The following is a 144,179-nucleotide window of genomic DNA, read 5'->3' as shown; positions in this document are numbered from 1 at the left end:
GTGGCAGGTGACATGGCAAGTGACAAGCTGCATCTGGTGGCAGGCGAAGTGGTAAGTGTCAAGCTGCATCTGGTGGCAGGTGACGTGGCAAGTGACAATCTGCATCTGGTGGCAGGTGAAGTGGCAAGTGACAATCTGCATCTGGATGCAGGTGACGTGGCAAGTGACAAGCTGAATCTGGTGGCAGGTGATGTGGTAAGTGACAATACGCGACTGGTGGCAGGTGACATGGCAAGTAACAAGCTGCATCTAGTGGCAGGTGACCTCACAAGTGACAATTCACATCTGGTGGCAGGGGACATGACAAGCTGCATCTGGTGGCAGGTGACGTGGCAAGTGACAATCCGCATCTGGTTGCAGGTGACGTTACAAACTGCATCTGGTGGCAGGTGACATGGCAAGTGATAAGCTGCATCTGGTGGCAGGCAATGTGGCAAGTGATGTGGCAAGTGACAATCAGCATCTGGTGGCAGGGGACATGACAAAATGCATCTGGTGGCAGGTGACATGGCAAGTGACAAGCTGCATCTGGTGGCAGGTGACATGGAAAGTGACAAGCTGCATCTGGTAGCAGGCAACGTGGCAAGTGACAATCTGCATCTGGTGGTGATGATGTGACAAGTGACAAGCTGCATCTGGTGGCAGGTGACGTGGCAAGTGACAATCCACATCTGGTGGTAGGTGACATGACAAGCTGCATCTGGTGGCAGGTGACATGGCAAGTGACAATCCGCATCTGGTGGCAGATGGCATGACAAACTGCATCTGGTGGTAGGTGACATGGCAAGTGACAAGCTGCATCTGGTGGCAGGCAAAGTGGTAAGTGACAAGCTGTATCTGGTGGCAGATGACATGGCAAGTGAGAAGCTGCATCTGGTGGCAGGTGACATGGCAAGTGACAATTTGCAACTGGTGGCAGGTAAAGTGGCAAGTGACAAGCTGCATCTGGTGGCAGGTGACGTGGTAAGTGACAATCCACATCTGGTGGCAGGTGACATGGCAAGTGACAGGCTGCATCTGGTGACAGGTGACATGGCAAGTGACAATCTGCATTTAATGGCAGGTGTTGTGGCAAGTGACAAGCTGCATCTGGTGGCAGGTGATCTGGCAAGTGACAATTTGCATCTGGTGGTAGGTGACGTGACAAGCTGCATCTGGTGGCAGGTGATGTAGCAGGTGACAATCTCTATCTGGTGGTAGGTGACGTGACAAACTGCATCTGGTGGTAGGTCACATGGCAAGTGATAAGCTGCATCTGGTGGTAGGCAATGTGGTAAGTGACAAGCTGCATCTGGTGGCAGGCGACATAGCAAGTGACAAGCTGCATCTGGTGGCAGGTGACGTGGCAAGTGACAAGCTGCATCTGGTGGTAGGTGACGTGGCAAGTGACAAGCTGCATCTGGTGGCAGGTGATGTGGCAAGTGACAAGCTGCATATGGTGTCAAGTGACAAGGTGGCCTGACAAATTGCCCCTCCCCCCCGGGCCTTGGCATAATTTTCTTCTATGCAGCCAGTCCCGGTGCCAAAAACATTGGGTACCGCTGGTATATATGATGGAATTTTTCTTTTTTTTTTTTTTTGTTAATACTACTAATGGCAGAGATCAGCAACATATAAAGGGACTGCGATGTGCGGTGGGCAATCTGTCACTAACTGACGCTGGGGGGATCTGACTAACTGCCACTGACATCACTAATGACATTAATATGGTGATCAGTGATAACACTATTCACAGTCACTGACTAATAACACTGGCTGGGAAGGGGTTAAATGTGTGCCTAGCAATGTGTAATGTGTGTATTATGTGCTGTTTTTTTTTACTAAATATCTCTTTGTTTCTTACCCCTGCTTTGTAGAGCAATCACTCCCTCTGTACATAACCCTGTGTTGATTGGTTTTCCTCCCCCTCCATTTCTCTCCCTCTCCTTGCTAACTTGGCCCCAGTGCTGACAGAGAAAGGCAGAAGAGGGGCAACCAATGATGCTGTATAGGTGCCCGACATCCTTTTTATCAAATGATGACGTCATTGGTTGTTAGGATGCCAGTGGTTGGCCCACAGGGTGTTCAAGTTTATAATGCTGCACAATAAAAAAACCTTTGTGTAATAAAAAAGGCAGGATTGATCCACTCACTGGTTTGTTGACAATTTTTTGAGCAATTTGTTGCAATTATTAGGCAAAATGCACCCTTAAAGACCCCAAAAGGCCCCCTAGAGTATCACAACACCCTGGTTGAAAAAGGCTGGTATAAGTTATTTAGATGACGGACACATCCCAGCAGTGTGCCAAGTTATATGGCCCATGAAAAATTAATATGCAAAAAATGATTGCTTAGCTCCCCAGGTGATTTTTTTTATATCTAAAAAAAATAAAAATAAAACCTGCACCAATTCACAATATATTTTGCAGTTGACATACTAACCTGACATCAGGCATTCAAAATTGTAAAGCCAGGGCATACGTCACCACTTATAACTGCTGGGTGGAGGCCATTTTCAATGTGGGCAGTATGGAGTTCTTATTGTATACAGCACTGTTTTTATCTTTAAAGTCGAGTAAGTGAAATTTTAATCAATAAAACTTTTTAATTACAGGTATTACACTTTGAGAAACATATCTAGCTTTTGCATGTGTGGCCTGCGGGATTGTGGAAGTAGCTAATGTAGAAGATATGAGTATCGCCTGCTGCGGCGTGTTTTTTTTTTTGGATAAAGCTGGAGCCAGAGGGGATCACTATATAAAGCTGCTTATGACCGCTCTATAATCTGAGGGTCATACTTCTTCAGTAAGCCTCCTTTTCAAACAAGGATGGTGTGCACCGGTGGGGTCCCATACGTCATCATTTGGATACATGTTACATAAATGGGAAGATCTGAATAGTCACTCTATCTGACCTTTTTGGAATTGGGACTTTTCTTTTCACATAAACTTTTCTTTATTTACATAGTTTTATTTATGTTTAATAAGACTGCACAGTAGTATGTGTTTCAACATGGTTGATATATTTGAATGTGCTTTCACCAGATAATATTTGACATTGCACTTATATATCTATGAGATTATGCACTTTTTATGATTGATTACTTTGTGTTATTATGTGCTGCACTTTGAAGTAAATGATTTTTTATATCACTACTTTTTCTTTATACCTGCATTTCAAACAAATTATTTTACAAAAGGTTTTATTATTATGCAACCCAGCAGTTAAAGAAGTTTACAGCAAATAATAAGCCAAATGAGACTAAATACAAAAACAAACAAACAAAAAAAGTCCCATACACAGTGTCCCTAAGCAAGGGACGATCAATTGACACAGTTCGAAGAATACAGAAGATCCAAGGTGCGTTGCAGAAAAACAGAAAACAAGGGAACCAGAGTGTCCCAACATAGGACTAGACATGACTAAATTTAAAGCATTGTCATAGAAAAATGTAAACAAAAAAAAAAAAGAGAAAAATATCTCCATAACCATTTGTTACCAGGGCAAAGCCTAGCGGCCTAGTAGGCTTTTAATGTGGATGCATGGAACAGATCCAATCGGGTGAAGAAGAAAATAGAAAGGAAAAACGGGAATGAGGAAATAGAGAAAAGAAAAGAAGGGGAAGAAAAGATCAGTCCATGGGGCCAGCGCTAGAAAAAGCGCTAAACCCAGAGGTGGGCATTATCAAACCTAGAAGGTTGCATATGTGTGACCCACGGTTACCAGACCCGAAGGAATTTACCGCGTGTGTTGGAGAAGATCAAACAAATTCAATAATTTAGTGGTTGGATGTATTTTTTTTTTCAGGAATTGGATGTATGGTTTACTGCAGTATAATCCTTGTAGTAACTAAATAGTACATTTCTTTATAGAGGTCCATGCATCAGACCAAAAAGAGGGACAGTCCCTCCAAATCAGGGACAGTTGGGAGCTATGCTGCAATTGATAAGGATGCCAAATGGCAGGTACCTGCACAGCACATCTGCCATATCTAGGAATACGATCATCACAAGCCTTTGACAACAGTTAAATTGTGTGATTACTTTTAGAGTTACACTTTGTCGCAGTAAGAATGTTGCATCTTTCAGGAAATTGCTAAAATTGAATGTCTACAAGAACAAAACAATTCACTGTTTGAATTGTATTATTCAAAGTGAGACATCAAGTGAGATACAGAAATTGTTTACCTCCTTTAGGACTTCGTACCACCTTTGACATGCTTCGTAAAGGACTATAGTGGATTTGTTTACAAGTTATTAATACACGCCTTCAACCCTATTGTGTTCCCAAAAATTGCTTATATACAAGATGATATTTGGTACATGGAGATATTTGTAATGTGAGGGGGTAATTCATTTATGGCGATGTACCCAGGTTTTTAAATTGTGTTTGGTATATTGGGACTGAAAAGCAGTTTCTTGAATGAAATGTTTAATTATTAATGTATAAAATATCTCAGAAGAATTCATAAACAGTGTCTAAAACATTCTTTAGAATTCTGTTGTGCTTTCCCACAACAAATGATGGTTTCCGTGACAAATTTATAATACAAGTAAAAAGGCGCAAAGCACAGTTACCTTGAAAGTAAAACCGATTAGTCCAGAAACTGAAAACTGTAAAAATGCATGTGTAAGTTCATGCATATATACTGGAAGTATATACAAGAGGTCAGTCAGGGCGGCCACCAAAGGAACCAAAAGCAGGGTCCAGCAAGCTAAAACAACAACAAGGAGAGGGGCGCCTCTGAGTATAAATCATAAATACATTTTATTAAAACAACAATATCCACTCACATGGAAGTTGGAGAAGTTGCATTAGGGTCGGTTGGCTGGGCTGGAGAGATGCGGTGGAACTACAGGTCACAGCGGTTCCTGCAGGGCATGCCAGGTCCAAAGAGGATTAGTTCTTGCAGCCGGGTTCAGTCTCTTGCAGCGAGCAGTCCAACACAAATCCTGCTGGGTTGGGAGCCAGGTTATGTCCCAGATGCACAGATAGGGGTTCCAGGGAAGGAAGGGAGAGATGTGTAGGACGCCAGAGCATCCGTTCAGCCGTGCTGCTGCTCACTGATAGAATGGTGTGAAGCCTCTAGGAAGGGGAAAGGGCCGGCCGAGCCGAAGATCTCAAACGAGGCTTGGAGAGCAAGTACAGCGTGGCGCCCGGTGATGACGTCACACGCATGCGGACGCGTTTCAGAATAGGCTTGCCATTGGTGGACGAATGGCCGCATTCCTTTGTCAAGCAGCGTCCCCTATCTGTGCATCTGGGACATAACCTGGCTCCCAACCCAGCAGGATTTGTGTTGGACTGCTCGCTGCAAGAGACTGAACCCGGCTGCAAGAACTAATCCTCTTTGGACCTGGCATGCCCTGCAGGAACCGCTGTGACCTGTAGTTCCACCGCATCTCTCCAGCCCAGCCAACCGACCCTAATGCAACTTCTCCAACTTCCATGTGAGTGGATATTGTTGTTTTAATAAAATGTATTTATGATTTATACTCAGAGGCGCCCCTCTCCTTGTTGTGACAAATTTATGTACCTCTCAGAGACAAACGTACATGAATTTATTGGAGGCATGGTGATAGGCGGCACTGAGGTTGGAGTGCCCATATAGCAGACACTTCGGTATATGTTCAGCCCTAGGACTACCACATCTTTGGTTGCTATGGTGCTGCTGACTGTGCAGCCAACAGTATTATAGCAACCAATGGCTCATTCAGCTGCCGTGAGGCAGTGTCCTATCCTTAACCAAATATAACCATTGCCATATTTGGGTAATGACATCAGTAAGCATACCCAGCCCCTTTGTTTAATTTCAGCTTTGGGCTGGGGAACCTCCTGGCTAGCAGCTGAATAATGAGTCATCAGTTGTTAGGAAGCCGTTGGCCACCTGCGTCCTTGCAATCACTAGCCCTGTGCAGGAAGCTGTTACATCCATGACAGCTTCCTAGCACAAAATGCCCCACCCTGAGCACTGGCATCTCTCTGTATGCCAGGTCAGAGTTGGTCTTAATTACCGCCAGGTTGTTTATATGCATATATGGTGGCAAAACTGTTAGAGTCAAAGCCAAGTGGAGAGGCTTCCAGGGAGGATGGCGTGTTCCTGCACTTTCCTTATTCCTCTGGAAACTTTCCCTAATGCAAAACACTGTCCTTGACAGACAGGAGACCTGTCCCTACTGTAGCCACACAAAAAATACTTGCAAAGCCTGGGAGCCAGGGTCTTAAGTAAACTCTGGCTGATTCAAGATGGCCATCAAAGTCACATTGGGTGCCAGCATCCAATCACATAACTGAACCCCTGTCAACCCTGCCCTTCTTGACTTCCTTTCCCTCTGCAATACCGCTGCAGTCAAGCTCCACTTGCAGTGGAGAATAGAGACTGCACCTGCCTACATACAAGCCAAGATAAAAAGGCCATACCACCAGAAAAAGTGTCATCATTACTTTATTGAAGTCATGTTTTTTTTTGTTTGTAGAGTCTCAGAAACAAGTGGTTACTTTTGGCAATTGATTTTTCTTTTTTTTTTTTATTTATATCAATGCTGAGTATTGCGCTGTAAAATTGGCTTTCCAAAAGCTGACAGCTGCTTTCTCGATAAATAAAGAATGCTAAAAACAGAAATTGTTACATTCTACGTTCTAACGAGAGACGGGGAGCAGTGTTCTCCCAGAGACCAGCAATGTATGGTTGTTTCACAGCTACAGAACAGAAGACTCATTCATACTCGTCCTAAAGACTGAATATTTGTACTTACTACGTGTGTGCTTATAGGTTCCAGCCTGAAACCGCCCACTTGTGTTTATTGGTTTTACATGGTGCAGGCACATTGGGTTGCTGAAGAGGAGCCACATAGATAAAGTGCCATGAGTGGCCAGTGCTAACCATACTTTAATTTTGATCACCAAGAAGCCTCAGTAACAGTAAACTATCATAAAATATCAATTAATTGAAAAGAATATCAGAAATATGTGTTATTACGATGAAAAAATATACATATATCTATTAGTGAATCAAAGTCAATTTTAATAAATATATAGGAGCCCAATACAAGAGCTTTTTAATCTGGTTGATTAATACTGAAATGCAAAAAAATATGGGCGAGCAAGCAGCTTCATCATTGGAAATCCTTGTGTAGTAACCATTTACCATCACCATCATTTAATCATCACAAGTTCTGCGATTTTTTTCTATTTTTTTTTTTTTTTTACAGGCATGATTGTTTACAGATGAATATGGAAATATACCGTATTTATTGGCGTATAACATACACAGGCATATAACACACACATTCATTTTAAGAGGGAAGTTTCTGGGAAAAAATTAAATTTTAAATAAGGAACTTTGAAGCAAAATAAGGGTCAGTGCCCATCTGCAGCCTCACCAATGCCATCAATGCAGCCTCATCAGTCTACATCAATGCAGCCTCACCATTGTCATCAATGCAGCAGCCTCAACATTGCCATCAGTGCAGCCTGATCGATGCCCATCTGCAGCCTAGAGGGGACAGGGAGGGGGGCAGGACGAGCACCAACAGATTACATACAGTGAGAATCTCCTATGATAGACAGAACAGTGGTCCAATGGCGGCCCAGGAGACGGGACTTCCTATTACAGAGGCTGCCAAGTAAACAGGAGATTCTCACTGTATGTAATCTGATGGCGCTCGTCCCACCTCCTCCCTGTCCCCTCTGAGGCAGCTAAATTGAAGTATCGGCGTATAACACGCACACATTATTTTCAGGGTGAAAAAGTGCGTGTTATACGCCAATAAATACAGTAACTGGAACTTTCACATGTTCCATGTGCAGTATCTATACTTCCATTGTGTCATTGAGGTTTAGACCTGGGCCCTTTATATAGTGACTAGTCTTCATCTCGGGCACTATGCACGTGTGGGTGCAGTTACTTTCAACTGAGATCCAGAATACCCTCTGCATACCCTAGGCCAGTGGAGGACTTAGACAGCCACAGATTCATCCTCTGCCTGGCTGAAGAAAAAGACCCACACTGTGGAGGTGCACAGCACCAGTATGGCTTTCTTGGTGGGTATGGACCCCACTTCCAATGCCTAAGCTCATGTTGTTTTTCATTCGCCTGCGGTCCCTGGTGGCCTTCCATGTTGCTGCTACCTCACCCCCTGAACCACTTCTGAAGCCTCGCTTTTTACCAAATAGTCTGGGAAGAACAAAATACAGCAGAGGTGTGTATTCCCATTACTTATTAATGGATACTTTATTTTGGCTGGAGTTCTCCTTTAACTATTATGATTTATTTAACCATACAAAAATGTAACATCCAAGAATCCTTTAAAACTCGGCGTTGGCATGTGAACCCCACTCAGACATTTGCACAGTATGTGGTTACTGCCAACTTTAATAGTGTCCACTGCAGATTGATTATAATAAAGTGGACCTGTCTGGGTTGTGATAAAACTCATTTTACTTGTCTAAAGAGAGAAAATGCTATTAATCAACAGGATGGCAGTGTATATCTGCACATAACTTTGTTTGCAGCTTCCAACTAAAATGTCTCCTACTTAATATTCAATAGACTATTGCTCATCTGCTGGAAGACAGATCAGATACTGTTCTGTTCAGTAGTAATGGACTATGTTTGTAAGGGAAACATTGTATGCAACTTTCTATATAACAACAGTATCTTTAGACTGTTGTACTAGTCCTTCTTAGATTAACGTGAATCTGTCTTTTGCCTATGCAGGATAAAGCAACAGGTAGGCTTAAAGGGTAACTCCATTTTTGTAGAAGAAAAATATAGTAAATAGAACAAAAATAGCATATACAATGGCTACAGAAGCCATATTGTAATTTAATGTTATACAGTGCATCCGGAAAGTATTCACAGCGCTTCACTTTTTCCACATTTTGGTATGTTACAGTCCTAGTCCAAAATTAATTAAATGCATTATTTTCCTCAAAATTCTACAAACAATATCCCATAATGACAATGTGAAAGAAGTTTGTTTGAAATCTTTGCAAATTTATCAAAAGTAAAAAATGGAAAAAAAGTCTGTTCTAAGATAAAAGTGGAATGTTTGTTCCCCCTGCAATAGAAATGTAAGTTTTGGTGAAATAGTCTTCAAATATCAGGCTTGTAACCAGCTGGTTATAATGAACCAGACCCTCCCTTTCAGAATGAGTATGCGTTCAGTCTAAAGAAACAAGGAGCTGTTTATTTAGCAAAAAAAAAGGGGGGGGGGGTAAAAAAAATTGTTAATAAACAAAAAATTTCAAAAAATCCCTGCAATGTACATAGATCACCAAGAGTGGATTGTTTTTTTCTTAACAAAAGTGGAGTTACTCTTTAACTGCTGTTTCTCTTCCCAGTTGCACATACTCATCTTCCTTCTGCTGCTTGCCACTCTGTTCAGCCACTGAGTTTGAAGAGAAGAAGCCTGTGTAAGCTTCAAGTCTTGGCCTACACAGGGCTAAGGACTGTGTTCCCACCCCCATATGAAGGCACTGCATGTCTAAGCAGCCAATCGCCAGGCATTAGCACAGTCACATGAGAGGAAGTAGAGTCACATGCTGTCCCATATCAGGAAGTACTAGGTCAGTGATGGCGAACTTTGGCACCCCAGATGTTTTGGATCTACATTTCCCACGATGCTCCACTACACGAAAGTGAAGATGAATATGTACAGCTGAAAAGAAAAGAAAGTCAGACTGAAGTCAGAACCCTTGATTTGCATACTTGTTAAAGGTAACTGCCTCAAAAAGGCAGCCTTCATATTCCAATTTAAAAGTGCCCTATGGTGGCATAGAACTACAATAGCACCCTTAATATAAGAGGCAACTGGGTAATTCAACTTGCCTTAAAAAAAAAATCCAAAACAAAATTTAAATATTAGTTTTTTGTGAATTGATTTTTTTATACACTATAGAAAACCATGTAAAGAAAATGAGCCATGGTATAAAGCGATCTTTACACGTATCACAGGCATGCAAGTGTTTTCTCAGGCCGAGCAGGAGAGGTGGGGCAGGCAGGGCCCTGCACTCTCCTCAATGGACTGGCTCTCTCCCAAAGTCTGTTGGCCCCCAGTTCAATCCCAGCTTTCACCTGCTACCAATGCAATGCTTTGTGTGGGGCGGAACAGGGGGAGGACAATGTCACCATTCATCAGTATTTGGGGATGAGGTTGGGGAGGGGAAGCTCAGGGGAATCTTCAGAAAGAGTTTAGGAATAGGCAAACGCTTCCACATTACAAGACAAATTGCTGTTTTTTCCTAGAAGCCGCATTCAGGGAATGTGATGACTAAAGAGGAAAAATAAAGAAGAAATCAATATGTATTTTGTAAATTGAGTCAGAGATGGTGCAAGCCAAGAAGAAGGTGCAGAGTAAATAGGCAAACTCCAAGGATTCTGTCTACCCTTTAAATGTAACTCTGCTGGAGGTGTCAGCAGAACAGGACACTGCAGTGACTGGCGTCCGGAAGGACAGCAGTTATTATTGCAGACCTGAAACTTTTTGGCAGATAGAAGGACAGAAGAACGCTAATCCCTCCCGTCTCAAGGCCAAAAAAGTATGACGTTAGGATACAGATAGTAGGATACAGCAGCCCTTAGCCATTCCGAAAGAGACAGATTAAAAGACAATGAAACTCTTTACTTTCTTCTGATCAGTTACGGAAATGCAGTGTATATAACTGAAAGTTAAAGTAGAACTTAAGTCGCAAAATTACGTCCTGCTAGATGACTTCAGGCTGGCTGGGTTTGCAGGTACAGCTATGTAAACATTAAAATTAATGCCTATACTGTTTAAAATCCAGTAACACACCCTGCTTTGTCTGCTGACAGCCTTAAAGCGGAATTAAACCTTCCTATCCTTTACAGCCATGGAAGCTGCTTCTGTTTGATCTGCAACTGCCATGGTGCTGCTCATGTGAGTTATGACTCCAGTCATTTGATGGTCTGACAGTTTGATTGAGGACACAAGCAAATGTGACAGTTAGCAATCCTGGCATTCTTGGAATGTTAGGCTACTTTCACACTGGGGCAGGGGGGCGTTAGCGGTAAAGTGCCGCTAATTTTAGCAGCACTTTACCGCTGTAATATCGGTACTTTTCGGGCCCCTAGCAGGGTGCTTTTTACCCCTGCTAGCGGCTGAATAAAGGGTTAAAAGCACCGCTGCCGAAGCACTGTGCAAGCGCTTCAGCAGCGGTGGCCATTGATTTTAATGGCAGGGGCGGTGGAGGAGCAGTGTATACACCGCTCCCGCACCGCCCAAAAGATGCTGCTTGCAGGACTTTTTCTACCGTCCTGCAAGCGAACCGCTCCAGTTTGAAAGCACTCGGGCTTTCACACTGGGGCTGCAGGGGAGGCGTTTTTTTAGGCGCTTTACAGGCACTCTTTTTATCCCTTTAGCTCCTGATAAAATGCCTCAGTGTGAAAGTAGTCTGTTTTTTAAACTGTTTTTTAAACTTTAAAATCAAAAAGTAGAATTAGATCTTGTGTGTGAATTGTCTATTGCTTCCACAGCTTAGTGGACCCTTGCCAATGTGTGCATAAAAGTCAACTGGGTTAAAAATTAGGTCCGATGAACCCCAAATCCTCATTTCTCTAAAATTTGCAAGCCAGCAACAAAATTAGTAGATTTAGATCCTATTTGTGTGAATTGTCCATTGCTTATTTAGCTTAGTGGATCCTTGGCAATGGGTATACAAGTGTCAATTGTGACGATAATGAGGTCTGATGAACTCCAAAACCTAATTTCTCCAAAATTTGCATGTTAGCGACAAAATGTGTATATTTAGATTTTGTGTGTGAATTGTCTATTGCTTCTAGTGTGTCCTAAGCAGGGGGCACACAAATATCAATGACATTTTGATTTAATAAAAATTTGTGGTGTTAGCGTTTTTTTACTTGGCAGCTACAATTTATGAACTAAAAATAGCCCAGTAAAAGATCATTCCCAATTGTTTGCTAGCAGTGTAACTAAAGATGTCAGGGCCCTTAGATGTTGTTTGCCTTGCTGGGTGCTGTGGTTCCTCCCACCAGCCACTGTGTTTTTTAATGGTGCAGTGGCCAAGGGAAAGAACCACAACAACCGATCAAGGACATGCTATTTATAGTTACAAAGTCGGTAAAGTTGAAAAAAGACACCAGTCCATCCAGTTCAACCTGTGGTGTGTGTGTATATTTATGTCAATAGTAAATCACATATCCCTGTATGTTGTGATCGTTCAAATACCCATTGTCAGGTCACCTTGAGGCTAGGTGACAGATGCACTCTGTAGGAGTCAGAAGTGCACCGCTAGGTAGTGGACCCTAGGACTGACTGCTACGGATTGAACCCTGGGAGGTTCAGGAAGCAGGTCTACTGGATCAATGACACAGATCCCACTGGGAGCTAGAGCATAGCTTCCCCAGGGCACGGAGTCTAAGAGCCAGCAGGTGTTCACCAGAGCCTCTAGTGGTGAGGATGGACTACGTTGCAGTCTGGCTCCAGGTCGCGGCCCCCAGGGTCTCACAGCTCACGCTCACGGTAGACTACAGGAGAAGAGAAAGGAGGCAGCAGGCTGGAACAACAAGGAAAGTATGGGACAAGCCAAGGTCGGGGCCACAAGCAGACAAGGACAACAGAGTTCACGCCAAGGTACAGGGTCACAGGCAAACAGGGATGGTCGGGGACACGCCAAAGGTCAGGGTCACGAGCAGACAAGAATAGTTAAGAACAGGCCAAAGTCGGTAACTGGAATCAGACGTAGGAAACACAGCAAGTACACACGAAAGCTAACACACAATGGTTGATCAGCACTGCTGGCTTGCAGTGCACAGGTTAATATAGGGTTCCCTGATAGGAGCTGGGGTGGAGCCATGCTAGAGGAGAGTTTACAAAAGCAGTCAGGTGAGGGTCAGCTGGTCTCTAGAGATGAACACATGGAGACAGGTAAGCTGACAAACAAACTCTATTGCATAACCATGACAGTACCCCCTTCTTATGAGGCCTCCCCCTCCCCCGCCTGTGTCCAGGCTTAAAGGGAAACTCCAAATGGAACCTCTTCAATAGACGAGGAGCAAAGACCTCAGATGCAGTGATCCAAGACCTCTCCTCAGGACCAAACCTTTTCCAGGATCACAGAAGAGGGACCCGAGAAGAGGAGGATCTGGGCGGCTCTGTGCAAATCCAACTGCACAAAGGAGGCAAGTATAACATTTTGTTATTTTTATAGGAAAAAAATGAGACTTTACAATCACTTTAAGGTTAAACCGCTTCTCTTCCAATTTCAGTGAATGGCCACGTGTCTTTTTAAACTCTCTTTTACTGAAATGTTTTTTCCCTATGCTAAGGTCACCAGTAAGGTATTTGTACATCGCTATAGGGGTATGTCTATATATCAAGAATGATGTACAAGTGAATGTGAGAGATGACATCACTGACATCAGGAAGCTAGGGAGGAGGTGGAATCCTTATGGGTAGAGCTCCAAAGGGATGAAGCTAAGGGGAAAATATTACTGGGAGTATGCTATAGGCCCCCTAACCTGAGGGAGGATGGGGAGACGGATCGCCTGTTACAAGTTGGATTAGCAGCAAGGATGGGAAGTGTTATCATAATGGGGGATTTTAATTATCCAGACATAGACTGGGCGGAGGGAACCACACATTCGTCTAAGGCTCGCCAGTTCCTAAATGTCTTGCAGGACAATTTTGTGGTTCAGATGATAGACGCACCAACTAGAAATAAAGCGTTACTGGATCTACTGATTACCAACAATACAGACCTGATCACAAATGTGGAAATATGGGGCAATTTAGGAAACAGCAATCACCGGTCAATAAATCACACAAATAGGAAACATAAGGGGAATACAAAGACACTGAATTTCAAAAGAGCCAACTTTCCTAAACTATGAACCTTGTTAGAAGGCATGAATTGGGATAAAATCTTAGGAACAAAGAACACGGAGGAGAGATGGGTTTGCTTTAAGAGCATATTAAATAAGGGCATTAGCCAATGCATCCCATTGGGTAATAAAAATCAAAGGAGAAGGCCTTAAAAAATACAAGGTTGAGGGATCATCATCAGCATTCAGACCTTATAAAGAATGCAACAAGAAATGTAAGGGTGCAATTAGGGCAGCTAAGATAGAACACGAAAGACACATAGCGGAGGAGAGCAAAAAAATCCCAAGAATATCTTTAAGTATGTAAACAGTAAAAAAAAGTGAGGACAGACCATATTGGCCCCATAAAGAATGAGGAAGGACATCTGGTTACAAAGGATTGGGAGATGGCGAAGGTATTGAATTTATTCTTCTCCTCAGTCTTCACGAGGGAATCGGGGGCTTCAGTAACCAAAACTGCATTGTTTATCCTTATGACACATCACAGGAAGCACCTCCATGGTTAACAGAGGATAGAATTAAAATTAGACTTGGGAAACTTAACATTAATAAATCACCAGGACCAGATGGCTTGCACCCGAGGGTACTTAGCGAACTCAGTCAAGTAATTGCCAGACCATTGTTCCTAATTTTTACTGACAATCTACTGACTGGAATGGTACCAGGTGATTGGAGAAAAGCCAATGTAGCACCAATATTTAAAAAGGGCCCAAAATACATCCCTGGGAATTACAGACCAGTTAGCCTAACATTAATAGTATGCAAGCTCTTGGAGGGGATGATAAGGGACTATATACAAGATTTTAGTAACGAGAAAGGTATCATTAGCAGTAATCAGCATGTATTCATGAAGAATCGTTCTTGCCAAACCAATCTATTAACCTTCTATGAGGAGGTGAGTTGCCATCTAGATAAAGGAAGGCCCGCAGACGTGGTGTATCTAGATTTTGCAAAAGCATTTGACGCATTTCCCCATAATTGTTTACTGTACAAAAGGTCTGTTGGCATGGACCATAGGGTGAGTATATGGATTGAAAACTGGCTATAAGGGCGAGTTCAGAGGGTGGTGATAAATGGGGAGTACTTGGAATGGTCAGGGGTGGGTAGTGGGGTCCCCCAGGGTTCTGTGCTGGAAACAATCCTGTTTAATTTGTTCATAAACGACCTGGAGGATGGGGTGAACAGTTCAATCTCTGTATTTGCGGACGATACTAAGCTAAGCAGGGCAAAAACTTCTCCGCAGAATGTGGAAACCTTGCAAAAAGATCTGAACAAATTAATGGGGTGGGCAACTACATGGCAAATGAGGTTTAATGTAGAAAAATGTAAAATAATGCATTTGGGTGGCGAAAAATATGAATGCAATCTATACACTGGGGGGAGAACCTCTGGGGGAATCTAGGATGGAAAAGGACCTAGTAGATGATAGGCCCTTCTCTGGACTTCTCCAGTTCCAGCACATCCTTTCTGAGGACTGGTGCCCAGAACTGGACAGCATACTCAAGATGCGGCCGGACCAGAGTCTTGCAGCGTGGGAGAATTATCTTTTTATCTCTGGAGTGAATCTCATTTTTAATGCATGCCAATATTCCGTTGGCTTTGCTTGCAGCAGCTTGGTATTGCATTCTATTGCTGAGCCTGTCATCTACTAGGACCCCAGGTTTTTTTCCATGCTGGATTCCCCCCAGAGGTTCTACCCCTAGCAAATAACTTGCATTCCTATTTTACTTGCGTTCGTATTTTTAGCTTTACTTTACATTTTTCAACATTAAACCTCATTTGCCATGTAGTTGCCTAACACATTAGTTTATTTAGATCTTCTTGTAAGGTTAAGCTATTTATCCCATCTTCTATATCATTTATGATTAAATTAAACAGGATTGGTCCCAGGACAGATCCTTAGGGGACCCCACTTACCTCACTGCACCATTCCGAGTACTTGCTATTTATAACCGCCCTAAGAATAGATTATAGTTTACTTCTGACTGTTGCAAGGGAGTGCCCTGAGCAAATAGAGCAGGGAGATACAAAAGCACAGGGATATGAACATTTCTGTCTTCCTCACCAACTGCTAGGTGGTTTATTGCCAATGGTGCATGCTGGGGAAGAAAATAAATATTTAGGGTGACCTTCCAGAAAGAGCTTTGCCTGCTGTGCTGTCGCCAGAGGAAAACGCTGTGCTGGATGTCTTTGCCTCCTAGGCCTGCTGCCTGAGGAGGGTTTTTGCTACAAGAGGGCCTCTGTCTGGACCTGGAAGAGATAGTTTGAGCACCAGGGGAGGAAATTATGGTGTTGAAGAGTGTCCTCGAGGGCTGGATCCAATCTGCTGCTGTTGAACATTGGTAGCTCTTGTAGAGGTACTTGTCTGGCCTGGTGGTGTTTTACCGTCTGAAAGTACAGCGTTGCATTTTTGACACTTTTTAGGTATCCTATGCTCTAACCCTCACCAAAGGAGTTTATTGTGCCTTAATAAAATCTTTGAAAGTTCAAAAAGTGACTGCCACTCAATTCATTTTATCCCACAAAGAGTCAAAGATTTTTCCCTAAGGTTTCCAACCCGCCCATAGATTTTTTAATCAATTTTTAGCTAGCCAACAGGGCCACCAATGGCTTGAATTTTATTGAGTTTAGCAGGAATGAGCCAAAATTTGATTTGTGTATGGCTAGCTTTATAAATTATTTAAGTCAGAGATCAACAGCCAGCTGGTTTTTAAAGGAGGCCAGCAGTGGCAGCCCCACTGTTTCTCTCATGATAGGTTCACTTATAGTTGCATAATTCAGATGTCAGCGGGTTTGGCACTTTGCCCTATTTAATCACAATTTTACATTTATACTTTTTTTTTTAACAGTATTGAGTTTATACACTGTCTTTCAGCAAGTTACCTTAAATCTGTCTAATTACATGATGGATCACATGAGTGTGTGGTCACCCTAATCCTAAAGTAAAGATTTGCGGTATTTACCTATACCAAACCAAATATTGGATCTTCTCTCTCATTACTGCATACGTGAAAGATATTCTTTTAGCAAGAATTATGAGTCCAGAACTAAAAGACCTAAAAGACATTTATAGCATATCAGTCTATTTATACACTGTTATGAAGAATTTCTTACCCACTGACTCTAGTGGACACTAATATACGTAAAAGTCGATCTATATTCAGATGTTAAAATAAAGCTTTATTTATAGGCTTCCTGGGATGAATAAATTAAAGTGTACCCAAAAACAAATAAGTAATTTATTGCAGCTTACCAGTCTTTAGATGTGATGGCTGCATTCTTGTTCATTTTTCAGGCTCTTTACAATCTATTTTTACCTGGTAATCCTGCAAACACAGGAGCACACCTCCTGGCCCTTCATCATATCTCCACTCACTTCTCTATGGTATCTATGGACCACGGATGTCACCCAGGCTGGATTGCAACCATGTCTGTTTTTGTTCATCTCAATTCCATGGGTTGATGACACTGGTAGTTTGAGAGAGATACCATTGTTTTGCCATGTTACAGCTCACAGGAAGTGTCACCAGTTTTCACTAGTACAGAAAGTTAGCATGAATCTTCCAACTTGGGCACCTGTTTTGGTGACTACTGTATTAAGTTGACCATATACTTTTTTTTAATCTGACTGAATAATGTAATTTAGGTCTACACTCAACTAGTATGGTGTGCACAGGTCTGACAGATTTGATAGAATCTGAAAGGATCAGCCCTTATATTTTTGCCTGAAGTAGGGCTTTTAAAATATCTGAAGTGCTGAGCTACCTTTTCTGGAGAAAACACTGCTCCATGTTTCATTCCAGGCTGGTCGTCACATGATCAGAAGCCTAGGCATGTAATCTTTGCTACAGGAGATTAGATTTTATTCTTCAAGAAGGGATGATGTGACCAAAGGTTTAAGCAGCCCATACAATAGTCATATTTTTTTTCGTTCAATCAGCAGATGGATGGGGGAATCCTCCTTGCTGTGCTATTGTATGCTGACAGCGGGGAGACTTCGGCACTAGTGCTGACCAAGTAGAAATTTTCCAGCAGGGCATTTGCACAGTTGTACAACCACCTTTCCCATAAATTAATTAAAATTAAATTAATTAAAATTCAGACAGTCCCTGCTGAACCAAAAAAATTTCAATCCATGTATGGCCTGCTATAGGCTGGGAGGGAGCGGAGCCTCAATTCACATTTTCTCCCGTAGAGATAAAAATTCAATCCCTTCTATTTTCCATACCAGCAAGACTTTTAACATAGCATTTAGTTAAGCAAAGTCTACCCTAAAGCCAAACTCCAGGCTCAAGGCCCCCCACATACTGTACATTTGCTCCAAGTGTGTCCTCCTCCCATGCAGTGACCTCTTCCTCCTCCAGTGGTAGGAAGTTCTTAAATTTTACCACTAGAGAAAATTTAAAGGCCAACTCCGTGCTCAATACTCAATAGCCGGTCCAACTCGCCTGTCATGCAAATTGGATGTGGGAAAATCTGCATCCAATTCGCATATATGTGAACCCAGCCTCAGTCTTCTCCCCGTAGTGGGTGATCCTTAATAAAAATACACTGAGTACAGAGATTTTTATATTCAAATGTATGGCTGGACAAAATAACAAAAATACCATATTCAGTACATCTCTGCAAGACTTGCACATTTTCCCATGTTTAATGAATGAATGAATGAATAATTTGTAAAGCGCTACAAATGCGAACTGAGTGTTGAACAGCTTTAATCCTTTATAAATGCTACAAATACAGGAATGGGGATGATGTCAGCTGCAGGAGGTAGAAAAACAGGGCTGGCTAACGCCCACGGCTCCTCCTTTGTAAAAGTGCCCAACTAGGAAGGGGAGGGGGTTTTACCCATCTCTTGATGTGTTTTTCCAGGAAAGCAGGGCGCCCCCCGACACGCCAGGATGACGTAATTGGCAATTGATGCAGCCATTCTCTGCATTGATGCAGAATCGCAAATGGATGCATCGGCTGTGTCAGTTTCATTCCAGAACACTGTATTGTTCCGGAATGAAGGTGCCCGGGACAGACCTGCAAAATGCACGTGATCACCCTAGCTCATTTCCTGGACTGAGATGCCAGCTCAGAGATGATCCCCATGTGTTATTTTTTTAATACCCTCTTACCTTATTCTCTGGGTTATCCTCAAAATACATACTCACACATCCAGTGTTGCCCTGATGCAATCTGCCAATTCACTGCATGCTGGGTCCTACCACAATATCTTCTTTACTTACTATATCAGGAGTCGCTGTCTCTTTCAGATTCTTACAGCCAGCCTTTGATGACCACATGGAGAAAGCCAGCCCCCTGATGACCACATAGAGATAGCCACCCCCCTGATGACTACATAGAGACAGCCAGGCCCCTGATGACTCCATAAAGACAGCCAAGCCAACCCCTGATGACCACACAGAGACAGCCAGCCCACCAATAACCACATAGAGGTGGCCAGCCCCCCGATGACCACCTAGAGACAGCCAGCCCACGGTGACTACATAGAAATAGCCAGACCCTGATGACCACATAGAGGGAGCCAAGCCAGCCCCCTGATGACCACATAGAAATAGCCAGACCCTGATGACCACATATAGAGAGCCAAGCCAGCCACCTGATGACCACGTAGAAATAGCGAGACCCTTATGACCACATATAGAGAGCCAAGCCAGCTGCCTGATGACCACATGGAGACAGACAGCCCCCTGATGACCACATAGAGACAGCCAGCCCCCTGATGACCACACAGAGGCAGCCAGCCCCGATGACCACATAGAGATAGCCACCCCCGATAGCTACATAGAGACAGCCAGCCCCCTGATAACCTCATAGAGACAGCCAGCCCCCTGATGACCTCACAGAGACAGCCAAGACAGCCCATGATGACCACACAGAGACAGCCAGCCCACCGATATCCACATAGAGGCAAACAGCCCCCTGATTACCACATAGAGACAGCCAGCCCCCGATGACCACATAGAAACAGCCAGACCCTGATGACCACATAGAGAGAGCCAAGCCAGCCCCATGATGACCATATAGAGACAGCCAGCCCTCTGATGACTACATAGAGACAGACAGCCCCCTGAAGACCACATAGAGACAGCCAGCCCCCGATGACCACATAGAGACAGCCAGCCCAGATGACCACATAGAAACAGACAGCCCCAATGACCACATAGAAACAACAAAATCCTGATGACCACTTAGAGAGAGCCAAGCCAGCCCCCTGATGACCACATGGAGACAGCCAGCCCCCCGATGACCATGTAAAGGCAGCCAGCCACCCGATGACCACACAGAGGCTGCCAGCCCCTGATGTCCATATAGAGACAGCCACCCCCCCCAATAACCACATAGAGACAGCCAACCACCCCCACCGATGACCACACATCCAGCCCCTGATGTCCATATAGGGAGGGCCAAACCAGCCCCCTGATGGCCACTTAGAAACAGCCAAGCCAGCCCCTGATCAACACATAGAGACAGCCACCCCCCCATAACCACATAGAGACAGCCAGCCCCCCCCCCCCCGATGACCACACAGAGACAGCCTGCCCCTGATGTCCATATAGAGAGAGCCAAGCCTGCCCCCTGATGACCATATAGAAACAGCACAGCCAGCCCCCTGATGACTACTTAGTCATCACATGGAGACAGCCAGCCCCCGATAACCACATAGAGACAGCCAAGCCAGCCCCCTAATGACCTCTTAAAGACAGCCAGCCCCCTGAAGACCACATAGAGACAGCCAGCCCCCTGAAGACCACATAGAGACAGCCAGCCCCCGATGACCACATAGAAACAGCCAAACCCTGATGACCACATAGAAACAGCCAAACCCTGATGACCACATAGAAACAGCCAGACCCTGATGACCACATAGAGAGAGCCAAGCCAGCCCCATGATGACCATATAGAGACAGCCAGCCCCCTGTTGACCACATAGAGACAGCCAGCCCCCTGATGCCGACATAGAGACAGCTAGCCCCCTGAAGACCACATAGAGACAGCCAGCCCCCGATGACCACATAGAGACAGCCAGCCCCCGATGACCACATAGAAAAAGACAGCCCCAATGACCACATAGAAACAACCAAATCCTGATGACAGCCACCCCCCCCCGATAACCACATAGAGACAGCCAGCCCCCCCCCCCCTGATGACCACACAGAGACAGCCTGCCCCTGATGTCCATATAGAGAGAGCCAAGCCTGCCCCCTGATGATAACATAGAAACAGCACAGCCAGACCCCTGATGACTACTTAGAGACAGCCAGCCCCCTCAAGACCACATAAGGACAGGCAAGACAGCCCCCTGATGACCACATAGAGACAGCAAGCCCCTTAAGACCACATAGAAACAGCCAGACTCTGATGACCACATGGAGACAGCCAGCCCCCGACAACCACATAGAGACAGCCAAGCCAGCCCCCTAATGACCTCTTAAAGACAGCCAGCCCCCTAAAGACCACATAGAGACAGCCAGCCCCCTGAAGACCACATAGAGACAGCCAGCCCCCGATGACCACATAGAAACAGCCAAACCCTGATGACCACATAGAAACAGCCAGACCCTGATGACCACAAAGAGAGAGCCAAGCCAGCCCCATGATGACCATATAGAGACAGCCAGCCCCCGATGACCACATAGAAACAGCCAAACCCTAATGACTACATAGAGACAGCCAGCCCCCTGAAGACTACATAGAGACAGCCAGCCCAAGATGACCACATAGAAACAGCTAGATCCTGATGACCACATAGAAACAGCCAGATCCCGATGACCACATAAAAAGAGCCAAGTCAGCCCCCTGATGACCACATAGAAACAGCCAGACCCCTGATGACCCCATAAAGACAGCCAACCCCTGATGACCACATAGAGACAGCCAGTCCCCTGAAGATCAAATAGAGACAGATAAACCAGCAAACTTGGAGGTCATGCCCCAGAATCCCCAAAGTACTGCAAGGCGACAAGAATGAAGGTATTAAAAAAAAAAATAAAGAGTCCAATTGTGGGTGTGAGTGTGTGTGTGTGTGTGTGTGTGTGTGTTTGGGGGGGGGGGGGGGGATTGCAATGATGGAAAGTAGGGGGGGTGTATTTTAATAAAAAAATATTGAAAAATATCGTTGCTGTACACAGTGCATCCGGAAACTATTCACAGTGCTTCACTTTTTCCACATTTTGTTATGTTAGAACCTTATTCCAAAATTGATTAAATTAATTATTTTGCTCAAAGTTCTACAAACAGTATCCCATAATGACAACGTGAAAGATGTTTGTTGAAATATTTGCAAATTTATTAAAAATAAAAAATGAAAAAATCACATGTACATAAATATTCACAGCCTTTGCCATGACACTTAAAATTGAGCTCAGATGCATCCTGTTTCCACTGATCATCCTTGAGATGTTTCTACAAATTGATTGGAGTCCACCTGTGGTAAATTCAGTTGATTGGATATGATTTGGAAAGGTACACACCTGTCTATATAAGGTCCCACAGTTAGCAGTGCATGTCAGAGCACAAACCAAGCCATAAAGTCCAAGGAATTGTCTGTAGACCTCAGACAGGATTGTATAGAGGCACAGATCTGGGGAAGGGTACAGAAACATTTCTGCAGCATTGAAGGTCCCAATGAGAACAGTGGCCTCCATCATCCGCAAATGGAAGAAGTTTGGAACTACCAGGACTCTTCCTAGAGCGGGCCAACCGGCCAAACTGAGCGATCGGAGGAGAAGAGCCTTAGTCAGGGAGGTGACCAAGAACCCTATGGCTACTCTGACAAAGCTCCAGCGTTTCTCTGTGGAGAGAGTACAACCTTCCAGAACAACAACCATCTCTGCAGCACTCCACCAATCTGGCCTGTATGGTAGAGTGGCCAGATGGAAACCACTCCTCAGTAAAAGGCACATGGCAGCCCACCTGGAGTTTGCCAAAAAGCACCTGAAGGACTCTTTGTAGGACAACATGTTTAAATATAGCCAGAAACACATGATAGCTACTGTACAGGCATCCAGGATTAATGTGCCGACATCTTAGCGCAGGAGGTAGACGGTGACCCTGAATGATGCCTGAACAAATATGGCTATATCCTTCTGGAGAGAAAATCTGATGAACCCATTGTCCGGGGGAACACTGTGATCCCTGTGAGATGTAATAAATACTTGTAGATGCAATGCTTACACATTATTTGGCATGCATGCAAAAATATATCTGATGCTAGGACCACTTTAAAGCTAAACTCCAGGATAACCAAATATTGTCTAAATCCATTCCTCATGTGTACTCTACTACTCTTACTTGAATCCTGGTGTGCCATGTGTACGTATTCCAGATCTGTGTGCTAATTCAGTGTGAAACAGGATTTCCTGTATAAAGACTGGTTACTGCTATTAAATGATATATTTAAAGTAAAATTTTTGCTACCAGAGTTCAGATTTGATGAAGAAAGAAAAATCAGTGAAGGTTATTACATAGTCACAGTTTAAAATAATTTTTGCTGATTTAACAATGAGCCCTTAAAAGACATTTCCTCGGCCGTCCCTGTATATCTTAATCTGACTCAGCAATAAGGTATAGCAATAAAATATCCATCGGAAATACACTATATTACCAGAAGTATTGTGACACCTGCCTTTACACGTACATAAACTTGGCATCCCAGTCTTAGTTCGTAGGGTTCAATATTGAGTTGGCTCACCCTTTGCAGCTATAAAAGCTTCAACTCTTCTGGGAAGGCTGTCCACAAGGTTTAGGAGTGTGTCTTTGGGAATGTTTGACTATTCTTCCAGAAGCGCATTTGTGAGGTCAGGCACTGATGTTGGATGAGAAGGCCTGACTCACAGTCTCCGCTCTAATTCATCCCAAAGGTGTTCTATCTGGTTGAGGCCAGAACTCTGTGCAGCCATTCAAGCTCCTCCACCCCAAATTCGCTCATCCATGTCTTTATGGACCTTGCTTTGTGCTCTGGTCCAAATCATTTGGTGAAGGGGCGATTATGGTGTGGGGTTGTTCTTTAGGCGTTGGGCTTGGCCCCTTAGTTCCAGTGAAGGGAGCTCTTAAGGTGTCGGCATACCAAGACATTTTGGACAATTTCATGCTCCAAACTTTGTGGGAACAGTATTGGGGATGGCCCCTTCCTGTTCCAATATGACTGCACACCAGTGCACAAAGCAAGGCCCATAAAGACATGGATGAGTGAGTTTGGGGTGGAGGAACTTGACTGGCCTGACCTCAACCCAATAGAACACCCTTGCGATAAATTAGAGCGAAGACTGCGATCCAGGCCTTCTTATCCACATCATTGCCTGACCTCACAAATGCGCTTCTGGAAGGTTGCTCAAACATTCCCATAGACACACTCCTAAACCTTGTGGACAGCAAGAGTTGAAGCTGTTATAGCTGTAAAGGGTGAGCCAACACAATATTGAACCCTACAGACTAAGACTGGGATGCCATTAAATTTCATGTGCATGTAAAGGCAGGTGTCCCAATACTTTTGGCAATATAGTGTAGGTCTCATTTATGTGTCTGCAATATGAACTGTGCTGTCCAACTACAAACATTTTAGCCCAACCTGAACTGGTCAATAACAGCAGGAAACTGAGAACTGAAATCTGATTGGTAGTTGCGGAGCAGAAAAAAAAGTTTCTATTTCAAGTAGACTGATAACTGAAGCTTAGTGTCCTCTGTGTGTTTCTAGGTCCCCTTCTAATAACTGAAGGATATAAATGAATCCATTCCAGAAGGGATGCGTCCATATGCGGTGGAGATGAGTTCAAGATGCGTGCACTGCAGCATTAAGATATGGCTGTTATCACTGGGAAACATGAATGAGAGGAAGCTGCTTTCACTGTGATTCAGCTTCCTCCAGGACGAGGCTGCCGCAAGCTGCAGCGTCACATGTCCTCCAGCTCGCCTTCCTGGCCCGCAGGCTCGCATTGTGCTACGATGCTCAAGCACAGACATCTGTGCCACTGATAAGAGCTTCAATCTTCGACAGCAATACCTAATGTAAATAAATGGCCCCTTCATCTCCTGGGCACGGCATAAAAATAGATTACATCGAAGCGCAGTGTGGTCCGTCTCGCAAGCATCTGTCAGTCAGTGCACAAGCTATTACGAGAGGAAATGTGGCATTGTGAATGAAACAGAGGAAGCCGATATAATGTATTACACAGCCACCCACACAAACTGGCTGATTCTTAAGAGCTGAACTCCAGGAATGATCTGTATTGCATACTCAGCTTGGCACAATTTAAGTATGTACAGTATCTCACAAAAGTGAGTACACCCCTCACATTTTTGTAAATATTTTATTATATCTTTTCATGTGACAACAATGAAGAAATTATACTTTGCTACAATGTAAATTAGTGAGTGTACCGCTTGTATAACAGTGTAAATTTGCTGTCCCCTCAAAAATAACTCAACACACAGCCATTAATGTCTAAACCGCTGGCAACAAAAGTGAGTACACCCCTAAGTGAAAATGTCCAAAATGGGCCTAATTAGCCATTTTCCCTCCCCGGTGTCATGTGTCTTGTTAGTGTTACACGGTCTCATGTGTGAATGGGGAGCTCTACATAAAGATGGCCTAGGCTAGAAGAAGATTGCCAAGACCCTGAAACTGAGCAGTATGGCCAAGACCATACCGCAGTTTAACAGGACAGGTTCCACTCAGAACAGGCCTCATCATGGTCGACCAAAGAAGTTGAGTGCACATGCTCAGCGTCATATACAGAGGTTGTCTTTGGGAAATAGACATATGAGTGCTGCCAGCATTGCTGCAGAGGTTGAAGGGGTGGGGGGGGGTCAGCCTGCCAGTGCTCAAACCATACACCACATGCTGCATGAAATCGGTCTGCATGGCTGTCGTCCCATAAGGAAGCCTCTTCTAAAGATGCACAAGAAAACCCACAAACAGTTTGCTGAAGACAAGCAGACTAAGGACATGGATTGCTGGAACCATGTCCTGTGTTTTGATGAGACCAAGATAAACTTATTTGGTTCAGATGGTGTCAAGCGTGTGTGGGGGCAACAAGGTGAGGAGTACAAAGACAAGTGTGTCTTGCCTACAGTCAAGCATGGTGGTGGAAGTGTCATGGTCTGGGGCTGCATGAGTGCTGCCGGCACTGGGGAGCTACAGTTCATTGAGGAAAAGAAAAATGGGAAAGAGTCCCCCGAACGGGGTTTTTAGGCAGCTAACTATAGATATGAGCAAAGCATTAAGTAAAATATTAGAATTCTTTATTGAAAGGTAATGGATAGATGTTACAACATATAAATATAAATTAAGAGCTCAAGTGGGGAAATACCCATACCAAATACAGATAATAGCAAACATATAGGTTATACACAGCATGTGATAAGGCTATTGCATAACAATCCTGACGCGTTTTGACCCATGAATTTTGGGGTCTCTTCAGAGGATGAGTTTGCTAAGGAAAAAAGAAAAATTTATAATAGTATGTCCAGCTTATTTAAAAGAGTTACAGCATAGGCAAGTTTGTTTAGCAACATGTTTAGTAACATTTTGCACATAATTATCACTGAGTTTGGATGTACCCCTCGATCAGAGCCTCCCCACATAGCAGCTAGACCATCCAGTGTGCCCGCACGTAGCAGCACCCCGGAAGAGGGGGGAACAGGAATCCACTTGATATGGCTTGCAAGGAGTCACATGTATAATTGCCCCCCCCACCAACACGCCACGGGGGAGGTGGGGCTGGAACCTACGAAAATTGTCAGAGCGTTAGCTCATGAAATAAACCCATGTTAGTTCACACATTATACACACACTTATTGGTTTATTTTCCCCTTTTTTCTCCTAGGAGAAAAAGTGAGGGATGTGCAAAGTGAATAATGACGTGTAAAATATAAATATAAAAAAAAAATATGAAAAAAGGAGTGTGCATGAAAATGATGCGAGTGAATGTTTAAACAACAAGAGAGAAAGAAAAAAAAAAAAAGGGGGAAAATAAACCAACAAGTGTGTGTATAATGTGTGAATTTGAAGAAAAAGTGCATGATATTGCCAAGTATCTAAGTCTACGGCATCCAGAGCTGGTGTGCACATAAATCAAAATTAAATATAAGTAAAAATATTATTCTATGGGGTCTGACAAAACATTGATAATCAGATGTATCATAGGTTCTTACTCACTCCTACAGTTGAGGAAAAGAGTCTGGCCATCCAAGGAGGAATGTGGAGGGATCACACCCAGATCCACCCTCATTAAATAGTGTCCTTAATTATTACTGAAATTAACAACAGGTATCGTTTCTTCCGCCCCCCAACCCTGGTGTGTAGAGGGAGGCTGTGGCCGCCAGTGGCAGGCCTCGTGTGGCTCCCTCGGCGTCCATCAAGGCGAAGCCCTGACCACTGTCATCACCTTCCCCGTAAAATACGTGACGTCACGAGGCCACATGCACACGCGAACCCGCACGAGTGCGCACACCGCACGCAATGTCCGAAGGTGATGAGGGATGCCGTCAGCAGGGTGATCACGCCCGTGGGCGGCCGATCCGGGAAACCCGGCCATCCAAGGGGAGAAACAAGGGGAGTGCAGGTGGCTGAGCTCCCCACCCTGCCGGGAAGACACATCAGGGAACATGATCCCCGACCCGGGGAGCATGCGACCATGCAGGCATCACAGGGATCCAATGGCCCAAACTGCAAGCGGGGAGGCGCCGATCGAGAGGCACACAAACGAGCTCACATATGCAATTTATGAAAAATGACAAATGACAAAAGTTTTCTACATAATTACTTATTGATCATACAAAGTATACATTTGAAACTGTACACTGACAATTCTAACAATATTCCTAAAAATATGTAATAACCAAATCAACCCAGAGATGGCAACATGATTTCAAAGTTTAGATAGATTAATTGAAAGGAAATAACTCCCAGATGCACAAAGTAGTAAATGTATAACAACCCAAATAAGAAAATTGCATCGGATCCAATGGATCCCTCATTGCTTGCGGTTGTGATGCAATTTTACTCTATTCGCAACCACGAACGAGGCTATGAATTATAGACTCGATTGAGTATAATAATAATACAGACTCACAACACAAGAGCGTAACTAATTTAGTGAGCTCAAGGGGAGAAATATAATTCCGATTTAGTCCCCTTATTGAGAGTCTACTTAATATCCTAATATGCGATTTAACACATTTTTGGAAGATATATGGATGCAATCTAATGTGGTATCCAGGATTAACACAGAGGGGTATGTACAGGAGAACAGACAGTGCACAGCTCATGTCTAACTCCCATGTGTCAAATGGGGGAAGGGGTGTTTAACCACCCAAATTTGTATAGCAAAGAGGAAAGACACATTAAGGAGAGATATCAATGCTGCTCACCCCAACATGGCCAAGAAAAATGGGAAAGAGTCCCCGAACGGGGTTTTTAGGCAGCTAACTATAGATATAAGCAAAGCATTAAGTAAAATAGTAGGATTCTTTATTGAAAGGTAATGGATAGATGTAACAACATATAAATATAAATTAAGAGCTCAAGTGGGGAAATACCCATACCAAATACAGATAATAGCAAACATATAGGTTATACACAGCATGTGATAAGGCTATTGCATAACAATCCTTTTTTTTTTAATAATCAAAATTTTATTATTTCATTTATATATACACCATTTATACAACATTCTATACCCCTATGTTCAATCCATAAAAAAAAAAACATACTACACATTACATCCTTCCTCTCCTACCACAGTTTCCCCCTTGTACCAGCAGTCGACATTTGCATATGCGAAGATAAAAAAAAAAAAAAAACACCCCCCTCCGTGTACAGTCGTGCTTATAATTATAAAGTGTTTAAGAATAAAATTATAAATAAGTTCCCCCTTATTCTGATTCGTGTCATAATTATGTATTTGTAAAAAAAAAAAAAAATTACCCACCCCCCTCCGTGTACAATCGTCCTTATAATTATAAAGTGTTTTAAAGATAAAATTATAAATAAATTCCCCCCCCTTATTCTAATTCGTGTCATTAATCACTTCAATTCATTATGAAATAAATCCCCCTTTATTCTAATTCGTGTCAATAGTCACTAAAATTCATAATAATGTAATTTGTGCAAAAAAAAAAAAAAAACCCCCAGAGTACAATCGTGCTTAAGGAAGGGAATAATATCCCTATAGTTCATAATTAATATAAATCGTGTGTCTGTGTTTCCTTCCTTTCCCCCCTCTCATCCCTTCCCCCTTTATAGAATAATGAGTGAGGGGGGAATCCCCCTCCCTTCTAATCTTCTAGTGTCCATAAATTTATTTATGTGTGTAATTCCCTTTTCCTTCCCTTTTCTCCCCCCTCCCTCCCCTCGTAAGAAAAAAAAAAAAAAAAACGCACAGACCCCTATCTCCAGTGTCTGTCAAGACTGGGGCGAGGGGGAAGTAATAAAATCCAAAAACCACATATACATATACCATACATTATCTTACCCCCCTCCTTCTTTGATTAGCATTAGAGAAGTTATTTCACTATTTACGTCTACCCTTCAGGGCCATTCTTCTTATATCTCTATTCTAAATGACTATACCATTTCTTCCTCCCTTACCCATCTGTATTTCCCTCTTCTATTATCTCCTTGGCGCATTGTTCCCAGTTTGCCCATGTCGTTTCAAATTTCTTTCTTTGGTTTTTAACCAGATGAACCCATCTCTCTGCTTCCTTTATTATATTAACCTCATTTCTCCACTCTATGACTGACGGGATCCGGCCCTGTCTCCAGTACTTCGGAATTAGTTTTTCCGCTGCATTTAATAAATGTGGGGTTACACTTTCTCTATACTTTTTGACAGAACGTTCCATGAAATAAATATTGTATCGGCCCAAACTCCATGTGGTCCGTCATCGTTTTCTTAATCCAGGGGGCCACTAATTTCCAAAATCGCTTAATTATTGGGCATGACCACCATAGATGAAGAAAAGTTCCCCTCTGTTCACAGCCCCTCCAGCATTTGTCATTAGCTTCTGAAGAGATTTGTGCTATCTTGACTGGTGTCCTATACCATCTCGCTAGGAATAATAATGCATAACAATACTGACGCGTTTTGACCCATGAATTTTGGGGTCTCTTCAGAGGATGAGTTTGCTAAGGAAAAAAGAAAAATTTATAATAGTATGTCCAGCTTATTTAAAAGAGTTACAGCATAGGCAAGTTTGTTTAGCAACATGTTTAGTAACATTTTGCACATAATTACCACTGAGTTTGGATGTACCCCTTGATCAGAGCCTCCCCACATAGCAGCTAGACCATCCAGTGTGCCCGTACGTAGCAGCACCCCGGAAGAGGGGGGAACAGGAATCCACTTGATATGGCTTGCAAGGAGTCACACGTATAATTGCCCCCCCACCAACACGCCACGGGGGAGGTGGGGTCGGAACCTACGAAAATTGTCAGAGCGTTAGCTCATGAAATAAACCCATGTTGGTTAATGGTTAAATTAATCTGTTGGGCGGTCAGAGGTGTTGTAATAGTCTATTACAGCTTGAATTAATCATGTGAAGGATAATAATAATAGTACAGTAACTATATTGGTATAACTAATATAAAATATGTCAGGGATGACCTTGTCTTTAAATGCTGACAATGGCAGTGATAGGAGAAAAAGTGAGGGATGTGCAAAGTGAATAATGACGTGTAAAATATAAATATAAAAAAAAATATGAAAAAAGGAGTGTGCATGAAAATGATGCGAGTGAATGTTTAAACAACAAAAGAAAAAAAAAAAAAAAGGGAAAAGTAAACCAATAAGTGTGTGTATAATGTGTGAACCAATATGGGTTTATTTCATCAGCTAATGCTCTGACAATTTTCATAGGTTCCGGCCCCACCTCCCCCGTGGCGTGTTGGTGGGGGGCGCAATTATACATGTGACTCCTTGCAAGCCATATCAAGTGGATTCCTGTTCCCCCCTCTTCCGGGGTGCTGCTACGTGCGGGCACACTGAATGGTCTAGCTGCTATGTGGGGAGGCTCTGATCGAGGGCTACATCCAAACTCAGTGGTAATTATGTGCAAAATGTTACTAAACATGTTGCTAAACAAACTTGCCTATGCTGTAACTCTTTTAAATAAGCTGGACATACTATTATAAATTTTTCTTTTTTCCTTCAAACTCATCCTCTGAAGAGATCCCAAAATTCATGGGTCGAAACGCGTCAGGATTGTTATGCAATAGCCTTATCACATGCTGTGTATAACCTATATGTTTGCTATTATCTGTATTTGGTATGGGTATTTCCCCACTTGAGCTCTTAGTTTATTTTTATATGTTGTTACATCTATCCGTTACCTTTCAATAAAGAATTCTAATATTTTACTTAATGCTTTGCTCATATCTATAGTTAGCTGCCTAAAAACCCCGTTCGGGGGACTCTTTCCCATTTTTCTTGTCCATATTGGGGTGAGCAGCATTGATATCTCTCCTTAATGTGTCTTCCCTCTTTGCTATACAGTTCATTGAGGGAACCATGAATGCCAACATGTACTGTGACATACTGAAGTAGAGCTTGATCTCCTCTATTCGGAGACTGGGCCGCAGGGCAGTATTCCAACATGATAACGACCCCAAACACACCTCCAAGATGACCACTGCCTTGCTAAAGAAGCTGAGCATAAAGGTGATGGACTAGCCAAGCATGTCTCCAGACCTAAACCCTATTGAGCATCTGTGGGGCATCCTCAAACTGAAGGTGGAGGAGTGCATCATCTCTAACATCCACCAGCTCTGTGATGTTATCATAGACATTAATGGCTGTGTGTTGAATTATTTTGAGGAGACAACAAATTTACACTTGTACAATCTGTACACTCATTACTTTACATTCACTTTTGTGAGATACTGTATATCTCATACCTGATGGGCCACTGGAAATCCCCGAAACAGTAGGTGGTACTACAGTAAAAACCAGTCTTCCAGGTCCTACATGAGTGAATTCCAGTCTGCTCACTGTCCACGAGAGGGAGCTCATTCAGCACCACGGCCTTTTATAGAGCACCTTCTATACTTTTCAATTAATACAAGGCATTCTGTGATTGGATGAAGTGGAGATTGCAATGTCACCGCCCCTTTTCTCCACCTCCTTTAGTCAGAGAACACCTTGTATTCAATGTATAAAAGAAAACCCAAGGCGTTCTATGAATGATGGTTTTGCTGAGTGAGCAACTCTCTGTGGCCATTGTGCAGTGGAGCTATCACTGTAGTACATGGGTGCTCAACCTGTGGCCCTCCAGCCGTTGTGGTAGACCCATGAGGCATTGCAAGGCTGATAGTTACAAGCATAAATCCCATAGGCAGAGGCATGATGGGACTTGTAGTCTTGCAACAGCTGGAGGGCCACATGTTGAGCACCAATGCTGTAGTAGCACTGACTACTACGGTTATTCCCAGCAACCCCAGTGGTTCATCAGATATGAGTAATGCATACTTACAGTGTGCCAAGTTGGACCAAGGTAAGTATCAATAACAGATCATTACTGGAGTTCAGGTCCTAAGAATAAACCAGTTTGTATGGGTGGCTATGTAGTACATTGCATTGGCTTCATCTGTTTCATTCACAATGCCACATCCCCCCATCTCACAATAGCCTGATTGACAGCCCCTTGAAAGATGGACCACACAAGTAATGGAGTCACTTCTGACAGTATTTCCAGACACAAGGCAGTATCGGGAGATATCCTGCCCCTCCTCCAGCACACAGCCAGTGATTGACAGCCTCAGCTGTGCATGTTTCCATTTGAGACTGTGTAGAGGAGATGTACGTCCATTCCCACCACTCAGGTCTCAGATTACACTCAGCTCTGTCCTGTGCAGTGTGTGATGTTGGATCCCCTCCCCCTGAAAATAGGTAAATATAGACACATAGACACATTCTTACACAGGTTAGTCAACAAGATGTTAAGAGGGGGGAGGGAGGGAGTATTTTTAAGGTTAGTTAGGTTTTTCCCAAAATTCTACTTCAAGAGCCAGGTCACAAAAATGGCCACACAGATTTGTACTTCATAAAATGATGTCAGCTTCTGACCGGTGATAATTGTAATGTTCAGTAAGGCATCCTTTGAAGAAGAAAATGAAGTAGAGATACTATAAAAAAAATGTAGAAGATGAAATGATAAATTATAAGAAGTAAAGGTCTGTGAATTTTACATAAAATATCACACTATTCTGCAATATCTATGTTATAATTATGCTATTAACCCTGCATTGTACCTGGAGGAGCACGAGTGCGACCGCAGCTAGGAGCACTTTAAAAAGGAGCTTCATGGGACAAATTACATCGCAGGAACCCTGTTGGAGTATGGAATAAGGAGAGTATTACTCTTTATCCATATACCCAAAGACAGAACGAGCAGTTAACCCTTGCAAGGTGGGGGTCCCACTACAAAGGTAGATTTTATCTATTTCCTGGAGTTGGGCTTTAAAACTACAGTTGGTCTAGTCGAAGGCAAAAAAACAATTATGCTCCAACCTGCTCTCACAGAAGAAATAATCCTTCTTAATCCCCTAAGGCAATCAAACATTTCTTGAATCAACAATGGAATGCATCCTTTCCTAACCTTTTTAATATGGAGGAATCCTCGATATAAAGTTCAGGTCTCAGGGAACCCCTGCTAATAACTGCTATATCTACAGCTTAGGGTTCAGTGGTGTGAACAGTAAGTTGAGATATAAGGATAAATAAACGAATAAAGGATGTCGTTTGGTTACAGTATTCGATCGCCAGGGCTGATCAGTTTTCAGTAAAAATAATGAAACAAATGATAATGGCAACAAAAGAAATGCAGACAGTAAAAATTGTAGGGTTCCTTCACATTGATAGTCAGTGGAGAAATGCCCCCCTTTCATTGGTGGTTAGTAGAGAAAAACTCTTCACATTAGTAGTCAGTATAGAGATGCCCCCTTGCATTACTGGTTAGTGAAGAATTGCCCCCTTACATTGTTTGTCAGTGAAGAAATTCTTCCGTGCAATGGTGGTCAGTAGAGAATTGCCCCCTTACGTTGGTGGTCAGGGAGGAAATGCTTCCTTGGTATGGTGGTCAGTGGAGAATTGCCCCCTTACCTTGGTGGTTAATGAAGAAATGCCTCTTTGTGTTGGTGGTCAGTGAAGAACTGCCCCCTTACCTTGGTGGTCAGTGGCCCTTACATTGGTGGTCAGTGAAGAAATTCCCCCTCACATTTGTGGTCAGTGAAGAAATGCCTCCTTACATCGGTTGTCAGTGAAGAACTGCCCCCCTACATTGGTGGTCAATGGATAAATGCCTCCTTGCATTGGTGATCAGTGCAAAAATGCTCCCTTATGTTGGTGATCAGTGCAGAAATTATCCCTTTCGTTGGCGATTAGTGAAGAAATGTCCCCTTAAAGTGCAGAAGGACCACCTTTTTAATTTTTGGCCATCCTGCACAGTCCAGGGAGGTCACTGGGAGGGGGAAAGACCCCTTTACACTGGCGGTCAGTGGTTAGACTGGTCAATTATACTGATGGTCAGTGGATAGAAGGGCCAATTATACTGATGGTCAGTGGATACAGGGGCAAACTATACTAATGGTCAGTGGTTAGATGGGCCAACTACAATGGTGGTCAGTGGGAAGAATGACACATAAATTGTTGGTCAGTATGCCCCCTTACATTGGTGGCCAGCAAAAATAATACACCTTACTTTGGTGGTTATTGGAAAGAATGCACCTTTTACAGATAACTAGAAAGATTATTGATGTCAGTGGTTACTTATCTGAGAGGCGGATATTGAGGAGCCCATAGCGACCTCAGGAGGAACCCTAGTGTACCACTGAATGTTGGTTGAGAAGTAAAACAATAAAGATAAAAGATGCAGCACTTACCACTTTGTGCATAAAGGCCTTCAATTATATCTGTGAATCACTAAAAACACACATTCATAAACTGTGAGCTGTAAATCCATGCCTAGTGATGTGCACAAATATTCAAAAAACAAAGAGCAACAATCAATAAATGGTGTCCAATCCTGATTTTATCATCAAATTTCACTGTCCTTCAACTTCTGCCATAAAGTTTCACCATGCACCATAAATTCCAATGTGAAGAAGTCACTAAAACAACAGAAATATACCAGTGAATAATTGTGCGAAGCAAGCAACCGATCCTCCACTCCTTTCACCTCCACACTGTGCATAAAGTGGGGATCGAAAGTTTGGGCACCCCAGGTAAAAATATCTATTAATGTGCATAACGAAGCCAAGGAAAGATAGAAAAATCTCCAAATGGCATCAAATTACAGATTAGACATTCTTATAATATGTCAAAAAAAGTTAGATTTTATTTCCATCATTTACACTTTCAAAATTACAGAAAACAAAAAAATGGCGTCTGCAAAAGTTTGGGCACCCTGCAGAATTTATAGCATGCACTGCCCCCTTTTAAAGCTGAGACCTGCCAGTGTCATGGATTGTTCTCAATCATCATCTGGGAAGACCAGGTGATGTCAATCTCAAAGGTTTTAAATGACCAGACTCATCTGACCTTGCCCCAACAATCAGCACCATGGGTTCTTCTAAGCAGTTGTCTAGAAAACTGAAACTGAAAATAGTTGACGCTCACAAAGCTGGAGGAGGCTATAAGAAGATAGCAAAGCATTTTCAGATGTCAATATCCTCTGTTCGGAATGTAATTAAGAAATGGCAGTCATCAGGAACAGTGGAAGTTAAAGCAAGATCTGGAAGACCAAGAAAAATATCAGACAGAACAGCTCGCAGGATTGTGAGAAAAGCAATTCAAAACCCACGTTTGATTGCACGATCCCTCCAGAAAGATCTGGCAGACCCTGGAGTTGTGGTACACTATTCCACTATAAAGAGATACTTGTACAAATATGGTCTTCATGGAAGAGTCATCAGAAGAAAACCTCTTCTACGTCCTCACCACAAAAATCAGCGTTTGAACTTTGCAAATGAACATATAGACAAGCCTGAGGCATTTTGGAAACAAGTTCTGTGGACCGATGAGGTTAAAATAGAACTTTTTGGCCGGAATGAGCAAAGGTACGTTTGGAGAAGAAAGGGCACAGAATTGAATGAAAAGAACCTCTTTCCAACTGTTAAGCATGGGGGTGGATCAATCATGCTTTGGGGTTGTATTGCAGCCAGTGGCACAGGGAACATTTCACGAGTAGAAGGAAAAATGGATTCAATAAAATTTCAGCAAATTTTGGATGGTAACTTGATGCCATCTGTGAAAAAGCTGAAGTTAAAGAGAGGATGGCTTCTACAAATGGATAATGATCCTAAACACACCTCGAAATCCACAGGGGATTACATCAAGAGGTGTAAACTGAAGGTTTTGCCATGGCCTTCACAATCTCCTGACCTCAACATTATTGAAAATCTATGGATAGACCTTAAAAGAGCAGTGCGTGACAGACAGCCCAGAAATCTCAAAGAACTGGAAGACTTTTGTAAGGAAGAATGGGCAAAGATACCTCAAACAAGAATTGAAAGACTCTTGGCTGGCTACAAAAAGCGTTTACAAGCTGTGATACTTGCCAAAGGGGGCAGTACAAGATATTAACTCTGCAGGGTGCCCAAACTTTCGCAGACGCCATTTTTTTGCTTTCTGTAATTTTGAAAGTGTAAATGATGGAAATAAAATCTAACTTTTTTTGACGTATTATAAGAATGTCTAATCTGTAATTTGATGCCATTTGGAGATTTTTCCATCTTTCCTTGGCTTCGTTATGCACATTAGTACACATTTATACCTGGGGTGCCCAAACTTTCGATCCCCACTGTATATGATATGCACATCAGAAATATAGACCTTCATATTATATAAGGTCACCAACGCTCAAAATCCAGTAAGAACCTTGAATGGAATGGCTGGAGCATGTACTGGCCAAAGTGAAGAAAAAAAAAAAATGAAAAAATGGTGGTGCTGCGCTGTTGGGTGACTGGTTATATTTGCTAAATTAAAATCTTCAGATTAAAGTGCAAGTGCAAATAGCATTGATGTGTAAATATGTTTAAATAATCCCACAATTAAGTAAATACAAACACAATGAACATAAACTTTACAATAAATAAGTAAAAAACATAAGGTGCAAAAAAGACAGGTAAGTAAACACAATGCAGTGAAGTCAAATGTCCCACAGCTGCTCAGCTGTTCCATAGCCAGGTGTGTGTTATTCCCTCATTATCCCATTTACAAGGAGCAGATAAAAGGTCCAGAGTTCATTTCAAGTGTGCTATTTGCATTTGGAATCTGATGCTGTCAACTCTCAATATGAGATCCAAAGAGCTGTCACTATCAGTGAAGCAAGCCATCATTAGGCTGAAAAAACAAAACAAACCCATCAGAGAGATAGCAAAAACATTAGGTGTGGCAAAATCAACTGTTTGGAACATCCTTAAAAAGAAAGAACGCACTGGGGAGCTCAGCAACACCAAAAGACCCGGAAGACCACGGAAAACAACTGTGGTGGATGACCGAATAATTCTTTCCCTGGTGAAGAAAACACCCTTCACAACAGTTGGCCAGATCAAGAACACTCTCCACGAGGTAAGTGTATGTGTGTCAAAGTCAACAATCAAGAGAAGACTTCACCAGAGTGAATACAGAAGGTTCACCACAAGATGTAAACCATTGGTGAGCCTCATAAACAGGAAGGCCAAATTAGAGTTTGCCAAACAACATCTATAAAAGCCTTCACAGTTCTGGAACAACATCCTATGGACAGATGAGACAAAGATCAGCTTGTACCAGAGTGATGGGAAGAGAAGAGTATGGAGAAGGAAAGGAGCTGCTCATGATCCAAAGCATACCACCTCATCAATGAAACATGGTGGAGGTAGTGTCATGGCGTGGGCATGTATGGCTGCCAATGGAACTGGTTCTCTTGTATTTATTGATGATGTGACTGCTGACAAAAGCAGCAGGATGAATTCTGAAGTGTTTCGGGCAATATTATCTGCTCATATTCAGCAAAATGCTTCAGAACTCATCGGACGGCGCTTCACAGTGCAGATGGACAGTGACCCGAAGCATACTGCGAAAGCAACCAAAGAGTTTTTTAAGGGAAAGAAGTGGAATGTTATGCAATGGCCAAGTCAATCACCTGACCTGAATCCGATTGAGCATGCATTTCACTTGCTGAAGAAAAAACTGAAGGAAAAATGCCCCAAGAACAAGCAGGAACTGAAGACAGTTGCAGTAGAGGCCTGGCATAGCATCACCAGGGATGAAACCCAGCGTCTGGTGATGTCTATGCGTTCCAGACTTCAGGCTGTAATTGACTGCAAAGGATTTGCAACCAAGTATTAAAAAGTGAAAGTTTGATGGATGATTGTTAATCTGTCCCATTACTTTTGGTCCCTTAAAAAGTGGGAGGCACATATGCAAACTGTTGTAAAAACTACACCGTTCACCTGATTTGGATGTAAATACCCTCAAATTAAACTGAAAGTCTGCAGTTAAAGCACATCTTGTTCGTTTCATTTCAAATCCATTGTGGTGGTGTATAGAGCCAAAAAGATTAGAATTGTGTTGCTGTCCCAATATTTATGGACCTGACTGTACGAACACCATCGTCATTTCTGACAAGCAACCCCCCCTACGTACTCTCCTCGTCCATTTTCACTTTTCAAAATTGACGCAGCTGTGCAGGGCGCTGCCCCTATCGCCACGTCTTTCATTGACAGGAATCTGTGAATGAAGAATCTAAAGTAGACCTCAACTCAAAAATGAATCTTTGTTATGCTTTGGGAACATCTAGAAATGTTAATTGTACATTGTACTTAAGCAGTAACCTGTAAGATTATCCTTTTGTCTTGTATTCCTTCTGAGAAATAGCAGCACACTTCCTGTACCTTTAGCCATATAGTCATAAATCTGCAGTATGAGATCATCTAAGGCTGGGGGTAGTTTTTTTTACGTTCAGACAGTAGATTGAATGAAAAAAAAACAATTCCTCTATCCACACAAGCGGGGTAGATGGAGGAATACTCTCTTCCAGGACTTTCTGACAACAGTTCCCGGTGCTGTCAAAATACACTGATCAGTGGCTGCAGCCATGATGGAGGGGATCATATTTGGTGTGCCACAATGCAGAGTATTGCAGCTGCTGTGTGTGTACACCCCCATCTCCTGCCTTTGCAGCCTTTGCCTGTGTAATACCCCCTCCTAACCCTTGCACTCTGTAAAGAGTCTGGATCCCTGTAATTTGTATGTTCCTCACTCATGACCCCTGAATCTTGTATATTATCCAGTCCTGACCCCTGAACTATGTACATTATGCACTATTGCCCCCCTGCAATCTATGCATTATCCACTCTTGACCCCCTAATCTATGTATATTAACAAATTCTGACCCCTTCACTATGTAAATTGCTCACTCATGACCCCTGCAATCTCTGTGTTCCCACTCCTGACCATTAAACTATGTACATTATCCACTTCTGACCCCTGCACACTGTACTATACATACTCCTCACCCCTGAGCTATGTACATTACCCACTGATGAATCTTGGACTCTGTACATTACACACTCCTGACCCCTGCATACTGTACAATACATACTCCTGACCTCTGTACTTTTATACATTATTTATACTTCATACCTAAACTCTATATGTTACATGCTCCAGACACTTGCACTCTGTATGCTACATACTTTTGATCCCTGTGATTTGTAAAAGTTTTAAATCCCTCCCACTGTTAGCACAATTTTGCTATACCCAAATTTCTTCACGGTGCCAAGTGCATGCCGCCTCCTTCTTCTACGCTGGTGGCCTGCAGGCTATGATGAGGGGTGGTTGGCCTCAGTCCATGTCTCTGTCAGGTGGGCGGCCCTGTCAGGTAGGCTTATGAGGGCCTGTGATTTCTAATGGCAGCCCTAAAACCAGGTGTTCAGTCTGCATGAGATACGGGCTGCGCAGCAGTTGCTCAACCGCCATTGTAAAAGAGTACTTAGCAGGACATTCCTACAAATCAACAGTGTTGAGACCTTGTAGAGGTTTTTCATTTTTCTTTCCGAAAGTGGAATTTTTTTTTTTTTTATAAAAGACACTTACCATAACAAGACAAGGCAGCATCCAGACGATAGATTTATTTTTGTAAATGAAGTGTTGAGTCGGGATGTGTTATGTACATGTGGGGGCACAGCAGTAAGCCTTAGATAGCAGCTACATCATCTTGAGTGCTCTAGTGACATTTGCTGAAGCTGCATTCTGTTTATTTGTCATTTGTCAGGATCTGGCTGATCTAATGTCTTGTGATAATTTGCAGGATACAGCTTGAGAAGTTCAGTTCCAGTGATCAAGGCTCAATGACATGAGTTCTAGCAGGGTACTATTGATGCATCCAGGGGGTTTTATTATAGTTAAAGGATAAGTTCACCATTTCAGGCAGAATTTTAATAATAAATAGAAGCTTTTTCTAATGTCTTTTCTGCCCAAGCCATCCCAGCGTGCTCATCTCTCCCTTACCTAGTCCATGTCAGCTTTGAGTCTGCACCTCCCTGTTCATAATTTCCAGGAAACTTCATGTCCCACCATGCATTGCCTTACTGCATCACAGAATAGAGCATGTTTTACCTCTCTTGACCACACCGTCCTCATTAAAATACCACCTCTTCTTTTATTTCCACCCACTTTCCTACTTTTTCCTTTGGGGTGGCCATACACTGTACAATCTGATTCTACAATCTCCTTTAGATCTACCATCCGCTATTTAGTGCAAAAGCATGCCTGATACAAACTGAATACATTGTTCAGGTGGGTCCTCCTATTACATAGTTTTGGTAAATCTAAAGGAACTTGTACAGAGATTGTATAACCAGATTGTATAGTATATTGTGAGCTTTACAGACTTCCAGGGACACACTTCTCCAGTTTTTAATACTACAGCTCTGCTCCATATAGGCTGTGTTGTGATCGCTCAGCTCCTTTATTTGCTCCAGTGTGCACACTCTGCCAAATGAATAATCTATGCAAGGAGCAGGAAAAGTACAAAACAATCTATCAGCAGAGGTCAGCTGCTGCAAAACTTCCTCGCTCTCCTAAGGTTTTTCCCAATTTGTAGGACAGATACCAGGAAGTCAAGGAGTTTTCTATGGAAGAAACTGTAGGCTGAGGTAAGCCTGCCCTAGAACATAGGGACATCTTTTTCTTTTCTGCAACAGAGGTACATTGGGAAGCTGTACTTTAGAGAAAAAAAAGTGAACTTAGCCTTCAGTTGCACCAGAGCAACCTTTAGCAAGTAGTAGCTTGTAAACAAAGTGTATTTATTTCAGGCATTTATAGCGCGCCAACAATTTACATTCTGTACATTTACATCTGTCCCTGCCCCAAGGAGCTTACAATCTAAGGTCCCTATCTCGCATTCATATATACACATACTAAGGCCAGGTTAAACAGGAGCCAATTAAGCTACCAGCATGTCTTTGGAGAGTGGGGAGCGCATGGAAAACATGAAAACTCAATGCAGATTCAAACCGAGGACCCCGGTGCTGCAAGGCAGAATTGCTAATCACTAAGCAACTTTGCTGCCCTTTAGATCCTAATGTTGGATGGTTCAAAAAACTTTTCTTATTCACAGTGAGGGGACTGCAAATAAACATACCCAGATAGCAAGCAATTGAGCTGCATGTCTGAAAATGACTTGCTAAGCTTTTACTAGACTTGCCAGGCTTCACAAGTTTGTTGCACAATTTCAGCAAGTCCACATTGCATGACTCCAGATCTTCTTTCTTTGCAAACATTCTGTAAGTTCTGGTTCAGTTATGTTGTGTAATAGTCATCCCACTACATGCAGAGCTCTTGGTCATAGCTCCCAACTGTCCCTTTTTTCGAGGGACTGTCCCTAATTTAGAGCAATGTCCCCCTGTCCCACTTTCCTCCTCATTTGTCCCTCATTTTGGTCTGATCTATATAGTTGTATATAAAATGCACTTTTTATCTATCAAAAAGTGTTTTCCAGCGCTAAACCTTTCATCTGATTTCTAAATTGCTGCATTTGTAATTTCCAAAAGACAATATAAAGGAATAGTAGTGGTAAAAAAAACATTTGTGGGTTTAACCAATCTTGTTTTTTTGTGCAATTCTCCTTCAAGGGGGCGTGGCAAGGGGTGTGTCCTATGCCTGCATACTTTTGCTGATAGGTGTCCCTCATTCCCATCTCAAAAAGTTGGGAGGTATGCTTGCTGTAGACTCACTATTGCAACTTTGCTCTTCCTAGAGACTTGCGACGCAAATTTGCTGCAAATTGGAAAAGTGTCAACTAGAACTTGTGCTTCAAGTGCTCTACAAGTGTACAACTTGCCAGTGAAAATGTGCAGCGAGTTAACAAGACTTACAATTTAACACTGCCACAAATGTTTGGCAAGTTATCCTTGTTATCTGGGTATTTACTCCAAAGAGTTCAATGGCTTTTAAAAAGCCTTAGTTACATTAAAGGGGACCCAGCATCAGATGCATTTTTTTACATTAAAGTGGATGTAAACCCGAAATTTTTTTTTTTTTTTTTTTAACCACTTCAATACAGGGCACTTAGACACCTTCCTGCCCAGACCAATTTTCAGCTTTCAGTGCTGTAGCAGTTTGAATGACAATTGCGCGGTCATCCAACACTGTACGAAACTAAATTTTTATCATTTTGTTCCCACAAATAGAGCTTTCTTTTGGTGGTATTTGATCACCTCTGCGGTTTTTATTTTTTGCGAAACAGATAAAAAAAGACCGAAAATTCTGAAAAAAATAAAAAGTTTTGCTTTTGTTTTTGTTTAAAAATTTTGTAAATAAGTAAGTTTTCTCCTTCACTGATGGGCACTGATAAGGCGGCACTGACGGGCACTGATAAGGCGGCAGCGATGAGGTGGCACCAATGAGCGGGCACTGACGGGTACTGACGATGGGCACTGATATGCGGCACTGATGGGCACTGGTAGGCGGCACTGATGGGTGGCACTGATATGCAGCACTGATGGGCATTGATAGGCAGCACTGATGGGCACTTATGGGTGGCACTGGTGGGCACTGATGGGCACTGTTAGGCAACACCTATGGGCACTGAAAGGCTGCACAGATGGGTTCTTATGGGTGGCACTGATGGGCACTGATAGGCGGCACTGCTGGGCAATGATAGGCGGCACTGATGGGCACTGATACGTGGCACTGATGGGCACTGATACGCGGCACTGATGGGCATCCCTGGTGGCACTGGCAGTGGTAGGCATGGGAGTGGGCACTGATTGGCAGCTGCCTGGGCATTGATTGGCAGCTGCCTTTACACAGATCAGTATTTCCCTGGGGGTCTACGGGGCATACCTGGTGGTCCAGTGTGGCTGGTTTCCCTGGTGGTCCTGGGCGGCTTCCCTGGTGGTCCTGGGCGGCTTCCCTGGTGGTCCTGGGTAGGATCCGAGGGGGGGCTGTGCTGATAAACAATCAGCACAGACCCCCCCTGCCAGGAGAGCAGCCGATCGGCTCTCCTCTACTCGCGTCTATCAGACGCGAGTGAGGAAAAGCCGATCACCGGCTCTTCCTATTTACATCGTGATCAGCCGTGATTGGACACGGCTGATCACATGGTAAAGAGTCTCCGTCAGAGACTCTTTACCTAGATTGGTGTTGCGGGGTGTCAGACTGACACCCTGCAACAACGATCGCCGCGATGCGCGCCCCCGGGGGCGCGCAGCGGCTCAATATCCTGAGGACGTCATATGACGTCCAGTCAGGGTATTGAAACCACTTGGCCGACATCATTCTGCTATATGGCGGGCGGCAAGCGGTTAATCATACTTTAGAGTATTAGATTTCCTATCATTTGAGCCCAGTCTTGCCACACAGAGTTAATCCATCTCTGAGCAATCCTCTTTTATTGTTCAGTGAGAGAAATCTTAACAAACTGACAAAAACTTTGTCAAATACTCCCCCTTGCTGTGAGTGACAGCCTAAGACACAGGCATGATTTTTTAATTCCCTCCCCCACTCCTTTCTTCAGCAGCTCTGCAAGGATTGGCTGTTCCACACCTCAGCATGATTTGGCATGCTGAAGTCATGTGGTTACTTTCCTGTCTTTTCATTGGATGTTAGAGATCATAGCAGAACTTCAGTTAGAAATACACAGGAGAAAATGCATATTGACAAGGGGAGTGTAGAGGTGGGCGGGGAGTCTACTGACATCACGACTCCACCCACCGAGCTCCAGACAACAGACCCACCCACAGAATCTGCAGTTTTTCGGGTCTCATAACAGACAGAGGGGAGACATTTGACAGGTAAAGATACATGCAGGAGGCATGTATATCCTTATAGATAACCCCTATGGGAGTAGTTAAGAAAGGATGGCATTGGGTTTACATCCACTTTAAGTACATGTATACCCAGGGCTGGTGCAAGGATTTTTGTCTACTTAGGCGAAGGTGCATTTTGGTGCCCCCCCCAACCTTCAGAGACTGCATATACGGCACAAGAGACTGTGGACATGGCACAAGAAACGATCAGAGACTGCATACAACGTTAATATCAATCAAGGGAGGACAAACTTCTTCGTAGCACCCTGGTCCTAAACACATGTTTAAATGCTGAAAAAGAGAATTGGGGTCATCCTCGTGAGAGGTGACCTTGCCTACAGTAGCAAAACATTAGGTCAGTGTGTCAGTCTAATGCACTTTAGGATGATACATAAAAGCAAACATCAAGAAGAAGAAAAATCATTATGAACACCCAAAGAAAAAAAAAATCAGGCACGTACCTAGCTTTTCGCTATTAACATTGATGTTAACATTAACATTGTTCACACCAATGACCACCATTGCGTAGCAGGGGATGTAGCAGCTAAAGAGGGGAAAAAATTAAACAAAAGGCGGGGGATAGGTACAAGTCCAATTTGCCATCGCAGTGGTGGGACGTCAAGTTCTCAATGGAGCACAATTGGTCCATTGATACTTCCTCCAGTTCCATAACAGAAGGTCCACACCTCTGTATGGACCTGGGGCTGGAGGACTAGTCTGCAGGAACCTGTGTATTGAACCTACAAGCCACTGATCATGGTTGCAATACTTTGCAGGTTCAAATGTAGGAAATTAATAAATGTACTTTTTTTTTTCTTTTTGTAATATGGGAGCATATATTATTATTATTATTTTTTTTTTTTACAAAAACAAAGACTGTGCCTTTAAGTAAGAAGTGTAGCTAAAGGGTGATTTGTGGTATAGCTGGTCTGCACTGAAAAGCAGAGGAAGACATCCCTGGAGTTCTGGCTCAAGCTTGATATAGCAATGTTCAGCTGTTCCCTGTATACTGATAGTGCAGTATTAGTATATAATTTGTCATTGGTCCTGCAATATTCTGTTCTCATACCTAATATGATCCATGTGCACCAAGTCAATAATCTATTTTTTTACTGCAAATAGCATAATGATGAGTGTGACATTGTGGTAATGTTCGTCTCTTATGCCCTCTCTGGTCTACATGCAATGATACACAGTGAGTCAATAGTATACTTGTAGATTTGCATGAAGCTTAAAGTACAACACTTTCCTTCAGTAATCCGCTGTCAAGTCTTGTATGATCTATGTGAAGAGATCTGCCCTCTGTACTGCACTGCATTCTGTATGTGTTGAACACATCATTCAGTAGCATAAGCGTGCGCAGGGGGTGTGCCAGATGTTCCTGGGCACACTCTAAACACTATGTGCAGTGCAGATTCCCCCGTTTGCCCCCCCCCCTGCCCACAGAGTGGGGGAAGGGGCTAGTAACTATGTAATTTACCAGAGCTTTCCATTTCTACATGAACACACTCACTCACTGTGTTCATTCACTGTGTTTACTATTCTTTAGTTTGAGAATGAACAGGAAGCTGCTCAGCACAGAGCACTTCCTATTCATTCACTGTCCAGTGCAGCTGAGGCTGGAGAGAAAGACATGTGTGTTTGAGCTTTGGGGTGCACACCCTAATGCAATAGGCTGCGCACACCTACAGTGGGGACGGAAAGTATTCAGACCCCCTTACATTTTTCACTCTTTGTTATATTGCAGTCATTTGCTAAAATCATCTAAGTTCATTTTTTTCCTCATTAATGTACACACAGCACCCCATATTGACAGAAAAACACAGAATTGTTGACATTTTTGCAGATTTATTAAAAAAGAAAAACTGAAATATCACATGGTCCTAAGTATTCAGACCCTTTGCTCAGTATTTAGTAGAAGCACCCTTTTGATCTAATACAGCCATGAGTCTTTTTGGGAAAGATGCAACAAGTTTTTCACACCTGGATTTGGGGATCCTCTGCCATTCCTCCTTGCAGATCATCTCCAGTTCTGTCAGGTTGGATGGTAATTGTTGGTGGACAGCCATTTTTAGGTCTCTCTAGAAATGCTCAATTGGGTTTAAGTCAGGGCTCTGGCTGGGCCATTTAAGAACAGTCAGAGTTGTTGTGAAGCCACTCCTTATTTATTTTAGCTGTGTGCTTAGGGTCATTGTCTTGTTGAAAGGTAAATCTTCGGCCCAGTCTGAGGTCCTGAGCACTCTGGAGAAGGTTTGCATCCAGGATATCCCTGTACTTGGCCGCATTCATCTTTCCCTCGATTGCAACCAGTCGTCCTGTCCCTGCAGCTGAAAAACACCCCCACAGCATGATGCTGCCACCACCATGCTTCACTGTTGGGACTGTATTGGACAGGTGATGAGCAGTGCCTGGTTTTCTCCACACATACCGCTTAGAATTAAGGCCAAAAAGTTCTATCTTAGTCTCATCAGACCAGAGAATCTTATTTCTCACCATCTTGGAGTCCTTCAGGTGTTTTTTAGCAAACTCCATGCGGGCTTTCATGTGTCTTGCACTGAGGAGAGGCTTCCGTCGGGCCACTCTACCATAAAGCCCTGAATGGTGAATAGCTGCAGTGATGGTTGACTTTCTACAACTTTCTCCCATCTCCCGACTGCATCTCTGGAGTTCAGCCACTGTGATCTTTGGGTTCTTCTTTACCTCTCTCACCAAGGCTCTTCTCCCCCAATAGCTCAGTTTGGCCAGCTCTAGGAAGGGTTCTGGTCGTCCCAAACGTTTTTCATTTAAGGATTATGGAGGCCACTGGTGTTCTTAGGAACCTTAAGTGCAGCAGGAATTTTTTTGTAACCTTGGCCAGATCTGTGCCTTGCCACAATACTGTCTCTGAGCTCTTCAGGCAGTTCCTTTGACCTCATGATTCTCATTTGTTCTGACATGCACTGTGAGCTGTAAGGTCTTATATAGACAGGTTTGTGGCTTTCCTAATAGACAGGTGTGTGGCTTTCCTAATCAAGTCCAATCAGTATAATCAAACACAGCTGGACTCAAATGAAGGTGTAGAACCATCTCAGGGATGATCAGAAGAAATGAACAGCACCTGAGTTAAATATATGAGTGTCACAGCAAAGGGTCTGAATACTTAGGACCATATGATATTTCAGTTTTTCTTTTTTAATAAATCTGCAAAAATGTCAACAATTCTGTGTTTTTCTGTCAATATGGGGTGCTGTGTGTACATTAATGAGGAAAAAAATGAACTTAAATGATTTTAGCAAATGGCTGCAATATAACAAAGAGTGAAAAATTTAAGGGGGTCTGAATACTTTCCGTCCCCACTGTATGTTCAGTAGAGTGATAGAGAAATAAAATGCTCATCTGCCCTCTCTAGCCATGTGCTGTGAGTCAGTTTAGTCATTGATCATCAATCATATTTGTCTTCTCCCTGTGCCCCATCTGCAGAAAATCAATATAGCTTAATTCCATGTATTGATTTTATTGCATATTGCATGCTGTAGTAGTCACTGCTACTTCAGTAATTGCCACTGTCTTACAGATCCTGTCTTCTGGCTACCTTGCTGTATAGTAACCTACTTGACTTAGGCACCATTCACAGATTCCTTACATTTTTTCTAAATAAATGGAAGGTGGAGAGGAGGGCCATTGACCTCACGATCTCCTTCTCATCCAACCAGTGAACCCCCCTTTCATTTATTGAGTCTGTGCAGCTGCGGCTCACCCAATCACCAGGGCCAGGGCCATGTTGTGCACTGCAGCACTCTACACAATAATGCCCAGTGCACTGTAAGAATAAGGAGAGGAGCCTTATGGTACCCGAATGCCCACTACCTTTTTTGACAGACCTCTGTGTGACCATTACACTGCCGCATCATTCTGCCCACACCAGAGTCCACCAGATGTCTCTCCAAAACACTCCTGCTAGTGGTCCAACACATTTTAAACTAGGAGAGAGCCTGTTGAGAAGCCAGAGTCAGTTAACAACATTACACTGTGAATCTGCAATTGAAGTAAGTAAATTACCTTAGCATTCTGTTACTGATCTAGCACCCTGGTGTTTAGGCAGGATTGCTAAGTACATTTAGTTTGCCAGGCAGTAGTTGCCCTGGTAAATTGTTAGTAGATCCACTGATTTCTCTCTAGTTCTGGACTTGCTTGATGCACCTTCCCTCTTCTAGGTGGTGTTATGCTGGTGACATTAGATAGACAAGGGCTTAGCAAGGTCAGGTTATGAATGGATGGGGTGTCTCAGCCAATTGGCGGGGGTTTCTTTAGTCCCTTGGCTTGCTGGAAGAGCCTATTTGGGTGGAGTCAGGTGATTGGGGCTCTGTGCCACCTGAACGGCTGTCTGGGTGGACATGTGTTATGCTGCCCTGGGCTGCTAGGCCGGAAGCCTGGGGCCTATCCCGGAGATATTTGGCTGCTAGGCTGTCTGAGAGCCTATCCAGAAGCAGGAGAAGCAGCGCAGGGTTGGAACTGCAGGATTGGAACCCAACCAAGAATAACAGTTGAACAGGGAATCAGTTGAAGTCAGGGGTAAAGGGGAAGCTGTCGCCACTAAGGGACTATCCACCTTGTTACCGGAGACCATTGTGAGTAAGCTGAAGTCAGTACCAGAGCAGTCTTCTCACCAGCTGGGGACAGTGAAGAAGTGGGAAAACTTCAGCAAGTGCCAAGCCAGGGACCCAGCAGGAAAGCAAAGGTGACACCTGAGGAGTATCTGTGAGTACCAAGCCAGGGACCCAGCAGGGAAGCGGGGGTGATGCTTGAGAAAGATACTGAGTAATGGAAGTGGAAGAGCTCAGGGGATCCAGTGGCGATTGGGTGTTAGAGTCTAATGAGAGACTGGGAGCTCAGTGAGTGAAGACCTACATTCAGCAACTGTAGCGTGCAAGGAGAACAATTCTGTGTTACCAATAGTTAAGTACAAGTACCGTTAGTGACTGTTACAAGATTTGTTGCCATAGGAGAAAGCGGTCCTACCTATACAGAAGTGGTGTCCAGCTGGAGGTCTTCCACTCTATGGCTGTCTACCTATAGAAGTCTCGGAGTCTGCCAATTATCATTGCATCTACTTAAGGGTGTCCTGGCCCTAACCCACAGATCCCACAGATAAGGGTTTTAGTTTGCTGGGGGCAACTTTGTTTTTGACATTTAGTGCTCTCCTATAGGTCACAATGGGGAATTTGGGCAATTGAGTCTTTAAATGGGGATCCTCCAGAAGTATTGGCCAGTGCCTCTTGAGGATAGTTTCCATACTTTTGTGATCCCGGTGAAATCTGGTGATGAAACGAACCGACTGATTGGTGGCTACTTTTTTCTTGCCCTGTGCAGGGTTATCTGATAGGTAATGCATATATGCATCTTGCATAAGGGATTCAGGATATCCCTTATCTCTCAATTTAGCACTAACCACACAACCCTTATCCACATCACCCAGCCCATGCTTATGCCTACTTCCACTACTCGGCATGTTTCAGTGCAGAAAAGCCCTGTGCAAAACCTGTGAATTTGTGGAACATGGCCAGAAACAGTTTTCCACCAAAGGCAAGACGTACGACATCAATGAGTTTTACAATTGCTCATCTGATTTTGTGGTCTACTGCCTATACTGCCCCTGCCAGCTATTATAAGTAGGCCGCACCATTCGCCCTTTAAGACAAAGGTTTGGCGAACATCGCAGGAAGATTGAGGAAGGGAAAGATAAACATAGTGTCCCTCGCCATTTTTCAAAATGTCAGCAAGGTTCCACTCATGGCCTAAAAGTGTGGGTTTTGGAACAAATGCCGAAAAACCTTTCTGAAGCAGAAAGGTTTTTTAGGCTGTGTGAACGAGAAACATACTGGATATATTCCCTCGACACTTTGTCCCCAGGGGGAATCAATGAGACCTTGGAACTGTCCACGATTCTATCACGATTATTCATTGATCTCTCTCCTCAGTAGTTCTCCTTCTTTTATCCTGTGTTTTCAGTTATATTCCAAAGTAGACAGAGGAATATATACTTACACATTACCTAATTCATGTTAAAAACCTTTTGCGTTAATACATATATATGTATTGAATTTTATTTATTTTAGACCCACATTCATTCCTTTCCCCTCATTTCTTCTTTTTCACCTTTGCATTCCCCTTTTATAATTATTATTTTTACCTAGTTAGAGTCATGGTATATGCTTATTATGCTTCACATTGTTTGTCGCAAAATGGTTTATATATATTTTTTACTCATCCATTCTGCTATGTCCCCCATTGTTTCTATTATTATGTCTATTAATTATTTATTTATATACTATTCCACATATAATGTCTCTGCAAAGGTCAGTGTACATATTTGCATACAATTCTCTTACTGGTTTCCTATATAACAGGCACAACAATTTTAAAGTATCATTAATTATCATTTTTTATTTCCCCGGTGCCTCCCCTCCCCTTTCTCTCCCCCCCCCCTCTCTTTTCCCAAAATAATTTTATTCCCTTGTCCCCCCCTCCCCCCCCCTTTTTATTCCTTATTTCATAATAATAACTTATTCCCTCCCATCCCATTCCCCTTTCTATTCCCAAACAGTTTTTAATATTTCATGTCATTGTCCGTGGAGTTCCTCTAAGGCAGTGGTTCTCAACCTGGGGGTCGGGACCCCCTCGGGGGTCGAATGAGGATTTGCCAGGGGCCACCGAATCCTGGGCTGTTCCTAAATCCCGCACCGCTTTCCCAACCTTTTTGCAGCCGCCCATCAGGGCTGTCCCTGGAGCCCACGTCTGCCCACTCAGCCTCTGGCTGGGGGGCAGAGACTAGAGGTCAGCTGACTGGTTAGGAATGTGAAGTGGGAGGGGCTGGAGGAGACCCTATCTCCTGATTTTGGCATAGGTGTCACTGCTACGAGACACTACGAAGTCGGAGACATAGTGATTAACACTACCTGTGATTATAGTTGCCATTAAAAGTCTCCACTTCAGTTCTCAGATCAGCAGGTGACCTTGATCAAGAGCACCTAAGTTGGCTGATCAGAACTCCCCGCCAGCACTGCCACGCATCCCATTCCCCCCACCCCCCCACCAAGGAGTAAGAGAAGGAATAAAAATAGAGAGCACATGGAAGGGAGAGGAAAAGAGGGGGAGGAACAAAGAAAAAGGGAGAGAAAGAATAAGAAAGACGGCGAGAGAGAGGGATGGAGAAAAAAAAAAACAAGAAATTAGGATAGAGAGAGATTAAAGGGAAAGAAAGGAGAACAAAGAAAGAGTGATACATTCTAAAATACCAAAAGGGGTTTTAATATTGTACGAGTGGAAAGGACTCAGGGAGCGCTAAACGTCCGTGGGTTAGAGGCGCAAATTACTTGTCTTGCCTTGGGTGCTGACAACCCACGCTACGAAAATAATTTTACTGTTAGGGGTCCCCACAACTTGGGAAATGTTATCAAGGGGTCACGACACTAGGAAGGTTGAGAACCACTGCTCTAAGGGGTGCGTAATGAGGTGAGTAATGATATATAATCTCCACTAGATGGTTCCCTGCATTGGGCACATATAAGGCTCCTATGAGTTTTTCTCCTCAACGCTTGAGGAAGGCGCGCGCCTGTGATATACACAGCACATGCGCCGAAACGTTGTCGCATCACTAGTGACGTCACCGTGCCGGAGGCCTGCATTCCATCACACACACGGGCCAAGCCTCGTTCTCATCCTAGGGACGGAATACACACAACCTGCTGGACGGGTTTGTCTCCCCTTTCTCCCCTGGATTTGAGCCAACTTGCAGGCATACACGCAGTGACAACACTACTAGAGGGATCTGTGCTCAACTTGCCTTTTTTCCATGTTTTGTGTAATAAAGCTTTTAAACTGGTTCTGACCTGGAGGTGCTTCTCTTCTGCTTTTTCAATTCATAGAAATGGGCTGCTGAGAGTACAATTTATGGAAATGTTTTGCAGAAGGGTACCATTTATGGATATGGGCTGTTGAGGAGTAGAATTTATAGAAATGGGCTACCAAGGGGTACAATTTTTGGAAGTGGGCTGTCTAGAGGTACAATTTATGAAAATAGGCCGCTGAGGGGTACAATTTATATGAAGAGGCTGCCGGGGGGTACAATTTATGAAAATGGGCTGCCGTAGGGTAAACATGTATGGCAATGGACTGCCAATGGGAACAATATATGGAAATTAACTTCCAAGGGGTACAATTTATAGAAATGGGCTGCCGAGGGGCACAAATGATGGAAATGGACTGCCGAGGGCAACAATTTATATAAATTGCCTGCAAGGGGTACAGATTATTAAAGCAGAGTTCCAGGCCTTTTTTTTAATTAAAAGTCAGCAGCTACAAAAATTTTAGCTGCTGACTTTTAATAAACAGACACTCACCTGTCCCACGGTCCAGTAATGCGGCCGCACCGAGCCTCGCTCCTCTCTGCATTGACTCCATTGAAACAGTGGGCACCTGGCCGTGACAGCTTGCAGCTTCACGGCCGGGCATGCACTGTGCATGCGCGAGTCATGATGCGCTCTCCCAGTGGACAGGCAAACTTCTGAGACCTGTGACGTGTCCCAGAAGATTGCCGAGAGGGAGATGCCACCTAGGGGGAGAGGAGGAGTCGCCTAGGCGGCCCGTAGTTGGAAGCAGGAAGTGGGACAGGAAGTTCCACTCAAAATTAAGCACCCACTCCCCCCCAAAAAAATGACATGCCAAATGTGGCACATAAGGGGGCCAGGAGTGCTTAAAGTGGAAGTTCCACTTTTGGGTGGAACTCCACTTTAAAATGAGCTTCCAAGGGGAACAATTTATAGAAATGTGCTGCCGAGGGGTACAATTTACAGAAATGGGCTGCCAAAGGGTACAAATAGTGGAAAGAGGTTGCCAAGGGGAACAATTTATGGAACTGGGCTTTAAGGGGAACAATGGGACAATTTATGGAGATGCTGCCAAGGGGTACAATTTTGCCAAGTGGTAAGTCAAGTGAAAAATTGTTGGGAACCACTGGTCTACAATATTATGAACTATTGCCCTCTATAGCCCATCTGCAATGAGTCTGTATAATCATTAATGTATAATATATTCATATGACTGCATATAATGTAACGTGCAGGGTGATGATAATGGTACGATGTGCATTTCTACCCTCTATGGCCAATATATACATACAGTGGGGACGGAAAGTATTCAGATCCCCTTACATTTTTCACTCTTAGTTATATTGCAGCCATTTGCTAAAATCATTTAAGTTCATTTTTTTCCTCATTAATGTACACACAGCACCCCATATTGACAGAAAAACACAGAATTGTTGACATTTTTGCAGATTTATTAAAAAAGAAAAACTGAAATATCACATGGTCCTAAGTATTCAGACCCTTTGCTGTGACACTCATATATTTAACTCAGGTGCTGTCCATTTCTTCTGATCATCCTTGAGATGGTTCTACACCTTAATTTGAGTCCAGCTGTGTTTGATTATACTGATTGGACTTGATTAAGAAAGCCACACACCTGTCTATATAAGACCTTACAGTTCACAGTGCATGTCAGAGCAAATGAGAATCATGAGGTCAAACAAATTGCCTGAAGAGCTCAGAGACAGAATTGTGGCAAGGCACAGATCTTGCCAAGGTTACAAAACAATTTCTGCTGCACTTAAGATTCCTAAGAGCACAGTGGCCTCCATAATCCTTAAATGGAATACGTTTGGGAAGACCAGAACCCTTTCTAGAGCTGGCCGTCCGGCCAAACTGAGCTATCGGGGGAGAAGAGCCTTGGTGAGAGAGGTAAAGAAGAACCTAAAGATCACTGTGGCTGAGCTCCAGAGATACAGTCGGGAGATGGGAGAAAGCTGTAGAAAGTCAACCATCACTACAGCCCTCCACCAGTCAGGGCTTTATGGTAGAGTGTCCCGACGGAAGACTCTCCTCAGTGCAAGACACATGAAAGGCCGCATGGAGTTTGCTAAAAAAAAAAAAAAACACCTGAAGGACTCCAAGATGGTGAGAAATAAGATTCTCTGGTCTGATGAGACCAAGATAGAACTTTTCAGCCTTAATTCTAAGCGGTATGTGTGGAGAAAATCAGGTACTGGCACTGTTCTTCTGTCAATACGGGGTGCTGTGTGTACATTAATGAGGAAAAAAAAATTAACTTAAATGATTTTAGTAAATGGCTGCAATATAACAAAGAGTGAAAAATTTAAGGGGATCTGAATACTTTCCGTCCCCACTGTGTATGTATATATATATATATATATATATATATATATATATATATATACACATACAGTATCTCATAAAAGTGAGTACACCCCTCACATTATTGTAAATATTTTATTATATCTTTTCATGTGACAACACTGAAGAAATGACACTTTGCTACAATGTAAAGTAGTGAGTGTGCAGCTTGTATAACAGTGTAAATTTACTGTCCCCTCAAAATAACTCAACACACAGCCATTAATGTTTAAACTGCTGGCAACAAAAGTGAGTACACCCCTAAATGAAAAATGTCCAAATTGGGCCCAAAGTGTCAATATTTTGTGTGGCCACCAATATTTTCCAGCACTGCCTTAACCCTCTTGGGCATGGAGTTCACTAGAGCTTCACAGATTGCCACCGGAGTCCTCTTCCACTCCTCCATGACGACATCATGGAGCTGGTGGATGTTAGAGACCTTGCTCTCCTCCACCTTCCGTTTAAGGATGCCCCACAGATGCTCAATAGGGTTTTGTCTGGAGACATGCTCGGCCAGTCCATTACCTTTACCCACAGCTTCTTTAGCAAGGCAGTGGTTGTCTTGGAGGTGTGTTTGGGGTCGTTATCATGTTGGAATACTGCCCTGCGGCCCAGTCTCCAAAGGGAGGGGATCATGCTCTCCCTAAAGTGATTGTAAGGCTTTGTTTTTTTGTTTTTTTTAAAATAACAAACATATCATACTTACTTACACTGTGCAGTTCGTTTTGCACAGAGTGGCCCCGATCCTCAACTTCTGGGGTCCCCGCATCATATAACCCCCTAGGAGAAGCATTCTCCCGGTGGTTTACCTTACGGGTGCGCTCCCTAGTCCAGCATTTGCGTCCATGTCATTGGATTTGATTGACAGAAGCGGGAGCCAATGGCTGCACTGCTATCAATCTATCCAATCAAGAGCCGAGACAACGGGCAGAGAGGAAGAGCGCGTCTCTGCGTGGGAATTACAGGACTCAGGTGAGTAAAACAGGGGGCTGGTCAGTGAGAGAAGTTTTTTCACCTTAATGCATAGAATGCATTAAAGTGAAAAAACATGAGGGTTTACAACCCCTTTCAGTATGTCACAGTACATGTTGGCATTCATGGTTCCCTCAATGAAATGTAGCTCCCCAGTGACAGCAGCACTCATGCAGCCCCAGACCATGACACTCCCACCATCATGATTGACTGTAGGCAAGACACACTTGTCTTTGTACTCCTCACCTGGTTGCCTCCACACACGCTTGACACCATCTGACCCAACTAAGTTTATCTTTGTCTCATCAGACCACAGGACATGGTTCCAGTAATCCATGTCCTTAGTCTGCTTGTCTTCAGCAAACTGTTTGCGGGCTTTCTTGTGTATCATCTTTAAAAGAGGCTTCCTTCTGGGACGACAGCCATGCAGACCAATCTGATGCAGTGTGCGGCGTATGGTCTGAGAACTGACAGGCTAACCCCCCACCCCTTCAACGTCTGCAGCAATGCTGGCAGCACTCATACGTCTATTTCCCAAAGACAACCTCTGGATATGATGCTGAGCAATGCACTCAACTTCTTTGGTCGACTATGGCGAGGTCTGTTCTGAGTGGAACCTGTCCTGTTATACCGCTGTATGGTCTTGGCCACCGTGCTGCAGCACAGTTTCAGGGTCTTGGCAATATTCTTATAGCCTAGGCCATCTTTATGTAGAGCAACAAATCTTTTTTTTCAGATCCTCAGAGAGTTCTTTGCCCTTGAGGTGCCACGTTGAACTTCCAGTGACCAGTATGTGAGAGTGAGAGCGATAACACCAAATTTAACACACCTGCTCCCCATTCAGTGATTTAGACATTAATGGCTGTGTGTTGAGTTATTTTGAGGGGACAGCAAATTTACATGGTTATACAAGCTGTACACTCACTACTTTACATTGTAGCAAAGTGTAATTTCTTCAGTGTTGTCACATGAAAAGATATAATAAAATATTTACAAAAATGTGAGGGGTGTACTCACTTTTGTAAGATACTGTATGTGTATATATATATATATATATATATATATATATATATATATATATATATACATACTCTGTATATTTATGCATGTAGAGTAACTTGCAGAGTGAATCTACTTTTCTGCCCTCAGTCATTATTGTAATTATAATGGCTACATGTTGTGCAGTATGATCCTGTACATGTCTGCCCCCTCTGCCTCATGAATAATTCTATATTTATGTGCTGGATGATAATGACATAATGTGCTCTTCTGCCTTGTATGTCCCCTCTGCAGTGAGTATTTGTAGTCATTAATATGTCATTTATTATATGACTGCATGCAGTGTAATGGGCAGTCTCATGCTGCAAAGTACATTAGTGCCCTATGCCACATGTGCAATGACTCAATATAATTATAATGACCACATGCAGTGTAATGTGTATACTGTAGAGTCATCCTACACCAATATTATTCTGCCTTCTGTGTAGTCATTAATATAATTAGAATACCTTCAGGTATTGCAGAATGATATTACAATAATAATCCTCATGGCCTCTGTGCCCCATGTTCAGGCATTATTGTAATTCTAATGATTGCATGCAGTGCATTGTGATCGTGTACACTTCTCCCTCTGTGCCCCATGGAGACATTCCCCATTCAGTGCAACGATTATTATAAAGGGTCATGTACTGTATGTGCAGGGTGATAATGGCACAATGTGCTCTTGTGCCCTCTGTGCAGTAATTACTGTAATTATAATGATCACATGCAGTGCACTGTGCAGTGTGAACCTGCAAGAATATTATTCTGTTCTCAGTGCCCAATGATTGCATATATAGAATTGTTATGGTATCATGTAATTTGCAAGGTGACCCTAATATTATATAATATTCTTCTGCCCTATGTACAACCATGTGTAGGCATTGAATGAACTACAATGTAATCCAGTAAAGATTTCCCCAGGAATGATTCTGTGCGGTAAATAATATAACTGGTATGTATGCACAGGGTAATGATGGCCAATGTGCTCTTCTGCCCTGTGTGTGGTCTTTAATGGAAATATAATGACTGCATATAGTACAATGTGATCCTGGACAGGTCTACCCTCTGTACCCTATGAATGATTATGTGCGGTAATTGATGAAACTAGTATGAATGTGCCTGTAATGATAATGACACAATGTTCACTTTTGCCCACCGTGCAGTGAATCATTAATATATTGTATATTGTTATAATGACTACATGTGGTGTGATAGGAAGACAGCAGAGTGGTGATAATGGTATAGAGTGCTCTTCTGCTCTCTGTGCAATGAATGTATATAGTTATAATGAGTCAATATAGTGTGCGGTAATTACATATAACTGATAATTATGTGCAGGGTGGTGAATGGCACTTCTCTGCCCTCTATGTGTAGTGAACCATTAATATAATAATATGATAATATCTAATTATAATGACTCCATGTAGTGCCATGTGCGGGGTTTTAATGGCAGAATATGCACTTTTACCCTCTGTGCAATGTGTCAATCTAATTACAATGACTCCATGTCATGTGCCAGGTGATGATGGCACAATGTACACCTCTGCCCTCCGTGCAGTGAATATAATTATAACGAGGCCATGTAGTGCGCAGTCATTTAATATAACTGGTATGAACAGTATGGGCAGGGTGATGATATTGGCACTAGGTGCACTTCTGCCCTCCCTGCAGTGAACCATTATAGTTATAATGACTGCATCCTAAATGGGTGATGATAATGGCCCTAAGGGCCAATATATCACCCTGCATATGACACTATATGCAGTCATATCAGGGCTGTCTTTAATATTGATTGGACCCTGGGCAAACATTTTCTTGGCCCCTCCTGAATCCACTTGTCAACTATTTTCAAGCAGTGTAGGCTCAAGGGGAAGCTGCTTTGGGCCCCACAACAATGACTGGGCCCAGGGCGAATGGGCCCAGGACAGCTGCCCATTTTGTCCTGCCTTAAAGACAGCCCTGAGTTATATGATTATATTAATTCACTGCAGGGAGGGCAGAAGTGCACTTAGAGCCAATATCATCTTGTATGTACAACATACATACAAGTTGTATTAAATACTGCCCACTACATGGCCTCATTATAATTATATTCACTGCAGGGAGGGCAGAAGTACACCTAGGACAAATATTATCCCCCTGCACATATAGTACATACACGTTGTACTAAATACTGCCCATTACATGGCCTCATTATAATTATATTGTCTGCAAGGAGGGCAGAAGTGCACCTAGGGCCATTATCATCCTGCACATGACACTATATGCAGCCATATGATATACTTCTTATACACTGCAGGGAGGGCATATTAATATAACTGGTGTGTACACTTCAGCCCTCCATGCAGTGACTATAATTACGATGAAGCCATGTGGGCGGTATCTAATACAATTTGTATGTATGTTCAGGTAGATGACATTGGCCGCATGTAGATGATATTGGCCCTATAGGCGCACTTCTGCCCTCCCTGTAGTGAGTATAACTATAAAGAGTGTGCGGTAATTAATATAACTGGATATGTGCACTTCAGCCCTCTGAGCAGTGAATATAAATTATAATGAAGCAATGTAGAGGGCAGTATTTAATACTTGTATGTATGTGCAGGTAGATGATATTGGCCCTATAGGCGCACTTCTGCCCTCCCTGCGGTGAGTATAATTATAAAGAGTGTGCGGTGATTAATATAACTGGTGTGTGCACCTCAGCCCTCCGTGCAGTGAATATAATTATGATTGATGAGGCCATGTGGGCAGTATTTAATACAATGTGTATGTATGTGCAGATAGATGACATTGGCCGCAGGTAGATGATATTGGCCCTATAGGTGCACTTCTGCCCTCCCTGCAGTGAGTATAACTATAAAGAGTGTGCGGTAATTAATATAACTGGATATGTGCACTTCAGCCCTCCGTGCAGTGAATAGTGACTGGCTGCAGTGTCATATGCCGGGTGATGGTCCATTATTCTCTCCTATCCTCCCAGCTGAGTAATGTGACAGCTCGGTCCCGGGCTCCACCTGCAGAGTCATGCTCGTCCCTTGTCATCGCCTGGATGTGGGGGGGGGGGGGTGTAAGCTGGGGTGATGGTTCCTCCCAGGCATCACATGGAGGGCACTGGCAGCCAATGTGGTCGGTGCTAGGGCCCTGGAAGCTCGGTGCTCGCACAGTGTACCGGCTTTGCTGCAATATAAATAGTGGTGTAACATGCAGAGCACATTCTTTACCGCTTCCCGGCCGCTCAGCGCACACCGTCCTCAGCCAGCCCAGCTCTCCATCCCATTCTCCACTCTGCACCTCCTGCCACCCCCCCCCTGTGCAGCCTCTGCACCCCCTCCGCACCCCCGATCTGCATGCATTTTCTGCCTCCAAAGATGGTTTGTGAGACGGGAATCCTGGCAGACGATCCCAGCTCCATAGCGGCGCCCCAGAAGGACCCCCTGATTGTCCCCCCGGCCCAGATGTGGCCCCCTTTGCCCAGCTGCAGCAGCACCTCCTCTCTGGCGCCCCCTGGCTCCAGGGCCGAGGATGGCATCAAGGAGCAGCAGCTGTATATTCGTGAATTCCATGCCTCGGACCAGGAGGTGGCCAGGAGAATATTCTACGAAGGGATTAAAGAGAGGATCCCCAGCTCGGCCTTTAGGGGGTTAAAGTACCAGCCGGTGCTCCAGTGCGTCTATGCGGTGCTAACAAGTAAGTAACAGATGCCAAGGATGCCCATGATGGCTCTGATGATGCTGACCCATCCATCCATCCATTCATTAATTTATTGCATCTCTGCTGACTGCAGTACAGGCCTCCCCCATCCCTTCCAGTGTGCCATGGCAGGATGGCAGTGTCTGGTCTATAGAGGATGGGTGGCACCATGCTGTCACCCAGGGAAGGGTACCCTGGCACTGTCTGCACACTTTGCTGGGTCACATGCTTGCCCGCTGTCATCGGATGCCACCAGCGTCCAATCAGCAGCCCCCCTGATTCAGGTTCACTGGAGGACTGCATTAGTGTGGTCACCTACTGCAGTCTTTTCCATCTCACCATGAATGATTGCAGGAAGATTTGGGGGAAAAAATGGTAACCATAAAAAAAAGAGGATGGTGGGATGGCTCCATTCACCTCCAGATTTTTCATTATTAGTTGTACAATTGGATCAAACGGTTCTGGTGAAGTTATCCGGCTCCCCCAAATTAGCCCAAGCGGTCCTAATTGCTTCCATAGACATAGAGCTCTCCGTACAACCCAACCAAACAGTTGTATCTTAATAATTTCCATAGACCTTGAGATTTCTGTACAATCCAAAGAATTGTATCTCAATTGCTTCCATAGACATTACAATGGCTGTACAATCCAACCGACGAGTTGCATCTCAATCACTTCCATAGACCTTGGGATTTCTGCACAATTCAGGGGAAGGGTTGTATCTTAATTGTTTCCATAGAACTGAGTTTTCTGTACTATCCATCCAAAGAGTTGTATCTCAATAGCTTCCAGAGACATTGAGATCTCTGTACAATCTGACATATGGGGGTATATCTTAATTGCTTCCATAGACATTGAGATGTCTAAACAATCCAACAGAAATTGTACAAGCTGGTTGCAGTATGTGTATCAGGCATGCAAACTAACTTATTCACGTACTTGTAGCAGGATCTGGGGCATTGAGCAAAGTGCGGTACCCCTTTGGGAGCTAATCCTTTATTACAGGCATTTATATAATGTCAACAATTTTATGCAGAACTTTTACATATTGTACATTCACATCAGCCCCTGCCCTCAAGAGCTTACAATCTAAGGTCCCACCTCCCATACAGACTAGGGTCGATTTAGACAGTCAACCTCCCAGTATGTCTCTGGAGTGTGGGAAGAAACCGGAGTACCCGGAGGAAACCCACGCAAGCACAGGGAGAACATGTAAAGTCCATGCAGATAGTGTCTTGGCCCAGATCTTAGGAATCATCCTCCTGCACTCTGCTAAAAAGAACAGCAAGGATGTTGCAAGGGATGTGAAATGATCATCTGTGCTCTCTGCATGACCGTGTGAAGGGGGTGTGTGTGTGTCAGTGACTTCAGCCGCTATGCAGAGCTGGCGCTGCACTGATCGGAATAGCAGAACCTCCAAATCATTTGTCACTTTTCTGCTGTTTAATGCGTCCTGAATACCGAGAATGAGCATTAGGGTATCAGATTGCCTGGGTACGAACCAGTTTGATCTGGTTTGGCCTCACTTTCAGGGCTGCTGCAGGGAGCGGGGCGTCCCATTGGGTTAGCTGGAAAGTTGTGCAGGGTTAATTACCCTGGGGGGGGGGTGATTGCAGCCGTATCAGCGCACTTGCAACAAAATAATAAAATAAGTACTGTCTGTGATACTTTCTTTTATTTGTGCTAACAGTTACATTTTTCAGGACAAGATTTCAGGGTGTTCTCTGGCAACACCCCAAAAGCTTGTCCTGAAAATGTAACAATTAATGCAAATTAAAAAAAAAACCCATCATGGACAGTACTCGATTGTTTTGCTGGGATAAGGCTCATTTGCACCATATGCAAGCGAACGCTTTTTTGAACGCATATGAAAGAAAAATGAATGTATTTTGATAAGCCTGGTTTACATCATTGCGGTGTTGTCACGTGCGCTTAAAAAAAAAAAAAAAAAAAAGTACAGCATGCTGCATTTTTTTGCACGAGAATATGCAGTTAGAAAAAAAAAGGCAAGAAATGTATGTAAATGTGTACGCAGGACCGCCCAGTGAACGCGGGGGTTGCAGTGTAAATGAGCCTTTAATCATACGTACTAGCAGTAGTGCACTTGGGAAGTTATAGTGGTGTACGGTTAAGCTGGGGTACCTCTGGTGGTGCAGTACTGGATCACACCTATCCCTCTGATAGAAGAGACAATGCTGCAGTAATGCTCTCCTGGAAGGAGGTCCTCTCTATGTCAGAAGGAAAAGTTGAATCGCCTTTGAAATGATTAGAATGTTTTTTATTAGGATGTTTTTATTGTGGTTTTATATTAGGATGTTTTTATTGGGGTTTATCAATGCTCTGATGACTTGGTTTGGCAACACTGTAACATTTACAAACTTGATTTTATCATTAAATATATATTTTTTTTTTTTCCAAAAATAGAAAACATTTTTACAATTTACAGATAACTGAAGTATATGCTATATTAGTATAAGTCTTTTTACAAATGTGTAGTACAAGACTGTGTCTGGCTGGCTACAAATTGAGTATACTAGTTATGTCCCCATATTACATTTTACCATTTTTGTAAATCTAAAGTTGATTGTACAGAGAACGTATGGTCAGATTATAATGTATATGATGACTCTAAAGCCCCGTACACATGGGCCAAATATCGGATGATATCGGCCCGGTTTAATAGAAACCAGCTGACATTCGGCCCGTGTGTACGGCTGCTGGTCCGGCTTCTGTCAAATGGGCATGACCAAAAAGGGTCTGGCGATCGGCATCCAATCACCACCAATGGCTGTGAGCGATGACCAGAGTGTTCTGGCTGGGGTGGGGGGTTGTCCTCTTGTCAGAACACAATAACTCTGCAGGGGAGATCACTGTACTAACATCCGATTGTTAGTACAGGATTCCCTCCTGAGCTCTTTCAGTTTTTTTTTTCATTTAGGCTGCTGGGCTGAACGAAAAAAAAAAAAAAAAAAAACCTTAGTGTGTACTAGGCTTAAGGCTCACCACACACAGTAAAATCTGACTATACAACCTTGTTTAGACCTACCAACAACTGTGTAGTACAAGGGCCTGTCTGATCAAATACAGATTTGGATATTTGAGGTAGGCCCTTGTATTCCATAGATTTGGTAAAGTTGATTGTACAAAAATTGTATGGTCAGATTATCCTTTAGAACTACCAATGAGGGCCTGCCTGGTTGGATACAGATTGATTGGATAGTTTAGGTAGGTCCTCACGTTATGTTTGGTAAATCTATGGGTCACCTTACATGTTACAATCTGATCATATAATCCTTGTACAGTCAGCATTAGATGTACCAAAACTATGTAATAGGAGGACCTACCTATTGTATCCAGCTAGGCAGACCCTTGCACTACATAGTTGTTCGTAGATCTAAAGGAGACTGTACAATCGGATTGTAACTTGTGTGGTGAGCTTAAAGCCGTGACCGGACTTTTCGACCGGACTGGTTGTCCGACGAATTTGTTCCGACTGTGTGTGGGCTTCATCTGACCTTCAGCTGACTTTTTCTGTCGAAAATCAGACGGACTTTAGATTTGGAACATGTTTCAAATCATTCCGACGGACTCAAGTCTGGTCGAAAAATCTGTTCGTCTGTATGCTAGTCCGATGGACAAAAAGGACGCAAGGGCAGCTATTGGCTACTGGCTATGAACTTCCTTATTCTAGTCCCTTCGTACGTCATCACGTTCAAACCAATGGATTTTCGAACGGACTTTAGTCCGTTCGTGTTTGGGCAAGTCCGGTCGGTCGAAAGTCTGTCGTAACTCCATTGAAAGTCCGTCGGAAATACCGTCGGACCTTTGATGCTGAAAAGTCCGCTCGTGTGTACGCGGCATAAGGCTCACCATGCGTGTTGCAATTTGCCATACAATCTCTGTAAAATCTACCAAAGCTATTCAATATGAGGACCTACCGACAGTATCCAATCAATCTACTTACAACCAGGCAGGCCTTTATATTACATACTTGTTGGTAGATTGTACAATCAGATTGAAGTGTGTGTGGTAAGCTTCAAGGTGATCATAGAAAGACTGTATAGCCAGATTGTATCATGTATGGTGAGCTTTAGCCCTCGTTCACACTGAACACAGCTTTGAAATCGTGCAACATTATCTGAACTCGCACGATTTCAAAGCCCCATTTCAGTCAATCGGTGCGACTTGAAAGACATCTGTGCAGGTTCATGCACAGATGTCGATTGAAGTCGCCCTCAAAGTCGCCAAAAGTAGTGCAGGAACTTCTTTTGGAAATCGCTGCGGCGTTGCACCGATTGGGACGCTCCTATTGCCGGCAATAGGGTGCGATTTGACCTGTCAGATCGCATCGATGTGAACGGGGGCTAAAGCACATTTGTTTGATTACCTGCTGCAAACACTCAGCAGCCATCTGCTGCAAGCACTCAGCTCTAAATGGATAAATCAGCATCTCTGTGCTATGGATGAGTGCACCTTGCTCAGCAGCAGCACTGCTAAGTTCAGAGAGACCCAGGGACTGCAGTGGGGATCAGGGATGGGCATGACTGGCTGATGCCGTCGGCTGCAAATCTCATGTCAACCTGTCAGATTTCTGATTGGGTAACCTAGTGCCCTCTATTGCTCAGGGCATGCTGGGAATTAGAGGTTTGCCAGAGCTGGAGGGCACCAGGAGGGACCTGATTGGCCGTGGTCCTTCATCGCTTCTGTAATGGTTGGTTGGCAGTAGACTATCGCGTTTATGTAATAAAGAAGTGTGAAGTGCAATTAAAGTGCCATAGCTGGTATCGACCAATCACATTTTAGTGTAGTGCATTGCAAAGCGTTTCTGGTTATTACTGCAGTTTTCACATCCTCATTGCCCTTTGCATAGCAGTACTGAATAATCCTGATGACCTCAGGGATATGGAAAGGTGGTGCCAGGGGGTGTGCCCTGGAAGTTTCTTGTAGTCATAAGGACTTCACAGCATTAGCACAGCATTTTGCCACTTTTCTGCCATCCTCTCCTTTTTTTTTTCTAGCTTCTTCATATAGGAGAATGGTTGCTGGGAGTACAGACGCTACCCCACCATGTTCTGCAGTGACCGGGAGGGTACCTTGCAGTACACTGCAGTGTAATATAGGTTTCCCCCCCTCTGATATGCAGCAGTCAGGAAATCCAGTTATCTGGGCGTGATAATGTGCATCAGATGCAGTCTTCAGCCCGAGCAATGTGATAGCGAAGCAGAATGAAGCGTCAAGCCTGCAAGCCCCATCTCCTGAAACAGTTACCTAGTTACAGAATGGAATGTAGGCCAATGAGACTTCAAGCCTGCTGGGGCCTCGCCCCTTCTCCCACCCTTAATGCTGTAATACAATGCAGATGCACAAAAGCAGCATCTTTCGCACCTCCGCAGATACGACATGCAGGACTCCATCGGTTTGAGGAATCATGCACTGCTCTTGCCGTCCCTGGTTAATGACAGATCCTTACAGAGAACAAATGGTTTTTGAAACTTCTATGCTATAGTCCTTATATAAGTAAAAAGTCTTAAACACAGGCATGCCAGCAAATACACTATATTACCAAAAGCATTGGGGCACCTGCCTTTACACGCACATGAACTTTCATGGCATCCTAGTCTTGGTCCATAGGGTTCAATATTGAGTTGGCCCACCCTTTGCAGCTATAACAGCTTCAACTCTTCTGGGAAGGCTGTCCACAAGGTTTAGGAGTGTGTCTATGGGAATATTTGACCATTCTTCTAGAAGAACATTTGTGAGGTCAGGCTCTGATGGACGAGAAGGCCTGGCTCGCAGTGACCGCTCTAATTCATCCCAAAGGTGTTCTATCAGATTGAGGTCAGGACTCTTTGCAGGCCAGTCAAGTTAGATAGTTACATAGTAGGTGAGGTTGAAAAAAGACACAAGTCCATCAAGTCCAACCTATGTGTGTGATTATATGTCAGTATTACATTGTATATCTCTGTATGTTGTGGTCGTTCAGGTGCTTATCTAATAGTTTCTTGAAACTATTAGTATGTTGAGACCACCGCCTGTGGAAGGAAATTCCACATCCTTGCTGCTCTTACAGTAAAGAGCCCTCTACGTAGTTTAAGGTTAAACCTCTTTTCTTCTAATTTTAATGAGTGGCCACGAGTCTTGTTTACCCCTTCTGCGTAAAAGTTGTATCCTTATTGTGGGGTCACCATTACGGTATTTATAAATTGAAAAATCATATCCCCTCTCAAACGTCTCTTCTCCAGAGAGAATAAGTTCAGTGCTCGCAACCTTTCCTCATAACTAATATCCTCCAGACCCTTTATTAGCTTTGTTGCCCTTCTTTGTACTCACTCCATTGTCAGTACATCCTTCCTGAGGACTGGTGCCCAGAACTGGACAGCATAATCTAGGTGCGGCGGGACCAGAGTCTCGTAGAGCGGGAGAATTATCATTTTATCTCTGGAATTGACCCCCTTTTTAATGCATGCCAATATTCTGTTTGCTTTGTTAGCAGCAGCTTGTTGAGCCTATCATCTACTAGGACCCCCAGGTCCTTTTTCACCCTAGATTCCCCCAGAGGTTCTCCCCCTAGTGTATAGTTTACATTATTTTACATTTTTCTACATTAACCGCTTCATCCCCGGAAGATTTTACCCCCTTCCTGACCAGAGCACTGCGTGACTTTAACTGTCAATTGCAACGTTGCACCCAAACAAATTGAAATCCTTCTTTTCCCACAAATAGAGATTTCTTTTGGTGGTATTTGATCACCTCTGTGGTTTTTAATTTTTGCGCTATAAACAAAAAAAAGCGACAATTTTGAAAAAAACGCAATATTTTTTACTTTTTGCTATAATAAATATCCCACAAAATATATAGAAAAAAACAATTTTTTTTCCCCAGTTTAGTCCGATATGTATTCTTCTACATATTTTTGGTAAAAAAAAAAAATTGCAATAAGCATATATTGATTGGTTTGCGCAAAAGTTATAGCGTCTACAAAATAGGGGATGGTTTTATGGCATTTTTATTATTATTTTTTTTTTTTACTAGTAATGGCGGCGATCTGCGATTTTAATTGGGACTGCGACATTATGGCGTACACATCGGACAATTTTGACACATTTTTGGGACCATTGGCATTTATACAGCGATCAGTGCTATAAAAATGCATTGATTACTGTAAAAATGTCACTGGCAGGGAAGGGGTTAACACTTGGGGGCAATCAAGGGGTTAATTGTGTTCCCTAGGGTGTGTTCTAACTGAAGAGGGGAAGGGACTGTGTAGGGAAGATGACAGATCACTGTTCATACTCTGTATGAACAGACTATCTGTCTCTTCTCCCCTTAGAGAACCGGAAACTGTGTGTTTACAAACACAGTTCTCGGTGTGCCCCAAGTGATCGCAGGAGCCCAGTGGTGATTGTGACCGCTGTGCACTCGCATTGGCTCTGTGGGCGAGCACTAGTGGCCAAAAAAGGAAGCGATGTAACATAACGGCGATTCGTGCAGCCGAGCCATGTTGCCGCAGTTGTACAACTGCGGTGGCTGATCGGCAAACAGTTAAACCTCATTTGGCATGTAGTTGCCCACCCCATTAATTTGTTCAGATCTTTTTGCAAGGTTTCCACATCCTGCGGAGAAGTTATTGCCCTACTTAGCTTAGTATCGTCTGCAAAATACAGAGATTGAACTGTTTACCCCATCCTCCAGGTCGTTTATGAACAAATGAAATAGGATCGTTCCCTGCACAGAACCCTGGGGGACCCCACTACCCACCTCTGACCATTCTGAGTACTCCCCATTTAGCACCACCCTCTGAACTTGCCCTTGTAGCCAGTTTTCAATCCATGTACTCAACCTATGGTCCATGCCAATGGACCTTATTTTGTACAGTAAACGTTTATGGGGAACTGTGTCAAATGTTTTTGCAAAACCCAGATACACCACGTCTACGGGTCTCCTTTATCTAGATGGCAACTCGCCTCATCATAGAAGGTTAATTGGTTTGGCAAGAACGATTCTTCATGAATCCATGCTAATTACTGCTAATGATACCGTTCTCATTACTAAAATCTTGTATATAGTCCCTTATCATCCCCTCCAAGAGTTTACATACTATTGATGTTAGGCTAACTGGTCTGTAATTCCCAGGGATGTATTTTGGGCCCTTTTTAAATGTTGGTGCTACATTGGCTTTTCTCCAATCAGCTGGTACCATTCCAGTCAGTAGACTGTCAGTAAAAATTAGGCACAATGGTCTGGCAATTACTTGACTGAGTTCCCCAAGTACTCTCGGGTGCAAGCCATCTGGTCCCGGTGATTTATTAATGTTAAGTTTCCCAAGTCTAATTTTAATTCTGTCTTCTGTTAACCATGGAGGTGCTTCCTGTGATGTGTCATGAGGATAAACACTGCAGTTTTGGTTACTGAAGCCCCCCCGATTCCTTCGTGAAGACTGAGGAGAAGAATAAATTCAATACCTTCACCATCTCCCCATCCTTTGTAACCAGATGTCCTTCCTCATTCTTTATAGGGCCAATATGGTCTGTCCTCCCTTTTTTACGGTTTACATACTGTACTTAAAGAATTTCTTGGGATTTTTTTTGCTCTCCTCCGCTATGTGTCTATCTTAGCCGTCCTTATTGCACCATTACATTTCTTGTTGCATTCTTTATAAAGTCTGAATGCTGATGATGATCCCTCAACCTTGTATTTTTTGAAGGCCTTCTCCTTTGCTTTTATATGCATTTTTATATTGGAGTTAAACCATCCAGGACTTTTGTTCGCTCTTTTAAATTTATTACCCAATGGGATGCATTGGCTAATGTCCTTCTTTAATATGCTCTTAAAGCAGACCCATCTCTCCTCCTCGTTCTTTGTTCCTAAGATTTTATCCCAAGTTATGCCTTCTAGCAAGGTTTGTAGTTTAGGAAGTTGGCTCTTTTGAAATTCAGTGTCTTTGTATTCCCCTTGTTTCCTATTTGTGTGATTTATACTGAAGCGAATTGACCTGTGATTGCTGTTACCTAAATTGCCCCGTATTTCCACATCCGTGATCAGGTCTGTATTGTTGGTAATCAGTAGATCCAGTAACCCTTTATTTCTAATTGGTGCGTCTACCGTCTGACCCATAAAATTGTCCTGCAAGACATTTAGGAACTGGCAAGCCTTAGATGAATGCGTGGTTTCCTCCGCCCAGTCTGTCTGGATAATTAAAATACCCGATTATGATAACACTTCCCATCCTTGCTGCTAATCCAAATTGTGATAGGAGATCTGTCTCCCCTTCCTCCCTCAGGTTAGGGGGCCTATAGCATACTCCCAGTATTATTTTCCCCTTAGCTTCATCCCTTTGGAGCGCTACCCATAAGGATTCCACCTCCTCCCTAGCTCCCTTGGTGATGTCATCTCTCGCATTCACTTGTACATTATTCTTGATATATAGGCATACTCGTCCCCCTTTTTTACCCTATCTTTATCGTTGCGATAAAGGGTATACCCTTGAATGTTTGCCAGCCAATCATGATAGCTGTTGAACCAGGTCTCTGAAATTCCCACAAAATCCAAATCCTCCTCGTACAACAGGGAAACAATGCGCTTACATTTTGCACAGTAGTATTCACCCTCGATAGGATGATCAAGGAACGCATACATGGAGCAAGATGTACAACAAGTCTCTTCTCCACACCTGCCGGGCATCGCACCTATTCAATTGTATGAGGATTGGGGATTATACCCTATCCAAATTACCTAACAACTAGATTCCTGACACTAATACTCAACAAGACAATACACAGGTACTCAACAAGACAATACACAGGCACTCGCAGACCTACGTGCACTCGCAGACCTACATGCACTCGCAAATCTATGTGCACTGACAATACACAAGTACTAACGATCCACACACACTACTCAGACAACACTCAGGTAATCACACTACACAGGTACTATGACCCCTGTTATAACCTCCTGTTTTAACTCACCACTTAGTCCAGTTCCACGTGCACTCGCAGCACTCATGTACTTACAATACACAGGTACACACTCACCCTACACAGGAACTTGACCCCTGTTACAACCTCTTGTTTTCAACTTTGGTTTTTTAACTCACCTCTTAGTCCAGTTCCACTTGGACAGAGTTCCAGCAAGCTCAAAGATAAGCAGGCTCACAATTAGCGTTATTTACGAAAGGCAAATCCACTTTGCACTGCAAGTGCACTTGGAAGTGTAGTCGCTCTAAATCTAAGGGGTAGATCTGAAATGAGTGGAAGCTCTGCTGATTTTATCATCCAATCATGTGCAAGCTAAAATGCTGTTTTTTACTTTCCTTGCGTGTCCCCCTCGGATCTACAGTGACTTTACTTCCAAGTGCACTTTAAGCGCACTTTCAAGTGCACTGGCAGTGCAAAGTGGATTTTCCTTTAGTAAATAACCTCCAATGAGTGCAACACAAGGTTATATAGGCCTCAAGCACCTGTGACCAATTAACCACTCCCCTTAATTAGTATGCTGAAGAAGCAAAGAAAAAAAAAAAGCTGTTTAAAAATGTCAGAAAAGTGTTAAAAAGTTACAAGGAAAAAGCCCTGCAACCCAACAATCACCAGCAGTCAAAAAGCAAGAATTGTTCACTCTCCACTCAAGGTCCCCACTGCAGTCTGGTCTATCCCTGCGTTAAAGGGCATACCCTTGAATGGTTGCCAGCCAATCATGAAAGTTGTTGAACCAGGTCTCTGATATTCCCAAAAAATCCAAATCCTCCTTGTACAACAGTACCTCTAGTTCACCCATCTTGTCCGCCAGGCTCCTGGCATTGGTGAACATGCCACGTAGTTTAGACCGGTCACATACTATCCTCTTCTTGGGTGTTCCGAGATTGCAACTAGGACTTGTTACTATACTTACCTTGGATTTATGTGCTTTAGTCAACCTACCACTAATGCCCCCAATACTACCTTCTGGAATATGTTCCGCGCTGACTATCTCTACCTCTGGGCCCTCCCCCCGTCGCCTAGTTTAAAAACCCCTCTAACTTTTTGGCCATCTTTACTCCCAGCTGATCTGCACCCTCCTCATTTAGGTGCAGTCTGTCCCTTCTATAGCACTGGTGATCGACTGAGAAGTCGGCCCAGTCCTGCAGGAACCCAAACCCCTCCTTACTACATCAGCTCTTCAGCCACTTGTTTACTTCCCTAATCTCCCTCTGCCTTTCTGGTGTAGCTCGATGTACCAGTAGTATTCCTGAGAATACTACCTTGGAGGTCCTTTTCATCAATTTAGCTCCCAAGTCCCTAAAATCGTTCTTTAGGACACTCCATCTGCCTCTGACTTTGTCATTGGTGCCAACGTGCACCATGACAGCTGGGTCTTCCCCAGCCCCTCCCAGTAATCTGTCCACCAGATCCGTAATGTGCCGAACCCGGGCGCCCGGTAGATAACATACAGTTCGCCGCTTCAGGTCTTTGTTACAGGTTGGCCTCTCTGTACTTCTAAGAATTGAGTCCCCTACCACCAGAATCTGTCTTTCCTTTCCCTTCGCTTCCCCCCCACTCTCACTGGAGGAGTTCTTCCCCTTTGACAGCTAGGAGAGTCCCTCAGTTCCAGCAGTTCTGGTCCCTGACTGGTTTCACCAATGTCACTCAATGGAGTGTACTTATTAGGATGCCACAGCCCTGGACCGGCCTTCCTGGCACTTCCCCCTCTACCCTTTTTGACTGTCACCCATCTACTCTTTCCTAGTGCCTGCACCTCTTTGTCTCCACCCACTTCTGTGCTGGCCCCTGCCGGCACGTGCCATGACGTTCCTGGCTCTCCTTTAGTATGGAGGGACTTCTCAGTGCTGACAGTTGCTTCCCCAGATTCAGAACCTGGGCTTCCAGGGAAACAATGTGCTTACATTTTGCACAGCAGTATTCGCCCTTGATCAGATGATCAAGGAACCCATACATGCCGCAAGATGTACACCGAGTCGCATCTCCACACCCACCAGGCATCGTACCTACTAATTTAATGAGGATTGGGGATTATACCATGTCCAAATTACCTAACAACTAGCTTCCTGAAACTAATACTCAACAAGACAAAACACAGGTACTCGCTGACCCACGTGCACTCGCAGACCCATGTGCGCACACACACACTCACACTACACAAGTACTAACGATCCACACACACTACTCAGACAACAGGTACTCACAATACACAGGTACTACCTGACACTAATACTCAATACAGCCCACGTGCACTTGCAGCACTCATGTACTTACAATACACAGGTACACACTCACCCTACACAGGAACTTGACCCCTGTTACAACCTCTTGTTTTCAACTCTGGTTTTTTAACTCACCACTTAGTCCAGTTCCACTTGGTCGAAGTTCCAGCAAGCTCAAAGATGAGCAGACTCCACAGAAGGTTATTTAGGCCTCAAGCACCTGTGACTAATTAACCACTCCCCTTAATTAGTAGGCTGAAGGAAGCAAAGAAAAAAAGTTCCTCCACCCCAAACTTCCTTATCCATTTCTTTATGGACCTTGCTTTGTGCACTGGTCCAAATCACTTGGTGGAGGGGATATTATGGTGTAGGTTTGGACTTGGCCCCTTAGTTCCAGTGAAGGAAACTCTTAAGGCATCAGAATACCAAGACATTTTGGACAATTTCATGCTCCCAACTTTGTGGAAACAGTTTGGGGATGGCCCCTTTCCGTTCCAACATGACTGCGCACCAGTGCACAAAGCAAGGTCCATAAAGACATGGATGAGCTAGTTTGGGGTGGAGGAACTTGTCTGGCCTGCACAGAGTCCTGACCTCAACCTGATAGAACACCTTTAGGACGAATTAGAGCGGAGACTGTGAGCCAGGTCTACTCGTCCAACATCAGTACCTGACCTCACAAATGCACTTCTGGAAGAATGGTCAAACATTCCCGTAGACCGCCTTTCCAAAAGAGTTGAAGCTGTTATAGCTGCAAAGAGTGGGCCAGCTTAATATTGAACCCACGGACTAAGGCTCGATTCACACTAATGCGTTTTTTGATGCATTTGCAGAGATGCAGGGAAATTTTTTAACATGGGTTCCTATGGAACACGTTTACATCAATGCATTTTGTGCCTCTGCGTTTTTGGAAAGGGTCAGGGACTTTTTTTCATGCAAAATGCAGCGTTTTGCATGTAATAGAATTCAATGGACCCGCATACAAAACACAAGTAACGCGTTTTTGCTGCAATTTGCGTTTTGCGTTTATTTATTTTTTTATTCATTTTTTTTACATTGTATATAGCTGGTTGCTAAGCAACCACATTGTAAAAAAATAGTGTAAAAAAAAAAAGAAAACTGCAAAAACGCAGCAAGCACCGCAAAAAGCACTGCAGAAACGCTCAAAAGCAACATGCATAGATGTGAATCGAGCCTAATGCCGCGTACACATGACCGGACTTTACGGCATACTTTGCCCGGCGGACTTTTCAACGGACTTTACGACGGACTTTCCGAATGAACGGACTACACACGATCAACCAAAGTCCGACGGATTTGTACGTGATGACGTACGACCGGACTAAAACAAGGAAGTTCATAGCCAGTAGCCAATAGCTGCCCTAGCGTCGGTTTCTGCCTGTCGGACTAGCATACAGATGAGCAGACTTTTCGACCAGACTCGAGTCCGTCGGATAGATTTGAAACATGTTTCAAATCTAAGTCCGTCAAACTTTTGAGAAAACAAAGTCCACTGGAGCCCACACACGATCCAATTGTCCGACGAAATCCGATACGCCGGACCAAGTATGCCGTAAAGTCCGATCGTGTGTACGCGGCATAAGACTGGGATACTATTAAAGTTAATTTGCGTGTAAAGGTGGACGTCCCAATACTTTTGGTAATATAGTGTATGTTGAGTTTGTAAAGTGCAGTAATCCTTGGCAACTAATCAGAATTTAATTCAATGTTAAATCTTTGAAATGTTTTGATTTGGGATAAAGTGCTTTGCATATTGATGGCCCAGTGAGAAAATTCAGTTGCACATGTCATAGTCTACAGTAGGTGTTGATTCCAAAGTTAAATGTTTCCCATCGATGGCTTATAGCAAAGACCTACAATATCTGAGTCTAGGCTGCTGACTCAAGGAATTTTGCAGGGTATGACAGATTTCAGATTGTGCCTCTTTTTTGGCCATCCAAAAGTGACGCTTTCAGTTCTTGACAAATGGCAGCAGTTTGAATTCAATACATCTATTTTCAGCTCCTGGAGCCTGCCACAGGTAGTTTTCAGCTCCTGGAGCCCGCCACTGGTAGTTTTCATCTACTGGAGCCCCGCACTGGTAGTTTTCAGCTACTGGAGCCCGGCACTGGTAGTTTTCAGCTACTGGAGCCCGGCACTGGTAGTTTTCATCTACTGGAGCCCCGCACTGGTAGTTTTCAGCTACTGGAGCCCCGCACTGGTAGTTTTTAGCTACTGGAGCCCCGCACTGGTAGTTTTCAGCTACTGGAGCCCGGCACTGGTAGTTTTCATCTACTGGAGCCCCGCACTGGTAGTTTTCAGCTACTGGAGCCCCGCACTGGTAGTTTTCAGCTACTGGAGCCTGGCACTGGTAGTTTTCAGCTACTGGAGCCTGGCACTGGTAGTTTTCAGCTACTGGAGCCCGACACTGGTAGTTTTGAGCTACAGGTGCCCGGAACAGGTAGTTTTGAGCTACAGGAGCTCGGCACAGTTAGTTTTGAGCTACAGGAGCTCGGCACAGTTAGCTTTGAGCTACAGGAGCCCGGCACAGTTAGTTTTGAGCTACAGGAGCTTGGCACAGTTAGTTTTGAGCTACAGGAGCTCGGCACAGTTAGCTTTGAGCTACAGGAGCCCGGCACAGTTAGTTTTGAGCTACAGGAGCCCGGCACAGTTAATTTTCAGCTACAATTAGTTTTGAGCTACAGGAGCCCAACACAGATGGCTCTCAGTTTTATTTTCAATTTATAATGCAGAACACAAAGCTGAGCACTCCCTTTCCTGGCTTCACAATGGTTTTAGCATGGTCGAAACTGAGAAGATCTTAACACCGGATAAGCCATAGAATAAGTCAAGAAGCCAGAAAGCAAATCATTCACTAATGTTCCACTGAACACCCCTAAATGACTGCTTCCATTATTTTGTTCTTATTAATGTTACTCTTCCTTTATAGATGTCTTTCAGCTTAATGTGGATTCTCATTACATTGTTAAGCTCTTATTATTCTTTGACACATGGGGTCATTCTTTGACACAAGGATTACCCCATCCATGTCTAGTGTATTACTAATTGTACCCATACCTTAAAGTAAACCTGACACCAACTGAGCTTGTGATGAAACAAGATGAAACATGACTAAGCTGAGACTGTGGACTCAGTGGAACCAGCATATTAGAACCATCAAAAGATCCAGACATGCCTATTGGTCAGTGAGGTCATCCTGAACTTTCAAGGACCAACTGGCTGAAAGGCAGGAGGGGTGGGGGCGGACTCAAATTTTGCACATCCCCGCCACATTGTATAGCTAGAAAGGTGACACCATTGTCTTTACATGTGATACTAGTGCTGGATGTCTGCATTTTATCACAGATCACTGCAGCACAGCTCCAGGCTGCATGTATGGGACACACAGAAAACAATTGTTTTAGTGCTGGTGTTTTACAGAGCGAAAAAACGCCACTCACAGCACTAGGGTGAATTGGTTCTTACAGAGATTTACTTTCACATTTAGGCCCCTGCACACTAGTGGACCGATTGAGCCATCTGTCAGTTTTTCAGGCGGACCTGATTGGACCTTTCAGTCTCCTCTGGAGTGGTGGGTGTCAATGGACATGTTTTGACACCGTCCGACAGCCGAACCGCTAAAAACAGACAGCTGGGGATCTGTTCCCCATCCATCTGGCGGATCGGATTGGATGGCAGTTGGGTGTAAACGGACAGGCTGTCCGTTTACATCCGACCACCTATAGAGAGGAGCGGCTGTGTCTATGTCCGCTCTGCATAAGCAAAGTGGACATGGGCCAGCAATCTGCCTGCTCAGCGGTGATCAGCGGACAGATTCGCCGCTGAGCAGGCGCACTCCACCGGAGCCCGTCCAATGTAGAATGGGCCTTACACGTCCGTTGCTGGCAAATGTTTTACCAGACAAGAAATTAGGGAACTCTCTGAATGTCCATAGGCCAATGTTATAACTGGGATTACATACATGCACTTTTCCCTCTGATGAGTTTCCCATAGAAATCAATGTAATGGTATTAATATGCATGTCAACCTGTGTTGCAATGCACTTTGCATTGGATTTCAATACATAGGTGTGGACTGATGTGAACAAGCCCTAATGCCGCGTACACACGGTCGGAATTTCCGACAGAAAAAGTCTGATGGGAGCTTTTGGTCGGATAATCCGACCGTGTGTATGCCCCATTTTCTGTCGGCATTTCCGACGGACTTAGAGAACATGCTCTAAATTTTTCCGTCGGAAATGCTGATGGAACTTGTCCCGTTGGCAAGTCTGATCGTGTGTACGCGGCTTAAGACTTGCAATGTTCAGCCGATCTATTCTCCAGTATTATGTTAATCCATTCAAGCCAGAATGGCAGTAGCAGATTCCATTTATCATTTATTTATTCCAGGTATTTATAAAGGACTGACAGTTTACGCAGCACTTTACATATTGTACATTCACATCTGTTCCTGCCCCCAAGGAGCTTACAATCTATGGCCCCCTACCTCATATACCTACAGCTGTGCTCATAAGTTTACATACCCTGGCAGAATTTATGATTTCTTGGCGATTTTTCAGAGAATATGAACGATAACACAAACAGTTTTCTTTCACTCATGGTTAGTGTTTGGCTGAAGTCATTTATTATCAATCAACTGTGTTTAATCTTTTTAAATCATAATGACAGCAGAATTTACCCAAATGATCCTGATCAAAAGTTTACAAACCCTGGTGATTTTAGCCCGATAACATGCACACAAGTTGACACAAAGGGGTTTGAATGGCTAACCATTCTCATCTGTGATCTGTTTGCTTGTAATTAGCGTGTGTGTGTGTATAAAAGGTCAGTGAGTTTCTGGACTCCTGCCAGCCCCTCTTTCATCCAGTTCTGCAGTGACGTTTCTGGATTCCGAGTCATGGGGAAAGCAAACAAATTTTTAAAGGATCTTTGGCAAAAGGTAGTTGAACTGTATAAAGCAGGAAAGAGATATAAAAAGATATCCAAGGAATTGAGAATGCCAATTGGCAGTGTTCAAACTCTAATCAAGAAGTGGAAAATGAGGGGTTCTGTTGAAACCAAACCACGGTCAGGTAGACCAAATTTCAGCCACAACTGCAAGGAAAATTGTTCGGGAGGCAAAGAAAAACCCACAAATAACTTCAGATGAAATACAGGACTCTCTGAAAACATGTGGTGTGGCTGTTTCAAGATGCACAATAAGAAGGCACTTGAAGAAAGATGCCCTGCATGGTCAAGTCGCCAGAAGAAAGCCATTACTACGCAAGTATCCCACTTACAATACGACAAACAGCATAGAGACAAGCCTCAAACCTTCTGGCACAAAGTCATTTGGCGTGATGAGACCAAAATTGAGCTTTTTTTGGCCACAACCAAAAACACTACATTTGGAGAGGAGTCAACAAGGCCCATGATGAATGGTACACCATTCCTACTGGGAAAGACGGAGGTGGATCGCTGATGTTTTAGGGATGTGTGAGCTACAAAGGCACAGGAAATTTGGTTAAAATTGATGGCAAGATGAATGCAGTATGTTATCAAAAAATACTGGAGGAACATTTGCATTCATCAGACAGGAAGCTGCGCATGGGACATATTTGGACATTTCAACATGACAATGATCCAAAACACAAGGCCAAGTCGAATTGGTTACAGCAGAATAAAGTGAAGGTTCTGGAGTGGCCATCTCAGTCTCCTGACCTCAATATCATTGAGCCACTCTGGGGAGATCTCAGACGTGCAGTTCATGCAAGACAGCCCAAGAATTTACAGGAACTGGAGGCTTTTTGCCAAGAGGAATGGGCAGCTTTACCATCTGAGAAGATAAAGAGCCTCATCCAAAAAAGACTTCAAGCTGTCATTTATGTTAAAGGAGGCAATACACGGTATTAAGAACTGGGGTATGTAAACTTTTGATTAGAGTCATTTGGGTGCTTTCTGCTGTCATTATGATTTAAAGAGTAAACACAGTTGATTGATAAAAAAAAAGGCTTCAGCCAAACACTAACCATGAGTGAAAGAAACGTTTTTGTGTTATTCATATTCTCTGAAAAATGGCCAAGAAATCATAAATTCTGCCAGGTAAACTTATGATCACAACTGTACATACACATACTAGGGCCAGTTTAGACAGGAGCCAATTAACCTACCAGCATTTCTTTAGAGTGTGGGAAGACGCAAGAATATCTGGAAGAAACCCCATGCAAGCACAGGGAGAACATGCAAACTCCAGGCAAGTAACATGGGACCCCAGTGCTGTAAGGCAGACATGCTAAGCCACTATCATAGCTCCCAACTGTCCCTGATTTCTAGGGACTGTCCCTGATTTGGAGCAGTGTCCCTCTGTCCTTCAGTTCTCCACATTTGTCCCTCATTTGATCTGATCTATAAACTATGCACTTTTTATCCATCAAAAAGTGTTTCCCAGTCCTAAACCTTTCATCTGATTTCTGAATTGCTGCATTTGGACATGCCAAAAGCCAATAGAAAAGAATAGTAGTGGTAAAATAAAGCACTTGTGGGTTTAACCAATCTTGTTTTTTTGTACAATTTTCCTTTTTAAGGGTGTGTGGCAAGGGGTGTGTCCTATGCCTGCATACTTTTGCTGATAGGTGTCCCTCATTCCCATCTCAAAAAGTTGGGAGGTATGCACTATGCTGCCCTAAATTCTATGTACTCATTCACGAGTGTTTAAAATTTGGTATTCAGCCTTGTGGTCAACATGCTGCTTTTTGCTGTTTAGTCTCCCTGAGTTATGCATACAGTAGATCCTAGTATCTAATGCACCAGTGTTTCTGCGCTTTATTGATCCAGCTCAAGTTGCTTACATTTCTATTTTAACTGTCTTATTTATTTTTTCTGTTTACCACACATCCCATTAACGAGGAGGACTAGCAACACAGCATGCTCAAATTGGATATACTCCTACTGCTGCAAAGATTGGGACCATGACTAATGCGCCTTTATCAACAGTTGTTGGTACCGCTGACCAGCAGTTATCAGAAGTGGCCTGTGGCGATTCCCTATATAAGAGGAATCATTATCTCTGCTTTTTATAGCTGTAATATGCAGTATTTTAGAGATGAGTTCTATTCCTTCACCTCAAAGGAACTTACAGTCTAATTTCCTCATTACATTTATGCACCTATGGCTATTTTAATGAGACATTATTTATTCTATCAGTAAGTTTTGGAGGAAGCTCAATACAAATAATGCCTCTGGACTACAGCATTGGACAGCAGTGATAGTACCAGGGTTGGGACAATCTAAAAAAACAGGAGGGCTGACAATGGTCACTGTTTATTCACATGGTTTACATTTTTTAGGAAACAACAAACAAAAAATCCCAGCCACCCTGCAACAAACCAAATTACCCTGTCCAACAGTTCATGTTAAAACAAGGGGTTTAGTTTGCACATGTTTGCAAATACAGTTGTAAGCTGCAGAGGCCACGTCCTGGCACTCCATTATTATCCGCAGTCCTAACTGTATACATTTTGAAAGCCTCCAAAGTTGGAGCACATACACTATATTACCAAAAGTATTGGGACACCTGCCTTTACATGCACATGAACTTTAATGGCATCCCAATCTTAGTCTGTAGGGTTCAATATTGAGTTTGCCCACCCTTTGCAGCTACAACAGCTTGTACTCCTCTAGGAAGGCTATCCACAAGGTTTAGGAGTGTGTCTATGGGAATGTTTGACCCTTCTTCCTGAAGCGTTGAAGTTGTTATAGCTGTAAAGGGTGAGCCAGCTCAATATTGAACCCTACAGACTGGGATGCCATTAAAGTTCACGTGTGTGTAAAGGCAGGTGTCCCAATACTTTTGGTAATATAGTACATATAACAACGGATAGATTAAGGGCAAGTAGTCCTGGAGTGAGCCCATCCCTCCTTAAAGGTACAGGAATGCACCGGACACCCAGCAAGAGCACAATGGCAGTGAAGGCTCTCAAAATATAGAGTTAAGAGTGCAGATATACTGGGGTGCCCCTGCGGCTTGCGCATGTATTTGCAAATGTGTGCAAACTAAAGCCCTTGTTTTACGTGAATTGTTAGATAGGGTAATTTGGTGTGTTGCTGGCTGGCAAGTAAGCTGGGAATTTTTGTTTGTTGCTTTTTGACATGTGTTACAGATTGGGATGGTTGCCATTTGTTAATTTTTTAGGCCTTATTAATTTATACCATGTGCAGTGATTAGTGTTATTTTGTATTTTATCAACAATTCTTTTCTGTGTGATTTCCACTTACTTCCTCTGATGTTTCTGAGACAGGAGATGAAGGGAATTCTCTCCAGCAGGGACACAGACAGCGAGAAAAGCCTCCAGATGTCTTCAGGCAGTGTGGAGCGCTGGATTGCTCAGTGTGTATTCAAAAGGGTTTAAGTTTTTTTGTTTTGGAATAGACTGGCAGTTTTAATTTTCCTAAGAAAAGCGCTACTCCCCATATAAAAGTCTAAAATGTTTTATATTTAAGATTATTAAAGAAATGCCAATGCATTTCAGGGGTTATTGCCCTCAAACTGAAGAGAAGTACAAAGGAAATATCGACATTAAATTACCTGTCCTTTTTTTATACTAATGTCCGGTCCAGATTTCAACCCTGAAGAACGGGGACTCTCATAATCTCTTAAATGTGGTGGCATTTCCTTAGCAATCTTAAATAAAATATCATTCTGGACTTATGCCCCGTACACACGGTCGGATTTTCCGATGGAAAATGTCCGATCGGAGCGTGTTGTCGGAAATTCCGACCGTGTGTAGGCTCCATCGGACATTTTCCATCGGATTTTCCGACACACAAAGTTGGAAAGCAGGAGATAAAATTTTCCGACAACAAAATCCGTTGTCGGAAATTCCGATCGTGTGTACACAAATCCGACGGACAAAGTGCCACGCATGCTCAGAATAAATAAAGAGATGAAAGCTATTGGCCACTGCCCCGTTTATAGTCCCGACGTACGTGTTTTACGTCACAGCGTTTAGAACGATCGGATTTTCCGGCAACTTTGTGTGACCGTGTGTAGACAAGACAAGTTTGAGCCAACATCCGTCGGAAAAAATCCTAGGATTTTGTTGTCGGAATGTCCGAACAAAGTCCGACCGTGTGTACGCCCTATTAGAGTTGTGCATCTGTTACTTAGGGCCCATTTACAAGGCTGTTGCTAGTTGTATACCACCCAGATTAGCGTATTTTTGTGGTGGGTACCTTCTGCTGGAGCTGTGTGACCTGTACAAATCAATGACAGGCTCAGAGACTTTGCGGCCGTCCACATTTAATTGCATATGATGCGATTACCTGTGGTTAGGGTCAAATGAGCAGTCCTGGAAGCAAACGGTCTGCATACAGAGCCACGCATCTGTGCCTGGCTGCATGTAATAAATTACAATGAGCAGCCGTGGACAAAGTCAGCCTGTCATTGATTTGTACAGGCTTCTGTCCGCAGCTTATTGCAAATACCAGGCCATACTTGCTCTTCTGAAGGGGTGTACGGCCATGAACGGTTGTGTTAATGAGCCCTAATCCTAAAGCTATAAAAGCCTGATGGGGGTTCTAATCCCTCCCTACTCTATCCAAAACAGTTTTGGCTGTAGCTCTAGTTTAAGACTTGGACATATACCTATACAAAAGGTACAGCAGAGTAACCCCCCATATTAACAGATTTCAGATACTCCCCACTTAACTTTCCAACAACCAGGTCAGTAAACAAATTGGTCGTTAAACGAGGAGCCACAAGTAATCAATATTTTAAGCATTCTTAACTACTGTACTGTATTGTGAAAAAAAGGTCTAAACACAAAACTCCAGCTCAGTAACGTTGTTTTAACCACTTGCCGACCGGCTCACGCCAATATACGTCGGCAAAGTGGCACGTTCCCAGAAATCGCCGTACGGGTACATCTTCCCCTTTAAGAGCCGCCAGAGGCACACGCATCCACGGCACAGCAGGGGACCCGATGTGCGTGGCCGGCAGGTGCGATTTCGGGAACGAAAGCTAGAACGAGAGCTAGAAGGGGTATTTGTGTGTGTAAACATACAAATCCCTGTTCTGTCAGGGGAGAGGAGACATATCGTTTGTTCCTAGTAAGTAGGAACAACGATATGTCTCCTCCCCCAGTCAGTCCTATCCCCATACAGTTAGAAACACTAACTAGGGAACACATTTAACCCCTTGATCGCCCCCTAGTGTTAACCCCTTCCCTGCAGTGACATTTACACAGTAACTAGTGCATTTTTATAGCTCTGATCGCTGTATAAATGTCAATGGTCAATCACAGATCCCTGCCATTAATAGTAAAAAAAATAATAATAATAAAAATGCCATAAATCTTTCCCATAGTTTGTAGACGCTATAACTTTTGCGCAGACCAATTAATATACGCTTATTGCGATTTTTTTATTTTTTTGTACCAAAAAAATATAAAAGAATATATATCGACCTAAACTGATGAAGAAATTTGTTTTTTAAAAACATTTTTGGGGATATTTAGTACAGCAAAAAGTGAAAAATATTGTTTTTTTTCAAAATTGTCGCTTTTTTTGTTTATAGCGCCAAAAATAAAAACTGCAGAGGTGATCAAATACCACCAAAAAAAAGCTCTATTTGTGGGAAAAAAAGGACGTCAATTTTATTTTGGTACAGTGTCGCACGCCCGCGCAATTGTCAGTTAAATTGACGCAATGAGTTTCGCAAAAAATGGCCTGGTCATTAAGTAGCCAAATCTTCCGGTGTGTAAGCAGTTAATTTGTATAAGTACAGAACACAAACGAATTCTGTACAGTACAATAATGTATAGCGCGTCGTTCGGTTAGGGAGAGCTGATCGCAAGTCAGAGTGGTCATTAAACAGGTAAGTAGTTAAACAAGGAGTATCTGTACTATAGTCAGATCTGTATTGTGTTTGACTTTTGTTTCCTGCACTTACCAACTCAACACTGCTTAGTGTATTGCATACTACACAAGCGTAATAAAAAATGTAGGACTGAAGAGTAAAATCTGCGCGCTAGCAGGGTCTCGTAATGATTCTAGAATATGTAACTATTTGCTTTCAGTGACATTAATGGAAATGGCCCAACTTTTGCCCACAGATGCAATTCTTCACTGCTTTGCCCACTTGGCTGATCCTGGAATTTTCCCTCTAGACCAAAGATTAACCATTTTCATATTTCCTAAATATAAAATAATTCTGTCAATCGTGGTTTTCTCTATTGTACTCAATTATTCCCCAGTCATGTTTCTTCACAGTGCTGTTAACTTCCATCTTTTCCAAATTTTTCTAGTTGCCATAAGTAAACCAAACACTCCAGTGGTTTTACGTGTGAAGAAAAAAAAAAAAAATAAATGACTACTGGGATCGTACCTGACAATTATACACCTTACAGCTCACCGCAACCTCAAGATGGATGCAGCGTATGCAAGAGTTTATGAAGACTATTTTTCATATCCCATAAAATATGCAGGCATAGGACACACTCCTGTCAGGTTCCACTCCCCCTTTAAAGGGTTAGTTCACCTTTAAAAAAAAAATGCTCAATGCAGTGTATTTCATAAATATAAACTAATCTAATTTAAAAAAATATCCATTTATGCTCTTCCCATACCTGTAAGCCATTTGTGCATGCAGTGAAGCCTGCCCCAAACCCTTCTGATATTTTACACAGCTCTGTCCTATCCTCTTCTCTAGGAAGGACCAGCCGTTAAGATGAGTGACCCCTAGTGGTACAGGAGCAAGCGCTTCCTTCTGAGCCGCGCACTTGCACAGAGCTATCTCTTGTTGCTGCAGATGACCTCAGTAGCTGCAACGCTGTCTCTCCCTTAACAGCTGACCAGCTCATCTGCACAATGGGCATGTGCGAAGTTCAGAAGAACAGCAAGCAGTTCTCCTGGTATGGAACAGAGTGGTCCCTAACTTCTCCTTCTGGAGTTCTCCACTGCCACTATTTGCTCCTACTCTTCTCCCAGTGCCCCCTCAGCAAGCAGTGTGCTATAGGGGCACCCATGTGAGCGTCCTCCTGACCTGGGCTGTGTGCATCCATAGACATGCACAGCATGGCTTAGCCATGCCCCACACCCTCCTCACAAGATTTGACTGGCAGCAGAAGGGACCAATGCCCCCACTGCTTTCAGTGATGCCCGTGAATCCAGGAAGAGAGAACAGTGCAGTTGTAGACGGACACAGCGCAGGATCGAGGCAGAGGTACCAGGTAAGTGTTTGAGGGGGCCGGGGGGGGGTGGGGAGAGGAACATTAGTGGGGGGTTTTTATCTTAATGCAGAGAATGCATTAAGGTAAAAGTTCTTTAGTGTTTAGTTGATATTTATCGAAGTTCTGCCCATACCTGCCCAGAGAAAATTGTACATGCAATAATGTAAGAGGGTAACAAACGTTTTAAAATAAATAAGGTAGATATTTAAATAAAATATAATTATGCAAGACGTTATGATTTAATGCTTCTGGGGATAAAATGATGGAGGTTTGCTTTCAGTGCAATCTGCAAATCACAGCTCTGTATCAGACGTGGGCAGCTGTAGGTCTGGGGACCTGCTATCACAGGACGCAATTTATAGGGCCTTGAGTAGCATTTGCCCATGTCTGCTGAAGATACTGCATCCAATTTAAATAAGAAATACATTTTTGAACTGGCTGATAGCTCAACTGCAGCAAATACATACCGTATTTTCTAGTTTTGGACAGAGCAGGAAAGGTTTTTAACCTGTCAGTTTTTTTTAATTGTTTTTTGTGTCCCTGTTGGGGATTTTACTTTACTTCCCATCCTGGTGACTGCACAGAAAGTAAAATATCCTTGATTAGGGTCACAGAAGGACAAGATTTACTTTTTTTTTTTTAAACAATATTTTATTACTGTGCATGCCCACTTTGAGGAGATTTTACTTGCTTCCAGTCATGATGACCACACAGGAAGTTATGGCTACAGAAACGGCAATACAAATCTGGAAGAGGTTGACCTTTGACCTTGACCTTTTTTACAATTTTTATTTTTTAATTTTTTTATTTTTGAGTATTGACTATAGTTGTGCTTGAAAGTAAGCCTGGCAAGACTCAAGCAAGGCAAGACTGAGCAGACTGAAGGCAAAAAATAAAAAATAAAAATGCATAGAGACAGAGATATATGCAGATAAATGTTTATGCAAATCTTGACTCCTCCAGAAGTCAAGCTTAGCCCTGCCCCTTCCTGCTCCCCAATCTTCAAGTTGCCCACTTTAATTATAGGTTAAACTCCCTGACCATCAAGGAGGTTTGCGAGATGGGAACAGCTGGGCCAAGCTCACCTTTTAGGGCCCATTTACAGTAGCGGTTATGTTACGCTTCCTATAATGCCTGCTGGTGTAAACAGCGTAGCGGTCGTGTCTTGTAACTTTTTTTTTTTTTTTTTTTTTTAACTTTATCGAAATGTCACAAACTTACATTTTATTCACCTCTATGAAAATGCAACCTGTCTGTTTTTTCTCAGCGCTCACCAAAGCACATACAAGGCAGATTGCTTGGTGCATTGGGTCTGCGTCAGGCAAGGCTGCCCAACACAGCACAACACATATGGTGTGAATGGGCCCTTACACGGGTTTTTGCATAGAACATCGGCTGCCTGTATCTCTGCATGTAATGATCATTTTGTCATTTGGTTTTCACTACAGGTGATCTATGCATGCTTTATCGAATTGTTACAGTTTATACCAGGCTTATTTTAAAGTTACTCTTTGAAGCATCAAAATGTACACTTTTGAGGACCACCATAAGGTCAGTTTGGTTTCAGTTTTTCCAGATTAAAGTGTTGGCTGTATAGAGCTGATGATGCTAGAAGGTTAGGTCTGCAGGGTGCAGGTTGTATGTTTCTAATGTCTGCTGTTAAACACGGATATGGATGACAAAGATGAATGGGCATCTAGTGGCTTCATTGCATATAAGGGAAAATGATGGCTATAGAGGGCTCCAATAATGCAAGCAATGCATACAGTACACTTTCACTTGTGATTATTAGTCAGTTGGTTCATTATAATGATTTTAGTGGTAAATGACGAAATATTAAACCTGTATTTTATATTTTTACATAGTTACATTAGCCCCTTTGACCAATGTAAGTATGTCTGTGCTATCCCCATGGAAGCTGGAAGCCACTGTACTAGGCACTGCCACTACAGCGATCAGCGCTAGCTTCTGAGTCCTGTGCTGAGCCTCTGCTCTGCTGCTTAGAGAACATTTGCTTGGCATGGGCACCATTCAGGGAACACTGCATTTTCTCAATGAATGCACAGCATTCTCTGATTGAATGTGGTGGACAGACGGGGCATTGACATGACAATCTCCACCTCATCCAATCAGAGAATGTTTTGCATTTATTGGGAAAATGCAAAGTGTTCTCTGAATGGTCCCCATACCGAGCAAACTACCTCATCTGTTCACTAGCAGAAGGGTAGCCGCTCGACACAGACCCTAGAAGTTTGTGATGATAAAAGTAGTATCGATGCTGGCTGCAATTATTTCCAGCTTTTTCAGGAATCTTCCAGTTATGACACGCATGGCCCATGTTGTACTAATGTAACAATTAAAAAATATGCAAACCTGGAATTAAAGTGGATGTAAACCCACACTCATCCTTTCTAAACTACTGCCATAGTGGTTATCTATAACAGTGGCCATCAACCCTGTCCTCAGGGCCCACTAACAGGCCAGGTTTTATGTATTACCTTGGGATGATGCAGACTAGAATACAGCAATCACTGAGTATCACCTGTGATGAATTTCAGTTATCTTGCAAACCTGGCCTGTTAGTGGGCTCTGAGGACAGGGTTGATGACCACTGATCTATAAGGATATACATGCCTCCTGCATGTATCCCTACCTGTCAAATGTCTCCCCTCTGTCTGTTATGAGACCCAAAAAATTGCAGATTCTGATGTCAGTAGACTCCCCGCCCACCTCTACACTCTCCTTGTCAACATGCATTTTTTCCTATGTATTTCTTACACTAAACTTCTGCTATGATCACTGACATCCACCCAGAAAATTCACCACATGACTTCAGCATGCCCAGGGGATCTGAAGTACACAGAATGCCTCTCTTACACTCGTGCATGAGATGTGTAAATCACCCGTCACTCACAGCAAGGGGGAAGAACTGACTCCTATTTCTGTGTGTCAGTTTTTATCTTACTGAAAAAAGGATTTCTCAGAGCTGGATTAACTCTTTGTGGCAAGACTGGGCACAGATGACATGAAATCCTGTACTGTACAAGGTGCAAGCCTTAATAAAAAAAATTTTGGGTTACATCCACTTTAAGCTTTAGCCCTGTTTCTCACCAGAGTGATTTGAGAGTTAAAAAATCACATGACAAGTTGCACCTCATTGCTGGCAGTTCAAATCGTTGCAACTCAAGTTGCAGCAACTTTAAAAAGGTTCCTGCACTATTTTTTTGTGATTTCATTGTGACTTGCATTGACTTTTGTTAAACGAAGTTACTAGCCGCAAGGAAATGGATAATCAAAACTGCACTGATCGCCAGCTTTGAAATTGCACTGATGTAAACCATCTAAGCGTCACTGGTGTAAACCAGAGCTTAGGGTCCTTTTACGCGTGGCGGACTTCGGCTGCGATCCACTTGCTCAGCAGGGGAATCTGTCCTCTGATCCCCACTATGCAGAGCAGGCTCCTCATATGGGCAGTCAGATGTAAACGGACCCCCTGTCCATTAACACCCGACTGCCATCCAATCCGATCCACTGGACACAAGGCAAACTGATCCCCATCTCACTGTTTTTAGCAGGTCAGATCGTATTGGATGTCGGCAAGTGTAAGTCCGTTTTCATCCAATCCGATCTGCCAGACGGATGGAAAATAGGACATCCTTCTGTCTGGATTTTGCAGAGCGGATCGGGTCCGATCGGATGTCAGCAGACATGTTACCGCTGACATCCGACGCTTCATAAAGCTGTATGGAGCGACCGTTCAGATCCTCCTGAAAAAACCGACAGGCGGATCTGAGCGGTCCGCATGTGTGAAAGGGGCCTAAACGGACACATTTCTGTTTACACCTGTCGCTCCATAGAGAAGAATTGGGATTCTGATTGGGTCTGCCTTAAAAACGAACAGGCAGACCCGATCAGAAAGTTCGAATGAAAGGACCCTAAAGGGGATGGCCAGACACTCTACATTTTCCAGGAAGGTTTTGAAGGTTTTTTCCTAAAAACAAAAAAAAAAAAGCCTACATTTTTATTTTCTTGTATGAAGGTGAAACTGAGTTAACTGTTCTGTGGAATGGGAATTGTGTTTGCCAAATTAGCCAAACCTACCTTTTTAAATTTTATGTTATGGCATCTTGATTGGATCAGACTTTACACGGTAAAAAATAAATGTTTACCTGAAAAAGGAAAAAATAATAATTTACCAAATTAAACTTCAACCTAAAAATATTAAATAAATACTAATAATAAAATTCCCTTGACCAGGGAATCAATGTGCACAGCACTCCCCATCCGAGCCTCTAGGAATAAGATGCCGGTGGGCTCCTCAACCTTTTCAGCATGTAAATAAAAATAAAATATACTGTAGTTATGAATAAACCAGCTGTTGTGAAATTTATTTTCGAGTATTGCATTTTGCAATTTGTAAAGGCTTGTTTTTACGCATTTTTTTTTTTTTGAGGCTTTCTATTTTGACTTGCAGGGGCCTGCAAATGTTTTGCATGATATTGAAGCTCAAATTCACAAAAGAGGTCTATTATGAAAATCAGTATACATCTTTAGTTCTGCAGTTTTCCAAATCTTTATAGTGCAGCTGTACCCAGACTATGGATATTTAAAGCTGAACCCCAGGAAAAGTACAAACCCTCTCTTGCAGTGGGGATGCACCAGCACAGCAAGAGTTATTTGCTTGTTTATGTCTCAGGAACATGAAAGAGCAGTTTTACTTACATCCTACCCGCTCCTCTGTTCCTGCAGGCTCCTCCATGCTGTTGGACTGGTCCCTGCAGCCTCGTCCCCCCTGTAGTGTGGTGGTTGTGAGGATACCAAGGAACAGACCACTGCTGGTGCATGGAGGAGCGCCGCCTGCTGGGGGAGCATTAGATCAGGTAAGTAAAAGTGCTTTTCGCATCCCCTAGACCAGGGATCTCCAAACTACAGCCATCCAACTGTTGCGGACCTACATGTACCATGAGGCATTGTAAAACTCTGACTTTTACAGATGTGACTAGGCATGATGGGAATTGTAGTTCCTGAACAATTGGCGGGCCATAGTTGTAGTTCCTGAACAACTGGAGGGCCATAGTTTAGAGACCCCTGCCCTAGACATAAAGGAGCATTTAACCTCGCCCAGTCCCACTGCAAGGGAAGGTTTGTACTTTTACCAGAGTATTTACATATTCCTAATAAGCAGTACCTGACCTCTCTTTGCATGCTGTGTGCATTTTGAAGGCTGGCAGGCTGCCAAGATTATGCTTCCATAGAAAATAATGAAAGAGTAGCTGATTTTTTTTAAAAGAGATATTAAGGGCTTTCTTTTTTTTGTTTTAAAATAATGAACCTGTCATACTCACCTGCTCTGTGCAGTGGTTTTGCACAGAGCAGCCCCGATCCTCCTCTTCTCAGGTCCCCCACAGGCGCTCCTGGCCCTTCCCTCCTGCCGAGTGCTCCAAGAGCAAGCAGTTTGCAATTGGGGAACCCAAGCAGGAGCTGCGGCTCTGTGTGTCCATTCACAGGCAGAGCCCCAGCTCAACCCCGCCCCCTCTCCCTTCTCATTGGCTGTGATTGACAGCCAATGGCTCCCGCTGCTGTCTCAGCCAAGAGGAGGGAGAGCCCCTGGCTTTCGTGCACATTGCTGGATTGAGATGGGGCTCAGGTAAGTATTGGGGGGGACTGCAGATTTTTTACCTGTAGAACCACGTTAATGCCTCTGTTGTGAATTATGAATATTAATTACTCCACTGTGACCATAGCTACATCAGTCAGTGTTTGCTCTTCTTAAACTGTGTTTGCTGCTTAATTAGAATAGGCAAATACTTTAGTGTGTTTAGTCTGGGCACAGGTTTACTTTAATGGCCAATCAGATTCCAGGTGACACTTTTATAGCACAGCTTGAAAACTGAAAGTCTCCTGTTTGTTTGCTATGGGTTACCTTGCATTTGTTGTTGTGTTTTACAGTATGTCTTATTGTATTATGTATTTATTTCCTAGCTTGTTTCTGTACTATTTTGCAAGCCCTTCAGTTATCCAGTCTGCCAAAAGGTAAATGTTTGCATTTTGCTGGCACCCTCACTGTTTGTCTACACTTTACAATGGAATTTTCATATAGACTCATATAGACCGCAGTAACATAAAACATTGCCACCAGCAGTATGTAAACATTTTCTGCTGAGCTCAGTGGTATTATTAAAGTATAACTAAAGGCAAAACTTTCTTTTCCATTTTGGATAGAGTGGAGAGGAATTAGAACCCACTTCCTGTTTGGCTATGGGACAGGAAGTGAAGGGAAATCTCCAAAATGGGACACAGATGGTGAAAAAAAAAACTGACAAAAGGTCATAACCCTCCCTTGCTCTATCCAGAATGGGGGGAAAAAAGATGTTTTGCCCTTAGTTCTACTTTAAGTGCCCGTAAATTCTGGTAATTAAACTAGCCTGTTTCACTATATGATAGGTTCTCCTGTGAGAACTACCACTCGGCTACGGATTTAACTTTGTTGCTCTCCTCCCACCGTATCATTCCCTGGGCAAACAGTTGCCAGACCCAGACACTGTCCCATGAGAGGGAAGCTTACCAAATGTAAGCTCTGACACAGATCGCACAGGGTTTGGTCTCCTGATGAAAGAACGAGGGCTGCATGAGCATTAGCAGGAGGGGATTGTTTTTACAAGAGAATCTGTCGCTTTGACCTGAGTCAGCAAAACCTCTTAAAAGCAGAATTCTGTGCAACACTGTGCATACATCTCTATTTTGGGTGGAAAGTGGCAGAATTTGTTGCTCCACTGGGTTTTTGAGTCTAGGACTCAAGTGTGTAGATCTTCCTTAACTCACAGCATGGCTGTGACAGGCAGAGCAGGGTTTTTCACTTGAGCTACGGTGCATTTTCCATATATTCCTATCAAAAACTCACTACAGGGCATATGAGGCAGCAGTTATATATTATGCTCTCGCTATTGGATTCTTAAGGTAAATATGTAGGGTGATGGTGAACAGCCAAGATCATCTTGCCACAGCCATACTGAAGGTAGGAGGATGTTACCACTGCAGTCAGAGAGCACTAGGGCCTATTCACACTAACATGTTTCCACCAAGCATCATAGCTCCCAGCTGTTCCTGATTTGGAGCAATGTCCCTCTGTCCCTTTTCCCCCTTCATTTTGGTCTGATCTATATAGTTGTATATAAAATGCACTTTTTTATCTTTCAAAGTGTTTCCCAGTGCTAAACCTTTCATCCAAATCCTAAATTGTTGCATTTGTACATTTCAGAAGCCAATATAAATGGAATAATAGTGGTAAAAAAAAGCCCTTGTGGATTTATTTAACATTTTTTTCAGTTAATTCACCTTTAAGGGGGTGTGGAAAGGGGGCGTGTCCTATGCCTAGATACGTTTGCTAGCAGGTGTCCCTCATTCCCATCTCAAAATGTTGGGCGCTATGAAGCATGGCAATGCACGTTACATGCATTGGTGTTATTTGGTGCCATGGTCATTCTGAATGGCACTCTCATGTACCTTGCTGATAAATGTGCATTACAGAGCGTTGCGTTGTGCTTCTAAGCAGGCCATACATAGTTATTTCCTGTAAAAAGAAATTTGCACGATTCCCCCATCAACACAGGCAGTCCTAAAAGGGGAATCAGCCATTGCCTTCTCCCGATGGGGAGGAGGGGGAAGTCATCCCCACCAGGAGAAGACAGTGAATATCGCTGGTGGATAAAGCAGCCACTAGCTATAATCGTAAGAGAATCCGGCAGGCTGGTTGTACCCAAGTTGATCGATCAACTTGGTACATTCAGCCTACCCATTAACAGTTTGAATCTCAGACGGTTCCTGCTGAACCGGCCGAGATTCAAATCACGTATGGTCAGCCAAAGAGTGCATGCACAATTTTGGTGGTGCATTGAGCAGCTCATTCAAATGAATAGGCTGCCCTAATGCAACGCACCTTAACAAGTGTCCATTTAACATACTACTGCAGACTGGGTTGGTGTAAATAGGCCCTAAAGTTCAACTTCTGCAAAAACGATTTGTATGGAAGGTTTCTCCTCACTTCTTGTCTGATAGGTCCAACAGGAAGTGAGGGGAAGTCTTATCAACGGGGTTATAGACAGCAATAATAACCTGACAGCTTCTTAAGCTTTCCTACATGATCCAAAGCAAACATTTTGACTGGAGAATGAGTAAAAAAATGAAAGCAATTTGATCTTGCTTTACTCCACACAAAACGGAGACAATGGGGGAAGTTGCTGTTAAAAAAAAAAAAAATGTTCTCCATTTTTTATTGATATGTTATTAACTGTGTATATTTTGTCTTATATCTAATATGTTCTGATTCTTGTTGTTTGGGTTTTTCTATTCCGAAATCAACACTAAATTCTCTTTTCTGACAGGTATCGTTTATTTTTCTTCCTTATCTCCATAGTAATATGCTTTGTTGTGACCAACTCCTTGATGCTGGCGTGCTGTATGCCCATCTTTCTGTTGGGCATGAGGTACTACTACAGTAGGAAAATTATCCTCAATCATCTGGAGGGTGCTCTACGCACGGACATGTCTGATATTGAGAAATATTACATGAAACAGCCAGGTGAGTATAACCCCTTCAAGGGATGTTCTCCCCCCCCCCCCCCCCCGCTAAACCCACTCACATATCAACCACTAAACCAGACATTTAATTCTTGCTTCAGATGAATGCTGAAAACGGCACTGTCCTACTATTTATTAATTCTTTTAAAAGGTCGGTCCAGCCAAAAAATATATATATGATTTCAACTGGAAGTGGAAGACGGTGAGATGAACCACCTTCTCGATTCTTTGGGTGTAAAACCTCCCCAACATTCCTTCAGCCCAGTAAGACCCACCAGAACCAAAACCATTAGAACTGGGAACTCAGCCATAGAACATCACTGTTGAAGTCTACGAGAGATATAAGGAGCTGTTGGGTGGTTCAACCCCAAACTGAAATATTCGTTTTGGAGGACTGACCTTTTATTTGGGAATCTGTAACCTCAACGCTTAACTGGATGAGAAGCCTCCAGCTGAAATCGGCCCATCCTCTGATCCCTCGGCTGTATACGTTTTTTGGAGGATTAAAGCACCTGTACAGCTTCACTATGGGTGATATCATCTTGGAACTGGTATACGACCCAGGGTTTGGAGAAGGTAATACAATCAAAGGCTTCTCAGCCAGATAAATATTAAAAATAATAGATTCCCACTTAATAAGCTAAGAAATATCCATGCATGCTGCTTTGTCTAGGATAGGAATACCAATCCTGCTTTTATGGTTATGCTTTGTATATGTATATCTGACTTTGAAGATTAAGTTATTGAAGATGATATTTCTAGGAAGAGCAATGCATGGTAAAGGTAGGTATATATTTATTTTATATTGGTCTCAAGGCTGTACACAGTTATTTATATTGCCAGGTTTTTAATAATTTTCTAATTGTATGTAGTATGTCATACATATTTTTGTAAATTCGAAAAACATTAGGATTTACTTTTGGGCTCAGTAGCCTTATAAAAAAGGATACACACTGCCACTTGTAGACAAAAACATTCATGGATGAACGTAGACTGTAACGATACACACAGACATTGGCAGAACCAAACCATAACAGATAACACTTAGCAACATCCTAGCAATGTCCTGGGAGTATTTCAGTCAGGCTTCAGGAGGTACGTAAATGGCCTACACCTATAGCAAGAGCAATATTCAAATTTAGTCAGAGCTGTACAATTTGTTGTTATCTACAGACGTCCCTTATCTGCATAGGCAGTTTTTTGGTAAAGGTGAACTTGCCCTTTAAAGTGGATGTAAAACCTCTCCTATACCCAGTGAAGTGAACAGCCTCAGATGATACACAGGGATGAAACAAATCTTCCTACATAAGTTTTACATGTATATCTGCTGTCTTCAGCTTGCTATATTTTTTAGAATTCTCACAGTGTGTTAGAATTTTTACTTCCTCATTCAACAGTAGGAGTGGTGTCTTGGTATACACTCAAAAATAGGCAGAAGAAGGAAGGAATGTGCAGAGCTGTGCTGTGACAAGACAAGCTCTCTGCTAATCTATTTATAGCACCCACCCCGACACAAATTTCAGGCTGGTTTTATCTCCTGTCTCAGAGAGCTTCTCAGAAGTTACCCTACCGATAACAGAGGAATGAAAAAGCAGAAAGACACAGGACTTACTGCTTTGGAGAGAGATAAGCAAACACTACAGATATATGTGCCCAGGTCAGATTTCATGAATCGGGTTTACATCCACTTTAATATTTTACTATACAAAGGAGTCTCTTCTGCTTGAGCCCCATGCAGGAAAATGCACACACGCTGATGGAGGAGCTTCATTACAGTAAATAATTGCTTGTAAACCTAAAGTTATGCTAGCATTGGGGTTTTCTTTTGTATGTATAAATTGTTCCTAAAGGAATTCCAGAGCATTTTGGGTTAGTTAAAAAGGCATTATTACAGCAGAGGCAGCCAGCATCTAACTCATTCAGCTTGAGTTCTGTAAACAATGAGCCTCTTTTTGCGCAACTGAAAGCTTAAGGTTGGCCACAGACATCAGGAACTGTCCGAGATTTGAACCCTGTATGGGCAGGCTCAGTGTACCAAGTTGATCGATCAAATCTATCAACTTGGGTACAACCAGCCTGCCAGATTTACTTCATCACTAACAGCCGCTAGCAATAATCACTGTGTCTCAGCAGGAGGGATTCTCCTGTCAGCACTGTCTGTGTTGATGGGGGAATCCTGCAAATTTCTTTCCTGTAATACGTGGTTGCAGGAAAGAAATTTGCATTGTCTATGGCCTGCCTACATAGCTAATCATGTGAAAATAGGACTAGATCTCCACCTGCTGACTGGGAAGAAGACTATATAAAATGCATACAGGATATTTTGTATTTCTCTTCCTAAAAAAAATCTTTAAACCTTTCTTTTTTTTTTTTTTTTTTGTCCTGCCTATAAAAATGATCATCAAGTGCTGTCAAGTAGATGTCAGCTCTTGGCAACACATTGAACAGTGTTTTTCCAGAATGATCTGTCTTTTGTTCGTGTCTTAATTCTTTGCAGCATCATCATTTCTGAGACTGTGTCCATTTACATTATTGCTGGCCATCCTCTTCTTCTTCTGCTTTCAACTTTTGCAAACATAATTATAATTGTCTTTTCCAGGGGAAATGTATGTACTTTAACCACTTCAATACCGGGCACTTATACACCTTCCTGCCCAAGCCAATTTTCATCTTTCTGCGCTGTCGCTGTTTAAATGACAATTGCGCAAATATGCTACACTGTACCCAAACAGAATTTTTATCATTTTGTTCCAGCAAATAGAGCTTTCTTTTGGTGGTGTTTCTGTCAGACGCAAGTGAGGTAAAGCTGATCAACGGCTCTTCCTGTTTACATCGTGATCAGCCGTGATTGGGCACAGCTGATCACGTGGTAAAGAGCCTCCGTCGGAGGCTCTTTACCAAGATCAGTGTAGCGGTATGTCAGACTGACACACCGCACCACCGATCGCCGCGATGCGCGCCCCCACGGGCGCACGGCAGCTGTTATCCTGCAGGACGTCATATGACGCCCAGTCAGGATAACGGAACCACCGCCCGGCTGTCATTCTGCTATAGGCCAGGCGGGAAGTGGTTAAACCCTTTAAAGTGTATCTAAACCCAAGAACAAAAACTGATAGTATTGCAGCTACTGGTCCATAGATGTAGTGGCTGCATTAGTTTTCATTTCTCAAATCAGTTTTCCTTTATTTTAACCTGTAATCCTGCCATTAACTCACTTTCGGTCCTGGAGTGACTAAACTATACTTGAGCAGTGTTGTTATCTTAGGACAGGGAATACATTAGGACTACATAACACTTGCCTCTCTTCTATATAACGGGGGGGGGGGGGGGGGGGGGGGGTTATAGTCCACATAGCAAAGGTGCTTACTAATAACAGTCCAGAGGTAGAGAGTACAGGAGGTTTTTTGGCTGTATGCACAGATACATATATATATTTTTTTGCATTTGTCGAACAGGTATAAAAAAAAACACTTTCAGTGGTATATTTAACAAACCATAAGGAAGCAAACAAGAGGAATTTACTGTTAGCGTTTACATACACTTTAATAGTTAAGTGGTATTTTGAGGCTGTTTGGGTTTGAGTGTTCGGGTGATTGGATTGTGATGTGTTAGGGTCAGAGACATATAGGGTTGATGGATTTGCATACCAAACCCAGACAGGTTCAGAAAGTACATTGGTTTACTATCTTGGCACTGTTTGAACTATACACAAAAATATAAAGGTACTGATTAACCTCATTGTAAGTCATGCGATACACAGTGACAAATTGAAAGGTTATATTAGGTAAACATTTAAAGACACTAGGGAGGTGTTAGTGAATTTTTACTGATGCAGGAGCATGCATGAGCATGACCAAAGCAAAGTCCAGGAATTGCTTTTTGTCTGTAAACATTCCTGAAAAAAAAATTTGTTTACAGATGACAGACAGTTTCTTCCAACTCATTGGACAGTTCATTGGAGGATTTAGTGAATAGAAATGTACTCTTAAAGCCAAACTCCAGGCACCAGAAAGAACAATTGCCTTCCGGTGCTCCAACCCTTCTTCATCCCTCAATGGAAGGGTTAAATGCTTTTTAAAGGCTAACCCCACCTTTTGCCAAAACCTAATAAATGCATCCATGTTTGCAGAAAAAAAATATGTGCATTTACTATTACTTATTTTTGCAAATGAGTCTGCAAAGGATTGCAACTGCTGCTGTGCACAGCTGCACAAAATTCTAAAAGGACAGCTGCCATGGGGAAGAAGAACCCCTGCACACTGTCAAGTGGAAGGTGGAGGGTTGGCTTGCAACCAAGTTACACCCTAAATATGAGTGTAAACATGTAACATGGTATAAAAAGTTGATTCAACTTTAAAGTCTTGGGGTGGTAGAATAAGGTATAACACCTTATTCCTTGCTCCAGAAGGCTTCCTCCTCGCCGTGCAACTGTTCCTCCTGAAGCTTCTATTCTAAAGCAGCCCATAGAAGACTCAATTTTCTTTCCTTCACACAGGGGCACAGGGAGCCATGTATAGCCGGCTTAAGATGCTTTGGCCAGCATTGGAGAGAAGAGGAACATACTGCAAGCCTGTTGAAGAGAGGAATAAGATAAATATTACACCATAGTCCTCTACCCCTAGACTTAAGCTGGCCATAGATTACTTTTTTTTTCTTTTCAATCAGCCAGGGGACTGATCACAAAGAAAATAAAAACTTAAGGGATTCACACAAGTGAGATGGGGGGGGATTCAAAAGAGATAAACGTAAGTGCCAGCCTCCTGGGTACCTGCAAAATTTTTTATTCAGTTATGTCAATACATGTCCCACATTAAAAACATGATTTCCTTCTTTCAATTCCTCCCGCCAAACAAAAAAACCATATTTTACATTTCTCCTTCTGAAGGATTGGATAGGTTATATTCCTTCCCCAACCTCCAACCCATTGCACTTGTTTTCACAGTAGTAACAGGAGAGACTCCGGAAAAATGTTTCACAAGCCTTGTTGATGGGCACAGTCTTTCAGATTCAGCATTAGCACTAAATTGTCCATAAGAAAAAGAAACCTTATATTGCAAGTATTAATCTGAATCTTTTCGTTTGTCCCTTTTCCCCTGAATGTTTATCAGAACAAATTTGCGGTGTGGTATGGCACAGACAAATTGCCAGCCAGATGAACATCTTTCATCGCTGTTCCAGAAACCTCTCCTCCAATCTCCACCAGGACTCTGGAAGTGAAAAACAAGAGCAGAATCAAATTCTTATCCACAATATCTGCTCGCTTGCTATGATTAATTACAGTTCCCTCCTTGGAACCCAGGAACTTAATATTACTGGCTTCTGCAACTCTAAACAAATTATCAAAACAACCATGATTTTTTAGGATGAACCCACTCTAAAATGGATCCCCATGGTAAGAACAAAAAAATAAAAAATGAACGAATGTTGCTTCTCAAAAATTCTCATTTTAAACGCTAAAAAAAAACAATTATCTGTACCTTAAGACCTATGCACTAACTCAGGTGGACAAAGCCTAAACATTTTGGAACTTTTTCCACCTGAATGAAAATAAAAACAAAGAAAAAAACTACAATAACTCCAGCGGCTAGAATGGCTTCCTACCAACTCTTGTCTTAAACAAAATGTATTCAGCTGCTAATTGAGGACATATCCAATGACCCCCCTTTCAGGTGGACTAAACTTAACAATTTTTCCACCTGAACAAAACAAATAAAATAAATGAATAAATAAATATAAAAAAATTGAAAAAACAAAAAATATTACATTTTTTTTTAAAAAAGTTAAAATTAAAAAAAAAAATACAAATAAAATACAAATAAGAGGAGGAAGAAAAAAAAACATAATAACCAAAACAGAAATTAAAATAAAAAATAACATTCCAGAGGCTTATCCTTGAAAATACTAAAAATATATCAAGGTCCTCTATAATATTCCAAACATGAAGGGCAAATCTCTGAAATATACATCTAAACCTTATTCATAGCAAAGAAACATTAACCGGAAAATTCTTACCATCCATGCGGCTCACTAAGGGCTGCTAACATTGTTTCCCCCAGTGCTATATTTGAATGAACGTGCAGCTACCTCCATTTTGGGTTTATGCCTTGGATTGCTAACCCATCTCGCAGAATAAACTTCATAACGCCTTGGTGTAGTTTTTGGGTAGTGCGATTTTCCTTTTCATATAATAATTTGCCACCAAACAATACCTAGCTATGTGACCCCCCTTTTTACAAACAAAGCATTTGAGAGCCGGTCTCCCTGCATAGGCCCTTCTCTGAGCATATGGTGATGGAGACTCACATCGCATAACATTTCTATGATCGGAATCGACAGACTTTACACTTTCATTGTCTGAGGAGTCACTAGCAATGGACTCGTCAGAAGTCTCCACTGGTTCAACACCTGAATCAATTTCAAGCACAGTTACCGCACTACAATACAACTTTCTCTTTGTTTACAAGTGTCCTCTAATTTATTAATTTTCTGTTCTAATACACATTTCTCAGTCACTAATTGTTCAATGTGATCACAAACATTTGCATCTGACTTTGCAACCATTGTTAATATATTCTTAGTTACACTTTGTACCTGCTCCAATAATTGCTTTCTCTCAGTACACTATTGGCCTTCTTTCACTATAGCAATGTCTTTCATTTTCAATAACATGCATACAACATTGGCCATCTTCATTTTCCTGCCTTTTTTTTGAAGACTTTTTTGTTTTGTCTCATCATTATGAATATTACATTGTTTCAAAAGATCATTAAATTGGTGTGTTAAAGCTTTTCTGGCATAGTATTGAATTTAACACAGGCATGTTTTTAAGAAAATCTTCAATGTCCTCCATTGATATGCTAATTAGTCTACACTGAAGTTGCTCAATTAGTCTATACACAGCAGCTTTTAGACAATGCACACAGACAAAACACACAGATAAAAGCTGTTTAAAAGCTAACTTGTAGTTCTACACCACACAAGGCAGAGCACACTCTTAATAAATGCTCTACTATTACCACTGACTTTAGCCCTATTATCTCAGAAGGCAGGCCACATTGAACTTCTATTGGAACAGAGAGCTATTTCACTCTCACGTGGGGGAAAAAAATAATAAAAATAAAATAAAAAAATAAATAAAAATCTATATTTCTCCCACTTTCTCCTCAAAGATGTGTGGTTTATCCTGTCAATCTGCAGGCTACGTCAGATAACCAAGGGTGATCAGCCCCTCACTCACCAGCACACTTGACCAGCTACACAGGCCTAAAACAATTTGCATTAGCAATACAATGAACATTAGCACATACACATATACCAGCCAAAAATCTCACCAGGTTTTGCAGGTCTGCTCACTGATGAAATATTTCATAGAACTTTCAGGACCACTCAAGCAGGGCTTCAGAGTTCACGAACCAGTACGAATCCACAACAGAGAAGGCTTTCAGTTCTAGGTAAAATACACAAAAAATTGTTGCACTCAGATATTTTGACCATACAAGTTTGTGTCATCTGTGGGATAGGGGAGGGGTGAGGGGTGAGATTGTCAAGATTATGAAAATGTAGTCCAAAAATCCAGGGGAAAAATCAGAGTCAGTAGTAGATTAAAATAAGAGGGGCTTCTGATTAAAGGCAAGGAAGTTTTTGATGGGGTCAGTAGCCTGGGTGGTTTACCACAGGGATGGTGGCTGGTACTGAGAAGGCAGCATGCTGAAGGATGGAAGAACCTCTGGCAGAAACATAAGACAAGCAGTGCCAGATCTAAGTGCAGCAATGAGTTTAAAATGTTTTAATATAAAGTAATGCACTTACTACAAACAAAGTAAAGCAGGCACATCTGAGTAAAAGTCCAATTGGTCGACAGGCTCCAAATATCAGTCTCCGGATCATGTTGCAGGGTCACTTGGCGGCGCCGGTATTCTCCAGTGTCCCGGGCTATGAACTGTAAAGTGCACAGGGAGGACATCAATAGGGGGATTCCTAGTCGCAATGTGATGATGCATGCATTTGGAGCATGCATGCTCCTTCATCAGGCATTTGAGGACCCTGTCGCCCAATTGGACTTTTACTCAGAAGTGCCTGCTTTACTTTGTTTGTAGTAAGTTCTTTACTTTATATTAAAACATTTTAAACTCATTGCTGCACTTGGATCTGGCGCTGCTCGTCTTGTCTTATGTTTCAGTTCTAGGTGTAGTTGATTCCTTAGCTTATAGGGACTCAATACATTAGGGTTTGGGTTCTGTGCAGAAATAAAATTCCACATGCCTTCTGGGGTGCCAATTGAACTAACTTCTAAAATAAATATTATTCAAGGGTGGTTACGGATTCCTTCTATTTATTCCATATGTATATGTATGTATTAATTTGTCTATTCCTATAGTTAGCTAGTCTATTAAAACTCTGATGTTACTGTTGATAGCACAATAATATAATGTTAGCTATGAAAACAAACACACTGCTTAATAAAACGTCTTATTTATTTACCAAGAAAATAGGAATATGCTAACATGAAAATACTATAGATCATATAACAAAAGAACATCATAGGTACTTATCGCAAGGCTGTCCCCTAGACCTGGTCTCATCAGCTGGGCTCCAGATGGTAACAGAGAGAGCTCTCTGTCTCGGTCAGCCCTTTTTAAACTTCAATCATACACCGTCCAGATCCAACCCCACTGCCAGCCCATCTAGACTTTTGACCAATCAAAGTATTCACGGGGCAGTCCTCCTCAATATATTATATTCCTGTCCGTCCTGCTGTAGTAGCCTCTAGGGGCAGCATTGTCCATGTATCATGTCTATGTGCCTTTGGTCATCTTCAGTGCCTGTTGATTCTTTGATCTTTGTAACCCACCTTCATCAATCATCCTGGCAGCCATGGCCCTCTTTGAAGCTTGCTTGCAGAGCGTTATCACACCAGTCGGTCAGGAGCCAAGCTTTTGTTCAGCCTTGATAGCGGGCCTGACTTCTTCTTTCAGATGAAGATTCTGATATGCTACAAAGCTTTGATGTACAACTTGTCACATTCCAGACAGCCCCCAAGAATGCGGAGGCTTGGTATAGCCATAGTTCATATTTCAAACACCTCTTGTATTATGAAATAAAATGTTATCTTCCAACAGGCGGTCTCTCTTGTACAAATTAAAAGAGCATGCCAGGGTAACATTGTTGCTTCTCCATTCAGGTTCATAGAGGTCTGTGTATTCCAGCCACTATGATATGGGCAGCACAGTGGTGTGGTGGGTAGCACTCTCGCCTAGCAGTAAAAAGGGTCGCTGATTCGAATCCCAACCACGACATTACCTGCCTGGAGTTTGTATGTTCTCCCTGTGCTTGCGTAGTTTTCCTCCAGGTACTCCCGTTTCCTCCCACACTCCAAAGACATGCTGGTAGGTTAATTGGCTTTTATCTAAATTGGCCCTAGTATATGAATGTAAGTTGGGGACCTTAGATTGAAAGCTCCTTGAGGGTAGGGGCCGATGTGAATGTACAATGTATATGTAAAAGCGCTGCGTAAATCGACAGCGCTATAGAAGTACCTTTAAATAATAATAATAGATAATATAAATGTTTATTTCTAGTGACCTGGCATGTAACCAGGAGCAGGCCATGTTATCTACACATACTCCACATTCTACTGCTCCTAAACCAAACAGGCCTACTGTCCCTGTAAAAACAATGATCTTTCCTCTGCATAGTGAGTGTACTCTGTTTATAGATGCTGCTGTAAGCTGAAAGGATTGTCATTGATTCATACACCTATGATAGGCACTTTCTTTCTCACTCATCACATTCTGAGTGGATCAAGCTGGAACTTATCAGACTAGTGCTTACCACAGCAGGCACAGTCTCAATACAGCTTGTTTAACGCTGACCTCCCGTCAAACTGCTAAATACACAGATGAAACACATATACTGTACAGGAACTGCTTTTACCTGCCAAAATTCATCAAATTCTGAGGTTTACACAGCAAAACTACATAGTACAGCCCTCTCTGTCAGGGCAGAATACCTGCCTTTTCTTTATTGCAGTTAAGTAATAAAACTAGGTCTTTTTCCTCCCACAGGGCATGACTGGTCGGTGACATGGGCACCCCAATACACTGGATTGGCTACTTGTGCAGCTTCCCCCCAACCCCAGTGTTGCAGTTCAGGGGATTGCAAGTTGTTGATACCAACTTCAATTCAGATACTTACACTGCTTGCATCTGAAAAAAAAAAAAAAGATATTTTAATAAATACAAAGATGCATTACTTTGTGTCTTTTTATATACCGTACACCTAGAGTACAACTTTTATAACAGCACTGGTGACTCACGTGTTTAACACCAGGTTCACATACCTGCGTTTTTGCGGGACGCGTTTACGCTGACACTGCGTCCCATTAATTTAAATTTGCTGCCGTGCCTGCATTTCCTGCAGAAAAAGTTGCACATACTTTTTTCAAAGCGCAGTAAATCATATAGTAATGTCCATGCAATTTTCTTGCAGTTCCTGCACATGCACTGCGATTTTACATGCTTGGGGGTGCCATTCATAATGAATGGCAGCCCTACTCATTCTCACAGCAGTGCGTTTTCACTGTGGGTGGTTGCGGATGTGGTAATCGCTGTGATTCCTGCACCTGCAGCCACACGCATATGTGTGAACCAAGCCTTAAAGGCACCGAGAGAACAGCTGTTTGTCAAACTAATATATTTTAATCAACACTCTTTTTTTGTTTCATATTTTGTGTTAAATATAGGGGGTGCACAAAAAAATCCTAATGTTTTATTCCCAATACAATAATAGGAAAATAATATTATTTGCTACCAAATTAAAGCCCTATCTGCCATGGAAAATTTAAACCATATATAAGTTAGGGTAGACTACAAAACCTACCTAACAAAAGATATAATGTGCAAGACATTGCCAAAAGAAATATCGCTCTCTGGAACACAAGGGTGTTTAGGCAGAAATAATCCCCAGTGACTCAAGTTAAAGGGGACCTATAAAGGAGAGGAATATGAAAATTGGTATTGCTGCATTATTTTTTAAATGTCTGGCCTCCTGGGTTGTCATCTTGAACCTGGCTTTACAACCTTGTGGAACAAGCATTCAGCATGTTTGACTTGCTGTCTCAAGTACTTGTTCCAGGTGACATACTAAGAATGCTGCGTACACACGAGCAGACTTCTCCCAGGGACAGAGCACACCACCAACCACCATACCGAGAGCGGGAGGATGTCATATGACGTCCTCCCAGAACAAGGGTGCTTCCACCCGCCCATCATTTGACAATATGGTGGGCGGGAAGCAGTTAAATTGAAACCTGGAGTTAGGCTGTCAGCTATGCTGTTGATTCTACTTCTTTCCTGTTTGATACATTTTACAGACAGATCATAGCAAAAATAAAGCCTAGTACACATTGAGTTTTTTTTTCATTTAACCCAGCGGGCTGAATGAAAAAAAAAAAAACTGAAGAGCTCAGGACGAGCCGCTGTACTAACTATGCGATGTTAGTACAGCAATCTCCCCAGCTGAGATATTGTGTTCTAACAGGGGGACGCCGGGGGAAGAAAACAAATGAAGCCACCACATCTAAGGACTTGTAAGGTGTAATATATTATGTATTGTGTGTGATCCCTCCAGATCACTGTGCTTGCAAGGGGGATTAATAATAACCTCTTATTACAGTTTGGGGGAGATTTATTTAAACTGTTGCACACACAAACTGGTGCAGCTGTGCATAGTAACCAATCAGCTTATAGATTTTATTGTCAAAGCTTAATTGAACAACTTGAAGTTAGAAGCCAATTGGGTACTATACATAACTGCATCAGATTCTGTGTGCACTGGTTTTAGAAAGAAAGAGATTGCTCCCCTTACTTGCTCGCTACATTCACTTTTATACCTTTGACCACTAGAGAGAGTACCTATAATACTGAATATGAAATGCAACGATCAAAATATGGAACAGCATTTAAAAATGTAAGAATTAATAAGCTATTAGAATGACTCAAAATATGTTCTTACTGAGACATGACAGGCCTTTCAACCCAGAAAACTGGTGGCATCTTATGCCGTGTACACACGACCGGACTTTTTGTTGGACTGAACACCGAAGGGACTTTTCGACGGAGTTCCGACGGAGTTCCAACGAAACGGACTTGCCTATACACGATCACACCAAAGTCTGATCGTTTCGAACATGACGTATGACCGGACTAGAAAAGGAAGTTCAATAGCCAGTAGCTAATAGCTGCCCTTGCGTCGTTTTCAGTGCGTCGGACTAGCATACAGACGAACGTTTTTTTCTATAGGAATCGAGTCCGTCAGAAAGATTTGAAACATGTTCTATTTCTAAGGTCCGTCAGATTTTTCGCCAGAAAAGGTCAGATGAAGCCCACACATGATCGGAATGTCAGACGGATTCGTTCCGTTGGACCTTTTCTGCCGGAAAGTCCAGTCGTGTGCACGCGGCATTAGTGGTACCAGGATCGGAATGTTAGCCTCAAAGCCTTCACTTTTCAAAATAAGCTGCCAAAATACTACTCTCAGCAGGTTCTCTTTTTAAAGTCTACAACTACAGGTTGAAAGAAAATGCATTTTTAGATTGATGTGTTCTGGGGAGGTGATTCACATGCTAACATCTATCTTTCAAGGACTCCAAATAAAGGATATAACCCAGCAGAAATCAGACTCAACCTAATCCGCGACACTAAACTTAAAATGAACCCCCTAAACACAGCCCCTAACCTATCCCCTAAATCTAACTATAAGCCTGAGCTGAAGTTATATCTTAACCTTTAAACCCTTAACGGTGCGATGATTGGTTCTCACAACGATCACATGATCAGGAGTTCGTCTGGGAAGCTGTGGGTGAGAGCTTTTGGTGACAGCTTGGTCAGTGTACTGGGAGTGCACCGTGAGCATGCTCTCAGCACACAACTTTAGGCTGCCATGGACTTAAATATGCGGTGACTTGGCGTTAAGCCCACTTTTCTTACACTCACATGGTTGGCAAGAGGTTTAGGCCTCATGTACACTGCTGCTGGTAAACGGACATTTAGGAGCAGTTGGGCATTTTTTTTCAACTGCTCCTGAACTCTCCTCTGTTATCTTATCAGTACACGTACACAGGTTCAATTATAGTCATTTCTAGGCAGTTGCGTTTAGAGGCTTTTTTGGAACCCAAAAAAATGCATTCAGAAGCTGTGTTTAGAGGCATTTTAAACGCCAAGTGCTGCTTAGCGCGGCTACCCACGTTTAGGTGCCTTTTCGTCTAGTAGCATTTTTAAAGGCAAACATTTTATTTATTACTTTTGAGCGTGCAAAATGCTAACAACACTCCAAAAACTCAATTATCGCTGTATGCAAGCTTGATATACCATGTAATATTCCCTTCATCAGCCAATTATGCTGTACAATACACGACTTGCATTACTTGATGCTGAAGTTGAATAGGAATTTCACTCACCCGTCAACCATTGAGAATTTGTGAACTAGACAGGGTATAACCTTTTTCCAAGAGAACGTCAAAGGTGGCAATTGACATGCATGTAAAATAAAAAAATTTCTCTGGGTAATTACGCAGCTGAACATACATATTAGAAAAGTATCATGTGGACATGCGTTGAGCCATCAATGGATGTGTCCAGTAGCGACGAACTCTCGTCCTCTCACACAATTTTCTACGTCTACACAAGTTTCTACGTTTTGGAGCCTCAGCAAAAGCAACATCAGGAACATTTCCTCACACATGCTCATCATGGGGTCCATAATAACAAACCAACCAAAAAATAACAGCTAGCTACAAGCACACTGCTTTCTCAGCTGCTACTTACACTGTTCTTTCACAGAATAGATGACATAGTTAATAAATACTTTTTTTTAGCGCTTTCTAATCATTTGGGATGGTCTCCTGAGGTTATCTTTAGTAAACGCTCCTGAACGCAAACACGGCTAAACGCAGCTTGTAAACTCTGCTAAACACACATTTTTAAACATGGATTACTAGCTGTGATGTTCCAGCTTTCAGGAGAGGTTGAGAAACGTCCTGTGTACATGAAGCCTAATGCCTCATGCACACGAGACGCCAGTGCAAACACTGCTGAACATATGTTTTTAAAAGCTGAAACCGGCAATTAGAAACGCCGGTTTTGCCGCATTTGCATGCCGCGTTTAGGCGTGTTTTACCGCGTTTGCGTCTAGAAGCATCTGCAGAGCAGAGAATGACATTTTATGACCCAAATTTGGGGCCGTATCTCGGGGCCACTTGGTGCTAGGAACCCCAAATTTGGTGTGCAAACACAGTGGATGTAGCACTACAACATATCCAAATTTGGATTTCTTAGAACCAAGTGGCCCCGAGATACAGGGCCCCAAATTCGGGTCACAAAATGTCAAGCATTTCTGCAGCAGAGAATGACATTTTGTGACCCGAATTTGGGGCCCTATATCTCGGGGTCACTTAGTACTAGGAACCAAATTTGGATATGTTATAGTGCTAGTTCCAATGTGTTTGCACACCAAATTTGGGGTTCCTAGCATTAAGTGACCCCGAGATATTGGGCCTCAAATCAGGTCGTAAAATGTTCCTTTAAAAACACTTATAAACGCAAACGCGGCTAAACGCGGTACCGGAGTTTAGCCGCGTTTGGCGACTGAAACGTGGAAAACGTTTGCGTCTGAGCCCATTTTTTTGCTTCTGGTAAAATGAAGTTAAACGCAACTGCCTAACAATGCCAAAAAACTAGACTGTGTACATGGACACATAGGATAACATCATATGACGGCCTCCCCTGTGCACGCGCCCTGCAGGGCGCACGCCGAGCGCACTGTGATCACCGAGTCACTGAGACTCGGGTGATCACCGATCCAAGTAAGGGGCCGGTCCCGGCCCCTTACCATGTGATCAGCTGTCAGCCAATGACAGCTGATCACATGATGTAAACAAAAGATCGGTAATCGTTCTTTTTTTCTACTCACGCTGACAGCGTGAGTAGAAAAAAAAAGCCGATCACCGGCTCGGATGTGAGGGACATCGGTCCCGAAGTGGAAGAGGCACATCTGCCTCATCAGTGCCACCTAATAATGCCACCTAACAGTGCCCACAAGTGCCACCTATCAATGCCCACAAGTGCCACCTATCAATGCTCACAAGTGCCACCTATCAATGCCCACCTGTAGTGCCAATCAGTGCCACCTAGCAGTGCTGCCCATCACTGCCACCCATCAGTGCCCATCACTGCCGCCTCATCAGCGTACATCAATGAAGGAGAAAAATTACCTGTTTTAAATTTTTTATAACAAAATATAAAAAAATAAAAACCTTTTTTTTTTAAATTCAGTTTTTTACATTTTTTTAACAAAAAGTAAAAACTGCAGAGGTGATCAAATACCACCAAAAGAAAGCTCTGTTTGTGGTGAAAAAATGATAAAAATATCATTTGGGTACAGTGTTGTATGACCGTGCAATTGTCATTCAAATTGCGTCAGTGCTGAAAGCTGAAAATTGGTCTGGATAGGAGGGGATGGTTTAAGTGCCCAGTAAGCAAGTGGTTAACAAGCAGTTAACCAGTAGACTTTACAACACGCTTCCCCTCGCCTCTGTAACTGCAGGCACTGGGGAGCAAGTAGAGCAGAACTCCAGGTAAAAACTAAATACAAACCTGCAAATGTTTAATACTGCTGCAATATTTACATTCAATCTGGAGTTGTCCCCTGCAGAACTTCTTATGCCGTGTACACACGACCGGACTTTTCGACCGAACTGGTCCGACGGAACTAATCCGTCGGACAATTCGATCATGTGTGGGCTTCATCAGACCTTTTCTGTCAAGAAATCTGTCGGACTTTAGAAATAGAACATGTTTCAAATCTTTCCGACGGATTCGAGTCTGATCGAAAAATCCGTTCGTCTGTATGCTAGTCCGACGGACAAAAAAGGACGCAAGGACAGCTATTGGCTACTGGGTATGAACTTCCTTATTCTAGTCCAGTCGTACGTAATCAGGTTCGAAACGACTGGACTTTGGTGTGATCGTGTGTAGGCAAGTCCGTTTCATTGGAACTCAGTCAAAAAGTCCTTTCGGTGTTCAGTCCGACAAAAAGTCCGGTCGTGTGTACACGGCATAAGATGCCACCAGTTTTCTGGGTTGAAAGGGCTGTCATGTCTCATGTCATGTCTCAGTAAGAACATGTTTTGAGTCATTCTAATAGCTTATTAATTCTCACAATTTTAAATGCTGTTCCATATTTTGATCGTTGCATTTCATATTCAGTATTATAGGTACTCCTCTCTAGTGGTCAATTGTATAAAAGTGAATGTAGTAAGCAAGTAAGGGGCGCAATCTCTTTCTTTCTAAAACCAGTGCACACAGAATCTGATGCAGTTATGCATAGTACCCAATTGGCTTCTAACTTCAAGTTGTTCAATTAAGCTTTGACAATAAAATCTATAAGCTGATTGGTTACTATGCACAGCTGCACCAGTTTGTGTGTGCACCAGTTTAAATAAATCTCCCCCAAACTGTAATAAGAGGTTTTATTAATCCCCCTTGCAAGCACAGTGATCTGGAGGGATCACACACAATACATAATATATTACACCTTACAAGTCCTTAGATGTGGTGGCTTCATTTGTTTTCTTCCCCCCGGCGTCCCCCTGTTAGAACACAATATCTCAGCTGGGGCTGTACTAATATTGCATAGTTAGTACAGCGGCTCCTCCTGAGCTCTTCGGTTTTTTTTTTCATTCAGCCCGCTGGGTTAAATGAAAAAAAAAAAAAACTCAGTGTGTACTAGGCTTTGTTTTTGCTATGATGTCTGTAAAATGTATCATACAGGAAAGAAGTAGAATCAACAGCATAGCTGGCAGCCTAACTCCAGGTTTCAATTGAACTGCTTCCCGCCCACCATATTGTCAAATGACGGGCGGAAGCACCCTCGTTCTGGGAGGACATCATATGACATCCTCCCGCTCTCGGTACGGTGGTTGGTGGTGTGCTCTGTCCCTGGGAAAAAGATAAAGAGCCGGGTAAAGAGCCAATGACTAGGCAAGAAAATGATGGTTACCGGCATTCCTGTCCTTGCGCTGATAGCGCATGAGGAGAGGAGAGCCGATCAGTGGCATTTCCTCACAGGGCAGATCTGCACAGATAATCAGGGCACCATTCATCATCAGCGCTGCCTATCAGTGCACATATTAGTGCCTCATTAGTGCATATCAGTGAAGGAGGAAAATTACTTATTTACAACACTTTTCAACAGAAAGTAAGAAAAACTTTTTTTTTTTTTTTTTTTATTTTCCGTTTGTTTTTGTTTGTTTAGCAAAAATAAAAAACCCAGTGATAATTAAATACCACCAAAAGCAAGCTCAATCTGTCTAAAGAAAAATGATACAGATTTTGTTTGGGTACAGTGTTGCGCAATTGTCATTCAAAGTGCGACAGCGCTGAAAGCTGAAAATTGGCCTGGGCAAGAAGGGGGTGAAAGTGCCCAGTAGGATAGTGGTTAAATTGGAATTCCAGTCTATATCTAACTAAGCCTAAAACTGCTGCCACCCCCTTCTAACTGCTATTCTAGCTACCCTGTAGAAAGAAGATGCTTATACTTACCTATTCTCAGTGTGCTCTGGTCTGGTCACGTGATTGGCTACCAGTGCTGGCTTCAGAGGAGAAAAGGGACTGCCAACAACAGATGCCCCATAGTAAGCTTATAGGTAACATCACTGCACAGGCATTTCAGCCGCTGTCAGCGCTCTTTCCTTTCCCCTGAAGCTGGCTGCTGGGGAGGACATGACCAGAGCAGAGTACCTGGGTAGTTAGAAGGGGGGTGGGAGTGGCTTTAGGGTTAGTTTAGATATAGACTGGGGTTCCACTTTAAACAGTTTCTTTAGGCCAAGCTAACTGTTTTCATTACTAATACATGTGGTTGCTATTGGTGCTGTATAAACTGTATATAGCATTACCTACATTGAGTATACAGCGCTGTGTTACAGTAGTGGTACACAGACTTCCCATCCCGTTCCCGAAACAAAATCAAGCCGGGCTGCTCAGCCATTCACAGGAATCTTTGCATTTTATTAATTAACCACCTCAATACCGGGCCTATTCTGGCACTCCTCTCCTACATGTAAAAATCATAATTTTTTTGCTAGAAAATTACTCAGAACCCCCAAACATTGTATATGTTTTTTTAGCAGACACCCTAGGGAATAAAATGGCGGTCATTGCAACTTTTTATCTTGCACGGTATTTGCGCAATAATTTTGCCTTTTTTTTGGAATTAAAAAATAACAAAACAGTAAAGTTAGCCCAATTTTTTTGTATAATGTGAAAGATGTTACGCCGAATAAATGGATACCTAACATGTCACGCTTTAAAATTGCACACACTCATGGAATGGCGCCAAACTTTGGTACTTAAAAATCTCCATAGGTGATGCTTTGAAAATTTTTACAGGTTACCATTTTAGAGTTACAGAGAAGATCTGGTGCTAGAATTGTTGCACGCGCTCTAATGCACGCGGCAATACCTCACATGTGTGGTTTGAACGGCGTTTACATATGTTGGCGGGACTTGCGTGTGCGTTCGCTTCTGAGCGCAAGCTACCGGGGACAGGGGCGTTTAAAAAAAAAAAATGTATTATTTTATTTTTTATTCTACTTAAATTTTTTATTTTTTTTTACACTTTTTTTTTTACATTTCTATTTTTTTGATTACTTTTATTCCTATTACAAGGAATGTAAACATCCCTTGTAATAGGAATCTATTTGACAGGTCCTCTTTATGGAGAGATGCTGAGTCAATAAGACCCCACATCTCTCCTCCTGGCTGGAAAGCATGAGATCGTGAAAAAAAATTCACCAATCTTCATGCTGACAGCCGCGATCGCGGCTTTGTTGACACCCGGGATCTCAGGCGTGACGTCATAACGTTGCGCCCGGGCCTCCCATGGTCATAGAGATGACTGGTGACCATCTGGTCACCGGAAATCTCTATCGTTGTCACCCGGCACCAGACGATTCTTTCTCCGGGCCCCAGATGGCACGGGAGAGCCCGGAGAAGCACCGGATGGCGGCGGGAGGGGGGGCCTCCCCTCCCGTTGCCTATAAGAACGATCAAGCCACGGGACTGCTGCTATGATCATTCTTATCGTGCACAGAAACGCCGGCTGAAAAGAATGATATTTGAATGATGCCTGTAGCTACAAGCATCATTCAGATATCCCCCCACCCCCCCAAAGTGAGGAAGTTTTTTTTACTATGGCCCGGTTTTGAATACAAGGCTTTCTGATTAGCTGAGGTGAAGAGGCGGGTGGATGACTTCCTCTAACTTAGCCAATCAGTATATATTCAGCACAGTGTGCACTTTCACTATCTTCCTTATTTTCAGTATTAAGTTTGGCAGAAAGAGGCATGTCCTCTTTAATCTAAAGCAGCATTTTGTTTGACTCATGGTAATGTCATGAATAATGTTTTCCCCTAGCATAATGACCTTTCATGTTTCATAAAGTCATGCAGCGCATCCGCGATAATAGGCACTCGTGTCTGCGTATTAGTGGAAGTCATTTGTGTGACAAAATGACATAGGCCATAACAATTAGAGTGTAGCGCACTTATTTATGCAGATCTGTGAGATTTACCATTGACAGCGGGGTGGAAAAAGATGTCACTGTGTGTTATGATGGTCCTCTGCTTTCATATATGAGAAGAAGCATGTTTAACTGTATGTCCCATCTGCCCTCTTCTAATTCCTGGTGAAGTTTAAAAACCTTTATGTAAAACATTCCCTTCAGGCAGTGGAGTATTTAGAGATAATGCAACATTCTCTACATGCAGCGGAGTGTTTAGAGATAATGCTGCCCTAAGGTTTGTGAATGAATATGACCTAAATGTATGACCGGATACCCACAGGCTCCTTCTGTTCTACCCAATACCCTTCTTTTATTTAGAATAAAATGTCTAACCACATAACAGCCAGCGCAATTCCTCAGTGATATTAAAGGCGAAGTTCACCTTTAATTGAAAAATAATAAATGCACATATATTTGCAAATAAAAAAATGTGCATTTATTATTATTATTATTTTTTTTAAACAGGAGCCTGCAAAATATTGCACCCCCTATCAGCAGCTTATTATTCCTGCTGTTCAGGTGTCGGATTTACACTGAGCTCTCTGCTCTGTGGTAGGTTGGATCCTGCCTCCTGGAAGCTAATAAAAACCATCTGATCTCTGTGTACTTTGCAAGGCTTTGGAGAAGAGAATGCAGATAAACAGGTACAACTTACACTATATTACCAAAAGTATTGGGACACCTACCTTTACACACACGTGAACTTTAACCATTTCAGCCCTGGAAGGATTTACCCCCTTCCTGACCGGGGCACTTTTTGCAATATGGAACTGCGTCGCTTTAACTGACAATTGTGCGGTCGTGCAATATTGCACCCAAACAAAATTGAGCTTTCTTTTGGTGGTATTCGATCACCTCTGCGGTTTTTATTTTTTGCGCTATAACCAAAAAATGACCGACAATTTTGATTAAAAAAAAGTTTTTTTACTTTTTGCTATAATAAATACTGTATCCCCCAAAAAATATATAAAAAAACAATTTTTTTTTCTCAGTTTAGGCCGATATGTATTCTTCTACATATTTTTGGTAAAAAAAATTGCAATAAGCGTATGTTGATTGGTTTACGCAAAAGTTTTATAGCGTCTACAAAATAGGGGATAGATTTATAGCATTTTTATTATATATTTTTTTTTTTTATTAGTAATGGTGGCGATCTGCGATTTTTTTTTTATTTTTTATCGTGACTGCGACATTATGGAGGACACATTGGACACCATTTTGGGAACATTGTCATTTATACAGCGATCGGTGCTATGAAAATGTACTGATTACTGTGTAAATGACAATGGCAGGAAAGAGGATAAACACTAGAGGGCGATCAAGGGGTTAAGTATGCCCTAGGGAGTGATTCTAACTGTGGGGGGGGGGGGGGGGGGTGGGCTTCCACTGACATGACAGCGATCACTGCTCCTGATGACAGGGATCAGTAGATCCCTGTCATGTCACTAGGCAGAACGGGGAAATCCCTTGTTTACAAAGGCATCTCCCCGTTCTTCCGCTCCGTGACACGATCGCAGGCGTCCGGCGGACACGAGTCCGCGCGAACCACGGTCACGGACCACGCGGCGGGCCCAAAATGCCATGATTAAAGGGGACGTACCTGTACGCCCATTTGCCCAGCCGTGCCATTGTGCCGACGTACATCGTTGTGTGCAAGTCCACTAGTGGTTAATGGCATCCCAGTAGTTAGTAGGGTTCAATATTGCATTGGCCCACCCTTTGCAGCTATAACAGCTTCAACTCTTCTAGGAAGGCTGTCCACAAGGTTTAGGAGTGTGTCTATGGGGATGTTTGACCACTGTTCCAGAAGCACATTTGTGAGGTCAGGCACTGATGTTGGACAAGAAGACCTGGCTCGCAGTCTCCACTCTAATTCACCCCAAAGGTGTTCTGTTGGGTTGAGGTCAGGACTCTGTACAGGCCAGTCAAGTTGTTCCACCTAAAACTCGTTTATCCATGTCTTTATGGATCTTTCTTGGTGCACTGGTCCAAATCATTTGGTGGAGGGGGGGATTCTGGTTTGGGGTTGTTTTTCAGGGGTTGGGCTTGGCCCCTTAGTTCCAGTGAAGGGGACTCTTAAGCTGTCAGCATACCAAGACATTTTGGACAATTTCATGTTCCCAACTTTGTGGGAACAGTTTGGGGATGGCCCCTTCCTGTTCCAACATGACTGCGCACCAGTGTACAAAGCAAGGTCCATAAAGACATGGATGAGCAAGTTTGGGATGGAGGAACTTGACTGGGCTGCACAGAGTCTGGACCTCAACCCGACAGAACACCTTTGGGATGAATTAGAGTGGAGACTGCGAGCCAGACCTTCTCATCCAACATCAGTGCCTGGCCTCACAAATGCACTTCTGGAATAATGGTCAAACATTTCCATAGACACGCTCCTAAACCTTGTGGACAACCTTTCCAGAAGAGTTGAAGTGGTATAGGTGAAAACTCAATATTGAACCCTACCGACTAAGACTGGGATGCCATTAAAGTTCATGTGCGTGAGGTGTCCCAATACTTTTGGTAATATAGTGTATCTAATGACTGGTTAGCTCTCTCCTGCACAAGCTGAGAAACCCAGGTATTGTGGGATATATAGTTTCTTCATAGTAAGTGTCAGTTCTTAGACTACAGACGGAGGTCATGTATTAACCTGTCGCCTCATGTTTGAACACAAGCTGAAACAGCTGACATCAGAATGTGGAGATTTACTCTACTATAGGCTTTACATACAGAGCAACAAATGACACAATACAACTATATAATCAATGCACATCTTATATAAGTAAAACACAAAGTGCAGGTAGGTATGCTTATGATTTTGTTAAATACACCACTGGAAGCATTTTGTTATGTCTGTTCAATAATTGTAAAAAAAATACCTGTTGATTTTGACCATAATTTCAAGCTCTCTTGTATCTTCTGCACACTTCCTGTGTTATCTCAAAGATTGTGTTTAGCCCTTCCTGTTCTTATCCTGGTACTACAGGTCAGTTAATGCCTGTACTTTAGAGATGAAGGCAGTAGGATGAATTTAGCAAAATAATATTGGGCAGGGCTGGCACCATTTAGTCCATAAAAAATGCTGTGTTGTAAGCCCACATGAGTTTATTTCTGACAGATTAACAGGTATTTTTCTGTACTTGCAGAGGGAGGAAGGGAAAAAACACAAGCAAATATGTACTACATATATTTTTGTTATCTTTTTGCCTTGATATTCACTGTAAGAAGTAACAGTACCTAAAAGATAACTATACCCAAGAACTAAAAGTTAATATATTGCAGCTTACCAGTCCTGAAATATTGAAGCTGCCTGTGTGACAACCATGGCTCCCTCCATAGATACACTGTAGGAGTGACTGTAGCCACCTAGGGTCATGAAGTGTGTTATTTGCAGGATAATGGAGAAAAAAGCAGGAAAAAAAATATGGCGACCACATCTAAGGGCTGGTGTGTTGCAAAATATTACATTTTGTTTTAGATAATTTAAAAGATTATGGGAATTTTAGTTTTTGGAAACCCTCTTTCATTTTGCTTCTGTAACTGCAGCAAAGGATAAAACAGTGGTTGAAAAGTTCATTGCTGTCATCAATGGTCAAACATTTCAAATGTCAGAGAGGAGCTGGGAGATGTAGAAGAAGATAATAGAGTGCATGCTATCTGGATGGTTTGCACACAAAGCTCACAGGTTACAATAAAGAGGTCTGCAGGCTGGGTGACACTTTCTGGTGCAGGGAAAGGGCCATTGCTGCTGAGATATGGCCTTAAGCACTGCAAGACAATTGCACTCACTGACAGCATGGTCAAAATACTTATCTTTTGCTGCTATCACATCCACAAAGTAGAATAGATATCATATACACACACACTGGAAGATATGTATCTGGTATTGTAGGAACAAGGTTAGTAAAGTCAGAAATGTAAAATGAGGAATGCCATTCCAGAGCAAAGTGAGTTTCAGAGGCAAAGCGTGTCTTTTCCTGGAGTGGCTAATTTAGTACGATGGATTTCACTTAATGTTAAACTGAATCACTGAACATATGCTTTAAAGTACAGCCAAATCTTGTTTCCTGTGGATAACAGGATCACAGGAATGTAGTTTGTTCTGCACTCATGTGACTCATTTTCAGCAGACAGAGCCGGTCCAGGATCGGGCAAGAATGCAACAATTAAGTTGGGATCTGCCCACATCTGGACCCGGCTCAGCCTCTCAGAAAACCGCCCCCTCCAATGCCCAGTGCTCCAGTGAGCATGGGGGGCACAGAGCAGAGAGCTGGTGACTGACAGTACCTTTGGCTAAGATGTGTAGTATCTGTTCTTATCAGGAGTGCGTTGCTCTCAGGATGCAGGGTTCAGGAGTGCGTTGAGCTCAGGATGCAGGGTTCAGGAGTGCGTTGCGCTCAGGATGCAGGGTTCAGGAGTGCATTGCGCTCAGGATGCAGGGTTCAGGAGTGTGTTGTGCTCAGGATGCAGGGTTCAGGAGTGTATTGCGCTCAGGATAAAGGGTTCAGGGGTGCGCTGTGCTCAGGATGCAGGGTTCAGGAGTGCGTTGCGCTCAATGCAGGGTTCAGGAGTGCGTTGCGCTCAGGATGCAGGGTTCAGGAGTGCACTCAGGATGCAGGGTTAAGGAGTGCGTTGCGCTCAGGATGCAGGGTTAAGGAGTGCATTGCGCTCAGGATGCAGGGTTCAGGAGTGCATTGCGCTTAGGATGCAGGGTTCAAGCGTGTGTTAGGCTCAGGATGCAGGGTTCAGGGGTGCACTGTGCTCAGGATGCAGGGTTCAGGAGTGTGTTGTGCTCAGGATGCAGGGTTCAGGAGTGTATTGCGCTCAGGATAAAGGGTTCAGGGGTGCGCTGTGCTCAGGATGCAGGGTTCAGGAGTGCGTTGCGCTCAATGCAGGGTTCAGGAGTGCGTTGCGCTCAGGATGCAGGGTTCAGGAGTGCACTCAGGATGCAGGGTTAAGGACTGCGTTGCGCTCAGGATGCAGGGTTAAGGAGTGCATTGCGCTCAGGATGCAGGGTTCAGGAGTGCATTGCGCTTAGGATGCAGGGTTCAAGCGTGTGTTAGGCTCAGGATGCAGGGTTCAGGGGTGCACTGTGCTCAGGATGCTGGGTTCAGGAGTGCGTTGCACTCAGGATGCAGGGCTCAGGAGTGCGCTAAGAATGCAGGGTTCAGGAGTGTGCTGCGCTCAGGATGCAGGGTTCAGGAGTGCATTGCCCTCAGGATGCAGGGTTCAGGAGTGCATTGCGCTCAGAATGCAGGGTTCGGGGGTTGATGTGAAGGGTGGTAGAAGACCCTGCTATGGGGGTGGCCCTGCCTTCACATCACCACCCCCCACACACACACAGTAGTGTCCTCTGCCCCCCCTTACTGGTATAGCAGCAGTGTCTTACCTGTGTACACAGCGGAGAGCAGGAGGCAGCACAGTTCTGCATGGAGGGCGGGAACCAGAGCTGGCAGATTGATTTTTCATATTAAGAAGCTGATAATTGGTTGCTCAGAACTGCCCTGTGTCCTAGCAACCAATTACCTTCAAGTTAACTATGACAGTTAATTTGGCCAGCTCCTCCTCCAGCTCTCCTCCCTGAGCTGTGCTGCCTCCTGCTCTCCGCTGTTCACTTATGACAGTGGCGGAGGAGGCCGGGGAGGGAAAGAGAGAGACATAGAGCCATGGCCCGCACCCCTCTCTCCTCATTGGCTCACTGACTTTTAAAGACAGCAGCGGGTGCCAATGGTGCTTCGCTGCTGTATCAGCCAATGAGGAGGGAGAGTCCCAGACAGCCAAGTCTCACATGCAACATCGCGAATCGAGATGGGCTCAAGAAGCTGAGGGAGGCTGCTGCACACAGAAGGCTTTGTGTCTTAATGCATAGAGATAAAAAACCTTCTGACTTTACAACCACTTTAAAAAAGAAGTATGGAGTTAAAAAAACAATTATACTCACCTAGGTGGATGCACAGGGAGAAGCACAGGTACCTTCTAAGTGTAGCTGTGAGACAGTATTTATTTAAAAAAGTAATGTGAACTACAAACAAATGGCATGTAGCATAAAAACAAATATGTAGCTCATGGCACTGGATAGAATGGTCCTCAGAAGCATGGCCTGCGGGATCCACAAAGGATGTGATCATCTGTCAGTTGTCACTGGTGTCACTAAATGATATATTGCTCACACAGGCCATGGGCATATGTTGAATTGCACCCCAAAATACATTTAGCTGCTTCTCCTGAGTATGGGGATACCACATGTGTGGGACTTTTTGGGAGCCTAGCTGCGTACGGGGCCCCGAAAACCAATCACCGCCTTCAGGATTTCTAAGGGTGTAAATTTTTGATTTTGGGGTCATTTGGGGGGGGGTTGTGCCACCTGGGCATTCCATGGCGTCCGAAACTGTGACAGGCAGTGAAGAGTGAAATCAAAAATTTACGCCCTTAGAAAGCCTGAAGGCAGTGCTTGGTTTTCGGGGTCCCGTACGCGGCTAGGCTCCCAAAAAGTCTCACACATGTGGTATCCCCGTACTCAGGAGAAGCAGCAGAATGTATTTTGGGGTGTAATTTCACATATTCCCATGGCATGTTTGAGCAATATATAATTTAGTGACAACTTTGTGCAAAAAAATAAATAAATAAATTTGTCTCTTTCCCGTAAGTTGTGTCACAATATAAAATATTCCATGGACTCGACATGACTCTCAGCAAATAGCTTGGGGTATCTACTTTCCAAAATGGGGTCATTTGGGGGGGTTTTGAACTGTCCTGGCATTTTATGCACAACATTTAGAAGCTTATGTCACACATCACCCACTCTTCTAACCACTTGAAGACAAAGCCCTTTCTGACACTTTTTGTTTACATGAAAAAATTATTTTTTTTTTGCAAGAAAATTACTTTGAACCCCCAAACATATATTTTTTTTAAAGCAAATGCCCTACAGATTAACATGGCGGGTGTTTCATTTTTTTTTTTCACACAGTATTTTTCAAACGCATTTTTTGGGGAAAAAACACACTTTTTTAAATTTTAATGCACTAAAAAACACTATATTGCCCAAATGTTTGATGAAATAAAAAAGATGATCTTAGGCCAAATACATGGATACCAAACATGACATGCTTTAAAATTGCGCACAAACGTGCAGTGGCGACAAACTAAATACATTTTTAAAAGCCTTTAAAAGTCTTTACAGGTTACCACTTTAGATTTACAGAGGAGGTTTACTGCTAAAATTACTGCCCTCGATCTGATGTTCGTGGTGACACCTCACATGCATGGTGCAATTGCTGTTTACATTTGACGCCAGACTGACGCTTGCGTTCGCCTTTGCGCGAGAGCGGGGGGGACAGGGGTCCTTTTTTTTTTTTTTGCTTTTTTGCATTTTTTTTTTTTTAATCATTTTTATTGTTATCTCAGGGAATGTAAATATCCCCTATGATAGCAATAGGTAGTGACAGGTACTCTTTTTTGAAAAAATTGGGGTCTATTAAGCATCTGACCACACCAAGATTGGTGTGATAAAATGCTTTCCCAATTTCTCAATGGCGCTGTTTACATCCGGCGAAATCTAAGTCATGAAATGCTCGTAGCTTCCGGTTTCTTAGGCCATAGAGATGTTTGGAGCCACTCTGGTCTCTGATCAGCTCTATGGTCAGCTGGCTGAATCACCGGCTGCATTCTCAGGTTCCCTGTTGAGACAGGAGAGCCAGAGAAAAACACGGAAGATGGTGGGGGGGGGCATTCCCTCCCACTGCTTGTAAAAGCAGTCTAGAGGCTAATTAGCCGCTAGAATTGCTTTTACATGAAAGCCGACCGCTGGCTGAAAAGAATGATACCAAGATGATACCTAAACCTGCAGGCATCATTCTGGTATAACCAATCAAAGTCGTGAATGGCGTACCTGAAGACATAAAAATGGTTAACAATAAAACACAGTAAACGGTAAAGTATAAAAAATTGCATACCTGAAAAGCAAACATGATAAAACATAATAACAATAAAACATTGCAAAATAGAATACAGTAAAAAAGAGCAGAACAATAGAGAGAGAATAGAGAGAGAGAGAACAATAAAACGACAACTATTTTTTTTATTTTATATATTTTTGTTTTTTACACTTTTTTTTGTAACTAACTTTTATAACTGTAACCGGTTCCAGGTTCGGGTCTCTCAAAATGCGATGGCATCTTGGGAGACCCTGTGAAAGTGTGCCTAGTCTGTGCAATGCTGTACCCTACGCTAATACTCAACTAGTGAATGGTAGCGTTCAAAACATTCACCAATGCAAAGACCAGGATTGTCAGGACAGGAGGGACAATAATAGTGGGTGTCACGCCTATATCCGCGCTTGCTGCAGACACAACAACTTTTTTTGGGGGGGTTCGTTGGATAGGGGTACTCGGGAGGACATAAAGAAAATGCCTCTCATGCAGCCGACTGCATTTGGTTGGGGATGTGAATAGGGGAATTACGGGCGCTGCAGAAGTGGTGGGTTCCCAATTAGGATTGGCGAATGCAGCAGGAAGGGCACTATGGGCACGACAGGCCTGTTTGTCTTCTTCTTGGTGGCAGCGGGACACTACTTGTGCTTGCCACCTCACCAGCTTGAACTGCACTTATGGGACTCGCCACGTCACCAAGTGTTACTGCAGTGCTGGTTTGACTACGACCGGGGTGTACTAGGCTGCTGGTGCTAGCCAGTTCACCAAAACACTACCCAAAAAACTGTTAGCGATCGCAGGGATCAGGCCTGACTCTGCGAACGCTGCAGTTATGCATTTAGTGTTTTGTAAGTGACAGTGATCGATCGATACTGCACTTGGGTGGGCAGGGCTGGGCGGAGGGGCAAAACGCAGGTGCTAGCAGGTATCTGGGCTGATCCCGCTAACACTGCGTTTTTGGGAACCCTAAACTGCTGGGGACGCTAGTATAGATCTGATCGGATCAGATATTGATCCGATCAGATACTATACCACTAAGAGAGGTGTACGGTGCGTGCGTGGGTGTTAGCGGTACTGGCGCTAACCTGACGCTGCTTGGGGCTGCTGCTTGCCAGTTCACCAAAATGCTACCAAAAAAACTGTTGGCGATCGCAGGGATCAGGCCTGACTCTGCGAACGCTGCAGTTATGCGTTTAGTGTTTTGTAAGTGACAGTGATCGATCGATACTGCACTTGGGTGGGCTGGGCTGGGCCGGGCGGAGGGGCAAAACGCAGGTGCTAGCAGGTATCTGGGCTGATCCCGCTAACACTGCGTTTTTGGGAACCCTAAACTGCTGGGGACGCTAGTATAGATCTGATCGGATCAGATATTAATCCGTTCAGATACTATACCACTAAGGGAGGCGTATGCTGCGTGCGTGGGTGTTAGCGGTACTGGCGGTAATCTGACGCTGCCTGGGGCGACGCATATCACCGCCGGGCGATCAGGGGGCTAAACCTTTATTCGGTAATAAACGGCGGGTGCCCTGACACTATAAAAAATAAACGAACTAACCAGCGTCACCCGTAACGGTTATACGGTGATCACTAGTGAAAGGGTTAACTAGGGGGCAATCAAGGGGTTAAAACATTTATTAGATAGTATATGTCCCTGTCGCTATAAAATGCTGACGGCGAACCTAAATATTTACGTCCCTAACTAGCGTCACCAGTGACACTAATACAGCGATCAGAAAAATGATCGCTTAGCGACACTGGCGACAGGGGGTGATCAAGGGGTTAAAACTTTATTATTGGGGTGTTAGGGGGGTACCCTAGACCTAAAGGGGGCTAATACTCACTGCCCTAACACACTAACTGTCACAAACTGACACCAATGCAGTAATCAGAAAAAAAAAAAAAAAACTGCTTGGTGTCAGTGTGACATGGGGGGGGTGATCGGGGGACGATCGGGGGGGGATCGGGGGTGTAATGTGTGCCTGGCATGTTCTACTGAGTGTGTGTGTGTTTGTGCACTCACATTGATGTCTTCTCTCCTCGGCGCCGGAACGGAAACTGCCGAGCCGAGGAGAGATGACATCACATTCTCTGCCTGTGTGTACTACACACAGGCAGGGGAGGATTCTCATTGGCTGGGAGCGATCGCGAGGGGGGGGGGGCACGAACGGATGGCCTCCCCCTCATCTCTCGTCACTCCCAGACCAAAGGCGACCGCCGCTGGCACCGGGGGGGCAAGGGCGTAAATACACGCCCTTTTGCCTGCCCGTGCCGCTCTGAGGACGTATATAGTCATGCGGCGGTCGTCAAGTGGTTAAAGAACAATAAACAAACCAGAGTAAAACAAAGTAAGTCTATATCCTTGCTTTCCTTGCAGGGAAAGTGAGTGCAAGCAACACGGTTATCTATTAGATTTACCTATCAAGAAAAGTCAATGGAACAATGTCACCATTACAAATGCTCCATCATTAGAGAGGGGGGCTAGATATTAAGCTTAAAAGCTTAAGAGTCACTATGATTAAGTACTTAAAAAAAAGAAAATAGGCAGGGCTGACACCATTCAGCCCACAAAAAAAGAACAGGGCTGAGAACATATAGTGCATTTTTTTTGCAGATCAACACATATTTTTTCTGTACTTGCAGGCTCTTTAAAGGGAGAAAAATTTGCATTAACATACACTTTAATGTAATTTTAAAAGTATTTTTAATGTTTAAAAATCTGCAGCTTTCATTAAAATAATACCTGGTGTTCTGGCCATTAAGGTTCATTTTCAGGTATTTCCTGTTCTAGGGCAATAATGCTCTGTACCTCACTCCCAATTATGCTCCTGTGTTATCACCCTGTCACACAGGCTTTTGATAGAGACCACAAGTGGCCATTTAAATGCACATTATGTGGACATCAGGAAACCCGCCCTGAGAAATCCCATGCAGCCATCGCTGAAGTGCATGAAGTCTGAAAGTGCCGACCAAGAGGATGCATTGGATCAGCAGCAGTGAGATGCAAAAAAGGATGAAAATAAGTATTTTATTTAACTAAAGGCATGTGTTAATAATCTACAGTGTTTTAGCAAGCTACATATCGCTCAGTTAGGAGGGTTTACATCTATGTTTTTATAGCAGCTGCTATGTGCAAATTCCATTGTCCTCCATTCTCTTCTTTGTGGTGTTCACCTTCGTTTTATCCCTATGCCTGTTCCCTTCTTGGATAATTATAATCAAGTTTGTCTTTCATTGAATGTTTACAAACTCTAAACATGTCAAAGGCCATGATCTATCTCCGAAGGACAAATATGTTACAAAATTGTATGTTCATTTTGAAGGAGTATCGGTGTTCTTTGCTGATAAGTGTGCCGCTTTCCTGTCAACATTCTTTTTTTCTCTCTACTCCCCACATTCTTTTACTCCCAATGTTGTGTGATCAGTGCTGCCAGGCTTGTTAATTAAACCCCTCACATTCTGCAGCTTGCATTGACCACATTGTGATCTGCTGCCTTTGATGTTCACTTTCTACATCGGGGATTGTGAAGTTGGCCACTTAATTTCCAGTTTTCTATTCAGTTAAGTGTGTTATAGTATTGCTTTATAGTGCCAAAATAAAGTGTCTAATGTAATTTCAAAATGCAGTGCCTCCTTGCATTGACATAGATGTAAACCATAATTGAGTGACATTTAGATTGCCATAGCATTGTGTATCGGAAACAAGTGGCGTCTTTTTTTCTTTCATCACTTGTTTTCAACTTGTTTCCTTTTTTTTTTTTTTTTTTTTATGCATTTCAGTTCCAGCCTTTTTCTTCTTCTTCCTGTCTTCATGCACTTGTTCTAGCATTGGCTGAACACCATTAATAAATGGTAGACCAGGTCTGTGCTATATGTGATGGCACAGCTGCGTGTCTCCATTGGGGTGTGTGTGATAGGGTGTCAACATAAAACAGCAATTGGGAGACAGTTGAAGTTAAAGTCTTCTAGAAGTTAACTGTCTTTTCACATTTAATAAATACAAAATAGTGAAGTACTCAATTTATCCATCAAATCAATTACAATCCATGAATACAATAAAAAATAAAAATAGAAAAATATATAAACTATTAAAATGCTACTTTCATGCTGTATAAGCATAAGGGAAAAAAAGTCGTACTACTTGAAAATATTAAATTCCCAAAAACCAATGTGCAAAATCATATGCCCTAAATCAATATTGAGTAAATACAAATAATGTCAATCAATATACTTGTAATTAAAAAATGTCCATATAGTGCAAAATTAATTAAATGATTAAATTAATTAATTTTGCACTATATGGACTTTATGTGGACATTTTTTTAATTACATTGTTGTTCAAGTATATTGATTGACATTATTTATATTTACTCAATATTGATTTAACGCATATGATTTTGCACATTGGATTTTGAACACATATATCAATTTATGATTGTTTTTGGGAATTTAATACTTTCAAGTAGCGCAACTTTTTTTCCTTATACAATTTTTTCTTGCATGGATATGGCATGTTTATGTGTCGCAGCTTTTTCTTCACAGAATATTTTTGTTCTCATTTATTTTCACTAGTAGCACGCTATATGCCCCTTTATTTTATGTATTTATGCTGTATAAGCAAAAATCATAAAGCAGCCACATAAAGTACATCAATGCATTTTCTTCTTATGTGGTTTCTTTATGAATCTTGTATACAAAGTATGAAATAGCATTTTAATAGTTTACATATTATTCTTTATATACTTTTATGTTTTTTATTAATATATTGTAATTGATTTGTTGGACAAGTGAAACGTTTCACTATTTTGTATTAATTATATGTAATTTGATGTAGTGTGACTATTAGTGATAGCAGCCCTTTAACATTTTCACATTAGGAGATTGAGAGTCGCACAGGGATATCTTTTTATATTGTATTTTCACATTATATTTATACATAATAGATGCAAACCATAAATTCATCAGCCAGGATTGACAGCCCAGCTATGCAATTTCAAACTTTTCTCTTGTTATAGGGGATCGTGCTAATACAGTTGTACATACTTTTGTTTTGCCAGGGGGTTTTCATTAAAATTAATCAATAAAATACCAAATACTTTTTGTTAATGGATTGAATGGTAACTTTTACTTTTATTACTTTAAAAACTGTACTCCCCATGCAGTTAGTATTCTGACATCTATTGTTCCCTTCACATGTGACAGTACTTTATTCTTTCCCTCCTGTATTGTTCACTGTTTGACCTGCAGTGTTAACATTCAGTGATCTGTATTCTGCACCTAATGTACAGATTACCTGACCTTTTTATGCTCCATATCCTCACCATGTTTTGTGATCTGTACTCTGTGTTTTTCTTTTATTTGTCCTCATAAAATACACTCTCCCATACTACTAAAATTCTACAGCTTAAAATTTCTCATATTGCCACTTAAACAAGGTGCACTAAAGCTGATTTGCTAATACTGAAGAAAAGAACATTTGAGGAGTTGTCTGTAGTGACCAATCAGGTTTTACCTTTCATTTTGTGGGAAAATGAAACAAGATTTCTAAGTGGTCACTATGGCCAGCATCCTCGCTTTTGTGCACATTTTCTGTTCTCCACACTCTGTCCACCAAGATGATAACACCTGTACTGCCTATATTCTGCCACTTGAACACCCAGACTGTTATCATCTGTTCTGACTGCATTCCTCCTACAGTACACATGACTGTATTCTGTATTGTCTGTATTCTGCCACCTGTACACCCCGCCAGCTATTACCTGTACTGCCTACATTCTGTCAACTGTATCATTAAAAGCTGTCACCAATGTGCTGCCTCCCTTCTGCCATCTATATACCTGCCCAACTATTACTTCTACTGCCTGCATTCTGCCACCTGTACACCCCACCAACTGTCATCGGTACTGCCTACATTCTGCAACCTCTGCATCCCACCAGCTGTCTCTGCACTGCCTACAATCTTTTACCTGTACACCTCACAGATGTCTTCTGTATTTCCTAGAATCTTCCACTTATACACCCCATAAGGTGTCTCCTGTACTGCCTACAATCTTCCACATCTACACCCCACCAGCTATCACCTATACTGCCTACACTTTGCCACTTGTACTGTATACCTGACCAGTAGTCACCTGTGCTACCCACATTCTGCCACCTGCTGTCACCTCTACTGCCTATTATCTGCTGCCTGTATACCCCACTAGCTGTCTCCCCTACTGTCTACAATCTGCCACCTGTACACTCCACCATCTATCACCTGTGCTGCCTACTTTTGCCCCATGCACATCCAATCATTTGTCACCTGTACTGCCTACATTCTGCTATCTGGACACCTGATCAGCTATCTGTACACCTGATCAGCTACCACCTGTGCTGCCTACATTTTACAACCTGTACACTCAGCTAGCTAATACCTGTACAGCCTACATGCTGCCACCTGTAAATCCTACTACCTATCACCTGTACTGCCTACAATCTTCCACTTCTACACCTAACCAGCTGTTATATGTACTGCCTATATTCTACCACCCAATTACCCCACCTGCTACCACCTGTGCTGCCCATTTTCTACCACCTGTAAACCAGACCTGCTGTTATCTATACTGCCTACATTCTACCTACTGTACACCTGAGCAGCTGCCATCTGTAATGCCTACCTTCTGCAGCCTGTGTACCCCACCAGATATCACAGCTTATCTTTCACCTGTACACCTAAAGAGCTGTCAACTATGCAGGCTATCTTTTTCCACCTATACACCTAGGAAACAGTAACCTGTATTTTCTGCTACCTGCAAACTTAAAGTGGTAACAAAGGCTATTTTTCCTAAAATAAAATAAAAAGTTACACTTGCCTGCTCTGTACAATGGTATTGCATAGAGCGTTCTTTTATCTCCACTTCTGAAGTCCCCTGCCGGCACTCTCTGCACCCACTCTTTTCCGAGTGCCCCCATAGCAAGCCGGCTGCTATGGTGCACTCATGCAGGCATGCTTCCGAGCCAGGCTGTGCTTCCATAGACATACACACAGTGTGGCTTGACCCCCCCAGTATTAGATTGGCAGCAGCAGGAGCCTCTGTGTCCTGTGAGAAGAGGAAAGAGCACCGCTGCAGAAGGGTACAGAGATGCATCAAGAGGGGAAGGCCCATACAACTTTTTAGACATTTTTTTTACCCTAATGCAGGGAATGCAAGTAAAACCTGTTTTGACTTTAGAACCACATTAAGCAGCTATCACCTGTACTACCTACATTCCACCACCTGAATACTCCACCAGCTGTCACCTATACTCTTCGGCCTTTTAATACTACATAACTTCTTCTTTACCCTTTATCTTCTGAGTTCTGTATTATGTTGCTATCTTTTTCTGAGCTAAGACATGCCATTCTGATATACAGACTATTTTTGTGTCTCTCTGTTGCCACCAACACATATAAAATATATAAGAGAGGCATTTAATTTACCATACACAAGCACAGTCTCCACATGACCTTGAACAAAGATAAGCAACAAGATACTGTGTTTTATGAATTTTCAAAACATCCGCGCCAATTTGTATCTGCAGAATACATAATTGTCTTGCCGTTTAGATTTCCAGAATGCACTAAAAAAAGGTGGAGGGTAAAATTACATACCTCCCAACTTTCTGAATGGGGAATGAGGGACACATTGAAGTACAAAGTATGTAGGCAAAGGACAGACACCTGTAACACCCCTATGGAGACCAAGAAAATGTAATGCCCCCAAAAAATTATTGGATAAACCCACAAGTGCTTATTTTGCCACTACTTCTCATTTATAAGTTTTTTTTTCATGATAATAAATGCAAGGTTGGATGCAGTATAACAATTTTAGTAAATAGTACCTTTTGCATAGCAGTCGATATATGCAATTAGCGGACCTCCATCTCTTGCAGAACTACAAGTCCCATGAGGCATAGCAAGACTGTGACAGCCACAAAGCATGACACCCAGAGACAAAGGCATGATGGGACTTGTAGTTTTGCAACAGCTGGAGGTCCGCTAATTGCAGATCCCTGTATTAGACTAAAAAAGAGGAATACCTGAGGAGGAATGAGGAACAGGGGATTTGGTTCCAAAAGAGGGACCGTCCTCCAAATTAGTTACATTGGTAGCTATGCCATTGATGACCTCCCCCTGTGGATGTGTGGATGTTACGTCACTTGCATAGATGTGTATGGCTTCAATATTTCACAGAACAAATATGCAAATGAAAAAAAAAAAAACAGGAAGGGACAGGCTACACATTGACAATGAGAGGTTTTTGTTTATGCAACGACTGTTGCCTGTTCATTCAAAAGCTTAAAGTTCACATTGCAGTAAAACAATAACATTTAATTTCAGTAATTTTTTTTTTTTAGCAGCAATGTAGATCACAATACGATTTTAGCTATGGACTGCTCCACTGTCACTGTATCCCATTATTGTATTATTGCATTATTGTATTGTATGGTATCAGTGGGCGGAATAGTGCCCCAAGAGTCAGATAACAGCAAGCAAAGGGCCACATCTGGCCTCCTGGTCATAGTTTGGAGACCACTGTTCTAAAAGGTGATGTGAAATCACAAGCTTTATCCTTGCATTTGCCCAAACATTTTTTTTGGGGAAACTCAGATCTAACTCTAGCAACGTACTACAGAGCCATGAAGGACCAATACATAGTGTATGTTTTTTGTCACAGAGTAGACTGTGTCTTTGTTACTGCATTGAGGTCATAGCATGCCCTCAGTCTAGATGCAAATGCTGCTTAGTGAAGGTGGTGACCTGTACAGGAAATCTTATGTACTAATTTAGGGAGCAATAAGGTGTAGATTATAAATTGCCAACTACTGCTCTTAATGTGCCTGTTAATTTCTAACCAGATTGTAGATATGGAAACCTCAGCTACGCTCATTTTATAATATATGACTGCATCTGTGCTTCTCTGTTAATGTGAACCTACCACAAATATACTGTGGGCTTAGCCATTTTCATGTTGCTTTACCAACACTTCATTTATTAGTTAACGGAGTATCACTTTTCATAACATAAACAGCCTGATGTATCTAAATGCTAGGGCTTCATTACTCTTTCAGTAGAAAAAGCTGCTGCAGGCATACACAGGCCCTTGAAAATTCAGATCTGCTCTCCAACCTAAATCATTTGAGACTGCTGCAGTAATCTATACTGAGAAGAGAAGATCTAAACTGATTTCCCATGCAGAGAGCCTGGGTAACTAAGATGTAGAAACTGCCTCCCCTTCTGAAGCAGGAGGAGAAAGCTGGTAACCACAAAAGTGTTGGAGGGTCAAGAACTCGTGAACGCAGCATGCAGCACTGCTAATGAAATTGTTTCTCATTTTCTTATTAGCAGAGAATGATAGCTAAACCAGGAAATCATTTTTGAGCTTTCAGTTAAACGCTAAATTACTGCTTTTAATTTCCCCAGGGAAGGAAGCGTGGAAGAAATAACTCCCCCAGGTGAGAAGCTACAAAAAGTGATTACAAAGTAAACTAGATTAATGACGGAAACCCCAAACAAGCATCCCCCAAAGTAGGTTTATTAAGACAGCCTGAACACAATATAAAGAGTCCAAAATGCAAAAAAAAATCATTTTAAAAGCTGTAAGCTGCAATCCTAAATTTTATAAAATTCCTATTATCCTCCAACTGAAATTTCAAAATATGCTGACCATGTGAATGGTAGAAAAGAGAAGTCAAAAAATAAGATTTATTGCAACAGAATTCCTATGGCTCTTTGCATTTTATATTTATTAATTTTCCCGGATGTTTTATGTATGTTTCTGGCACTTGGGGCAGAAGTTTAAAGGAAAACTTTAAACTCCTTAAATCCACTTTAAGGATTGAGTAGTTGGCAGACCTATGCATTATCAAGTGCAGGGCAGTCTTTTGTATTTGCTAAGTTAACTGTACAATGTTTCCTGGGCAAGCATGGCTCTGGCCAACACTATAGCAATAGCAGAAGCTGTTTCCTTTCAGACTGTCTGTGTCTGACTAAAACTTTGTACAGACCTGTCTAAAGGACGGATCAGTATATAGGATGAGTCACTATGATAAGTTGTTCACTTGTGTAAATTTCAGATTCAGCTATATAAACAACAGACATTTTTCTAGCAGCTAAGAAGTGTCTGTAAAACATTTAAAAGAACAAATGCTACAACTGCTACTTGCATATGAAAATACAAAAAAGTCATATGCAGCATTTCATTTTTTCCTGAGGTTTCAGCCGATCATCAGAGATTCCAACAGTAGGCTGGTGAGCAGGCCACTCAGCTTTTCAGATGTGAAAATGTTCTAGTATTGGGATGAATGAGCAACCTATCTCCCCTCTACAATCAGTGCATTCTACTGAGGCCTGAAAGGCGGCTCGCCCATGAGGTTTTTAGTAAGGTTAACCCCTCCATGCCTAAGCTTTTTTCTGACACTTGTTGCTTACAAGTTAAAATCTGTATTTTTTGCTAGAAAATTACTTAGAAACCCCAAACATTATATATATTTTTTTTAGCAGAGACCCTAGAGAATAAAATGGCAATCATTATAATATTTTATGTCACACTGTATTTCAACAGCGGTCTTTCAAATACACTTTCATGAATTTAAAAAAAAAAAAAAACAGTAAAGTTAGCCCAATTTTGTTTTTTTGTATCATGTTTTTTTTTTATAGCGCTAAAAATAAAAACCACAGAGGTGATCAAATACCACCAAAAGAAAGCTCTATTTGTGGGAAAAAAGGACGGCAATTTTGTTTGGGTGCAACGTTGCACGACCTCGCAATTGTCAGTTAAAGCGATGCTGTGCCGAATTGCGAAAAGCGCTTTGGTCAGGAAGGCTGAAGACTTTTTGTTAAGAAAAAGGAAAAAAAAAAAAAGGAAATAAAGGAGAAAAAAGCACAATATTTGTCTAGAGGATTGGAGGAGGAGTGGGGAGGAGGGCTGATTGTTTTAAGGGTGAGGATTTGCTTTAAGCACAAAATATTAAAACTGATTTCTCTAGGTCACCTAGCTTAAGTGTCTTAGCTGTTAGGCTAAGACATGGACTGTTAGAATATCAGGTAATCTAAATTAATAAATATTTTGTGGGTCCCCTCTTCTAGCCAGCCTGGAATAGACTCTCCATTATGATTTTTGTGAGTACACTGAAAGCTGAAAATCTGGTTAGGAAGGGGGTTTTAGTGCCCAGTGGGCAAGTGGTTAATTAACCGCTTTGTGACCAGCCGCCGCAGTTATACTGTGGCAGGTTGGCTCCCCTGCGCAAGCCGTCGTAGCTGTACGTCAGCTCTTTAAGACGCTTTAGCAGGCGCGCGCGCTGCACTGCTTCCCCAGAGCCAATGCGCGTGCTCGGCACCCGTAATCGCTCATGACAGAGTGAGAACCGGGATCTGTGTGTGTGAACACTCAAATCCCGGTTCTCTCAGGGAAGAGGAGACAGATCGTGCGCTCCTACTAAGTAGGAACACTGATCGTTCTCCTCCCCTAGTCAGTCCAATCCCCCCCACAGTTAGAACACACATAGGGAACACAGTTAACACCTTGAGCGCCCCCTAGTGTTAACTCATTCCCTGCCAATGACATTTATACAGTAATCAGTGGATATTTTTAGCTCTGATCGCTGTATAAATGTCACTGGTCCCAAAAAAGTGTCAAAAGTGTCCGATCTGTCTGCCGCAATGTCGCAGTCATGATAAAAAACGCTGATCACCGCCATTACTAGTAAAAAATAAATTATAATAGAAATGCAAATAATCTATCCCCTATTTAGTAGGTGGTATAACTTTTGCACAAACCAACCAATATACGCTTATTGTGGATTTTTTTTTTTAAACCAAAAAATTTAACCAAAAATATGTAGAAGAATACATATTGGCCTAAACTGAGGAAAAAGTTTTTTTTTTTTTATATTGGGGATATTTATTATAGCAAAAAGTATAAAATATTGTGTTTTTTTTTTTTTCAAAATTGTCGCTCTTTTTTTGTTTATAGCACAAAAATGAAAAACTGTAGAGGTGATCAAATACCACCAAAAGAAAGCTCTATTTGTGGGGAAAAAAGGACATAAATTTTGCTTGGTTACAACTTCGCACAACCGCCCAATTGTCAGTTAAAGCGACGCAGTGCCGTATCGTAAAAAATTGCCTGGTCAGGAAGGGGGTAAATTCTTACGGGCTGAAGTGGTTAAGAGATTAAATCTGACTAGTTGCCATGGATTATAGCACTGTATGGACCATTATTGCTCATTGCATGGCCTTATTGAAAAGCACCATTCAAAGAGGAATTCTCTTGATCATCGCAGGCCGCCAGATTCCATATTTCATATCCAGGCACTATGAAACTAACAACTGGAATTCCGGTGGTTATTGTAGATGACAAGATATTTTGTGCCTGAGATGTAACTCATGGCTGGCATTTTTATCAGATTACCTTGCATGTGACAAGTCTTCAGCCAAATGGGAGAGGAGAAACGGTTAAATTATGCCTCTGTAATCTGTATATCCATGAGGCTTTTAGAAATGAATTGGGAATACAGCTCACAGCCTTTTATATCTGGGAAAAACGTGGCGACTATAGAAACCAATGGTGTGTATAAAATCCATCTCAAATAATCATATCAAACACTTGTATTAGCTGCCCTTCTGGAGGAGCATAGCTATCATATCAATCTTTCCTTTGTGTCACGTATCACTGCTCAGCAGCAATTTTGTCACATGGGTTGTAATGGGTATTCTAAATACACTTTTTCATGTTTAACTTAAAAATGAAATTCGATTTTTCACTCTTAGTCTTAGTTTATAATTTAATTAGTGACTCTACTTTACTATATTATAACTATAGAGGCATTAGGAACCGTCATTGGGAAAACTCTAGTTTTTTTTTTAGAAGGCATGACTCCTAACACAGAACAGCACCCTGTGCAAGTTGAGGTTTGTATATTTAAACATCTGGAGAACAGTTTCTTGTGAGTCTGATGCCAGAGTGTAAACAGTTTAAAGAACAGGACAAGGAAATTCATGCCAACTCACTCTAAGCCCTCTTGGCTGTTCTAACCCCCCATCCAGCTACCTTTTTTACCTCCATATCATGGTGGTGGCCCTACTGTCTCCTGTAAAGATGTAGAGAGCTGTGAGAGAAATGAGTGAAAGCTTTAGGGGACCCTCTTCTCTGGAATGGAACACGTTCAGCGGGAAGGGTTGATAGTGTATGTACACTCTTATTGGTATATCTGAGTTGGGTAACTTCAGAATAGTAGCAAGGTCACTTTAAAGCCTAGTACACATTAGCACTTTTTTTTTTTTCATTCAACTCAGTGGGCTAAATGAAAAAAACTGATAAGCTCAGAAGGAGCTGCTGTAATAACCATCCGATGTTAGAACAGCAATCTTCCCCGCTGAGCTATTGCGTTCTGACAGGGGGGATGGCCCTCTTGCCAGCCAATGGCTGAGAGCGCTGATCAGATGCCTATTGGCAGACCTTTATCGGTCATGCTCCTTCAACAGAAGCCAGACGTTTGGCCGGCTTCTGTCAGACCGGCTGCCATTCACATGGGATCAATGTTCGCCGGTTTCTATTTAAGCAGCCAATACCACCCAATGTTGGCCCCATGTGTACGGGGCTTAAGAGTGTCAAATGTCTTTGGTGTTTGAGGAATGACACAGTCCAAACAACTACCCTGAACAAAAAGGGTAAATAACAGCTTGGTGAATTAAAAAAAAAAATCTAAAATTACATCAAAGGTAACTTGATAAATTTAATTCAGTCCATCCTTTTTTAAGCTGGATGATCAGCCACCCAGATAACACCATGATAAAGGCTCTTCCAAAAGGGTGCATGGTAGTAAAACTGCTTACATTGAACACAGATACAGGATGCTGAGCAGCGAATGGCCTGAACAGGCTGCACAAAACTGGCCAACCCTTAGGCTATGGTTGCCTTACATTCTGTCATTACCACCATTTTCCTAGCTCTGCAGCACAATAGATTTTACATCTTTTCGTTTCCTCTTATGCTGCATCAGAGAAAAAAGAAAATCAATATTTAAGACAATTGACCTTTCCTGGTGGAGAATTTCTTAGAAGCCACTGAAGTGGAAAGAAGAGGAATGATATTTATAGAGGTGTGATACAGCTAAATAGAGGTCTGTGCTCAGCTCCCATTCAAGTTAATGGAAATGATGTCAGCAGCTAAAAAGATCCCTGAGATTCTTCAAGATTGTTCTGCCAACCTTGAAAAACTAAGTACATGTACGTTTACTGGTCTTTTTTAGCAATGTGCATGCACTGGTTTGTCATCTAAAAAAAACATGTTCCAAACCACCAACAGTGGACGTCAATCGCACAGTGTTTCCATTTAGGACTAAATGCTTGAGTTGCCCATGGCAGTTAATTAGATGTTTGTGTTACTTTTTGAATATTCACAGCAGAAGCGGTGTGCCGGTGGTGCACCCGTGCCACCTGCAGGCAGAAATGCCAAATCCCCTATGTATACACGCGATCCGGCGCACAGCTGCCACCCTGTAGTAGTAAAACTACTATAGGGTGGTCAGCAAGTGGTTAAGGGTCTGTGTCCACAAGCTTTGGGCTTGTGTCCCCATGGGCAAATGCAGCTTGTTTTCAGATGCATTCCACTAGCCTTTGAGAGCAGTTTGAAATGCTTCTGAGATGAGTTTAACAGTGCAATTAACCTCCTTCTGACCTGCATTTGAACAACCTCTAAGTCGCATCAGCCTGCTTCAAGCTGTTTCTGCATTCCTATTAACTTGTATAAGTAGAGAAGTTCTGACACACTCAACAGCCACAGAATACCCAGTTATGTGCAAACAAATGTGCTTTGCACATGATTGGGTGATGGAAGTCAGCAGAGCATCACCCTCTTCACTCTAGAGAAAATCCACTTGCAAAGTGAAGAGTCTATTTGCCTTTAGTAAATCAACCCCTAAGTGTCATTGGATGAACTGTCATTTAGCCCAGAAGACCACTGCAAAACCAAAAACTTTCACAACCTTTTTATTTTGTAAGTTTCTTTATTCAAAAAAAAAAGAAGAATGTGTGTGTGTGTGTGTCTGTTTTATCCTTCCCAAATAGTGTACCCAAAAACCTTTATACCAAAACAAAGTGAGAGAGACTTCACCGCACAGATTTGGATTCAAGCCAGTTGTGAATGAGATAATTGCCACCAAAAGGAAAGAGCCCCAGGTGCTGGCTAATGCTGAGCCAGGCAGGAAGTATACGAAAAGATCCAGACAGCCGCACACCGAGAAAAAATGCAAGCACTTGGCATAAGTGCGAAACACATTAGCTGTTTTGTCTGTACCTTTTTGCTACAGTGTCCTGTATACTCTATGATCCTGATTTTACAATAAAGACACTTGCATTTTTTCTCGGTGTGCGGCTGTCCGGATCTTTTCGTATACTTCCTACCAAAACAAAGTGCTTAGTGATGGGGATGGATTTGTAATTGCTGTTTTATTTTTGTTAGTAACAGCAAATATTATGTTGTGTTAAACTTTCAGTATATGTACACAGCCTGTTTTCAGGCTATTTTATACTTTAGTTCATAGCTTTCTGTATTTTTTTGTTTACTTTGCAGCAGTTGCAATTTCTGACCTAGTTACTTAGTAGTTCGCTGACCCCCCCCCCCCCCCCCAAACAACTATGCTAATCAAGCAGGTCAGAAATAGGTTTAAAGGCCTTGTCTGCATAGTCGTTTCAGGTCAGTGATTCAGTTGTGAAGCAAGAATGGCAGCATTACAACGGGGCAACTAGCATTTTCAGGAAGGGTCAGCAGTTTCCTTTGTGAAAGGTTTACCCAAAGCTTATATCAAAAACAAAATTGCATCTCATTTTATCCAAATAATTATTCAGAGTGTGGGCAGTAAACTTCTGTGGATGCCAATCTATCAGCTTCACTTTGCACGACTGAAGCATGTATCAGCTCTGTACATGCATAACTCCTTCCTGCCGGCTGTACACATATATGCTGCCTCTTGGCAGATGGGCCTTAACACCAAGAGGCCGCATATATGCGTACCTAAATATAAATGGAGCTGTGCCTAGAGCACACACCCTGCGTGCTCCTGGCACAGTTAATGGCTAACGGAAAGCTCACAGTCTATACTTATAATCGGGAGCTTTCTCATCATGTGACTGCTGTGACTGCTGATCACAGTGGTTACATGATCAGAAATCCCACCCCGCCTCCCGGCATCTGAAATCCCTAAATCGGTTGCCGACCAGTGCACGACGATATACCTCGGTACAATGGCACGGCTGCGCAAATGGGCGTACAGGTACGTCCCCTTTAAGACGCGGCATTGCGGGCGTACTCCGTGACCGTGTCCGCAGCTCCCGCGGACACCAAGGGGAGTCCCAGGATTGTGTCACTAAGTGGCAGAACGGGGAGATGCCTATGTAAACAAGGCATTTTCCTGTTCTTCCTAGTGACATGACAGTTATCTACTGCTCCCCGTCATCGGAAGAAGTGATTGCTGTCATGCCAGTGGTAGCCCACCCCCCCACAGTTAGAATCACTCCCTAGGACGCACTTAACCCCTTGATCGCCCCCTAGTGTTTAACCCCTTCCCTGCCAGTGTCATTTATACAGTAATCAGTGCATTCTTATAGCACTGATCGCTGTATAAATGACAATGGTCCCAAAATAGTGTCCGATGTGTCCGTCATAATGGCGCAGTCACGATAAAAATCACAGATCACCGCCATTACTAATAAAAAAAAAATAATAATAATAAAAATGCCATAAATCTACCCCGTTTTGCAGATGCTATAACTTTTGCGCAAACCAATCAATATAAGCTTTTTTACGATTTTTTTTTTCTTACCAAAAATATGTAGAAGGATACATATCGGCCTAAACTGAGAAAGAAATTAGGTTTTTTATATATTTTTGGGGGGTATTTATTATAGCAAAAAGTAAAAAATATTGCTTTTTTTTCAAAATTGTTGCATTTTTTTGTTTATAGCGCAAAAAATAAAAAATGCAGAGGTGATCAAATACCACCAAAAGAAAACTCTATTTGTGGGGAAAAAAGGACATCAATTTTGTTTTGGTGCAACGTTGCACGGCCGCGCAATTGTCAGTTAAAGTGACGCAGTATCGCAAAAAGTGCTCTGGTCAGGAAGGGGGCAAATTCTTCCGGGGCTGAAGTGGTTAAAGGGCCAGGATGTGCAGGCGCCAAGGGGTTAAACTGTTGAACAGTATTCACGTTGGAATCACACAGAAAGGTGGGACTTAGAATGAAGGAATCAATTACTTTGACCTGTCCATTTTTATCCAGCTCATATCCTCAATAGGGACAGGCGCTTAAATGGACTTGAGGATCAAAGTATTCAGGCACATGGAATATGTGCGAGAACAGAGAGTGTACAACAGGTAGAGCTGTAACTTTCCATAATCAAGATAAAGTCTATACACAAAAAGCATGTTGTGGGGGGCTGACGGCTGCTGTCCTCAGAGTTGAGTCAGCTCTGTATGGATACAAGAAGGAAGAAAGGTGGGGGAAGTATCACCTAAGTGTCTTGTCTTTAGGAATAATTTTAACAGATTAAAAGCAGACCAAAGCTGTCCTTTTTAGGAATTTTGTAGTGGATGAAAATTGTCAACAGACTCCCATGTGTGTCACCATCATGTAACATCACATACAGTTTGAAAGAAGAAATGTATTTTTTGACATATAGCAACCACTATCTAGTTTCCCTGCCCAAATTGCAAAATGAAAAGGTAGAAGAAGCTAAGTCATTGATATGGACAATGCCAATAGCCTTTCTTTCGGTTCTGTACCCAAGGACCAATGTGTTCCACATAGATGAAGTTGAAGAGCTATTCTGAAGTCTTTAGTCCTCCTAAAAGTGTCATCAGTTAAGAAGCTCATGGATACTGCTAAATACTAGGATGCAGTTCAATCTGCAGACAGTATGCTTCAGACTACCTATAGTATACTTAAATTTGTTAGTGACTTTTGCATATGTACAGTATGGCACATCTCCACTTATCACCATATTTTGATTCTCTGATTCATCAGCTACACTTAAAATTTGATCATCCCATACGCAAGAGTCAAGTACATTGGTTGGGACATCCTCCACTGTATCAAATGACACAGATCACTGAAATTACATTGTCTTGCTTTGAAATAGATGTCACATAGTTAGTTACCTCTGTCCATTAGACTCTCAAGTAGAGAGGCAGTGAATTTCAAACTATGAACCAAGGATTTTCGATGTGTGGGATATACTACAGGCAGTTATAAAAAAAGCACAAAATACTGCAGCTCTCATTACATACTTCAAAACTCTCCTATACAAGTAATACACTTTTTTGCAAAGTTGACCATTTTCCCGTGCTACGTCCCATTATTACATTTTCTGGAAAAATGAAGTCGGATTTTAAAGATTTCAATACGAAGTACACCTGTAAGCCTTTTTAAAGGTCTATCTCATAGTAGGTACTACAAAGTTATGGTTGCCAGACAGAAAATCTTCTATGTGCCTTCCTAATCCTGTTTACAAGATATCATTCCTTTTTCTTGAGGTCCACCCACTATTGCAGTAGCTAAAGGGTGTGCCACAATTGGTTAATGTCTCTTTGTTGGGGAAAGCTGAGCTTTAAAGTCAGGTAAGGTGAGCATATAGTAACAACATTAAATCATGATCACAGGAGCATAGAAGAGGCATCTCTAGTTATTAAAGTTAAAGCATAGAAGAGGCATCTCTAATTATTAAAGTTAAAAGCAGAATCCTTGTAGTTCCTGCTCTTAGTTGGGATTTTATTTTCAAAGGTTAAAATGCTTGATGGAATTGTTTAAACTATAATTTTTTCTATTTACTTGTAACCCCCTTTGTGTAGTACCTACAGCTGCATATAGTGGAATACAATTGTTATATTTAATGCTACTTCAAGGCCATAGCTGGGGAGATAAATCCCCCTTCATGCAATATTAAAATGGCTAATATTAAAAGAGGGATCTCCCTCTCTTAGACCTTAGACAACTTTTAGAGACCACCACTTTTCTGACATGTGTACTTGTGTTCTACAGGATCCTGCTTCTGGGTGGCAGTCTTGGATAGCAGAGTCGTTGGAATAGTGGCAGCCAGAGGCAATGAAGAAGACAACGTAGTCGAGCTTAGACGAATGTCTGTAGACTCCAACTACCGCGGGAAAGGAATCGCCAAGGCTTTAGGCCGCAAAGTCCTGGAGTTTGCCATGTTAAACCACTACTCCTCCATCATGCTTGGCACTACAGCTGTGAAAATTGCAGCTCACAAGCTGTATGAGTCTTTGGGTTTCAAGCATGTGGGTGTCATTGAAAACCATGCTGTCCCAGGGATGACACATTCATTGCTTGAGAGAATGTTCTTTCAGCTTCGCTACCACCGCTACTGTCTACAGCTTCGTGAAGAGTAGAAAAAAATTCAACCCCTGCCTGATCTCCCCACCTCAGCTTCCATTCTCTCCTAACACATCACCGCAGTGAGGCAAATAGCGTCATTTGCCTGTCATCACCTTCATATTGCAATCGGTTTCTTCCTTCTTAGCGAATGTACAACAGGCCCTTGCAAGGACATTGAAAGATAGAGGCAGTGTGGTCCTCCCTCTCACAAGTTTAGTATTAACTTTCTAATTAGGATGGCTCTTCTATCAGTTAGGAAAAGCCTAGCTAGGTATTGTAAAGCACAGGAACCGAAATTCTGGCCTGCTGTAAATGTAGTCTTTTTTAAATTGTAAATATTGACATATGGGAAAGGGGGATGGGCTCCAAAATCAAGAGCGAATGCAATGTAAAATACCAGTAGAGTGTAGTATATATAGATCTTCTAGTTAACCTATTTTCAAGACAATGTGAATACCAATGCTTGGTCCAATGCATGAAGAGGAAGTGTCTATACATTCACACAGCACTGCCACTGAAGCATTGAGGCTGCACTTTTATAGATGTGTCAACAGTTCTGCCAAACCTCTCAACGAACTTAGGCACATCAATCTTCTGTGACCTTCCTGGAGATGTCAAACTCTTTCTAAGCCAGCAAACTTCCCGTTACGTCTAACTGAGCCCATTTGTAAGATATCATGTAGCTAGAGCTCTTGTATTATCACAAGGGGACTTGCAGATCTAATATCCACAATTCTTAATGTGCATCAAAGTGTTAAAAGAATTTCCTCAAATTGTTTGTCTCATACTGATGTCACTGAGCACAAGAGAAGTTAGGAGTACCTTGGCAATGCATTTGTATTGTCTTCACCAAATCTTTGACAAAAGCAATCAGTGAAAAATAAAATGTATTTTTTTTTTTTTAGGAAGGGGAGAGAAGGAATGTATTAATACTAATGAACTCCCTATGTAATGTGTGTATATATATATATATATATATAAATATATAAAATGGAGGTGCGAACTTCCTTGTAAATATAACTGCTTTAAATATATCAGAATTCTGACTTGTATAATGCAAGTAGCAATGCAAAGCAAATTTGGCATGTTTCTGTACATGGTATGTACGTACAGTGCTTGCCAAAACAATCTGTCCAAGTCAGCAGCTTCTGTCTTGAACTGTATAATTTTTGTAAATTGTTTGGGGATAGAATATTTGCATGTTGTATGTTTAAGAATCACTGGGTAGATATTCAATTGTAAAAAAAAAAAAAAAAAAGTCTAAAATGCTTTTGAAAATTATATATGTTAAAGCATTTAAGTTGCTTAGTATTTGATAGTTTATTTTTTTAGAATGCATTGCAATATTATAGTATGCTAATGACTATATTAGATAATAAATGTCAACTTGCATTTTCACAAATAGAAGCTGGAATGTGGACAAAAAGACAAGTCCACTTGAAACAGTTTGGGTTTGAAGAAATGGCAATGAGTTAAGACACACGCTAGTTTCTTATAGATCTCTGAACCCTCTCACTGCATTCTCCATAGTAGAAATAAATGGTGGATCCAGTATTACAAGGAGACTTCCTTGTAATAGTTAGAGTCACAGAAAAATAATGGAAATCAGCAGGTGATTAAACAATCCACCAAAGCTGAAATATTAGTTTTCTATTAAGCTTAATGTTTAGGCTGGTAATAACTTGAAGTATATTTCATTAAATATCCCTATTGTTTTCAATACAGTCAGAAGGTTACTGTCATTTAACCAAATTGGTTTCCTTGCCCAGGCGTGTAAATATTATTGTATGGGTTGAGACTGATACATAATTATATCTGCTTATATGGTTGGGCAAAAGTACCCTACACTTGCAGGAAATTGATTTGCAAAATTAAAAAACAAAACAAACACAAAGTAGAAAAAAGGATAAGCAAATCTTCAGAATATTTTGCACCGTCATGTGCTAAAAGATATATCCCTGTCTAGATAAAACACACTTCCTAGAGCCCAGCTTGAAAACCTAGAGGACAAAAATGAAGCTATCAGAGCCCTCTTAATAACAGAATTCTCAAGCACCTCCACTGTTTTGACCTCTCTGCACCTCAATAAATAGCCTATGTAATCTTTAAGACATGCGCTGAATGTATACAACTTTGGGGTTTTTCATTTTAACATTGTACAAATATACCAGTGTCATAGACAATGAGACTAGTTTATTTTTAATTACACGATGGGTAACTGTAATGTTCTGCACATAACATTAAAGTGAGAATCATCATACAGGCATAATAATGAATATCGTTTGCACACTAAGTCCATTAGAAAATAAATGTGTAAATGCACATTTTTAAATGTTATTGGGTTTTAGCCACATGTTGAAGGCCTGTTTTCAGTTGACTTGAAAAGAAAATGCACATCGCTGGAGGAAACAATTGGGTCAATGACATATGTCCTCCACATGTGTTGGCCTAGCTCTGTAGGCTCCGTTCACACCTGAGCAATTTTCAGCTTGTATAATGAAGGCGCTGCTAGGGAAATTGAGATGTATCCTAGATGTGGTGAACTGGAAACAAATATAATGTGCCAAAGTACTAAAACCAAACAGAAGTAAACAAGACTGTGTGCAGCACAATAGGTGTGTGTAACGTGAAGTCCACGGGGATGTGAAGTAATGCGTTCTTCCCGTAGGGGTGTCTCCAGTTACACAGGAGTATTGAAATACTTGTCTGTAGTCATTATCAGTGACACTCCAGGGGTAAATAAATACTCTTACCAGCTGTGGTGGACCCTATATGTCATACGACAAAGGGGTCATACAGGCTTGAGATCCTATGGAGTATGGATCAGATGCTGCTCAGGTACTGGACGTAGGAGGATGGGGCGGGTCCGATACGGTGTCCCCAGCTCTCGGTCCGTAGATTCCAGTTGACTTGCTTGGTTGCAGAGTACTTGTGGAATCCACGGACTGAGAGCTAGGGACACCGTATCGGACCCACCCCATCCTCCTACGTCCAGTACCTGAGCAGCATCTGATCCATACGCCATAGGATCTCAAGCCTGTATGACCCCTTTGTCGGATGACATATAGGGTCCACCACAGCTGGTAAGATTATTTATTTACCTCTGAAGTGTCACTGATAATGACTACAGACAAGTATTTCAATACTCCTATGTAACTGTGGACAAGAACGCATTACTTCACATCCCCGTGGACTTCACGTTACACACACCTATTGTGTTGCACACAGTCTTGTTTACTTCTGTTTGTTTTTAGTACTTTGGCACATTATATTTGTTTCCAGTTCACCACATCTAGGATACATCTCAATTTCCCTAGCAGCGCCACACTGTCACTTCATTAGTCATTTGGAACCTTGTATGTTTGAGTGTTGGCAGCTTTTCTGCTGTTTGTTTCACTATTTGAGTTACAGCGCAGTCTTTCCTCACAAACCCATGATTTTCAGCTTGTAAAAATGCTCAGCTCTGAAGCTCCAAAACGCCCAACAAGCAAAATTCCACTTATTTCAATGGCCCCTGTTCACATCTGAGCGTTCTGTTGCCTAAAGCAAAACACCTGAAGCTCAAAAAAAGACACAAGCTTCTTTTTGGCAGATTACAATAGTTTTTGGCCCTGTGGACTTCAATAGAAACTCCTGACTTGAGCAGAAAAACGCTTGTAAAACTCTCCCTCTCCTCCCCTTAGTGCTTTCTATTGGCTAAACAAAAAATGCCTGAAGCTGTAAAATGCTTGTAATACACTTCTAAAACGCTTTAAAAAAGCCGCAAAAAAGCTTAAAAAAACCCCAGCAGAAAAACGCCAGTAAATCGATACGCTCAGGTGTAAATGGAGCCTTAAAATTAAAATTTGCCTTTTGAGGGCACGCCAATGCATGTTGACAGTAAACTAGTGGGACTAAGTGCTCACATCACAGTTTGTGAAAAATTATTTCCATGATGTTGTGAGTACTATGTGGCATACATCATCTTATCTTATACCACAAAGTTACTCTTTTATAAATTTTGCTGGCTCTGGGGCTGCGAATTGTCCATGGCCAAATTGTTCTATCACATCTATTTAAAAGGCTTTTGTTTTGTAGGTAAAACCTAGACCCAGCCAAATACATCAGTTAAATATGTTTTCACAATTCAATTAAATCAATTTT

The 144,179-nt window shown here is 42.5% G+C and overlaps 1 protein-coding gene across 1 annotated transcript; it reads left to right on the top strand.

The window, feature by feature from the left end:
* The first annotated feature begins 59,614 nt into the window (after positions 1–59,614).
* NAT8L (N-acetyltransferase 8 like) lies at positions 59,615–142,583 on the top strand. Its single transcript, XM_073610917.1, has 3 exons — positions 59,615–60,079; positions 92,918–93,082; positions 139,683–142,583. Exons 1-3 carry the CDS (start codon positions 59,740–59,742, stop codon positions 140,048–140,050), a joined length of 873 nt encoding a protein of 290 aa, XP_073467018.1. The 5' UTR covers positions 59,615–59,739; the 3' UTR covers positions 140,051–142,583.
* Positions 142,584–144,179: the final 1,596 nt, after the last annotated feature.

This window comes from Aquarana catesbeiana, linkage group LG01 (assembly GCF_042186555.1).
Source record: "Aquarana catesbeiana isolate 2022-GZ linkage group LG01, ASM4218655v1, whole genome shotgun sequence".
Classification (NCBI taxonomy): Eukaryota; Metazoa; Chordata; class Amphibia; order Anura; family Ranidae; genus Aquarana; species Aquarana catesbeiana.
Note: the sequence above shows the minus strand (reverse complement) of the source record. Positions and strands in the feature narration are given on the sequence as shown.

Bases quoted from the DNA above. Each gene is read 5' to 3' on its own strand.
- NAT8L (XM_073610917.1), top strand. From the start codon at position 59,740: ATGCATTTTCTGCCTCCAAAGATGGTTTGTGAGACGGGAATCCTGGCA. The intron at 60,080-92,917 runs GTAAGTAACAGA...TTATCTCCATAG, and splicing joins CGTCTATGCGGTGCTAACAA to TAATATGCTTTGTTGTGACC. The intron at 93,083-139,682 runs GTGAGTATAACC...TGTGTTCTACAG, and splicing joins ATATTACATGAAACAGCCAG to GATCCTGCTTCTGGGTGGCA.